The sequence below is a fragment of the Dendropsophus ebraccatus genome, chromosome 2 (assembly GCF_027789765.1).
Source record: "Dendropsophus ebraccatus isolate aDenEbr1 chromosome 2, aDenEbr1.pat, whole genome shotgun sequence".
Taxonomy (NCBI): Eukaryota; Metazoa; Chordata; class Amphibia; order Anura; family Hylidae; genus Dendropsophus; species Dendropsophus ebraccatus.
This window is the reverse complement of record NC_091455.1, coordinates 5,065,352-5,209,530: the sequence shown is the minus strand read 5'-3', so window position 1 is coordinate 5,209,530 and position 144,179 is coordinate 5,065,352. Positions and strand designations below refer to the sequence as shown.

Here is a 144,179-nt window from a genome sequence, read left to right as displayed (position 1 = left end):
ACTTCTCCTCTATGCAGTGTGTGGACAAACTAGGTAGGAAACCTATTACCTCGCCCGTCTGAGGGTGTGGAGGAGGGCCATGTAACAGTCACATCCGGGGCTGGTAAGGCGGTTCTCATGGCTGCTGTATGATTCCTCTCCCCTTCATGTGATCTTGCTATATCCCCATTATGTGCTGCTGCTTGGAACGTAAGGGAAAGTGGAATTTCTACTCACTGTAAATTCTCTTTCCTGTAGTCCAAAGCAGCAGCACAGACTATCCTCCCTATACAAGTTTATGCATCATACCCTAAGTGTTGGTGTTTTGTTTTTCCTACATTGTTTGAAGTGCCCAGGGAGGCTAGAGGTCAACATAGGCCTTATAGGTGGGGGATTAACTCTTTATTACCATCTGTCCTATCATTGCAGAAATAAAGAATCTTCCCTATTATGTTGCTGCTTCAGACATAAGGGAAAGAGAATTTACAGTGAGTAGAAATTCCATCTTCCCCCACAGCATCTCCCTATTCACAATATATATAAAGTACCTGCACATATAGTAATCCTTTACAAAAACAATCTCCGCACCAGATGGACGATGTTGGTTTTGATCTGTTCTGAGGAAAATCTCACTTCAGGTTATAAATTCACTGGAAAACCACAATGTGAGGGCGGGAGGGGGCACCGGGGCGTAATAAGATATAAATACTCAGCACTGAGACTGCGCCAGACACAGCGGCTGCAGGACCCTTCTCAGGTGAGTCCACTCCTCTATATGAGAACTCTCTGCAGGGACTAGTCACTGACTATAGGGGGCGCTCCATCATGTATGCAGGGTGAGGATTATACTACAAGCACATCAGCTGCCGTCCGTCTCCAGGGACGTGTGTCCAGCTCTGGCTGCCGGCCTCTGGGGACCACAGATATATATATATATATATATATATATATATATATATATATACACACACATATATATACTCGGTAATGTGGCCACAAAAAAAAATCTCTTGTGGCCAGAGGCAGAATCCTGTGTGCAGCCACAACAGTGACTGGCAGAGGAGAAAGCCAACGTCTGCTTGTTCTGTCCATCGACTGTTTTAACTATAACAGCCTAATAGGAGCCTCATGGTTATATACATAGGTGCGGGAGCAGACTACCTTTTGCTTAACCCTTTATTTACTTTAGTGTGTAAGTGACCCAGTGTTCTCTTACATGCTGCAACACAAAAAAAGGGTTAATACAGAAGACAATTAGCTCTCTCCTTCACTACTCCTGCACTGATAACCCCTGACCTCTGCAGGAGCTCAGAGAACAGAGGTCAGAGGTTATCAGAGTAGTGATTATTTGCTGCAGATTCTCCATGGTTATGCATTTAATATTATGTAAGGTGTACACTGATCTACACTTCCTGCTCCCTCAGACAATCACTGGTACTGATTGTACATTTCCCGGGTGTCAGGAGGAGAGCAGGGTGCACTGGGCAGCAGGGACAGGCACCACTGTAATGGCACAGGGGAGGGATGGGCAGCAGGGACAGGCACCACCGTAATGGCACAGGGGAGGGATGGGCAGCAGGGACAGGCACCACCGCAATGGCACAGGGGAGGGATGGGCAGCAGGGACAGGCACCACCGCAATGGCACAGGGGAGGGATGGGCAGCAGGGACAGGCACCACCGTAATGGAACGGGGAGGGATGGGCAGCGGGGACAGGCACCAACGTAATGGCACAGGGGAGGGATGGGCAGCAGGGACAGGCACCAGTGTAATGGCACAGGGGAGGGATGGGCAGCAGGGACAGGCACCACCGTAATGGCACAGGGCAGGGATGGGCAGCAGGGACAGGCACCACCGCAATGGCACAGGGGAGGGATGGGCAGCAGGGACAGGCACCAGTGTAATGGCACAGGGGAGGGATGGGCAGCAGGGACAGGCACCACCACAATGGCACAGGGGAGGGATGGGCAGCAGGGACAGGCACCACCGCAATGGCACAGGGGAGGGATGGGCAGCAGGGACAGGCACCACCGTAATGGAACGGGGAGGGATGGGCAGCGGGGACAGGCACCACCGTAATGGCACAGGGGAGGGATGGGCAGCAGGTGAAGATATAAATTATCTTTCTCATCCCACCCTGTGATATATTTGGTCTGTACGATCCCTAAATCCCTCATGTTGTTTTGTGCCCTTTGTATAGCTACATTATTACTCTGTGTTCCTCCTTGTAGACCTCTCTTTCTCTTTCTACATACTCCGTGCTCCTCCATCTTGCCCTGTCCTCCTCCTTCTGCATTACTCAGTGATCCTCCATCTAGATTTGTCTTCTGCGTTCTACAATACTTTATGCTCCTTCTACTAGACCTGTTGTCTGTCTTCTCTCAGAGACTTTCTGTATTACCTGCTGCACATTTACAAGTAGTAAACCAACTTAACTTTATTCCAAGACTCTGTGATTATTCGCCACCACCGACACAGCACACACCGCAACCTAGGGACATTCTGCCCTTTCTGTGGGTGGTGGGTCCTATCATCCGGCATGGTCATTCCACCACTCTGGCCGTACGTGACTACATAACCCCAAGGGACCCAGTAGCAGCCCGGCAGGACACTGACCACAGGGGAGAAGGGTACAACCGGCCTTATCAAAGTAAAAGCAGGCGTGCCATCACACCTGTGTGCCCTCCAGGCACTGGCGTCACATGACAATCTAATCAATCTAAGGCCCGGCTGTATCTCGGCCATCCACCACTGGAGTGATGTCACACCACACTATCACCTCACAGATTGTAAGCTCTTGTGGACAGGATTCTCTCTCCTTATTGGTAGTTTGTTACTCTGTAATATGTGGCCACAGTCATGTAACATCCTCATCGGATTAATTGTCTGTTTCCCTGCCAGGACACCTGCCCAGTGCCAGCAACGCCAGGACCAGGTGACATGTGAGGCTGCAGAGACCACAGAGACCGAAGAGAGCAAGAGACCGTTACATACAGTAGACAAACATGAGTGGTGATAAAGGAGACATTAGCGGAATCAAAGAAGGAGGAAACAGCGGAATTGGAGGAGGAGGAAACATTAGCGGAATTGGAGGAGGGGGAAACATTAGCGGAATTGGAGGAGGAGGAAACATTAGCGGAATTGGAGGAGGAGGAAACATTAGCGGAATTGGAGGAGGGGAAAACCTTAGCGATATCGGAGGAGGAGGAAACATTAGCGGAATTAGAGGAGGGGAAAACATTAGTGGAATCAAAAGAGGGGAAAACATTCGCGGAATCAAAGGAGGAGAAAACATTAGCGGAATCAGAGGAGGGGGGAACATTACCAGAATAGGAGGAGGGGGAAACATAACTGGAATTGGAGGAGGGGGAACCGTTAGTGGCGGAGGAGTAAACATTAGTGGAGGAGGAGGAGTAGGATATGTTAGCAGAATACAAGGAGGTAACGTTAGCATAGGAGGAGGAGGAGAAAACGTTAGCATAGGAGGAGGAGGAGGAACTGTTATAAGAGGAAAAGAAGGAAGCGTTACCATAACAGGAAAGGGAAACAATTGTGGAGGAGGAGGGGGAGGGATGAATTGTGGAGGTGGAGGGGAAAAAGCAGAAGGAAACAATTGTGGAGGTAGAGGAGGAGGGAACAACTGTGGAAGAGGAGGGGGACAAGGAACAGGAAACAATTGTGGAGGAGGAGGGGGAAGAAACAATTGTGGGGGAGGAGAGGTAAAAGGAAGAAGAAACATTAGCGAAGGAGGACAAGGAGCAGACATTAGTGAAGTCGGAGAAGGAGGGAGCATTAGGGGAGGAGAAGGAGAAGGAAACATTAGTGGTGTCAGAGGAGGATACGTTAGCATAGGAGGAGGAGGAGGAAGCATTACCATAACAGGAAAAGGAAACAATTGTGGAGGAGGAGGGAGAGGAAGCAATTGTGGAGGGGGAGGAGGAAGCAATTGTGGAGGAGGAGGGGGAAACATTAGCGGAATCCGAGTAGAAGGAAACATTAGCGGAATTGGAGGAGGGGAAAACAGCGGAATGGGAGGAGGGGAAAACATTGGTGGAATTAGAGGAGGGGGAAACATTAGCCGAATTGAAGGAGGGAAAAACATTAGCGGAATCGGAGGAGGGGGAAACATTAGCGGAATCGGTGAAGGGGGAAACATTAGCGGAATGGGAGGAGGGGAAAACATTAGCGGAATCAGAGGAGGAGGAAACATTAGCGGAATTAGAGGAGGGGAAAACATTAACGGAATTGGAGGAGGGGAAAACAGCGGAATGGGAGGAGGGGGAAACATTAGCGGAATGGGAGGAGGGGGAACCGTTAGTGACGGAGGAGTAAACATTAGTGGAGGAGGAGGAGTAGGATATGTTAGCAGAGTACAAGGAGGTAACGTTAGCATAGGAGGAGGAGGAGGAAACGTTATCATAGGAGGAAACAACTTTTCAGGAGGAGGGAGACAAGAAATCTGTTGCGAAGGAGGAGGGGGAGGAGGGAACAAATGTGTAGGAGGGGGAGGTGGAAATGTTAGTGGAAGAGTGGAAAATGTTAGTGGTGGTAAAGGAGGAAACGTTAGGAGAGTCAGAGGAGGGGGAAACATCAGCAGGGAAGGAGGGGGAGACATTAGCGGAGTCGAAGGAGAGGGAAACATTAGCAGAGGAGGGGGAAGCTTTAGCGGAGCAGAAGGAGTGGGAATTGTTACTGAAGTCGAAGGAGAAAACGTTAGCATAGGAGGAGGAGGAGGAACTGTTATCATAGGAGAAAAAAAAGGAAGCGTTACCATAAGAGGAAAGGGAAACAATTGTGGAGGAGGAGGGGGAGGAATGAATTGTGGAGGTGGAGGGGAAAGAGCAGAAGGAAACAATTGTGAAGGTAGAGGAGGAGGGAACAACTGTGGAAGAGGAGGGGGACAAGGAACAGGAAACAATTATGGAGGAGGAGGGGGAAGAAACAATTGTGGGGGAGGAGAGGGAAAAGGAGGAAGAAACATTAGCAAAGGAGGACAAGGAGCAGACATTAGTGAAGGCGGAGAAGGAGGGAGCATTAGGGGAGGAGAAGGAGCAGGAAACATTAGTGGTGTCAGAGGAGGATACGTTAGCATAGGAGGAGGAGGAAGAAGCATTACCATAACAGGAAATGGAAACAATTGTGGAGGAGGAGGGAGAGGAAGCAATTGTGGAGGGGGAGGAGGAAGCAATTGTAGAGGAAGAGGGGGAGGAGGAAACGTTAGCGGAAGAGGAGAAAACGTTAGCGGAGACGGAGGAGAAAATGTTAGCATTAGAGGAAGAGTAAACATTAGTGAAGTCGAAGGAGGAGGAAACATTAGGGGAGGAGGAGATAATGTTAGCATAAGAGGGGAAAAAAAGGGAAAAAAATGTGGAAGGAGAGGAGACATTAGCAGAGGAGAAGGAAATGTTAGCGGCGGAGGAGAAAATATTAACATAGAAGGAGGAAGTGCCTAAGAGGAAGAGTAAACAATTGAGAAGGAGGAGGAGGAAGGGGAGCAGGTGGCCGCTGTTGATAACTGACTCTGTTTACACTGTGTTCAAACCCGATGTGTGTGTATACAATGGATAAAGCTCTGGGCACATGCACCTAACATCCCCATAGGGCTCCATTCCCCTTGCAGAAGCCGCCACACTGTCCATCACACCTGGTGCTTCCTGTTGGCGGCATGTGCCGGGAAGCCTTCCTGTTGTATACCTCCAGGGAATGACTGAACACAGTGTGCACAGAGCCTTATCTGACGCCCCAAGACCCAAATGAAAAAAAAATCAGTCCCCAACCAAAACACCCCCCCCCCCAAAAAAAAAAACAAACAAACACCCATCCGTTCCCCGATATACACACAAGGCCCTTATACAGACATTCTCTTTCCTGTCAGCAGCCAAACCGCTCGTCCTGTAATGGTTTCTGTATTTCCCGATAGACTAAAGCGTCGTCTGCTCCCAACATTTTATACCAAACTGCAACAAGATGCTGTGTGTGACTGCGGCCTCACGCTGTGGGGACTCGCCGTAGTTTTGGGTTCGTTTGCTGACGTGATATGTGCAAATATACAGTAACCCGGACAGTGGGTGTTATAGGGCAACCCCCCCCCCCTCCCCACAGACCCTGCAGCCAGCACCATCCCAGCCTCTATACCTAATCTCCCAGTATAGCCTCACCACCCCCACCTGCAGCCTATCCCCAGCATAGCCGCCTTATCCCTGCTTGTTCACAGTCTCCTCCACAGCTCTTTCCTCAAACTCCTTCAATCACCTCCTCCCCAGCCTGATATGGCTGATAACAGGGAACAATAGTCTGCATTGCGGTGCACATGAGATCTGATAACAGCAGCAGTAGCCAGCAGGGAGCACATGAGATCTGATAACAGCAGCAGTAACCGGCAGGGGGCACATGAGATCTGATAACAGCAGCAGTAGTCGGCAGGGGGCACATGAGATCTGATAACAGCAGCAGTAGCCGGCAGGGGGCACATGAGATCTGATAACAGCAGCAGTAGCCGGCAGGGGGCACATGAGATCTGATAACAGCAGCAGTAGCCGGCAGGGGGCACATGAGATCTGATAACAGCAGCAGTAGCCGGCAGGGGGCACATGAGATCTGATAACAGCAGCAGTAGCCGGCAGGGGGCACATGAGATCTGATAACAGCAGCAGTAGCCGGCAGGGGGCACATGAGATCTGATAACAGCAGCAGGAGTCGGCAGGGTTCTCTCTCCTGGGAGGTGACAACAGGAAATGTCGGGGATGAGCTTCTCCCGACCCCGGAATAAAGAACAAAGAGCGCGGAAACTTTCACCTGGATCCAGTAATGTGACATCTGTGTATAAAGAGAAGAGCGGAGAGCGAGATGTCATCTGTACCGCGGGGACTGACAGGTGAGTGTAGTTCTGGGGGCAAATAATGATGGGGGGTGTTGGGGGTAATAAGAGCCTGACAGTCACATCAGTCACAGGTGAGTGCAGCTCTGGGGGCAGATAATGATGGGGGGTGATGGGGGTAATAAGAGCCTGACAGTCACATCAGTCACAGGTGAGCGCAGCTCTGGGGGGCAGATAATGATGGGGGGTGATGGGGGTAATAAGAGCCTGACAGTCACATCAGTCACAGGTGAGAACAGGAGGATATAAGATCCTAGTTCTGTCAGTGTCTCCTCAGGAAAAGGATATATGACGATGTATCTGTCAGGAGGGAAGAGAGTAAGAATTATAATGTATATATAAATTTATATCTAGAGTATAGATAATACATATATATATATATACACCACCCTCTTACTGGGTCTAGATTCGAGGTTGGACCAGTAAATGAAATACAAGAGCGAGTGTAAAGTAAATCACACATTGTCAGAGTGGAATTTTGCCTTTATATTCGTTATAAGAGTTATATAAACATATAAAAGAGTAGAAAGAGATAAGAATTACAAAAATACAATACATTACACACTCAACAATAAACATTACATTAACCACAACGAAAATATTACAATTCCATGAAATACAATGATAGTTACCACAACACAATCTCTTACACACAGGTCTCCATCACAGTCAGGGGCGGATTAACTTTACCATAGGCCCCGGTCTGTTCACCAAGCCTGGGCCCCCCACCCCACTGTAACTATGGCAGCACTAGCCTTGGACCCCCACCCCACTGTAACTATGGCAGCACTAGCCTGGGCCCCCCCCCCACCCCACTGTAACTATGGCAGCACTAGCCTGGGCCCCCCCACCCCACTGTAACTATGGCAGCACTAGCCTGGGCCCCCCCCACCCCACTGTAACTATGGCAGCACTAGCCTGGGCCCCCCCACCCCACTGTAACTATGGCAGCACTAGCCTGGGCCCCCCCCACCCCACTGTAACTATGGCGGCACTAGCCTGGGCCCCCCCACCCCACTGTAACTATGGCAGCACTAGCCTGGGCCCCCCCACCCCACTGTAACTATGGCGGCACTAGCCTGGGCCCCCCCACCCCACTGTAACTATGGCAGCACTAGCCTGGGCCCCCCCACCCCACTGTAACTATGGCAGCACTAGCCTGGGCCCCCCCACCCCACTGTAACTATGGCGGCACTAGCCTGGGCCCCCCCATCCCACTGTAACTATGGCAGCACTAGCCTGCCGTTCATAGTACAGGACAGATAATGTCATGATATCCTGATTTGTGCAAAATTGCCATTAAAAAAACTGTGATTTTTTTGCAAATCATGGCGGAAGTGTAGCCAGGAGACAATACACCACTGAAAGTATAAGTCTTTTTGGGTGGTCATGGGCCCCCCAGGAGCTCAGGGCCCCGGGCTGCCACCCGGAACGCCCCTATTGTAATCCGCTACTGATCACAGTAGCTGCCCCTCCAGGTCTGGTCACTCCTTTTCCTGTGTCATCCTTTTCTACTTTGCCCTCCCCTTCCTGTTCTCTCCCACCCCACATGTGGGCGTAAACCACTGTATGGGCACACAGGAGGGCTCAGAAGGGAAGGAGCGCCAATTAGCTTTTTCAATGCAGATTTTGCTGTAGAAGTTTCTGAGCGCCAGGTGCGTTTGCAGTGCCCCTGTAGTGCCAGCGGAGCAAAATCCCGCCATAAGTCACCCCATTTTGGAAAGTGCACCCCTCAAAGAATTCATCTTGGGGTGTGGTGACCATTTTGACCCCAGAGGTATTAGAGGAAAGTATTCAAAAGTAGACAGTAAAAATGAAAAATTTTTCCAATAATATATTCCTTTAGTTTGAAATTTCTCAATTTCACGAGGAACAGGAGAGAAAGTTCACCCCAAAATCTGTAACGCAGGTTTTCCTGAGTAGAACGGTACCCCATATGTGGGCATAATCCACTGTATGGGCACACAGACGGGCTCAGAAGGAAGGGAGTGGCAATTGGCATTTTCAGTGCATGATTTTTCTGAAGAAGTTTCTGAGCGCCAGGTGCATTTTCAGTGCCCCCATACTGCCAGTGGAGTTAACTCCCCCCCCCCCCCCCCAAAGTCACCCCATTTTGGAAAGTGCACCCCTTAAAGAATTCATCTTGGGGTAGGATGAGCATTTTGACCCCACAGGTATTAGAGGAAAGTATTCAAAATTGGCCAGTAAAAATGAAAAACTCAAATTTTTCCTATAATATGTTGGTTTAGTTTGAAATTTCTAAATTTCACAAGGAACAGGAGAAAAAATGTACCCCAAAATCTGTAACGCAGGTTCTCCTGAGTACAACGGTACCCCATATGTGGGCATAAACCACTGTATGGACACAGCGGGGCTCAAAAGGGAAGGAGCGCCAATTTGCTGGAGCTAGTAATAGTTATTAGAATAGCGCAGTTACTAAAACAAAATTTAAAAAAATTAGATTACGGGTACAAACCCACTTGCCGGATCTGCAGCGAGTCTCCTTGCTGCGTTTTTGCAGCGAGACTCGCTGCAGATCCCAGCCCTATACTTTCAATAGCAGAGAAACTCGCAGCAGGGATGTACATTTGTCTGCAGCCCTCCCCATTAACCCCCTAGCCGCCAGACATTATACATTACCGGGTCCCCGTTCCTGCTTGCTTCGGGGCTCCCGGTGTCTTCACGGCCCGCCCGGCCAATCAGTGCGCTGCGGCGGGGCAGCGCACTGATTGGCCGGGCGGAACGTGCCGGGAGCCGCCGAAGCAAGCAGGAGCGGGGACCTGGTAATGTATATCCTGCCCGCCCCCCTGCAGCCCCGATCGCCCCCCACACCCCCCGGCCGTACCATAGCCCCCCGCAGCCCCGATCGCCCCCAGCCCCCGGCCGCGCGATCGCCCCCCCCCCCCCGCACCCCCCGGCTGCGGGGGGCGGGGGGCGATCGTATGGCCGGGGGGTGCAGGGGGCGATCATGCGGCCGGGGGGTGCGGGGGGCGATCATGCGGCCGGGGGCGATCGGGGTTGCAGGGGTGGCGGGCAGCATATACATTACCAGGTCCCCGCTCCTGCTTGCTTCGGCGGCTTCCGGCACGTTCTGCCCGGCCAATCAGTGCGCTGCCCCGCCGCAGCGCACTGATTGGCCGGGCGGGCCGTGAAGACACCGGGAGCCCCGAAGCAAGCAGGAACAGGGACCCGGTAATGTATAATGTCCGGCGGCCGGGGGTTAATGGGGAGGGCTGCAGACAAAATCACAGCAGGGATGTACATCCCTGCTGCGAGTTTCTCTGCTAATGAAAGTATAGGGCTGGGATCTGCAGCGAGTCTCGCTGCAAAAACGCAGCAAGGAGACTCGCTGCAGATCCGGCAAGTGGGTTTGTACCCTACAGGTAATGCGGGGTGGTTCCGGGCAGTCTGGGGTGGTTCCGGGTAATCTGGAGGTGGTTACGGGTAATCCGGGGTGGATACGGACAACCTGGGGTGGTTACAGGCAAACTAGGGTGGTTACAGGCAACCTGCTGTGGTTACGGGAAACATGGGGTGGTTACGGGCAACGTGGGGTGGTTACGGACAATCTGGGGTGGTTACGGACAATCTGGGGTGGTTACAGATAAACTGAAGTGCTTATAGGTAATCTGAGGTGGGTACCTGTAATCTGGCGTGGTTACGGGCAATCGAGAGGGGGTCATTGGCAATTTGGGGTGGTTAGAGGCAACGTGCAGTGGTCAGAGTAAACGTGCGGTGGTCAGAGGCGACGTGCGGTGGTTAGTGGCGACGTGCGGTGGTCAGTGGCGATGTGTGGTTGTTAGTGACAACGTGTGGTTGTCAGTGGCAATGTGTGGTTGTTAGTGGCAATGTGTGGTTGTCAGTGGCAATGTGTGGTTGTCAGTGGCAACTAGTTTCGCTCCTAAACGGAGCGTCTTCAGGTGTAGGGCAAATGGCCATTTGCCCTACACCTGAAGACGCTCCGTTTAGGAGCGAAACTAGTTGTGGAGGCGGTGATCAGATTTTAAAGTTCTACTACCACAGTCATATTGGTCTGGTTAGACTGCAGCTAAGTCAGACTTTAACTAGTACCACTGTCAGTGGACTCATATAACTATAGGGATTGACTGTGGAGTAGTGTTTTTAACTCACATTCTCACTTTACAAATGTATCATTTATATTATATTATAATAAAAGTTATGTTTTATTAGTTTTTCGGGGTTATCCCGGCTTGTCTGGGCTCTTGGCCCTCTGTGTTTGTAGAACCTGATCACAATGACGCATTTTACTAAACTATTGACAAAACAAAGCTCTCTGATACAATTGTTGTGTCAGAGATCAGGCTAACCCTGGCTAAATCTGTAGTCCTCCATTTTGATTCCAATAAATAGATACCTTATAAAATATATCCAATATGGCTGACTATAAGATATTCAATTTATAAGGTCCATTTCTTACAAGAGGAATAGACCCTACAAAACTCATTACAGAAGGAAACTCGGTTCCTCCAACTAATTCTATTATAAGCTGTGGTAGCTGTCTTGTACTCGGCCAGGGATGTTGTGTTGTTATTCGTGACGCCAGTACTATAGTAGTACCAGGTGTGATGTTGGTACGTTGCAGATGAACAGTACACACAATACAGGTAGTGCCAATCTTGACAAAGGTAGTTGCTGAAAGTAGAATAAACCAGTGCTTTGTAGAAGTAAGTGCCTGTTAGAAGTGCTTTGTAAAGAGAAGGAAGAGGAGAGGAGTTGCCAGAGGAGCCCTGCCCAATGTAGAATCTGTACTTTGCCAGAACTGAAATGTAGATAAGGAGAAGTTAGTAAAACTTTTACTCACGTTTAGACTATAGTCTGACCACCTTCTGCCCCCTAGTTGTGTAAACCCCATCCTTGGTGGGTAGCACATGCCCCAGTCGTCAGTTATCTGTGTGTAGCAGACTTCTAAGATTACTCGGTCATCTTGCACTGTGCAGTAGGATATGTTGACCTATTCTGATAGCTTTGTCCTACTAGAGTCAATTCCTCTTTATTCAGGAGACTGTCCTGCACATTTTGAGAGGTTCCTGGGGTGATCCTAGGTGACTTCTCTCCCCTAAGTGAAGCTTAGCACTGCATAACTGTGGTAGTTGCTAACATAGTTGCTTACATATCTCTGTTACTGTCTCTGGTCCCTGTCAAGGGTCCTGGCCAAAGCCAGGCCCTGGCTTTATTTCTACAAGAATTAGTCTTGTTGTGTCCTCTCTCACTGAAAACTAGTCAAAGCCTGAACTCACTTCCTCCACCAGGTTATCTCCTCCTATAGTGGTGGGGCTGAATGTGTGCGAGAGAAAGGAAGGACAGGATATAATAAGCAAAAGGAACATTTGTGACTGGTCAGCATACAACACATGGTATAAAAGTTAACCCTAATGATTCTACAGCCGTGCCTTAAAGACATAAAAACAGTAGTGACACCTAGTGGGGAAAATTAGTACTCCCATTTTGTTAAGAGAAAACTTTAGGACAGGTGCCAGGGAAAAACAGCAGTGGTGGGACACCACATACTCCCCCACTTGAAACAAGCCATACACGGCGTAGCACCTGGAGGAAAGTTTGAAAGAAGGTTAGTACAGCATGGGTTAAATAAGGCACCAGGCTCGTGACCGCAGGATCTGCTGCTGTTGTCGCTGCTACTCTGGAGGAGGTTGCAGCTGACCAGAGGGCCATGCCTCCAACAATCACTGTAATCACTTTTGCGGTAACATCCAACATGTGCTGCTCACTGTCCACCATCTTGTCAGTATATGCCGAGTAGTCGTCACTTCTGGCAGGAGAAAAGACTGGGTACAATGAAAGTCTATGGGCGCCAGTCACTTCCAAGATGGCCGCGCCAGTGACGTGCACTATACCTACAGGGGTCCCCCTGGAAACAGTCTCTTGTCTTTTGATTACACCTGTGGGCAATGCTTTTAGCTTGGCGGGAATCCGCTGAGTTTTCCAGCGCTTCTACGTGCAGGCTTTTTAAAGTAATGGCACAGCAGAAAAATAGCTGGCTGCGCAGCAAAAATACACAATCCCCTGCAGGGCATAAAAATACAGAACACAGTTCCTTTGCAATAAAGGGGTGCTCCCCCACTTTTATAATCTTGGTTGGGGCGGTAATTATCTTTAGGGCAAGCATTTTAGGTGGTCAGACAGACACAGTTCTGCTTTTGGTGGGCTTTTCAGGATTGTAAATACTTTTGGTGGGAGATAGCAATGTCCAAAGTGCACTGTATCACAAAACGCACAAAAATGCATCACACACAAAATCTCACAAATAGGCAGCAGCGAGGTTTGTATCCTATTTGTGACGCCAATCGTGTGCTTGCTGTCTTGTACTCGTCCAGTGATGTTGAGTTGTTATTCGTGACGCCAGTACTATAGTAGTACACAGATGTGATGTTGTTACCGGTTTTGGCCGGCAGTTGTCCCCAAATGGTTGGTAACCTCCAGGAGTGTTGTGGGTCCCTTGGGCACTTGGGCAGGATGTTGGTACCGCCCCCCACAGAGAAGGGGAAAAATAACCCAAGGTAGGCAGAGGTGTGTGTGGGTGCAGGTACAGAAATATGAGACAGAGTCCTGTGCATTTCATACAAAAATAGAACACTTTACTGAATAATGTTGCAGGTGAACAGTACACTCAGTACAGGTAGTGCAAATCTTTACAAACGTACTTGATGGCAGTAGAATAAACCAGTGCTTTTATAACTAGTTGCTTGTTAGAAGTAAGTGCTTTATGAAGAGAAGGAAGAGGAGAGGAGTTACCAGAGGAGCCCTGCCTTATGTAGAATCTGTACTCTGCCGGAACTGAAGTGTAGATAAGTGATACTCGCACTCATGTTTAGACTATAGTCCGATCGCCTTCTGCCCCCTAGTTGGGTAAAACCCATCCTAGGTTGGTAGTACGAGCCCCAGTCGTCGGTTATCTGTGTGTAGCAGACTTCCAAGATTACTCGGTCATCCTGCGTTGCGCAGTAGGATACGTAGACCAATTCTTGGTATATATGACTCTACAGCCGTGCATAAAAGACATAAAAATAGTAGTGACACCTATGGGGGAAAATAAGGTACTTCGTTTGCCACTTTGTTAACCTGAGAGAAAACTTTAGGACAGATGGCAAGGTAAAACAGCAGTGGTGGGACACCACAGATTCATACTGGAGCAGGGACCCCTCTTATAATGCAGGAGTCCCTGTTTCTGTAGACTGAGGTGTGAGGGATAAACTGTACAAATTATTTCAGATAGTCTCGTCATACAGTGCTAATACTGCCAGTCACTGCCTGAGAAATGACTCCACATGGTCCCATAATACCCCCCACCATCCCCGAATAATAACGATAATATTAATAGCGCAAATGTTTTTTAGATGCAACTGGTTTTTAATCTGCCTGTTTTTAGTATTACTTGCAAAATTTGCATAATCTGGGATTAGCGCTGAATTTCTCATTCGGGACTTTTTAAAAAATCACACATAGTGGTGAATGCCGACGTCTGGTCAGTATCAGGTGAACTTGTCTGCACAATTTTTTGTGAATATTGAGTGAATATTCTATAACCAAATTTATGAAAAGTTTTTGAATTAGTCCTATTCAGCTGGGTAAAAAAACAGACGAATACTCTGAAGAAACATCGCACGTTTAAAACTCAATAGTAAATGTCCCCGATGTCTTTTGCCGCTTCCCTTCCGTCCTGCAGTTTGGTGACTATTCCCTTTTGCCGGCACTGACGCTTTGATGGTGGCACCAGCTGTAATAGAATATGGTGCATCAATAATACTCCACATAGTGACCCCAGTAATAACGTAAGCCACATACCCTGCCCCTTTATGTCATGGGATCTGTATGGCTGGGAAATTGCCTCTCTGAGCCCTGGTGGGACTGTGTGCAGGAGATTGGGACATGTGTCGCCTGTTATCCTTCTGCTATTTCTTCTGATGATCGGCGTGACGTACAGTCCAGTGATCACTAACCGGGAGATGATGGATCCAGTGGTGGTTATCTGCTGGTACTTAATTATGGTGTGACAGCAGTGACGTGGACTCTCATAGACAGCAGTGACGTGGACTCTCATAGACAGCAGTGACGTGTAGTCTCATAGACAGCAATGACGTGGACTCTCATAGACAGCAGTGACCTGTAGTCTCATAGACAGCAGTGACGTGGACTCTCATAGACAGCAGTGATGTGGACTCTCATAGACAGCAGTGACGTGGACCCTCATAGACAGCAGTGACGTGGACTCTCATAGACAGCAGTGATGTGGACTCTCATAGACAGCAGTGATGTGGACTCTCATAGACAGCAGTGACGTGGACTCTCATAGACAGCAGTGACGTGGACCCTCATAGACAGCAGTGACGTGGACTCTCATAGACAGCAGTGATGTGGACTCTCATAGACAGCAGTGATGTGGACTCTCATAGACAGCAGTTATGTGGACTCTCATAGACAGCAGTTATGTGGACTCTCATAGACAGCAGTTATGTGGACTCTCATAGACAGCAGTTATGTGGACTCTCATAGACAGCAGTGATGTGGACTCTCACAGGCAGCAGTGATGTGGACTCTCACAGGCAGCAGTGATGTGGACTCTCACAGGCAGCAGTGATGTGGACTCTCATAGGCAGCAGTGATGTGGATGTGCACAAGATGTCGCTATTGCAAGTGTGTTTATTCAGTTATTGCTTAGCTGTAGTACTGAAGGGGTTATTGATTGTTCATATGTCACATGGATCTGTAAGCCAATCAGAGTACTCTCTTATTCTATCCTATCATTTCTCTCTTTAGTTCTCACTTATGCACTCCTCACCCACTCACAGCACACCTTACAGGGGCTGTAGATAGGAAGTCACATGGGTAGAGGAAGTGTAGGGTCTTTTGTCGCTAGACGCTGTAGAGACAGGACACAACCTACAGTTTCTTCTCAAGTAACTCCACTCAACACTATGCAGTGTTAAACCTTCACTAGAGAGGACAAGTCAGAGATCATCTCAACCCACGCTGTGGACAAGGAGAGTCACAGTGCAGGACAGTATCCACAGGCCGTGCACAGTACTACTTGGGTTGGGACTCTCACGACATCCTCCTCTCTACTCTTCTGATCCTTTTTCCTCTCAGCACACAACCTGGTCGGCACGACTGTACCGCTCTCTATACTCTCACTACAGATCTGGATCCTAAACTATAAAGTATCTTATCAAGTGTAAAGTATCATATCAATGCAAAGCTGTATGATCTGCTGCATACAAGTATTTTCAGAGTAAGCCAGATTATATTTATGATAAAGAGACTCTGTGAATCCTCATTAAGCACCAATACAGCACACACACTCCTTGGGTCATCTCCCCTTTCTGTGGGTGGCAGTGCCAATAGTCCGGGCAGGTCATTACTCCACTCCGGACCACTGTGATAAGTACCCAAGGGACCCTGCAACAACCCAGCAGGTCACTGACCACAGGTTAACAAGGTTTAACCGGGCCTTTAAAATAAAAGCAGGTGTGCCACCATACCTGTGTGCCCAACCGGCACTGGTGTCACGACATAACATCACTGGGCCCAGCTACATCTCGGCCAACCACCAAAGAACTGGCATCACACTTCACCATCTGGCAAGTGACCGGCTGTGTCGCCTCCACACCGGGGGTGTACTACCACACCACAGCAGCAATGATGTGGACTCTCATAGACAGCAGTGATGTGGACTCTCATAGACAGCAGTGATGTGGACTCTCATAGACAGCAGTGATGTGGACTCTCATAGACAGCAGTGATGTGGACTCTCATAGACAGCAGTGACGTGGACTCTCATAGACAGCAGTGATGTGGACTCTCATAGACAGCAGTGATGTGGACTCTCATAGACAGCAGTGATGTGGACTCTCATAGACAGCAGTGATGTGGACTCTCATAGACAGCAGTGATGTGGACTCTCATAGACAGCAGTGACGTGGACTCTCATAGACAGCAGTGACGTGTAGTCTCATAGACAGCAGTGACGTGTAGTCTCATAGACAGCAGTGACGTGTAGTCTCATAGACAGCAGTGATGTGGACTCTCATAGACAGCAGTGACGTGGACTCTCATAGACAGCAGTGATGTGGACTCTCATAGACAGCAGTGATGTGGACTCTCATAGACAGCAGTGATGTGGACTCTCATAGACAGCAGTTATGTGGACTCTCATAGACAGCAGTGACGTGGACTCTCATAGACAGCAGTGATGTGGACTCTCATAGACAGCAGTGACGTGGACTCTCATAGACAGCAGTGACATGGACTCTCATAGACAGCAGTGACGTGGACTCTCATAGACAGCAGTGATGTGGACTCTCATAGATAGAAGTGACATGAACTCTCATAGACAGCAGTGACGTGGACTCTCATAGACAGCAGTGATGTGGACTCTCATAGACAGCAGTGACGTGGACTCTCATAGACAGCAGTGACGTGGACTCTCATAGACAGCAGTGACGTGGACTCTCATAGACAGCAGTGATGTGGACTCTCATAGACAGCAGTGACGTGGATTCTCATCCCTGCAGAGAGCACTTCCTCCCATGATTAACCCCTTCCCTGCCAGCTAGCCTCCCCCCTCTGGTATCAGCACATACTCACTCAGGCTTTGTGCTTCAGGCCTCCAGCTTCTCCTTCCTCTCAGGGCTCTGCTGGTGACGTCACTCTCCTGCTCCGCACGGGAATGCAGGGGGTGAGAGAGACCTCTAGTGACCGGAAGCAGAATGCAGCTTCCGGCCACAAGAGCGAGCTGTGCACAGCCCCTATGTACCAGCGCTGATCAGGAGCACTCCCAGTTAAAGGGCCAGGGAACATGTCACAGGGCAGGGGCCCCCTAGGATGCAAGGGCCCCCGGGCAGCCGCCTACCATGCCCAATGGTTAAGACGGCCCTGTGCCATGCCCGTGTTGCGACTTATAAGTGTAAGTCACAGGAGCATCTCCGGTTACTTACCGATAAGACAGGCTGCGGGGGTCCCGATGATATGGCCTGACTGCTGGAGGTCTCTTACCTTACTCCATGCAGTCAGCCACAGGCTCTATCACAGGATCGCCGATAACATTGATCTCTGCTATGGTATGGCATAGCAGAGATCAGAGTATGAAATGTAATGTATGTATGTAATAGTTCCCTAAGGGGACTTTAAAAGTGAAAAAAAAAAAAATCAATAAAAGTTTTTAAAAATGTCCCAAAGCCCCTCTCCCAATAAAAGTCAAAATCACCCCCCTTCCCCCATTTTATACATAAAACACATAAAAAAAGTTAATTAACACATAATATATTGTAGCGTGCATAATCGTCCAATCTATTAAAGTAAAACAATATTGTTCCAGAAAGGGGAATGGCCTGAACAAAAAGCCGTAAAAAAAGCGCAGATTGCTTTTTTAGGTTACATTTTATGTATAAAAAAATGATAAAAAGTGATCAATATGTTCAATCTAGAAAACATTTTACTAATAAAAACTAGAGATCATGACGCAAAAAATTATGCCCTAAACGCACCTGAAGGTGAAAAAATAAAAGCGCTATAAGAGTCACAATGACTTCTTTATTAATACACTGATTAGCAAAAAACAGTTTTACTGCTAATAAAAAAACCTAGTAAACCGGCATATCGCTGTGTTCAGACTGACCGATAGAATAAAGAAAAAATGTCAGTTTTACCATAAAGTGCATTACGTAAACATGGAACCCCCTCAAAATTTGCGGAATCGCATTTTTTTGATCCAAATTCACCCCATAAATGACATTTTGGGGGTTCCGTCATTCATTTTATGGCAGAATAAAGATACCATTACAAAGTACACCTGTTCCTGAAAAAAACAAGCTCTAACACAGCCCTGTAGGTGGAAAAATAAAAGTAAAAAGGAGAATTCCAGCACCAGAAAAGTCCGTAGCAAATTCTTTATTGTGATATCCATAAAAAACTATAAAAACTGACGGTAGCTTGACAGTAGCTGACGCGTTTCAATCTATACAGATCTTAATCGCAGCATGGGTGTATACAATGTATTCCAACTTATATATGTAATACAGGTACATGGTAACACCTTCTTTCTAATTGCACCCACCCACAAAGGGGGAAGGGAACTTCTTAACCCTTGCAGTATATGCTACAAATACAGATAAGTAAAACATATAAAAAATGCATATACAAAATCAAAATTACAGAAAAATATAGGGAAAAAAGAAAAAGAAAGAAAAACAAGGAAAAATGCTTCATTAGGTACAAACAAACGAAATAAATATATAAAGACATATAGGTCAATATTGATACATTAGGTCATAACGGTGGTTTAGACCCGCTGGATGTCTTGTTTTTAAAGTGAAAATCCAAACCCATATGTCTTTATATATTTATTTCGTTTGTTTGTACCTAATGAAGCATTTTTCCTTGTTTTTCTTTCTTTTTCTTTTTTCCCTATATTTTTCTGTAATTTTGATTTTGTATATGCATTTTTGATATGTTTTACTTATCTGTATTTGTAGCATATACTGCAAGGGTTAAGAAGTTCCCTTCCCCCTTTGTGGGTGGGTGCAATTAGAAAGAAGGTGTTACCATGTACCTGTATTACATATATAAGTTGGAATACATTGTATACACCCATGCTGCGATTAAGATCTGTATAGATTGAAACACGTCAGCTACTGTCAAGCTGCCGTCAGTTTTTATAGTTTTTTATGGATGTCACAATAAAGAATTTGCTACAGACTTTTCTGGTGCTGGAATTCTCCTTTTTGCTGTTTGGATCTGGTGGGGCCCACACCTCCGTGCACCTGATGAGGAGCTATTACATGTAGGTGCGGTGAGCCGGACTATCTAAAACTTGTTTGAAAAATAAAAGTGTTATGGGTCTTAGAAGGCGAGGAGGAAAAAACGAAAAAGCAAAAGTGACAACTGGCCCAGTCGTTAAGTGGTTAATCCCATCGATGGCCGGCGATGAGTGACTCTGATACAGCGACCTGGAGATGTCACAACATGGAAAAGGGTCTGGGGGTATTTCCGGTTTCTGACCCTCTGTAATCCTCCAACCCCTAATGTTACCCCCAAAGCTCCAATCCCATTCATTGTCTCCTCTCCGCAGGTTTCCCAGCATGGATGTGGAGAGAGATGGCGTCAGCTCCGCAGCTTCTCTATCACCTCCCTGAGGGGCTTCAGGATGGAGAAGACGTCCATGGAAGAATATGAGCCCCTCACCGGAGCGGTGACCCTGATCAGAGGTGAGCGCCCCCTACTGGTCACTATGCAGGGAGATGTCTCTGCTGTACAGGCAATAGAAAAGTGATACCACAATGCCCCCGAGCATGTGTCCTGTGCCAACCTCCTACATAGATGATATCACTATAACATGGGGGCTACTCAGGGTTAGTCACAGTATAATGATAGTCCTGGTGGTCTGAGGTAAAAGTTCTCCCCTCTCCTCTGCGCCATAGTGCTGCGGCTGACAACTGTGCTCCTTCACTCCGCCCTTTGTCACCTGTTTCCTAGTGCACAGATCTTGTCCTTCCTCTCTCCTCCAGGGGGCGCCTCCATCAGTTTGCCAGCCGCTCACACTGGAATTCCTGTACCCACACCTCTGGGCTGAGCTCCGGACCGTCTCAGGGCAGCATCTGGTAACCAACCACCCTTCTCCTAAGTGACAAAGGCACTTTGTGCTCTGCCTCTGCATTATCATAGCTGCACCCCCCCCCCCCCCCCACTTCCTGTGTTCTGTCTTGATCTTTCTGCTTCTAGAGACAGGATTCCCTTAGCAGCAGGAAGTGGATGGCAGTGTGAAGGAAAGTGAGACATCTTGTTATGAAGACTGTAGGCCTTTCATTTTTGCTGAATAGAGTGATGTATAACAGTATTACAGATGGCCTGGGCTATCACATGGGGGAAGGTGGTGTCGAAGTATTAAGGGTGAATCTAAAAAACATCACAGTAATGACAATTTTCACTTTCTCAGGAAAACCCTGTGGGGAACATCACCGGCTACAACGATCTGCTGGACGAGCACTGCAACTATAAAACCGCACAGTCACCGGAGCCGATAATAACTCCCAGGAGCCTCCTCTATAATCCTCCACCTTACATGATGGACAGGAGGTGATTATATATACCAGGAGCCTCCTCTATAATCCTCCACCTTACATGATGGACAGGAGGTGATTATATATACCAGGAGCCTCCTCTATAATCCTCCACCTTACATGATGGACAGGAGGTGATTATATATACCAGGAGCCTCCTCTATAATCCTCCACCTTACATGATGGACAGGAGGTGATTATATATACCAGGAGCCTCCTCTATAATCCTCCACCTTACATGATGGACAGGAGGTGATTATATATACCAGGAGCCTCCTCTATAATCCTCCACCTTACATGATGGACAGGAGGTGATTATATATACCAGGAGCCTCCTCTATAATCCTCCACCTGGGGGGCGTGGCCTGGCGATGGCGGCGTGAGGACGTGTTCTTGCAGAGCTCCCGCTGTAAGGAGGCCGCACTAGCTCTTCTCCCCGCTCTCCCCCCTCTCACCCCCGGCCATATGTTTGGGAAAAGGACCGGGAGACAGCCCAGCACCCGCCGCACCCGCTCCCGGCAAGGACAACGCAGCCTGGACGGCTTTCTCTGTCCGGACGCCGGACACTCCGCAGCGCGCGCAGCAGCAGAGCTGCGGCACGCGGCTCCTGAGGGACAGACGCCGGGAGATCAGCCGCGGGGCACCCGCATCCTCCGCTCAGCAGCGGGCACGGTAGGTGCCGACCCGATCTCTCCTCCGGTCCGCTCTATGCCCACTGTCAGCCCGGGCCCGGTCGGCGCCGCCGCTGCACCACGTGAGGAGAACCTGCAGGCGCCATCTTTATCCTCCCCTCCTGCGCTGGCTGGTTCCCCTCAGGCTGTAGAGATGGAGCAGGCCCCACAGCCACATGTCTCTCCCCCTCCTACATGGGACTGGCAGGAGTATGTGAAACAGCTACCCACGAGGGCAGAAATGGAGGGATTTGTACAGGGACTGGAAAGATCTTACAGGCAGGAGCTGAGCTCCATTAAAGCGGCCATCCAGATGACTGAGGATAGGGTTGAGGAGCTGGCGGCAGACCAAAAGCAAGTATCCACACAAGTGGCTGATATCTCTAGCAAAGTAGAGACTCATGACTATCATATTGCTCAGCTCTATAAGCTACATGACGATAATGAAAACCGCAGCAGGCGGAACAACATTCGAATCAGAGGTCTGCCCGAAGCAACTAAAACACCTGACCTCATCCCTTCCTTACAGGGGATTTTCAGCTCACTGCTCAACCGCCCGGTAACTGATGACTTTGAAATCGACAGGGCGCACAGGGCGTTGGGGCCCATTAGCAAAGATCCTAACAGACCACGGGATGTCATATGCCGCCTGCATCATTATGCCATAAAGGAAGAGATCATGCGCAAAGCACGGGAATTGGACACGGTGGACTTTGATGGTGCTCCTCTGATTCTGCTTCAAGACCTCTCCAGACATACGCTGTCCCAGAGGAGGGCTTTACGACCATTGTTGGAATTGCTGTGGGAGAAGGAAATACCATATGCATGGGGCTTCCCGTTTCAGCTTGTTGTTCACCTCCATGGCCGCCGCTATGTCCTTAAAGATCCAGCTGACTTGCCTGAATTTCTCGCTAATCTTAATCTGCCTATGGTGCGGCTACCGGATTGGTCCAGTGTGCCTCAGTTCCAGGAAAGACGGGGTCCTTCTGCACGTTCCAGGGACTTGGAGGACGAGGGATGATGCACAGCACGCGGATCCCCGCTTTACAAGGATTGAGCGAGACTGTTAGGCTTTAGCCATTGACTGGCCGTTGGTTCTCCTTTTGCCTGCTGCCCGTTTTTCACTATGTAGCAGGGTGGTTACTGTGCCTTTCCTACCTTTCAGATTGGGAACTCAGTTATGTTGCCTTATATGTTACTAAAGGGGGGGGCTTAGGGCTCCATTAGTCTTGTTCACTATAGTTGGCATTAGTTTGCTTGTGCTCTCGGTTACCATATGTACCCATCTCAGATGTGATGTGTTGATATGCTCTTTATGTTGGGTTCGGGGGTTTTGGCCCGGGGTAGGGGGGGGGTGAGGTGGGGGGGGGGAGATTCAGATTACATTTAGTATGAGCTGTCCTCCTTCTGGGGAGTTTTGTGTCTGTTATTGTCAGTCAAGCTCACATATAGTGTCGGCGCCTTTGTCGCCGTGACTTTTGGTCTACCTGTGGAGCCTAGGTCTCCATAGTGCAAGGGATCTCCTTTAGGTTCCTTGTAATACGTGTTCTCTACTTGTGTTTCTGCTTGTATTGTGTTTCTGCTATTTGATTGTCACTACAAGTGGCCTTTGGTGTCGTACGTCTTTTGTTTTGTTTTCTGTCTCTACTTACGTGTCTACCTTTCCTCCCTTCCCCTCCTTCCTTTCCCTCGTCCGGGTGCCCAGATGTCTACGCTTAAAGTCGCCTCTTATAATGCCAGGGGCCTCAATGAGCCGGCTAAGAGATCTCGTGTGTTATACTCTATGCATAAACAACGTGTACATATTCTATTCCTACAGGAGACTCACTTCCGCACGGGTCATGTGCCTCGGCTGCAGTCCCGCCATTTTCCTTACTTCCTCCACAGCACCAATCCAGACTCGAAGTCTAGGGGTGTCTCCATTGGCGTCCACAAGTCTCTTCAGCACGTCCTTCTTGACACACTCATAGACCCGAGGGGTAGGTACGCTTTTCTCAAATTGACGATTGCTTCCACACTGTACACTGTGGGTACTGTGTACCTCCCCAATTCTGACCAAGGCAGAGCGCTTAGGGATATCCTCCTCGAGACGGACCATTTTATTGACGGTATATTCATCCTAGGGGGAGACTTTAACATGACAATGGAGCCTCCACTGGATTCCTCCTCTGGGAAATCGGTGGTCCCTAGGTCATCCTTGACCATGGCGAAGAGAGCCTTAGACACACAGAGATTGGTTGATACATGGAGGGTTTTGCACCCTCAAAATAGGGACTACACCTATTTCTCCCCCGCACACCAATCATACAGCCGGTTGGACATGATTTTTCTTTCACAACATGCTCTCATGCACACCCCATACGCTTCGATTGGCACGGGCTTATGGTCTGACCACTCCCCTGTTTTCCTTTCTCTCACTCTGCCTGACGGCGCACCCAGAGAATGGTCTTGGCGCCTCAATGAAACCCTCTTACAGGATGTGGTGTGCAAGACAGCAATAGAATCTGCCATTTCAGACTTTCTTTTAATCCATGCTGGAGACCCCACATCCCTCCCTATGCAGTGGGAAACCTTAAAATGTGTCCTCCGTGGAGTTCTTATACAAAATGGGGCTCGATTGAAAAAAGAGAGAGGCGCTAAGCTCCGTAAACTTCTGGTTACCCTGTCTGACCTCACGGCCACACATAAACGCACCCTAGACATTGCCACTCTCCAGGCCATGACTGTGGTCAGGGAACAAATTAAGGATCTTGTGCTGAAAACTGAAGTAGCCAATAAATTGAGATTCAAAGGGTATCTGTAGGCTCAAGCTAATAAATGCGGTCGAGCTCTGGCGAGGTACATCCATCCACGGAACGCTCCTACCTATGTTCCCCTTATTCAGGACACAAATGGTGTGGTTCATCATAATCCGAGGCTTATTGCCAACACATTTAAAGACTTCTACAGTTCCTTATATTCTATATCTGGACATTATGATGATGCCTCGGCGGAGGTTCTTGACAATAAGCTATCGGATTATATGAGAGAGACGGCCCTGCCCGTGGTAGATGATGACACTAGAGAAAGCCTTGATGTGCCTTTTACGGAGGAGGAAGTGGGGACAGCTATTGCAGCCTCCAAGAATGGCAAAAGTCCTGGGCCTGATGGCTTTACGGCAGTGTTCTACAAAAAGTTCAAGGGCTGCCTACTTCCTTTCCTGACAAAGGTCTTTAATGCTGTCTCAGCGGGTGTACAATTTCCGAAACAGGCGTTGGAAGCTCATGTGGTGGTCCTGCCTAAGCCAGGGAAAGATGAGACCCAATGTAGCAGTTACCGCCCAATATCTCTCATCAATTGTGATATTAAACTGTACTCAAAGATGCTGGCAACCCGCTTGAACCCTGTAATTTCAAAGGTGATCCATTTGGACCAAGTGGGTTTTATTCCGGGACGGGAGGCAAGGGACAATACCATACGCACCATCTCTCTTGTAGCTCATGCTCACAGCACTAAGACCCCGTTGTGTCTGATCTCAGTCGACGCGGAAAAGGCCTTCGACAGGGTCCATTAGAAATTCCTGACGGCATCCCTGACGCAAATAGGCCTGAGCGCTGCCTTTGTCAGCAAAATCATGGCACTTTACACTCATCCTTCTGCCCGTGTCAGAGCCAATGGGGTCCTGTCTGAGGTCTTCCACATCAAGAATGGTACACGTCAGGGGTGCCCCTTGTCTCCTCTCCTGTATGTACTGACCATGGAACACTTGGCGGTTTCCCTGCGCAGTGACCCGAATGTTACGGGAATGGTAATTGGGCAGGATCACCATAAGTTAGCCTTATATGCGGACGACCTGCTCCTTTACGCGACATCCCCGCACACATCTTTGCCCTCAATTTTAAAGATATTGGAGACTTTCGGAAGGCTTAGCAACTTTAAGGTGAACCTGTCTAAGACGGAAGGCCTCAATATCTCTTTACCAGCACCTGACTTGGCCCGGTTGAAATTTAACTTTAACTTTCGCTGGCAATCTGATAGCATCACTTACTTGGGCATACAGATTCCGAATAGGCTGGACCTGCTGTTCTCCCTGAACTATGTTCCCTTGCAAAAGAAAACGTTAGACCGTTTACAATCCTATCACAGACAATTTCTCTCATGGTTTGGTAGGATGAGCGTCCTCAAGATGGACATCCTTCCCCGCTTTCTCTACGTATTCCAAACAGTCCCTATCAGTGTCCCCGTGGCTTATTTCCGCACATTACAAAAAGCCTTCACCCTGTATGTCTGGGGAGGCAGCAGACGTTTGAGCCGACTAGCCCTGACGAAACCTAAAATTGATGGAGGGGTGGGTCTCCCGGACCTTCGCCTTTATCACGAGGCCGCGATGCTGACCAGGACATTGGACTGGGCGCACAGGGGGGCTGTCAAACGGTGGGTGGGTTTGGAACAGAGGATCGCCCCGAGTAATCTACTTGCATCTCTATGGATACTTCCATTAGACAGGGAAACGTTAGCGGAATGGCCATTCCTTGCTAAACACACCTTTCACATATGGGACAGGTGGGTGCGGCAATTCAGCATCTCGTTTCGGCCTGGCCCCATGACACCTCTGTTTGGGAATCCGGCTTTCCCGGCAGGGCTGGAGACGGGGATTTTCCTACTGTGGCACAGGGACACTGACCCCCGCTTACATCAGATTGTGCCTGATGGGAGTCTCCCTTCATTGCAGACCCTACGAGAGGCCAACCCGGCAAGAGCTTTGTCTTGGATGGCGCATAATCAATTGCAGTCCTTTCTCCAAACCCCCACCGTGCGTGCGGCATTGGACCTTTCCCTGACAGATTTTGACCACTGGGCGTTAGCATCAGATGGTGGCACCCAGGTGCTATCTAAACTCTATAGTATGCTCATGTCTCTCAGCAACCCTGGCGTGGCTTCTTACTTCTCCCTTTGGGAAAGAGATCTAGCAGTTTCTTTCACTGCGGAGGAGATCATTAAGATGTGCACTTTTGCTCATGGCATGTCTATGGCGTCTCATGCAAAAGAGAAAAATTTTAAAATTTTGTCCCGCTGGTATCGCTGCCCGACTCTGCTACATCGCATGTACCCTGAGGTGTCTGATTTATGTTGGAGGTGCAACCAAGAGGAGGGGACCTTGCTGCACGTATGGTGGGGTTGTACCCGTATTAAACCCTTCTGGGAGGGGGTCTTCAGAATTTATGAGGAGTTCTCTGGGAAACGTGTTGTCAACTCCCCCCAAATCGCTCTATTGTCCTTGTTGCCCGGTACCCTGTCTGCTCTCAAGAAGGACGTGCTGAGACACTTTCTTACAGCTGCTAGAATTGTAATACCTCGCCATTGGAGGACGGCAGTCTCGCCTGTCCTACAAGAATGGTTCGCAGAGCTGTGTGCTATTCAACGTGCGGAGGAGATGGTGGCCGAGGCGCAGGGCCGAGTGGACGCTTTCAAGAAGGTCTGGACAGCGTGGACGTTCCACGTAGAGGCCCCAGGCTTTGTAGAGACCCTAAGGTGAATTGATGGTGAATCTCTGGATTTCCCGGCATATCCCTCTGTGCTTTCCCTTGTCTTTCTCTCTTTTCTTCTCTTTTGTGGTGTCTGTCCGTTATTCCTTTGTGTTTTGTAGTTCATATATGGTTTATTCTTTGGTTTCAGATTTAGCCTCATGTGGATCAGCGGAATGGGGACCGCTAGGGTTTATTTTATACTGTGCTGACCATAATGTTATGTTTTGATTGTTCTCTTTTTATTATTGTGCCCTACTGCTCGCTGAAGGCCACTATCTGTGGCGCAAGCTTTATGTTATATTGGCTTTCTGACCCATTGAATGTGATTCTGTTTGTGTTGTTAATTTTTCTGCTATTCTACACAAAATTCTAATAAAATCAGAGTAAACATATAATCCTCCACCTTACATGATGGACAGGAGGGGATTATATATACCAGGAGACTCCTCTATAATCCTCCACCTCACATGATGGACAGGAGGTGATTATATATACCAGGAGCCTCCTCTATAATCCTCCACCTCACATGATGGACAGGAGGTGATTATATATACCAGGAGCCTCCTCTATAATCCTCCACCTTACATGATGGACAGGAGGTGATTATATATACCAGGAGCCTCCTCTATAATCCTCCACCTTACATGATGGACAGGAGGTGATTATATATACCAGGAGCCTCCTCTATAATCCTCCACCTTACATGATGGACAGGAGGTGATTATATATACCAGGAGCCTCCTCTATAATCCTCCACCTTACATGATGGACAGGAGGGGATTATATATACCAGGAGCCTCCTCTATAATCCTCCACCTTACATGATGGACAGGAGGTGATTATATATACCAGGAGACTCCTCTATAATCCTCCACTTTACATGATGGACAGGAGCCGCTGCATCTGAACTATTATCCCGGATCCATAAATAATCCCAATCGCCATAAGCAATAAATATATAAAAACAACACATTGTAGCGTCTTCCTTCTGTGCTCAGATCTGATCTAATGATGTCACAACCTGAGGCTGCACTACTGGGGCTGCACTACTCTGTTCCACCATAGTAGATGCCTCCTGTGTAGTCCCCCTATAGTAGATGTCTCCTGTGTAGTCTCCTATAGTAGATGTCCCCTGTGTAGTCTCCTATAGTAGATGCCCCCTGTGTAGTCTCCTATAGTAGATGTCTCCTGTGTAGTCTCCTATAGTAGATGTCCCCTGTGTACTCTCCTATAGTAGATGCCCCCTGTGTAGTCTCCTATAGTAGATGTCTCCTGCGTAGTCTCCTATAGTAGATGCCCCCTGTGTAGTCTCCTATAGTAGATGCCCCCTGTGTATTCTCCTATAGTAGATGCCCCCTGTGTAGTCTCCTATAGTAGATGTCTCCTGTGTAGTCTCCTATAGTAGATGTCTCCTGTGTAGTCTCCCTATAGTGATGCCCACTGTGTAGTCTCCTATAGTAGATGTCTCCTGTGTAGTCTCCTATAGTAGATGTCTGCTGTGTAGTCTCCTATAGTAGATGTCTCCTGTGTAGTCTCCTATAGTAGATGCCTCCTGTGTAGTCTCCTATAGTAGATGTCTGCTGTGTAGTCTCCTATAGTAGATGTCTCCTGTGTAGTCTCCTATAGTAGATGCCTCCTGTGTAGTCTCCTATAGTAGATGTCTCCTGTGTATTCTCTCTATCGTAGATGCCCCCTGTGCAGTCTCCTATAGTAGATGCCCACTGTGTAGTCTCCTATAGTAGATGCCTCCTGTGCAGTCTCCTATAGTAGATGTCCCCTCTGTAGTCTCTTATAGTAGATGTCTGCTGTGTAGTCTCCTATAGTAGATGTCTCCTGTGTAGTCTCCCTATAGTAGATGTCTCTTGTGTAGTCTCCCTATAGTGATGCCCACTGTGTAGTCTCCTAGAGTAGATGCCCCCTGTGTAGTCTCCTATAGTAGATGCCTCTTGTGTAGTCTCCTATAGTAGATGCTCCCTGTGTAGTCTCCTATAGTAGATGTCTCTTGTGTAGTCTCCTATAGTAGATGTCTCCTGTGTAGTCTCCCTATAGTGATGCCCACTGTGTAGTCTCCTATAGTAGATGTCTCCTGTGCAGTCTCCTATAGTAGATGCCCACTGTGTAGTCTCCTATAGTAGATGCCTCCTGTGCAGTCTCCTATAGTAGATGTCCCCTCTGTAGTCTCCTATAGTAGATGTCTGCTGTGTAGTCTCCTATAGTAGATGTCTCCTGTGTAGTCTCCTATAGTAAATGCCTCCTGTGTAGTCTCCTATAGTAGATGTCTCCTGTGTAGTCTCCCTATAGTAGATGTCTCTTGTGTAGTCTCCCTATAGTGATGCCCACTGTGTAGTCTCCTATAGTAGATGCCCCCTGTGTAGTCTCCTATAGTAGATGCCTCTTGTGTAGTCTCCTATAGTAGATGCTCCCTGTGTAGTCTCCTATAGTAGATGTCTCCTGTGTAGTCTCCTACAATAGATGTCTCCTGTGTTGTCCTCTATAGTAGATGCCCCATTTGTAGTCTCCTATAGTAGATGTCTCCTGTGTAGTCTCCTATAGTAGATGCCCCCTGTGTAGTCTCCTATAGTAGATGCCCCCTGTGTACTCTCCCTTTAGTAGATGCCCACTGTGTAGTCTCCTATAGTAAATGCCCCCTGTGTAGTCTCCTATAGTAGATGCCCCCTGTGTAGACTCCCCATAGTTAATTCCACCTGTGTAGTCTCCTATCGTAGATGCCCCCTGTGTAGTCTCCTATAATAGATGCTCCCTGTGTAGTCTCCTATAATAGATGCCCCCTCTGCAGTCTCCTGCAGTCAAACTTAACCTCTACCCCCCCCCCCCCCTCAAAGTTCACCCCCACCCCCGGCACAGTTTCTCTGAGCCGGCTCCATCCATGCTCCCTTCCACAGTGTCCCCCACTAGTGTCCTAGGGCCACCCTCCCGACCACCTTGTCCCAGTGCCTTGCCCCCAGTGTTCCAGGGACACCCCCTACAGTATCCCAGGGCCAGCCTCACCCCCCACCTTGTCCCAGGGCCTTCCCCCCAGTGTCCCAGGGCCACCCCCACAGTGTCCCAGGGCCACCCCCCACTCCCCACAGTGTCCCAGGTCGACCTCCACCCACCCCCACAGTGTCCCAGGGCCTCCCCCCATGTCAAAGGGCCCCCCTACAGTGTCCCAGGGCCACTCCCTTACCCCCCTCCACAATGCTCCAAAGGCCCCCGCTGCTGCTCAGATAGTGATGATGTCCGCATCACCCTCATTACTAAGACCTGAGAGAAGAGCAAAGAAAGGCACAGCGGCCACACAGGACCAGAGGACAGAGCAGGAACCAAGACAGGTGAGATTAACCCTAGAGAGCTACAACCCTCACCATGTCTTGCTAACAGTTCATGGTGGGAGTTGTAGTTTTGCAGCCTGTGTACATTGAAGTTGCAGAACTATAACCCTCATCATGCCCAATTGACAGTTCAGAATGGGAGCTGTAGTTCTGCAACAGATTAGAGGATGACACAGTATAGGAGGGGGGAAGCAGTGACACAGTAGAAATACATCTCCCAGTATGTTGTGTGTGGTAATATGCAGGACTACATCTCTCAGCATGAAGTGGGGTAATATACAGAACTACATCTCCCAGCATGCTGTGTGGTAAGATGCAGGACTACATCTCTCAGCATGGTGTGTGGTAATATACCGGACTACATCTCCCAGCATGCTGTGTGGTAATAAACAGGACTACATCTCTCAGCATGGCGTGTGGTAATATGCAGGACTACATCTCCCAGCATGGTGTATAGGGTAAGCTTTAGACTACATCTCTCAGCATGTTGTAATATGAAGGACTATATCACATAATTGGAGTTTTAGTTTTGCAACAGTGGCACAGTACACTTTTCACAGCTCCTGGGCCAGGTGAGTATGTTGGGGGGGGGGGAGGGGCCCATACAGTTTTTTGCTATTGGGCCCCATGACTCCTAGTTACGCCCTTGCTCCCTATAGTAGATGTCTCCTGTGTAGTCTCCTATAGTAGATGTCCCCTGTGTAGTCTCCTATAGTAGATGCCTCCTGTGTAGTCTCCTATAGTAGATGCCTCCTGTGTACTCTCCCTACAGTAGATGCCCCCTGTTTAGTCTCCTATAGTAGATGTCTCCTGTGTAGTCTCCTATAATAGATGCCCCCCTGTGTAGTCTCCTATAGTAGATGCCTCCTATGTATTCTCCCTATAGTAGATGTCCCTGTGTAGTCTCCTATAGTAGATGCCTCCTGTGTAGTCTCCCTATAGTAGATGTCTCCTGTGTAGTCTACCTATAGTAGATGTCCCCTGTGTAGTCTCCTATAGTAGATGTCTCCTGTGTAGTTTCCTATAGTAGATGCCTCCTGTGTAGTCTCCTATAGTAGATGCCCACCCCTGTGTAGTCTCCTATAGTAGATGCCTCCTGTGTAGTCTCCTATAGTAGATGCCCCCTGTGTAGTCTCCTATAGTAGATGTCTCCTGTGTAGTCTCCTATAGTATATGTCTCCTGTGTAGTCTCCTATAGTAGATGCCCCCCCCCCCCCCCGTAGAGTCTCCTATAGTAGATGCCCCCTGGGTAGTCTCCTATAGATGTCTCCTGTGCAGTCTTTTATAGAAAATGCCTCATGTGTAGTCCCTTATAGTAGATGTCTCCTGTGTAGTCCTCTATAGTAGATGCCCCCTGTGTAGCCTCCTATAATAGATGCCCCCTGTGTAGTCCCCTATAATAGATGTCCCCTGTGTAGATTCCTATAGTAGATGTCTCCTGTGTAGTCTCCCCATAGTAGATTCCCCCTGTGTAGTCTCCTATAGTAGATGCCCCCTGTGTAGTCTCCTAAAATAGATGCCCCCTGTGCAGTCTCCAATAGTAGATGCCCCCTGTGTAGTCCCCCTATTGTAGATGCCCCCTGTGTAGTCTCCTATAGTAGATATCTCCTGTGTAGTCTCCTGTAGTAGATGTCTCCTGTGTAGTCTCCTGTAGTAGATGTCTCCTGTGTAGTCCCCTATAGTAGCTGTCTCCTGTGTAGTCCCCTATAGTAGATGCCCCCTGTGCAGTCTCCTATAGTAGATGCCCCCCCTGTGTAGTCCCCCTCTAGTAGATGCCCCCTGTGTAGACTCCTATAGTAGATGCCCCCTGTGTAGTCTCCTATAGTAGATGTCTCCTATAGTAGATGTCTCCTGTGTAGTCTCCTATAGTAGATGCCTCCTGTGTAGTCTCCTATAGTAGATGCCTCCTGTGTAGTCTCCCTATAGTAGATGTCTCCTGTGTAGCCTCCTTATAGTGGTTGTCTCCTTTGTAATCTCCTATAGTAGATGCCTCCTGTGCAGTCTCCTATAGTAGATGTCTCCTGTGTAGTCTCCTACAGTAGATGTCTCAAGTGAAGTCCCCTTATTGTAGATGTCTCCGGTGTAGTCCCCCTATAGTAGATGCCCCCTGTGTAGTCTCCTATAGTAGATGCCCCGTGTGTAATCCCCTATAGTAGATGTCCCCTGTGTAGTCCCCTATAGTAGATGTCTCCTATGTAGTCTCCTATAGTAGATACCCTCTGTGTAGTCTCCTATAGTAGATGCCCCTGTGCAATCTCCTATAGTAGATGCCCCCTGTCTAATCCCCCTATAATAGATGCCCCCTGTCTAGTCTCCCTATTATAGATGTCCCCTGTCTAGTCTCCCTATAATAGATGCCCCCTGTGTAGTCCCCTATAGTAGATGTCTCCATTGTAGTCTCCCCATAGTAGATTCTCCCTGTGTAGACTCCTATAATAGATGATTCCTGTGTAGTCTCCTATAAAAGATGCCCCTGTGCAGTCTCCTATAGTAGAATTCCCCTGTGCAGTCGCCCTATAGTAGATGCCCCCTGTGTAGTCCCCTATAGTAGATGTCTCCTGTGTAGTCTCCTATAGTAGATGTCTTCTGTGTAGTCTCCTATTGTAGATTTCTCCTGTGTAGTCCTCTATAGTAGATGTCTCCTGTGTATTTTTCTATAGTAGTTGCCCCCTGTGTAGTCTCCCATAGTAGATGCCCCCTGTGTAGTCCCCTATAGTAGATGTCTCCTGTGTAGTCTCCTATAGTAGATGTGTCCTGTGTAGTCTCCTATTGTAGATGTCTCCTGTGTAGTCCCCTATAAATGCCCTCTGTGTAGTCTCCTATAGTAGATGTCTCCTGTGTAGCCATCTATAGTAGATGTCTCCTGTGTAGTCTGCTATAGTAGATGCCTCCTGTGTAGTCCCTTATAGTAGATGTCTCCTGTGTAGTCCCCTATAGTAGATGCCCCCTGTGTAGTCTCCTATAATAGATGCCCCCTATGCATACTCCTCTAGTAGATGCCCCTATGCATACTCCTATAGTAGATGCCCCTGTCTAGTCCCCCTATAATAGATGCCCCCTGTGTAGTCTCCTATAGTAGATGTCTCCTCTATAGTCTCCCGAAAGTAGATTCCCCCTGTGTCGTCTCCTATAGTAGATGCCCCCTGTGTAGTCTCCTATAATAGATTCCCCCTGTGCAGTCTCCAATAGTAGATGCCCCCTTTGTAGTCCCCCTATAGTAGATGTCTTCTGTGTAGTCTCCTATAGTGGATGTCTCCTGTGTAGTCTCCTATAGTAGATGTCTCCTGTGTAGTCTCCTATAGTTGATGTCTCCTGTGTAGTATCCTATAGTAAATGTCTCCTGTGTAGTCCCCCATAGTAGATGTCTCCTGTAGAGTCCTCTATAGTAGATGCCCCCTGTGCAGTCTCCTATAGTAGATGCCCCCTGTCTAATCCCCCTATAGTAGATGTTCCCTGTGTACTCTCCTATAGTATATGCCCCCTGTGTAGTCCCCTATAGTAGATGTCTCCTGTATAGTCTCCTATAGTAGATGCCTCCTGTGTAGTCTCCTATAGTAGATGCCTCATGTGTAGTCTCCCTATAGTAGATGCCTCTTGTGTAGTCTCCTATAGTAGATGCCTCCTGTGTAATCTCCCTATAGTAGATGTCTCCTGTGTAGTCTCCCTATAGTGGTTGTCTCCTTTGTAGTCTCCTACAGTAGATGTCTACGGTGAAGTCCCTCTATTGTAGATGTCTCCGGTGTAGTCCCCCTATAGTAGATGTCCCCTGTGTAGTCCCCCTATAGTAGATGCCCCCTGTGTAGTCTCCTGTAGTAGATGCCCCCTGTTTAGTCCCCCTATAGTAGAAATCCCCTGTGTAGTCCCCTATAGTAGATGTCTCCTATGTAATCTCAAATAGTAGATGCCCCGTGTGTAGTCCCCCTATAGTAGATATCTTCTGTGTAGTCCCCTATAGTATGTCTCCTATGTAGTTTCCTATAGTCGATGCCCTCTGTGTAGTCTCCTATAGTAGATGCCCCTGTGCAGTCTCCTATAGTAGATGCCCCCTGTCTAATCCCCCTATAATAGATGCCCCCTGTCTAGTTCCCTTATAATAGATTTCCCCTGTCTAATCCCCCTATAATAGATGCCTCCTTTGTAGTCTCCTATAGTAGATGTCTCCTTTGTTGTCTCCCCATGGTAGATTCTCCCTGTGTAGTCTCCTAAAATAGATGCCCCCTGTGTAGTCTCCTATAATAGATGCCCCTGTGCAGTCTCCTATAATAGATTCCCCCTGTGCAGTCCCCCTATAGTAGATGCCCCATGTGTAGTCTCCTATAGTAGATGTCTTCTGTGTAGTCTCCTATAGTAGATGTCTCCTGTGTAGTCTCCTATAGTAGATGTCTCCTGTGTAGTCTCCTATTGTAGATGTCTCCTGTGTAGTCCTCTATAGTAGATGTCTCCTTTGTAGTCTCCTATAGTAGTTGCCCCCTGTGTAGTCTCGTATAGTAGATGTCTCCTGTGTTGTCTCCTATAGTAGATGCCTCCTGTGTAGTCTCCCTATTATGCTTGTCCACTTTGTAATCTCCTATAGTAGATGCCTCCTGTGTAGTCTCCTATAGTAGATGTCTCCTGTGTAGTCCCCCTATAGTAGATGTCTCTTGTGTAGTCTCCTATAGTAGATGTCTCCTGTGTAGTCTCTTATAGTAGATACCTACTGTGTAGTAACCTATAGTAGATGCCCCCTGTGTAGTCTCCTATAGTAGATGCCCCCTGTGTAGTCCCCTATAGTAGATGCCCCCTGTGTAGTCTCCTATAGTAGATGCCCCCTGTGTAGTCTCCTATAGTAGATGCCCCCTGTGTAGTCTCCTATAGTAGATGCCTCGTGTAGTCTCCTATAGTAGATGCCCCCTGTTTAGTCTCCTATAATAGATGCCCCATGTGTAGTCTCCTATAGTAGATGCCCCCTGTGTAGTCTCCTATAGTAGATGTCTCCTGTATAGTCTTCTATAGTAGATGCCTTCTGTGTAGTCTCCTATAGTAGATGCCCCCTGTGTAGTCCCACTATAGTAGATGTCCCTTGTATAGTCTCCTATAGTAGATGTCTCCTATGTAGTCTCCTATTATATATGCTTCCTGTGCAGTCTCCAATAGTAGATGCCTCCTGTGTAGTCTCCAATAGTAGATGCCTCCTGTGTAGTCTCCTATAGTAGATGCCTCCTGTGTAGTCTCCCTATTATGCTTGTCCACTTTGTAATCTCCTATAGTAGATGCCTCCTGTGTAGTCTCCTATAGTAGATGTCTCCTGTGTAGTCCCCCTATAGTAGATGCCCCTTTGTAGTCTCCTATAGTAGATGTCTTCTGTGTAGTCTCCTATAGTAGATGTCTCCTGTGTAGTCTCCTATAGTAGATGTCTCCTGTGTAGTCTTCTATTGTAGATGTCTCCTGTGTAGTCCTCTATAGTAGATGTCTCCTTTGTAGTCTCCTATAGTAGTTGCCCCCTGTGTAGTCTCATATAGTATATGTCTCCTGTGTTGTCTACTATAGTAGATGCCTCCTGTGTAGTCTCCCTATTATGCTTGTCCACTTTGTAATCTCCTATAGTAGATGCCTCCTGTGTAGTCTCCTATAGTAGATGTCTCCTGTGTAGTCCCCTTATAGTAGATGTCTCCTGTGTAGTCTCCTATAGATGTCTCCTGTGTAGTCTCCTATAGTAGATACCTCCTGTGTAGTAACCTATAGTAGATGCCCCCTGTGTAGTCTCCTATAGTAGATGCCCCCTGTGTAGTCCCCTATAGTAGATGCCCCCTGTTTAGTCTCCTATAGTAGATGCCCCCTGTGTAGTCTCCTATAGTAGATGCCCCGTGTAGTCGCCTATAGTAGATGCCCCCTGTGTAGTCTCCTATAATAGATGCCCCATGTGTAGTCTCCTTTAGTAGATGCCCCCTGTGTAGTCTTCTATAGTAGATGTCTCCTGTATAGTCTCCTATAGTAGATGCCTTCTGTGTAGTCTCCTATAGTAGATGCCTCCTATGTAGTCTCCCTATAGTAGATGTCCCTTGTATAGTCTCCTATAGTAGATGTCTCCTGTGCCAGGAGGCATCTACTATTGGAGACTACACAGGAGGCATATACAATAGGAGACCCTATTGTATATGCCTCCTGTGTAGTCTCCAATAGTAGATGCCTCCTGTGTAGTCTCCTATAGTAGGTGCCCCCTGTGTAGTCCCCCTATAGTAGATGCCCCCTGTGTAGTCTCCTCTAGTAGAAGCCTCCCATGTACTCTCCTATAGTAGATGTGTAGTGTCCCAGCACAGGTGTTCCACTAAGTCTTATTACACCTGCGCAAAGTAACTCTGTCCAGTATCGCACAAAAGGGGATGAAGGAAATGTCAATATGAGTTTTCCCCACTAGGTGTCACTGTTGTATTTATTATGTATAGTGTACAGAGCACAGCTGGAGGTGAATAGATTAACTGTTTTCTGTCACATGTTCTGTTCTGTCCTATTACAGGTGCAGGCTCTTTCCCTCTCTTTTCCAAAATATCCTATTATTTCACTCTTTTGTTTCCACAGCTCACCAATCACAGTCTAGCTTAGTTTGCCCTTATAAAAGGGAGGTTAGTTCCTGGTGGAAGGTCTTTGATCCCTTCTACTCTTTTCCTGTTGCGGCCTACTTGCTAGCATGCAGTTCTAGAAACCCTTGGGAGGGATTGCCGTCCTCTGAGTATAACCTTGTCCACGTCTGGGATCCTTCTTAAACACAAAAGGCAGTAACCAGCACTAGGTCTACTGACCCCAGTAGGACAAATAGCACAGCTGACGTATCCTGCCGTATAGCACGGCTCTTCTGGGAAGACTTGGAAAGTCTGCTTCACTCAGTTTTAGAGTCCTGGGACCTCGTACAACTCAAACTTGGCACTCCATGAACTAGTTAGGGCACAAGGTGGTCAGATATTGTATCTAAACGTGAGTACGAGTTCCCCCCAGACGCTTCCCTACAGGACTGTAATATGCAGAGATAAGCTGTTATATACTGTATACTGTACTATAGATATGTATGAGGACAGGGTTCATTATAAAGTAATGTGCAGTCAGAGAATAGTGATGAAGAGCGGATCTCCAATTCCACCATCTTTCTTTCTAGCGTACAATAAAAATAACATTTTATTCTCTTTATTGAAGAATACTGAATAGTCACACTTTTTTGTCATTCTATATCCTTTGTTATTTTCCAAGGCATAGCCGTATGGTGACTGCTGGTTGTTGTGGTGGTGGCAGCTTTTTGTTGTGGTGTTGGCTGATTATTGTTGTTGTGGCGGGGGCAGCTTGTTGTGTGGTGGCTGCTTGTTGTTGTGGTTGCAGCTTGTTATGTGGCGGCTGTTCGTTGTTGTTGTGGTGGTTGCTGGTTGTTGTGGCGGTGGCTGCTCATTGTTGTGGTGGCAGCTTGTTGTGTGGCGGTTGCTCTTTGTTGTGCTAGCTGCTGGTTGCTGTCGTGGTGGCTGCTCATTGTTGTGGTGGCAGCTTGTTGTGTGGCGGCTGCTTGTTGTTGTGGTTGCAGCTTGTTATGTGGCGGCTGCTCATTGTTGTTGTGGTGGCTGCTGGTTGCTGTGGTGGTGGCTGCTCATTGTTGTGGTGGCAGCTTGTTGTGTGGCGGTTGCTCTTTGTTGTGCTAGCTGCTGGTTGCTGTGGTGGTGGCTGCTCATTGTTGTGCTAGCTGCTGGTTGCTGTGGTGGTGGCTGCTCATTGTTGTGCTAGCTGCTGGTTGCTGTGGTGGTGGCTGCTCATTGTTGTGCTAGCTGCTGGTTGCTGTGGTGGTGGCTGCTCATTGTTGTGCTAGCTGCTGGTTGCTGTGGTGGTGGCTGCTCATTGTTGTGCTAGCTGCTGGTTGTTGTGGTGGTGGCTGCTCATTGTTGTGCTAGCTGCTGGTTGTTGTGGTGGTGGCTGCTCATTGTTGTGGTGGCAGCTTGTTGTGTGGCGGTTGCTCTTTGTTGTGCTAGCTGCTGGTTGCTGTGGTGGTGGCTGCTCATTGTTGTGGTGGCAGCTTGTTGTGTGGCGGTTGCTCATTGTTGTGCTAGCTGCTGGTTGCTGTGGTGGTGGCTGCTCATTGTTGTGGTGGCAGCTTGTTGTGTGGCGGCTGCTCGTTGTTGTTGTGGTGGCTGCTGGTTGTTGTGGCGGTGGCTGCTCATTGTTGTGCTAGCGGCTGGTTGCTGTGGTGGTGGCTGCTCATTGTTGTGCTAGCTGCTGGTTGCTGTGGCGGTGGCTGCTCATTGTTGTGCTAGCTGCTGGTTGCTGTGGCGGTGGCTGCTCATTGTTGTGCTAGCTGCTGGTTGCTGTGGTGGTGGCTGCTCATTGTTGTGCTAGCTGCTGGTTGCTGTGGTGGTGGCTGCTCATTGTTGTTGTTGTGGCGGCTGCTCGTTATTGTGGTGGTTGTCCATTGTCCATCCGCCCAGCAGATAAGGGGGGGGGGGGGGGGGAAATAGTGATCCAAAATACCGCAGATTACCATTCGGAAGCGTTACGAATTTTAAGTGATAAAAAAAGTATAAAATTTTAAAAAAAAGATCCTACAGTAGATTTTTTAAACCAATTGAAAGAACTAATGGAGGAAGGAAAAACTCAGGAATTTATCACTGAAACGGAAGCAAATTTTATATTGAATACAACACCTAGGCTATCGGTGTTTTATCATATACCGAAAATTCACAAAAATGACCAAACTCCACCTGGTAGACCTATTGTGTCAGGCATTGAATGCCCGACCGCAAACTTGTCTAAATTTGTAGATACACATTTACAGGGATGTGTAAAAGAATTACCTGCCTATTTAAAGGACAGTAAACATATACTTCAAACTCTAAGTGACACAGAGTGGAAACCAGAATATTTTTAGGCACTCTAGATGTCACGTCACTCTATACTATTATTGAGAATAAAAAAGGCAAGGAAGCCACTGAGCATTTCCTAAAAAAATCGGGAAAATACCCGATAGAACAAGCAGAGTTTATAGGAAAATGTATAGAGTTCATTTTAACAAAAAATTATTTTTATATGATGGGATTTTTTATTTACAGACGTGGGGTACCGCTATGGGGACGAAGTTCGCGCCGGCTTATTCTTATTTGTACGTGGGTAGGTGGGAAGAGTCCACCATATTTCCCATGGACGAACCGAACGCGAACCTTGTCCTCTGGAAGAGATTTATAGATGATATCGTTTTTATATGGAAGGGGGATGAAGAAACTTTAAAAGTGTTTTAGATCATTTAAATAAAAATGATTTTTACCTTCACTTCACCCCCACTTATAGTAAATCTTCAATTAACTTCCTAGATCTTAATATTTTCATAAAAGAAGGCAAAATATGTAGCAAGACATACAGCAAACCTACGGACAGTAATAGCTATACTTCTCTAGACAGCTGTCACTTACCCTCATGGCTGCTAAATATTCCTAAAAGCCAATTCTTACGCCTTAGGAGAAACTGTACAGACATAGGAAATTATGAAATGGAGGCAGAAAGTTTGAAGGAAAAATGTATACAGAAAGGATATGAGGCAGAGACATTGGGACACACTATAGAAGAAGTCAGACATCTAAACAGATACGATCTAATACATACAGGTAAGGAAGGAGAAGAGCAACAGAAAAAGTTAACTGATCAAAATGATGGGGGGTTTGAGATTCCGCTAATCACCACATACTCCAATCAATCACGCACCTTTAGGAAAATCATAAAAAAACGGTGGGAAATTTTAAGACAAGATAAAACCATAGGGGATTTCATTCCCACTAATCCAAAACTAATTTTTAAAAAATCCCAAAGTCTGGGCAATATGATAGCATCCACAGTTAAAAATAAAGGTAACAACAGTGTGGGGAAGATAAACCAGCCTTAGTCTCCTATAAGGAAGGTTTTTTCCCATGTAAAACCTGCAGACCATGCAAACAAATGCATAGGAAAACAGGGATAACAGAAGTGACAAATACAGAGGGAACACACAGGGTTAAAATTAGAGAACATATTACCTGCCGGTCCAAGGGGGTGATTTATTGCATTATATGTCCTTGTCACAAAATGTACATTGGCAGAACCAAAAGAGCCTTATACATAAGAATAAATGAACATATTTATAATATCCAAAGAAAGTATGAGGGACGCCCATTGTCAAACCATTATAAGGAAAAACATCAAGGGAAACTAGAGGCTTCAGAACTTTGTGCCATAGAAAAAGTGAAGAGTGACTGGAGAAAAGGAGATTACATCAAAAAAAGTCAAGAGCTGAAAGTAAACCTATATCCCACCAGCAGGCCTAAACTCGGAAATAGAACTTTTTGCATTTATATAAGGACTTTGAAAATGAAGCCTTTCAGGATCCAGGTCACCCATAAAAAGCTGTATCAAGGGAAGGGCCAGATCTTCTTGACAAAGAGGGGCGTATCCCTCGAAACATGTCGAAGGTTGTTTGACCATTCCAGGCTTCCTTAGGAGACGTGACGTCACGTTGGAATCTGAAGGAATCTGTTCAAAGTTCTGCAGTGGGATAGAGGAGGGTTACCGGCCGGAACGCGTCCCCCCCCCCCCCCTATACTATATTTTTGAGGACTCAGACAGCCGAATACTACTCGGATATCCAAGCGCTGATTTCACCCAATGTGGAGAACATTAAGACAAACCACACTGCTGGGTGAGTGATACCCATATATCGTATTATTTTTAAACACCGACCATCACTGCGTGGATACAAACAGGGCAGAGGAACGTTTTTGGACTGCTTGACAGTCCACTTGCATATATACCATCAAATAACATAGGAAGAGGGCCAGCAAACATAGAGAGACATTAGTGTATACTAATACAACAGTTTGTTTCATCCGGCTAGACAGGGTATCCATCTAGCAGAGTCATCTATTCCTCTAGTTGCTGCACTCACACAGGAGCCCGATCAGCCACATTTTTACACAGGGTGTCCATTGTTGTTTTGGTGGCTGCCCCTTGTTATTTGTGGTGGCTGCTGGTTGTTGTGGTGGTGGCTGCTGGTTGTTGTGGTGGTGGCTGCTGGTTGTTGTGGTGGTGACTGCTTGTTGTTATTGTGGTGACTGCTTGTTGTTATTGTGGTGGTTGTCCATTATTGTTGTGGTGACTGCTTGTTGTTATTGTGGTGGTTGTCCATTATTGTTGTGGTTGCTGCTCATTCTTGTGGTGGTGGTTGCTCATTGTTGTTGTGGTGGCTGCTCCTTGTTATTTGTGGTGACTGCTTGTTGTTATTGTGGTGGTTGCCTATTATTCTTGTGGTGGCTGCTGGTTGTTGTTGTGGTGGCTACTCCTTGTTATTTTTGATTGCTGTTCATTCTTGTGGTGGTGGCTGCTCCTTGTCGTTGTGGCGGCTGCTCGTTCTTGTTGTGTCAGCGCTGCAGGTGCTTAAGTTGCAAGCACTCCTGACTAGTGGACTGCCCCCTTAAGTGACATTTGAGCAGGCTAGGTGAACTGGGTCTTGTAGGCAGGCACAGGGGGTTGGTTGGTTAGTTTAGTTTGGGGAGGTCCCGTTTTAGGTGGGCACACCAGCAGGCGCGGTTTATTACATCACATGGAGAGACATGTTTTGGTCCTTACTCCCATTCTTACCAGATTACGGGTTGTATATTTATCTCATTTGTATAAGTTATGTTTATTAGCTGCTTTATATCGCACAGCTTGGTGTATGGGGAGGACGGAGGACTCCAGCCCAGAGGCACCTACTGACTGACCAACAAGGACATGCCCATCACTGGAGCGGTATCAGGCATTCCGCGGCCTCATCAGATTTTCCAATTGTAAAGTCCTCTCTTAGTTTTATATGTTACATACTCATATAAATAAAAGCTGTGGCCTACCCCCCAGGCATCCAAAGTACAGTCGTGGTTTTATGTATATGTCAGTATAATCTGGTTTCAGCACCTGCTATCTCAGCCATTCAGTACCACCAGCCGGGTTGTTTCGTGGGGTTAGTTACAGTTTTTTAGCATTCTCAGCTCTGATCGGCCAGAAATCTTACAGCCTTGGCCATTGGCTTCTACAGAGCTCAGAGAGGACTATAAGGGGGTAAAAGCCATTGCTTCTTCTGATGCCACCGCCCAGGTATAAACACCCAGAACTGGAAAAATTCTGTTTTTTAATTTTAAAACCATAATTTCTGTAATATTCCTAATGCTGATCGGTGGTCGGGAGCGTGTAAGAGGTCGGATCCCGTCCTGGGAGAATTATACTAAGAGTCTGGACTGTAAGAGACGCCAGAGATGAGGACAACCCTCCGGCTTCTCTATACTATGGAGCAGATACAGATGGAGTAGAGGGACTTAGAGGCCAGAGATGGAGAACTTCTTCTGTATAACGGTTTTGTTCTCAGTCTATTACATGCTAATACCAAAGAAAGGATTTTTCCTGATATTTTTGTGAAGTAAAAACGTTTGTTGATTTCTCATTTATTACGTTATTTTCTCCGCTCAGCGGTTTCTCAGGAAGGTGATGATCACTTGTGGTTTATGGTCATTCTGAAGAAGAGCGAGTTACTTAATATCACTTAGGAAGTGAGTTACGACAATGCTGATATCTGGCTGACAACTTTGTTACGACATGTTACCACCTGACATATCCTCCATACCACCTGTGATTAACAAGAACAATGTACACAGTGCACCACAGAGCAATGGCCAAGGGTACAGTATAGGAGGTAAGAGAGTACACGGGGAGCAATAGAGACCATACTCACCTGGCACGGCTGCAGCCTCTGAACACAACACCAGTGACTTGTGGGTAATATAACATATAACAAAACAACCGAAAATTTATACATAAAGACTGGAAATATCGAGGTTACAACAGATGTGTCAGGATGGTATCTCTGCAGAGCATTATGCGCCCCTCGGCTCGTGCTGTTCGGCCGAGAAGGCACTGATTTTCTTGTATCCTGTTTCTGTGTTTTGTTTGCAGTGTGTGAACACTGGTTTATATGCTCACCTTTGTTGGGAGACACACCCGACTTCACCTGCTGAATTCTGTCTGGCCATGTCAGGGTTAATCTGTGTTTTGGTTCTGCTGTGACTGACAGGTCTTCCTGCCAGTGATCTGGTTTGTTCTCAGGTGTCTGTGCTTGGAGTTCAGGGGGATGGTCCAATTACATTCTGGACCAGAATCCTGGCCTCCTATATAACTACCTCAGTCTGTGCTCTCATTGCCGGATATTGAGCTTGTCTCTGCCTGGTTCTGTGGTTCTATTCTTGCTCTGTTGATTCTGACCCTGCTTTGCCTTTCTGACCATTCCTGCTTGCTGCCTGCCCCTGACTATACTGCCTGTATATTGACTTTGCCTTCGGATTGTGATTTTGTACTTTTGCTGCCCGATTGTTGTGACCCGGACTGTCGACCATTCTTTATTGTGTTTTGTCTGTCTGTCTTGTCCTTGTGTCCCACCTAGCCAGCGCAGGGACTGCCGCCCAGTTGCTCGCCGCCATTTTAGGGCGGATTGTGGCAAATAGGTAGAGGACAGTGGGCGGGGCTGAGCTTAGGGCTCACTGTCTTGTCTTGTCCTGCTGTCCGGTTCCTAACAGAATATCCGGCCTTACTTTTTTTTTTCTCTTTCTCTTCTCTCTCTCACCTTGCTATGGACTCCATGAAAGCTCTGGTTGAGCAAATGCAAAGTCTCAACCAGCTTGTTCTGGACCTTACGCAACGGGTGCAGCAGGTAGAGTCTTTCCTGGGCCAAAATGCCATGCTATCTGCTGCTGCTGTTCCCCCAGAACCTCCAGTGCAGCTTCCTGATAGGTTCAAGGGCGAGAGAAGGGCCTTTCGAATCTTCAGAGAGGGATGTAAGTTGTTTTTCAGACTTTGTCCCCGGTCCTCTGGGGATGAGAGCCAGAGAGTAGGCATTATTATGTCCCTCTTACAAGGACCTCCGCAGGAGTGGGTATTATTATGTCACTCTTACAAGGACCTCCGCAGGAGTGGGCCTTTTCTTTGCCTCCAGATGCCACGGAATTGTCTTCTGTGGATCAGTTTTTCTCTGCATTGGAGTTACTCTATGATGACCCTGACAGGGCAGCAGCAGCTGAGAGGCAGTTGACAGTTTTGAGACAGGGCAAGCGACCAGTGGAGGAGTATTGTGCCGAGTTCCGCCAGTGGTGCGTTCCATCCGGATGGAACGATCCTGCGCTTAGGTGCAAGTTTAAGCAGGGGTTATCTGATGGCATTAAGGATGCCTGGACAGGACACCCAGATCCCTCCACCCTTAAGCAGGCCATGAATTTAGCTATTCGCATAGACCGCAGGCTCCGTGACAGACATAGGGAGAAAGTAAGCTCTGACCCTTCTAAGACCTCTGTCCCCTGCTCTGTCAAACACTCTGTTGTTATCCCTGATATACATGAGGACGAGCCCATGCAGCTGGGACAATTGGACGCCAGGACCAGGCGAGAACATCGTAGACACAACGGTCTGTGCTATTACTGTGGTGACAGTAGCCACTTCATCAGTTTCTGCCACAAGCGTCCCAAGCGGCAAGAAAACCTGCACCCAGATCATCAGCGTCCAGGTGACTCCCAGGAAGGTCACTTGGGCGCACAGGTACCCTCCGGCGAAATAAACATTGCTAGTTCTACTGTAACTGATTTGCCTGTATCTGATGCCAATTTATCATGTTCTTCTGCTCATCCTGTCAGTAAGCCTGTTCTCCATGCCATGGACTCTTCTTCTGATGAATGGGAGTCAGATGGCAATCTTCTAAGTGAAGTTGAGTCCTGTGAGGGTCCTGAGGCCCCTCGTAAAAGGGGGGGTACTGTCAGGATGGTATCTCTGCAGAGCATTATGCGCCCCTCGGCTCGTGCTGTTCGGCCGAGAAGGCGCTGATTTTCTTGTATCCTGTTTCTGTGTTTTGTTTGCAGTGTGTGAACACTGGTTTATATGCTCACCTTTGTTGGGAGACACACCCGACTTCACCTGCTGAATTCTGTCTGGCCATGTCAGGGTTAATCTGTGTTTGGGTTCTGCTGTGACTGACAGGTCATCCTGCCAGTGGATCTGTCTTGCTCTCAGGTGTCTGTGCTTGGAGATCAGGGGGATGGTCCAATTACATTCTGGATCAGAACCCTGGCCTCCTATATAACTAACCCAGTCTGTGCTCTCATTGCCGGATATTGAGCTTGTCTCTGCCTGGTTCTGTGTTTCTATTCTTGCTCTGTTGATTCTGACCCTGCTTTGTATTTCTGACCATTCCTGCTTGCTGCCTGCCCCTGACCATACTGCCTGTATATTGACTTTGCCTTCGGATTGTGATTTTGTACTTTTGCTGCCCGTTTGTTGTGACCCGGACTGTTGACCATTCGTTATTGTGTTTTGTCTGTCTGTCTTGTCCTTGTGTCCCACCTAGCCAGCGCAGGGACTGCCGCCCAGTTGCTCGCCGCCATTTTAGGGCGGATTGTGGCAAATAGGTAGAGGACAGTGGGCGGGGCTGAGCTTAGGGCTCACTGTTTGTCTTGTCCTGCTGTCCGGTTCCTAACAAGATGCCGACAAAAATGACAAATCTGAGAATAGTTTAATCAATTATCATTGAACACCCAGCAAGATTCAGAGCACCGGAACCTATGGAAACTGATGCCCTACGGAAACCTCTTATAGAGCAGAAAGAGAGGTGTTGTATCGAAATTTTGTACCTCCATTGTGGGAGAAAATTACATTATGAAATCAATTGCCCTAACTAAGTCCAAAAGACCATAACCATTACTGGTGCCTAGTCAGTAAGTAACCCTGATCTGGCACATCTGGACTATGTTGCATATCCTATTTCCTCAATAACTCTAGATAATGTTAAGACCTGTTCACCATCTTCTCACTTTGTTATCCTGATACAAATCACCATTGAAAATCTTAAGGTGCATTGCTCAGCCATGCTGAATTCTGGGGCAGGATGAAATTTCATGGACTCAACCACAGCATTGAGAGTAGAAACAAAGCCATGACTATTGATATGGAAACCGTAGATGGATCACCCTTATCATCTGGGCCTGTAACCCATCAGACTGTTGAACTTCAGACCATCCAGACCAGAGACTCATTTCTTCTCCCAAGCGTCCAGTTATTCTGGGAATTCCCTGGTTTTCTATCTACAACCCATCTATCAACTGGGAATCCAGGACAATCTCTTTTCCATCTCAGTACTGTAGGAACAGTTATCAGAAAAAAAATTCTGAATTCATCAATGTGTCTGAGATTTCTCCATGTCAAAACCAGCAGGTATGGTGTCTGCAGCAAGAAAAATGGCGACCACCTACCACCTCATCTCCCTTACTAGTGTCCAACTGAATTACTACCTGGATTAACCATTCCTTTTGGGAGAATTTATAACCTCTCTGAACCTGAATTAAAGCGACTCTGTACTCACAATCTAACCCACCCCCCCCCCCCCCCAAACCGCTTGTACTGTCAGATAGCTGCTTTTAATCTTAGATCTGTCCTGGGGTTTGTTCGGCAGGTGATGCAGTTAGTGTCCTAAAAAACAAAACTTTTAACCCCTTCAAGTCAGCAATCTATATATATACGTTCCTGACTGACAGGGGTTTTTCTGATGAGAGCGGGATCGCTGCAGAGAGAGCGATCCCGCTCTCATGTGTGTCCAGCACCGGAGGTATTGAGAGTCAGCTGCGATCCCGCAGCCGACCCTCATTAACCCCTTAGTGACCTCCGATACGGTGCCGCCGCTGCATTTCATTTCCCCCCACCGTGAATCCACGGTTGGGGGAGATGAAATAAGTAAAATCAGACCCCAGATCAGCCCCCCTAGTGCCCCGGTAACTAACTCCCCTTCCCCGGCGGCCATCAGATCCAAGATGGCCGCCGCCATCGCTGTGAACAGACTAATGTCTGTTCACAGCGATGGAAATGTAAAAATGAATGAAAGCCCCATGCTCTCCACCACCGGAGGTAGCGGAAAGCATGGGGCAGTGATCGGGGACCCCCCTGTGGGGGGTCTCTGTCACTGAACTATGATTACTGTGATAGAAAATATCACAGTAATCATAGTAATACAGCAAAAATGAATATGTAAAGTACAAAAAGTGAAAAACATACAAAAAAATAAAACACACACTTTTTATTATATTAATAATTGCAGTTTACTCCCAAATTACCCCTAACCCCCCCCCAGATTACCTGTAACCACCGCACGTTGCCCATAACCACCGCACGTTGCCCGTAAACACCGCACGTTGCCCGTAACACCGCATGTTGCTCGTAACCACCGCACGTTGCCTGTAACCACCGCACGTTGACCGTAACCACCACATGTTGCCCGTAACCACCGCACGTTGACCGTAACCACCACACGTTGCCCGTAACCACCGCACGTTGACCGTAACCACCACACGTTAACCATAACTACCGCACGTTGACCGTAACCACTGCACGTTGCCCGTAACCACCGCACGTTGACCGTAACACCGCACATTGACTGTAACCACTGCATGTTGCCCGTAACAACCGCACGTTGCCAGCAGTGGCGGTCTTTGGCACCAAGCACCCCAAGCGATCGCTTGGGGCCCCCAACATCAAGGGGGGCCCCCAACATCAAAGGGGGGCCCCCACGCCCCGCTCTTGTGCTCAAGACCGCTGGACAGGGCCGCTGCCCCGCTCGCTGCTGCCATCTGAACTGTAACTATGAGCACTTGTAATTAGCGCTCATAGTTACATGCAGCAGCACTGACAGGGCGGGCAGCAGAATTGGGTCTATAAACAAATTGGAGAGCACACAGGAGGTCTATATCCAAGTGGGGGAGCACGCAGGGGGTCTATATACTTCTGGGGGAACATACAGGGGGTCTATATACTACTACTACAGGAGGTCTATATCCAAGTGGGGGAGCACGCAGAGGGTCTATAAACTACTGGGGGAACATACAGGGGGTCTATATACTACTTGTGAGGCACACAGGTGGGCTATATATAACTGGGGAGCACACAGGGGTCTGTATACTACTGGGGCAGCACACAAGGGGTCTATATAATACTGGTGGGGCACACAGGGGGTCTATATACTACTGGGGGAACATACAGGGGGTCTATATACTACTTGTGAGGCACATAGGTGGTCTATATATAACTGGGGAGCACACAGGGGTCTGTATACTACTGGGGCAGCACACATGGGGTCTATATAGTACTGGTGGGGCACACAGGGGGTCTATATACTACTGGGGGAACCACACAGGGGGTTTATATCCAAGTGGGGGAGCACACAGGGGGCTAAATACCCCTGAGGGAGCACACAGGGGGCCTATATACTAGTGGGGGAGCACACAGGAGGTCTATATACTTCTGGGGGAGCACACGGAGGGCTATATATAACTGGGGGAACACACAGGGGTCTATATATTACTGGGGGAAGCAAACAAGGGGTATATACTACTGGGGGCAGGACACAAGGGGTATATACTATTGGGGGCAGCACACAAGGAGTATATATTACTGGTGGTAGCGCACAAGGGGTATATATTACTGGGGGCAACACACAGCGGTCTTTTGTTTTGGAACGCGTGTCGAGGGGGGGCCCCAGACATAACTTCGCTTGGGGCCCCCGAAATGCCAAGACCGCCCCTGGTTGCCAGTGACCCCCTCCAGATTGTCCGTAATCACCCCAGATTGCCTATAACCACCCCAAATTACATGTACCCACCCCAGTTTACCTATAAGCACTTCAGTCTATCGGTAACAATCCCAGATTGTCTGTAACCCCCCCAGGTTGCCCGCAACCACCGCAGGTTGCGCATAACCACCCCAGGTTGCCCGTAACCACCTCCAGATTACCCACAACCACCCCAGACTGTCCGTAACCACCTCCAGATTACCTGGAACCACCCCAAACTGTCCGTAACCACCCCACATTACCTGTAATCTCATTTTTTTATTTTATTTTAGTAACTGCGCTATTCTTATAACTATCACTAGTTGCGGTTTTGCTCCAGCAAATTGGCACTCCTTCCCTTCTGAGCCCTGCTGTGCCCATACAGTGGTTTATGCCCACATATGGGGTACCGTTGTACTCAGGAGACCCTGCGTTACAGATTTTGGGTATATTTTGGTATATTTTTTCTCCTGTTCCTTGTGAAATTTTGAAATTTCAAACTAAGCCAACATATTATTGGAAAAATTCGAGTTTTTCATTTTTACTGGCCAATTTTGAATATTTTCCTCTAATACCTGTGGGGTCAAAATGCTCATCCTACCCCAAGATGAATTCTTTGAGGGGTGCAATTTCCAAAATGGTGACTTTTGGGGGGTTCTATTCTGCAGACATTACAGGGGCGCTGCAACCGCACCTGGCGCTCAGAAACTTATTCAGAAAAATCTGCACTGAAAATGCTAATTGGCGCTCCTTCCCTTCTGAGCCCCGCTGTGTGCCATTCTACTCAGGAGAACCTGTGTTACAGATTTTGGGGTGAATTTTCTCTCATTTTCCTCGTGAAATTGAGAAATTTCAAACTAAAGGAACATATTATTGGAAAAATTTGAGTTTTTCATTTTTACTGTCTACTTTTGAATACTTTCCTCTAATACCTGTGGTGTCAAAATGGTCACTACACTCCAAAATGAATTCTTTGAGGGGTGCACTTTCCAAAGTGGGGTGACTTATGGCGAGATTTTACTCTGCTGGCACTACAGGGGCTCTGCAAACACACCTGGCGCTCAGAAACTTCTACAGCAAAATCTGCATTGAAAAAGCTTATTGGCGCTCTTTTCCTTCTGAGCCCGGCTGTGTGCCCATACAGTGGTTTATGCGAACATATGAGGTACCTTTTTACTCAGGAGAACCTGCGTTACAAATTTTGTGGTAAATTTTTTCTCTTGTTCCTCGTGAAATTGAAAAATTTCAAACTAAACGAACATATTATTGGAAAAAATTCGAGTTTTTCATTTTTACTGTCTACTTTTGAATACTTTCCTCTAATACCTGTGGGGTCAAAATGCTCATCCTACCCCAAGATGAATTCTTTGAGGGGTGTACTTTCCAAAATGGGGTGACTTATGGCGAGATTTTACTCTGCTGGCACTACAGGGGCTCTGCAAACGCACCTGGCGCTCAAAAACTTCTACAGCAAAATCTGCAATGGAAAAGCTAATTGGCGCTCCTTCCATTCTGAGCCCCGCTGTGTGCCCATACAGTGGTTTACGCCAACATATGGGGTACCGTTGTACTCGAGAGAACCTGCGTTACATATTTTGGGGTGCTTTTTCTCTCATGTTTCTTTTGAAAATGAGAAACTTTAATCTAAACGTATATATAGGGTTTAAAATGCTCATCATACCCCTAGATTAATTCTTTAAGGTGTGTAGTTTCTAAAATGGGGTCACTTATGGGGGTTTCCAGTATACAAACCTCCTAAATAAACTTAAATAAAGAACTGGTCCCTAAAAAAATCAGTTTTGGAAACTTTCACGAAAATGTGGTAATTTGCTGATAAATTTCTAAGCCCCATAACACCCTAAAAAAGTAAAATATGTTTATAAAATGAAGCCAGAATAAAGAGGACATATCGGCAATGTGACTAATTTATGTGATACGACTTTCTTTTTTTAGAAGCAGAGAATTTCAAAGTTCATAAAATGCTAATTTTTTTCAATTTTTCATGATATTTTGATGTTTTTCACAAAAAACACACAAAGTAGTGACTAAATTTTGCCACTAAAATAAAGTGCCATACGTGACGAAAAAACAATCTCAGAATCGCTAGCATACGTTAAAGCATCACTGAGCTATAAGCGCATAGTGAGACAGGTCAGATTTTGAAAAATGAGCCTGGGTACCCATGCCCTAGGATTGCGGCCCCCTCCGTCCCTCCTCCCAGCCCTCTTCACCATTTTTCCTATTCCTTACCTGTCTGAACACTGCACAGGTGCCTTAACGATCCGGCTCATGTGCAGTGTTCATACAGGTGATGAATAAAAGAAAGTGTTCCAGGGGCGGTCCTAATAATGAGGAGGGCGGGGAGAAGGGACAGCGAGGTGTCGCAATCCTAGGGCATGGGTACTCTAGGCCATGCCGATTTGACACAGGGCTGCAAGTTTAAAAATTGTTTTTTAGCACAATAACTGCATCACCTGCCGAACGGACCCCAGGATAGATCTTGGATTAAAAGCAGCTATCCGCAGGTACAAGCAGTTTGGGGGGGGGGGGGTCAGATTGTGGGTACAGAGTCGCTTTAAAATCACTCCTTAGATGGACATCTAGACAAAGGCTTCATGCGACCCTTCTCCATCTCCAGCTGGGACACCTATATTCTTTGTAGAAAAGAGAGACTCAACCTTACGACCATGCATGGACTACAGGGAGCTAAATAAGATAACTGTGAAAAAACATTACCCTCTCCCCTTAATTCCTGAGTTGTTGGAAAGACTTTGTTCTGCCAAGATTTTTACCAAATGAGATCTAAGAGGGCTCTATAATCTTATACGCGTATACTTAGGGTGATGAGTTGAAACTGTGTTTAGAAGTAGATACGGACATTATGAATATCTGGTGATGCCATTTGGCCTCTGTAAGGCTCCCACCACCTTTCAGCATTTCATCAATGATGTGCGTCAAGATTTCTTAGATCAATTTGTTATTGCTTATCTTATTTTCTGATAGCTTGGATGAACATCGTAGACATGTCAGTTTAGTCTTGGAAAGTCTACAGAAAAACTTTCTTTATATCAAACTGGAGAAATTTGAACAAGCTCAGAATTAGTCTCTTGAATATATAATTTCTCCAACAAGTTAAGGCTTATTCATGCGATCTGTGCCGCATTCTGGAGGATCCGGTCAGTACAGGGGAATAGGTGACTAGTAGATGCGATGACAGGAGAGCACATCATGTTCTTCTGTCATCTCTGCAGCTGGGCAGCGGGAGGGGGGGTTATCCGTGATGCGATCCGCACTAGGACATGTCGTATTTTTCTGTGGTGGGTCGCGGCACGGATCATGTGAATGGCCACGTTCACTTCAATGGTACCTAAAATTGTCTGTGGTCGCGGATTCGTGACCATGGACATCTTTACGGGACGTGTGAATGCAGCCTAAGGCCATGACTCCAAACTTGATGGACATCTTGGAATCAATAAAACTCATGAACTACTGCACCGTTCATTTTGGCGGCCTGATTGCAAGAAAGATTCCATCCAGTCCTTAGGCCTCAATTTACATGGATTTTATTGCTGATCTCCCCTAAAGAAATGACTACTGTCCTTGTTGTGATGGACCGATATACAAACATGGCCCATTTTATTCCAACTAAAGAGATTCCAACTGCTGCTGGAGAGGATGATGGCAGGGGGATGCTCAGTGTCCCTCCAGTGCCCTGTGTCCCTCAGTGTCCCTCTGCCATCATCCTCTCCAGCAGCCGCAGCCCGCACAGCTCTGGGAGTCGAGACATCACCATGTTATCCAGGAAGTGATATCACCATGTTATTCAGGAAGTGACATCACCATGTTTATCCAGGAAGTGACATCACCATGTTATCCAGGAAGTGACATCGCCATGTTATCCAGGAAGTGACATCACCATGTTATCCAGGAAGTGACATCACCATGTTATCCAGGAAATGACATCACCATGTTAGCCATGTGTCACTATTACACGTAGCCAGGTATCACTATTACACGTAGCCATGTATCACTATTACACAGAGCCATGTATCACTATTACACGTAGTCATGTATCACTATTACACATAGCCATGTGTCACTATTACCCGTAGCCATGTGTCACTATTACACGTAGCCATGTGTCACTATTACACGTAGCCAGGTATCACTATTACCCGTAGCCATGTATCACTAATACACGTAGCCATGTGTCACCATTACACGGAGCCATGTATCACTATTACACAGAGCCATGTATCACTATTACACGTAGCCATGTATCACTATTACACGTAGCCATGTGTCACTATTACACATAGCAATGTATCACTATTACACGTAGCCATGTATCACTATTACACGTAGCCAGGTATCACTATTACACGTAGCCATGTATCACTATTACACGTAGCCATGTATCACTATTGCACGTAGCCATGTGTCATTATTACACGTAGCCATGTGTCACTATTACACGTAGCCATGTATCACTATTACACGTAGCCATGTATCACTATTACACGTAGCAATGTATCACTATTACAAAAATCCATGTATCACTATTACACGTAGCCATGTATCACTATTACACGTAGCCATGTATCACTATTACACATAGCAATGTATCACTATTACACAAATCCATGTATCACTATTACACGTAGCCATGTATCACTATTACACGTAGCCATGTATCACTATTACACGTAGCCATGTATCACTATTACACGTAGCAATGTTTCACAATTACACAAATCCATGTATCACTATTACACGTAGCCATGTATCACTATTACACGTAGCCATGTATCACTATTACACGTAGCAATGTATCACAATTACACAAATCCATGTATCACTATTACACGTAGCCATGGGTCACTATTACACGTAGCCATGTGTCACTATTACCCGTAGCCATGTATCACTATTACACGTAGCCATGTGTCACTATTACACGTAGCCATGTGTCACTATTACCCGTAGCCATGTATCACTATTACACGTAGCCATGTGTCACTATTACACGTAGCCGTGTGTCACTATTACACGTAGCCATGTATCACTATTACACGGAGCCATGTATCACTATTACACGTAGCCATGTGTCACTATTACACGTAGCCATGTGTCACTATTACACGTAGCCATGTATCACTATTACACGTAGCCATGTATCACTATTACACGTAGCCATGTATCACTATTACACGTAGCCATGTATCACTATTACATGTAGCCATGTGTCACTATTACACGTAGCCATGTATCACTATTACACAAATCCATGTATCACTATTACACGTAGCCATGTATCACTATTACACGTAGCCATGTATCACTATTACACGTAGCCATGTATTACTATTACACGTAGCCATGTATCACTATTACACGTAGCCATGTATCACTATTACATGTAGCCATGTGTCACTATTACACGTAGCCATGTGTCACTATTACACGTAGCCATGTATCACTATTACACGTAGCCATGTATCACTATTACACAGAGCCATGTGTCACTATTACACGTAGCCATGTGTCACTATTACACGTAGCCATGTGTCACTATTACACGTAGCCATGTATCACTATTACACGTAGCCATGTGTCACTATTACACGTAGCCATGTGTCACTATTACACGTAGCCATGTGTCACTATTACACAGAGCCATGTATCACTATTACACAGAGCCATGTATCACTATTACACGTAGCCATGTATCACTATTACACAGAGCCATGTATCACTATTACACGTAGCCATGTGTCACTATTACACAGAGCCATGTATCACTATTACACAGAGCCATGTATCACTATTACACGTAGCAATGTATCACTATTACACATAGCCATGTGTCACTATTACACGTAGCCATGTATGACTATTACACATAGCTATGTATCACTATTACACGTAGCCATGTATCACTATTACACGTAGCCATGTATCACTATTACACGTAGGAGATCAGCAGCTGTCGGAGCGGGAGTTCGGCAGCCTGTGGATTAATTGTATTTGCAGAGTGCTGATCTCCCGCCCTGGCAGCTGCTGATCCCCCGCCCTGGCAGCTGCTCATCTCCCGCTCTGGCAGCTGCTGATCTCCCGCTCTGACAGCTGCTCATCTCCTGCTCTGACAGCTGCTGATCTCCCGCTCTGGCAGCTGCTGCTCTTCCGCTCTGGCAGCTGCTGATCTCCCGCTCTGACAGCTGCTGATCTCCCGCTCTGGCAGCTGCTGCTCTTCCGCTCTGACAGCTGCTGATCTCCCGCTCTGACAGCTGCTGATCTCCCGCTCTGGTAGCTGCTGATCTCCCGCTCTGACAGCTGCTGATCTTCCGCTCTGGCAGCTGCTGCTCTTCCGCTCTGGCAGCTGCTGCTCTCCCGCTCTGACAGCTGCTGCTCTTCCGCTCTGGCAGCTGCTGCTCTTCCGCTCTGACAGCTGCTGATCTCCCGCTCTGACAGCTGCTGATCTCCCGCTCTGGCAGCTGCTGCTCTTCCGCTCTGACAGCTGCTGATCTCCCGCTTTGACAGCTGCTGATCTCCCGCTCTGGCAGCTGCTGCTCTTCCGCTCTGACAGCTGCTGATCTCCCGCTCTGGCAGCTGCTGCTCTTCCGCTCTGGCAGCTGCTGATCTCCCGCTCTGGCAGCTGCTGCTCTGAGGCAGCACACAGAACCATCCTAGGACCTGCTGTACACTGCACACTGACTCTCTGTGTGCTGGTCCTATCTTCCCCCTGGCCCAGCAATTCCCTCCCCCAACAGTAGTACCAGGGCCAGGAGGAAGACACGACCGGCCCAGGAGGGTACCACCCGAAATGGCAGATAATCAGTCAGGCTGTGTTAGCGGGACACATGGTGGCTGTCCCGGGACAGCGAGACATCACCCCAAAATAGGGACTGACCGGATCCAGGACAGTTGGGAGGTATGCAGTATATACCAGTCACAGCTCTGATTACTATTCTCCTCTCACACCAGTGTATACAGCTTTACTTTCTCCACCATAACCCCCTCATGTGGGCTCCTCACCATTACCTGGCTCCCTGCAGCACACGGCCATCTTCATCCTTCAGGCTCTTCTAGCCCAGAGGCAGGAGTGGCATCCCTGCCCGACCCTGTAGCTGGGAGGAGAGAGCGGCCTCTAGTGGCTGCAGGCAGAATATACAGCCTACAGCCAATACTGACAGCTTTACTTTACTTATGGCAGGGCCGTTTTAATACATTGGTGGGCCCAGTGCACAGGCCTCAAGAGTGGGCCCTCCCCCAACCCAGCGTTATCAGAATCGGAGCTCCACACACAGTATAATCCCCTGAAAATGTCCCCACACTGTATTAAGAGCCCCAATACATATGGTAGTTACCTCATAAAGATATCACCAATGATACCATTATATAATACCGCCACACCATGACCATTATCACTACAGCCCTATAACAGTTACATCCATTTACTCACAGGGGGCGTCTTCTCGGATCAGACTCTGACACCTTTTCTTTCACTCTATCCAGCCTGGGCCACCTTGAAGTCTTCTCCTGGCTGTGAATCTTCTCTCCAGAATCTGCCAGAGAAACATTTTAGGCTCCAACACATTCAGTAGTAAGGTCCCCTGTACCCCTATACAGTAGTTACCCCCTATGTACCCCTATATAGTAGTTACCCCTAATATAGTAGTTACACCCCTCTGTGCTCCCCCACAGCTGTGTGCTGCCCCCAGTACTATAGACCACTAGGTGCTGCTCCCAGTAGTATATATACCCCGTGTGCACCATCCAGTAGTATATAGACCCCATTGTGCTGCCTCCAGTAGTATATAGACCCCTTGTGTGCTGCCCCCAGTACTATAGACCACTAGGTGCTGCCCCCAGTAGTATATAGCCCCATCTGTGCTCCCCCAGTTATATATACCCCCCCGTGCATCCTCCAGTAGTATATATACCCCCCGTGCAGCCCCCAGTAGTATATATATCCCCTGTGCTCCCCCAGTAGTATATACTCCCCCTGTGCACCCACAGTAGTATGTATATCCCCTGTGCTCCCCCAGTAGTATATAGTCCCCCTGTGCATTTCCCAGTAGTATATATACCCCCTGTGCACGCTCCAGTAGTATATATATCCCCTGTGCTCCCCCCAGTAGTATATAGTCCCCCTGTGCATTCCCCAGTAGTATATATAGGCCCCTGTACACCCTCCAGTAGTATATATATCCCCTGTGCTCCCCCCAGTAGTATATAGTCCCCCTGTGCACCCCCCAGTAGTATATATATATATCCCCTGTGCTCCCCCCAGTACGCTTTCCCAGTTATATATAACCCCTGTGCACCCCCCCATATATATATATATATATATATATATATATATATATATATATACCCTGTGCATCCCCCATTTATATATATATATATACCCTGTGCGCCCCCTAGTAGTATATAGCCCCCATGTGCGCTCCCTGTTATATATACCAGTTATATATACCCCCTGTGCACCCCCCAGTTATATATACCCCCCGTGCACCTCCCAGTTGTGTATATATATCCCCTGTGCGCCCCAGTAGTATATAGCCCCCCTGCACTCCCCCAGTTATATATACCCCCCTGTGCGCTCCCCCAGTTATATATATACCCCCTGTGCGCCCCCCAGTTATATATACCCCCCTGTGCACCCCCCAGTAGTATATAGCCCAACTCTGTGCTCCCTGTTATATATACCCCCCTGTGCGCTCCCCCAGTTATATATATACCCTCTGTGCGCCCCCCAGTTATATATACCCCACTGTGCACCCCCCAGTAGTATATAGCCCCCCTCTGTGTTCCCTGTTATATATACCCCCTGTGCACTCCCCCAGTTATATATACCCCCCGTGCGCTCCCCGTTATATATATACCCCCTGTGCGCTCCCCCAGTTATATATATCCCCATGTGCATGCACCCCCCAGTAGTATATAGCCCCCCTGTGCACTCCCCAAGTTATATATACCCCCTTTGCACCCCCAGTAGTATATAGCCCCCTTGTGCCCTCCCCGAGTTATATATACCCCCTGTGTGCCCCCCCCAGTGGTATATAGGCCCCCCCTGTGGCACCCCTGGTAGTATACACCCCCGCTGTGTGCTGACCCCCCCCCCTCCCATATAGCAGATTAAAAAAAAACCCACTTTATACTCACCTGGGTCCGCACGTTCCTCTTCTCATCACTTCACCCTGATGGGCGCAGGCAGTGCTTTACCTGCGGTCACAAGAGGCCGCTTTCCCCTCTCGCGGTGTCGGCGCTGAGTGACGTCACTCAGCACCGATACCACTACGGAAGAGCGGCCTCTTGTGACCGCAGGCGAAGCACTGCCTGCGGTCACAAGGATGACTGACAGGGAGGGAGCCAATGGCTCCCGACCTGTCAGTGCCGCTGCTGCTGCCTGTACCTATGAGCGCTCGTTACGAGCGCTCATAGCTACAGTGCAAAGCGCAGCAGCAGGCGGGGCGGCCCTGCAGGGGGCGCCATGGATGGGTAACTTACCCATCGCGATGGCGCCCCCTTGGCAGGCCGGTGGCCGGAGCCCTGTGCAACCCCACTGGTCGCACAGAGCAAAAGTCGGCCCTGCGCAGGGTGGGCCCCTTTAACCAGTGGGCCCGGTGCACGTGCACCATGTGCCCTCTGGTTAAAGCGGCCCTGACTTATGGTTTGCATTGGGGGCCCTTACCGGGACGGGGGTTGCTAGGACATACCCAGGACATTAATTTGCTCGGGCTGCCCTGTCAAATCCGGAACAGGCTCAGCAAAATCGGGACTGTAGACATCCATACTTGTCTGCCATGCCTTCAGCATTCCTGTAATGTAAGATGAATGGCTGCTGTATACATGTTGGGCTCTTACTGGACCTTGTAGTCATTCTGCAATGGTTCTGCAGTAAGAGCTCCATCTAGTGGCCATTTGCATACACTGTAGTCTACCTGTAAGACAATGTTTGGCCCATCTCAGCTTCCTTATCTGTAACCTATGACCCTAATGACATCATCACCATGTCAGCCATTACTGTGAGAATACAGCAGCAGCCTCCTCAGCCGTCCTCCTCATCTGTAGCCTCTAGTAGCCTCGCTGCTCCCTCCATACACCCAGCCAGCTCTGTATATTAGTATCTTACTGTATAGTCATGTCTTATCTGTGTATATCCCTGATGTCACATGGCTGGTATATAGCGTGTTATCTGTACATATATCCCTGATGTCACATGGCTGGTATATAGCGTGTTATCTGTACATATATCCCTGATGTCACATGGCTGGTATATGGCGTGTTATCTGTGTATATATATATATATATATATATCCCTGATGTCACATGGCTGGTATATAGCGTGTTATCTGTGTGTATATATCCCTGATGTCACATGGCTGGTATATGGCGTGTTATCTGTGTGTATATATCTATCTATCCCTGATGTCACATGGCTGGTATATAGCGTGTTATCTGTATTAGGGATGGTCCGAATCGGCCGCGGGTTTAAAGTGGCCTAGTCTAGATTATACCCCGGGATTATTTGGGCCAAGGCCAACTCCTACCCCCTCAGGCCATATTATACCCCCATGATATCAGCAGCATTGAGTGATAGACACAACAATTACTGAATTTTTCAACATTTTATTGGGGATTCGGCTTTATCTGCTGAGATAAATGAGAAGCTACTGATGGAAATCTATCAGGTCTGAACACATCGGGGACATTTATTATTGGGGTTGCACCTTTTTTTTTTTGGCTGTTAAATAGATTTTGTGACTGTGCAGGATTTATTAAGGGTTTTGCTCTACCCTAAACTATACCCGGGTATAATCTAGGTGGGGGTTAATCTGGCCTGCTACTCCGGGTATAATCTAGGTGGGGGTTAATCTGGCCTGCTACTCCGGGTATAATCTAGGTGGGGGTTAATCTGGCCTGCTACTCCGGGTATAATCTAGGTGGGGGTTAATCTGGCCTGCTACTCTGGGTATAATCTAGGTGGGGGTTAATCTGGCCTGCTACTCCGGGTATAATCTAGGTGGGGGTTAATCTGGCCTGCTACTCTGGGTATAATCTAGGTGGGGGTTAATCTGGCCTGCTACACCGGCTTTCACTACTGTTCCAATCTTTTATTTAAATTGTTAGTTGTATTGTTATCATGCTAGCCGTGTCAGTCTGGTGCACCCCAGGTGCAACTACAGTTAACAGGGGAATCCAAAACCTATTGGCGCTGATGGGCCCCTGCAACTAACAGGGAACCCCATTGGCTGGCTCACCATTAAGTGGGGCATGTGCTACTACATGTGTCACTTTAAGCCCTTGACCAGCAACAGACGGATCTTCATAGCCGTGAGTACAGGTTGTTCTTCACATGTATCGCCATTGACTCCAAGGTGGTTAGCGCAGTGGTGGATTCGGTTTGGGCGGCCTCCTGAGGGGCACATATCTGTCTGAACGGCCCACATCTGATCTCACTGCAGCTGCACATCACTTGGGGGCTCACCGGACTATTCTCAGGTGGACCCCAGAGTAACGTGTTGGAGGGAAGTCCACAACAGCTTTATTAATATCTGTTATATCACTGTAACCATTTAATACCACCTTAATGGAGGTGTCCACTCAAGGTGTTGCTGATATAGACAAGCACTTCTACCTTCAAACCTCCTTGAATTAACATCTCACCAACTGCAAACAGCTGTGACTTAAAGGGAACCTGTCACCCCCTGTGTCGGGGTAACAGGCTCCCGACCCCCCACTAGAGCCCCCTATACTTACCTGATCATGCCGGGTCCCACTTCTTAAGCTTCTTGACGGAGATTTCAGCACCCGAAGCCCAGCGTGCGCGCTCCTGAGATGAGTCCGACGCTCATAGAGAATGAATGGAGTGTCGGACTCACTATTGATTCTCTATAGGCATCGGACTCATCTCAGGATCGCGTGCCGGGCTTCGGGTGCTGAAATCTCCGTCACCGGACTGGCTCAAGAAGCGGGACCCGGCGCGATCAGGTAAGTATAGGGGGCTCTAGCGGGGGGTCGGGAGCCTGTCACCCCGGCACGGGAGGTGACAGGTCCTCTTTGAGGCTTTATCGGCCAATAATCATCCCATGGAATAGAAGGCAATGATCAGCCGACATCGTTTATGTCGGCTGGTCGTTGCAGTCGTTTGTTTTTTAACATGTTGAAAAACAAACTACTCACATAGCAGCGATCTGCTGCCGTAGCTCCGTGGAATAGGAGCGTCGGCAGCAGACGCTGCTATATGCTATGGGCTGCCTGGATGCAGCTCACCGCGTCCCCACCCGGACGACGCGTGGAATAGCGGCGGCAGAAAGTGGGGGACGAGAAGCATACGAGCGCTGACATCGCTCATTTGCTCCTCCAGTCGGCCTGTGGAATAGGGCCTTTAGCTCTTGAGCATCTAGTAACAGGAATCAGGTGTAAGGGTCCATTTACACAGAAAGATTATCTGTAGAGATGCGTGAACCAGGTTCGGGTTCGAGTCGATCCGAACCAGAACGATCGGCATTTGATTAGTGGTGGCTGCAGAACTTGGATAAAGCTCTAAGGTTGTCTGGAAAACATGGATACAGCCATATAATGACTATATCCATGATTTCCAGATAGCCTTAGGGCTTTATCCAATTTCAGCAGCCACTGCTAATCAAATGCCGAAACTTTGGGTTCAGATCGACTCGAGCATACTCCAGGTTTGCTCATCTCTAATTATCTGCCAAAGATTTGAAGCCAAAGGGCCCTGTTACACCAAAAGATGTCTGACAGATTTTTTTCAGCCAAAGTCAGAAACTGACTATAAACAGAAAACAGGTCGTAAAGATTAGACCCAGATTTCCCCTCTTTTCAAATCCATTCCTGGCTTTGGCTGAAAAAATCTGTAAGATAATCTGTCAGACATCTTTTGGTGTAATAGGGCCTAAAGTCAGGAACAGACTATAAACAGAGATAAGGTCATAAAGGAGATTTCTCCTCTTTTCAAATCCATTCCTGGCTTTGGCTTCAAATCTTTGACAGATAATCTCTCAGATAATCTTAGGGTGCGTGCACACTATGGAATGTCCGTGTATGACCCACGGCGGATTCCGTCGCTCGTATACGCATGCAGCGGCGTGGATCTCCGCCCGTGCCATAGACACTATTCTATGCATGGGCAGATTCCACATTCCGCCGAAAGAATTGACATGTCGCGTGCAGGTACGAGTGACGGAATCCGCCGAGGGTCATACACGGGAATTCTGTAGTGTGCACGCACCCTGACTGTGTAAATTGACCCTTAGAGAGTATCATAAACCATGAACACAGCAGAATGGGGGGTGGGTGGGTGGAGCGTCCTTGCTGTATCATGCAGGAAGAGGGCTGATACTGAGCAGGAAGGGTATATGACAACCAAACTGCTCCATGATAGGCCACCACATAAGGGATTCCGATTACTCCTAAGCCACCAATGAGATTGGGAGGTGGAAACACCAAACACGACAGGGCTGGATTACCCGGGCCACAAACACCCTGGCAGTTCCTTACTTAGGCAGATTGGTGTACCCAAGGCTGCTAGGAGTAGCGCACCTCTAAGCAACATAACTGACCCCTTAACCTTTATTAATATCTATTAGATAACTTTAAAGCGTAACTGTCATGTTTTTTTTTTTATTGCAGAAATCAGTAGTATAAGCGATTTTAAGAAACTCTGTAATAGGTTTCATCAGCCAAAAAAGCCTCCTTCTGTACTCAAGAAGCAATCTCCCAGCCTCCCCCCCCTGACTTCTTATCTGTGCATTATCAGGCAAACACGTCTTCATTACAGAGAAGCCAGTGAAGACGGGTTCTGCTCTCTCCATTGTACGCCTTGTACGCATTGTAGCATGAAGACCATCATCTCCCTATTCTGTGGATCTGGGTTTCTGGAACACTGTCTTTAGCTGCCTCCGTCGCTGTTCCTATAAGAAAGGAGTGTGCGCCATAGTCAGCTGGAGAAACACCTGATAACTCCAAAACTTTTCTTCATCACCGACTGAAATTGAAAATAGGTTAAGAGGCAGCCGTCATCATGTAGCAAGAAAGTATCACCATGGGGGTGTCAGGAAACGTATTGGAAGACTATTTGTACCAGGTACATACTACCTGTTGCAGACATTATCAGAAACCAGGTACCATCTTCCTGCAACAAATTCTAACCCTAAAAGACGCTACCACATCCATCAGACTTAAGACCACACGAACAAGTGGATGGTGGGGCCACAAGCTCACCAATTCTCAAGGCCCCAAAGAAGGCTAAGCAGAAGGCCACTGTGAACAAAAGGGCTTTAGAGTCCGACTAACAGAGTGAGCAAAGATGGGTCAACATCTTGCCAAGCAAAGCGTTGGTGATGGGACATCTACAGTCTTTTTGGGCATATTCTCTCTTTCAACTTGGAAGAAACATCAGTTCAATCCCTCAGTTTAAAATAGAAACTGAGCCCCAATAACCTTCGCAGAGCCACTAAGCTTGAAACCCCGCTTTCCCGTAAGGAGAGCAGATAGGAGATGGTAACTGCGAACCTATCCACATTACATATGGCAACTTAATGGGACCCCACCATTGAAAGGCATTCCCTCCACGCCTTACCATAACTGTTCCAGGTAAGTCCCAGCGATGATGTGGGCACTCTGCATCCTCCTGTGCTGCACCTGGGCAAAGGCTTTGAAACTCCTGCCAATTAAAGCGAGAGAGATTGTCAGCTATCAAGTTACAGGTGCCGGGAACATATTGTGACTAAAAGCAAATACTATATTCCTGCCAATCTTAAGGCCAAGGTTTGGAACACCAATCCAAACCTAGTATGGCCTCAAAACCACAAGAACCTGCTGCATCAGTGAAAAGGGGCACCTCAGCGTTAGTGACCTCACAAGATGGAACACATGTTCAACCATTGTATGTTGACAGGAATTGTCTCCAAACCATGAGGTCCGCTTTTAACCCCTTAAGGACCAAGCCTATTTGGGCCTTAATGACCAGGCTCATTTTTCAAAATCTGACCTGTCTCACTTTATGTGCTTATAGCTCAGTGATGCTTTAACGTATGCTAGCGATTCTGAGATTGTTTTTTCGTAACATATAGTACTTTATGTTAGTGGCAAAATTTGGTCACTGTCTTGTGTGTTTTTTGTGAAAAACATCAAAATATCATGAAAAATTAGAAAATTGTGCACTTTACGAACTTTGAAATTCTTTGCTTCTAAAAAAAGAAAGTCACATGACAAAAATTAGTTACTAAGTCACATTACCAATATGTCCTCTTTATTCTGCCATAATTTCGTAAACATATTTAACTTTTTTAGGGTGTTACGGGGCTTAGAAATTTATCAGCAAATTATCAAATTTTCATGAAATTTCCAAAACTGATTTTTTTTAGGGACCAGTTCTTTTCTTAAGCTGATTTAGGAGGCTTGTATACTGGAAACCCCCATAAGTGACCCCATTTTGGAAACTAGACACCTTAACCCTTTAAGGACATGGCCCATTTTCGTTTTTACGTTTTCGGTTTTTCCTCCTTTTGTTTAAAAGGTCATAGCACTTGCATTTTTCCACCTAGAAACCCACATGACCCCTTATTTTTTGCGTCACTAATTGTACTTTGCAATTACAGGCTGAATTTTTGCATAAAGTACACTGCGAAACCAGAAAAAAATTCAAAGTGTGGTGAAATTGAAAAAAAACCCGCATTTCTTTTATTTGGGGGAAATGTGTTTTTACGCCATTCGCCCTGGGGTAAAACTGACTTGTTATGCATGTTCCTCAAGTCGTTACGATTAAAACGATATATAACATGTATAACTTATATTGTATCTGATGGCCTGTAAAAAATTCAAACCGTTGTTAACCAATATACGTTCCTTAAAATCGCTCCATTCCCAGGCTTATAGCGCTTTTATCCTTTGGTCTATGGGGCTGTGCGAGGTGTCATTTTTTGCGCCATGATGTGATCTTTCTATCGGTACCTTGATTGCGCATATACGACTTTTTGATCGCTTTATATTACATTTTTTCTGGATTTGATGCGACCAAAAATACAATTTTGCACTTTGGGATTTTTTGCGCTGACGCCGTTTACCGTACGAGATCAGGAATGTGATTAATTAATAGTTTTGGGCGATTACGGCTGCTGCAGCCGAAAACGAACGAGTGCCGAGCCGAGGACGGCGCCATCTTGAACGCGTCCCCGGCCGGCATCAGTAACGGAGATCGCTCCTCCAGGACAAGGTCCCGGAGGAGCGATCTCCCCCACTAGACCCCAGGGAAACGTTGCCTCCGGTAATCGGAACTTTGACAGCTGCCTCCGATTAGCTAATTAGCGGGCACGGCGATCAGACCGTGCCCGCTAATAGCAGCGGTCCCGGGCTACTCGCGGCACCCGGGATCGCGGCACTTCAAAGCTGGGCCGCCGCGCGGCCCCGCTTTGAAGTGCAAGTGAGGACATATGACGTACGCATACGTCCTATGTCCTTAAGAGGTTAAAGAATTAATCTAGGGGTATAATGAGCATTTTAACCCTACAGGGGCTGGAAGAAAGTATTCACAATTAGGCCCGAAAAAAATGGCAAAAAGAAATTTTCCAATAATATATTTGTTAAGATTAAAGTATCTCATTTTCATAATAAACATGAGAGAAAATGCACCCGAAATTTAGTAACGCAGGTTCTCCTGAGTACAACGGTACCCCATATGTGGGCATAAACCACTGTATGGGCACACAGCCGGGCTCAGAAGGGAAGGAGCGCCTATTAGCATTTCCAGTTCAGATTTTGCTTAAGTTTCTGAGCGCCAGGTGCGTTTGCAGTGCCCCTGTAGTGTCAGCAGAATAGAACCCCCCCCCAAAAGTCACCCCATTTTGGAAAGTACACCCCTCAAAGAATACATCTTGGTGTGTGGTGACCATTTTGACCCCACAGGTATTAGAGGAAAGTATTCAAAAGAAGACAGTAAAAATGAAAAAATAGAATTTTTCCAATAATATGTTTGTTTAGTTTGAAATTTCTCAATTTCACGGGAAACAGGGAAGAAAACTCACCCCAATACATGTAACGCAGGTTCTCCTGCGTAGAACGGTACCCCATACGTGGGCATAAACCACTGTATGGGCACACAGTGGGGCTCAGAAGGGAAGGAGCGCCAATTAGCATTTCCAGTTCAGATTTTGCTGAAGAAGTTTCTGAGCGCCAGGTACGTTTGCAGCTCCCCTGTAGTGTCAGCAGAATAACCCCCCTACAAAAGCCCCCCTTATTTAGGAAAGTGCACCCCTCAAAGAATACATCTTGGGGTGTGGTGACCATTTTGACCCCACAAGTATTAGAGGAAAGTATTCAAAAGAAGACAGTAAAAATGAAAAAATAACATTTTTCCAATAATATGTTTGTTTAGTTTGACATTTCTCAATTTCACGAGGAACAGGGGAGAAAACTCACCCTAATATATGTAAAGCAGGTTCTCCTGAGTAGAACTGTACCCCATATGTGGGCATAAACCACTGCATGGGCACACAGCCGGGCTCAGAAGGGAAGGAGCGCCAATTAGCATTTTCAGTGAAGATTTTTCTGAAGTTTCTGAGCGCCAGGTGCGTTTTCAGAGCCCCTGTAGTGTCAGCAGAATAGAACCCCCCAAAAGTCATCCCATTTTGGAAAGTACAACCCTCAAGGAATTCAACTTGGGGTGTGGTGAGCATTTTGACCCCACAGGTATTGGAGGAAAGTATTCAAAAGAAGACCGTAAAAATGAAAAAAATTTAATTTTTCCAATAACATGTTTGTTTAGTTTGAAATTTCTCTATTTCACCAGGAACAGGGGAGAAAAAGCACCCCAAAATTTGTAACGGAGGTTCTCCTGAGTACAATGGTACCCCATACGTGGGCATAAACCACTGTATGGGCACACAGCAGGGCTCAGAAGAGAAGGAGTGTCATTTTAGTTACAGGCATTATGTGGGTGTTTACTGGTTATCTGGGGTGGTAATGGACAATCTCGGGGTGTTTACTGGCTATCTGAGGTGGCAACAGGCAATCTGGTGGGGTTATGGGCAATCTGGGGTGGTTACGAGCAGTCTGTGCCAATCTGGGGTGGTTACGGGCAATCTGTGGTGGTCACGGGCAATCTGGGGTGGTTACGGGCAATCTGGGGGTGTTTACTGGCTGTATGGGGTGGTTATGGGCAATCTTGGGGTGTTTACTGGCTATATGGGGTGGTTATGGGCAATCTTGGGGTGTTTACTGGCTATATGGGGTGGTTATGGGCAATCTTGGGGTGTTTATTGGCTATCTGGGGTGGTGATGGGCAATCTGGGGGTGTTCACTGACTATCTGGGGTTGCAACGGGCAATCTGGGGTGGTGACGGGAAATCTGGGGTGGTGACGGGCAATCTGGGGGGGTTGCGGGCAATCTGGGGTGGTTGCGAGCAATCTGGGGTGGTTGCGAGCAATCTGGGGTGGTTGCGAGCAATCTGGGGTGGTTACAGGCAATTTGGGGTAGTTACAGGCAGTCTGTGGCAATCTGGGGTGGTTACGGGCAATCTGTGGTGGTTACGGGCTGTCTGGAATGGGAATGGGCTATCTGGGGTGGTTACAGGCAATCTGGAGGGGATACGGGAAATCGGGAGATTACAGGCAATTTGGGGTAGTGACAGGCAATCTGGGGTAGTGACGGGCAATCTGGGGTGGTTATGGGCTGTCTGGGATGGTTATGGACTATCTGGGGTGGATACGGGCAATCTGGGGAGATTACGGACAATCTGGGGAGATTACAGGCAATCTAGGGTGGTTACAGGCAATCTGGGGTGGTGACGGGCAATCTGGGGTGGTTACAGGTACTCTGGGGTGGTTACAAGTAATCCAGGGTGGTTACGGGTAATCCAGGGCACTTGACTTTGGTGACAGGCGTAAAAAAGTGCCGACACCATTTGGAACAAGCGATAAGTGGTATGTAGTATATACCGCTGATCACTTGTACTGGGACCACACCGGGTGGTCACCGATTATTGCCCCATGCTCTCCGCCACCTCCGGTCGGTGGAGGGAATGAAGCTTTGATCATTTTTAGGAATCCATCACTGTGAACAGAGTCTGTTCACAGTGATGGCGGCGGCCATCTGATCCAAGAGGGGAGGGTCAGTGACCAGGTCACTAGGGTTAATTCTGGGGACAGGGGCGGGGACATGTTCTCATCTCCTCTCACTGTGGATTCATGGTGAGAAGAGATGAAAGCGTTCAACTGCGCTGGCAATGTCCGTTACCGGTGGCCGCCGTTATACTGATAATAACGACGATCGACGGTGAGGGGACTTGCCGGGACTTACCCCACACTCTGCCCCAACCCCTCAGCTACCTCTGGTAGCTGAGAGGAGGGGGCTGCGGGCATTACCGGTGCTGCTGCACTATTCTGCACCATCGCCATAAAGAGCTGATGGCAGCAGAATAGAGCCCATTAGTGATCGCCGTAATAATCCGTAATAATTACTATTGTAATGCAGTGTATTGAGTATGTGTCAGCTACTTGCTGACAGGCATCTGCTTGGCCTTACCTGTGTATGGCTGAGCAGAGGCATATCCATGGTGAGCCCGGGGGCCTTCATTAGGACCCCGGGATCACCATGGAGACCGTCGGGGGACCGGACTTTGCCGCGGGACTTCTGATCAGGTCAGTATACCCGCGGCACCGACCGGAACCCGTTAGATGCCGCTGTCACGCTTTGACAGTTACAGGAGGGGGTCAGCTGTCACACTGACCGCTGATCCCCCGTCCTGCAGCCGTCGCCGGGCGGCAATTTGTTCCGATGCGTACGCCGTTAAAAGGCGTACGTATCGGAATAAAGCCCATTAGTGACCGCCGTGAAAAGGCAGCATGGCGGTCACTAAGGGGTTAAAGGCTTTGTCAGGCGAATATTGTGGCCTGGCCATTGGACCAATCTCATTCTCGTGAATAAAGACAGACGCCTGCCAGAAATACTGCCCATGGGCATTATTCTGCAGGTGAAGACTAATACACCTAGGAGGAATTGTAACTGGTCAAGGGTGACCTTTTTTTAGTAGAACAGAAAACAGCATTAAAACCATTTCTAGCGAATCGAGTTCTATCCCTAGAAAGGGAAGTGGTGGGACCCTCAGTTTTGTCTGCCGCTATGGATACACCAAACTTTTTCATATAGAAACAAGGTGGAAAGGAAAAACTGATATGTTACCACCAGGGGCTACAAACAAGAATTCATCAAGGTAATGTATGATTGCATTGCTACCCATCTCATCAGGGCCGTCTTAACAAAACTATGGGCCCCTGGGCACAGTTGTGGACTGGGCCCCCCCACCCAAGATCAAGTCCCCGCATCACCCCTCCCCCCCTAACCTTGTGCCATGCAGCCCCATGTGGGGAAAAAGAAATAGAATACCCCCCTGCATCCCCCCATATAGAATAGCCCCCCCTGCATCCCCCCATATAGAATAGCCCCCCCCATATAGAATAGCCCCCCTGCATCCCCCCATATAGAATAGCCCCCCCCCTGTGTATCCCCCCATATAGAATAGCCCCCCCTGTGCATCCCCCATATAGAATAGCCCCCCCCCATATAGAATAGCCCCCCCTGTGCATCCCCCCATATAGAATAGCCCCCCCTGTGCATCTCCCCATATAGAATAGCCCCCCCTGTGCATCTCCCCATATAGAATAGCCCCCCCTGTGCATCTCCCCATATAGAATAGCCCCCCCTGTGCATCTCCCCATATAGAATAGCCCCCCCTGTGCATCTCCCCATATAGAATAGCCCCCCCTGTGCATCTCCCCATATAGAATAGCCCCCCCCTGTGCATCTCCCCATATAGAATAGCCCCCCCTGTGCATCTCCCCATATAGAATAGCCCCCCCTGTGCATCTCCCCATATAGAATAGCCCCCCCTGTGCATCTCCCCATATAGAATAGCCCCCCCCTGTGCATCTCCCCATATAGAATAGCCCCCCCTGTGCATCTCCCCATATAGAATAGCCCCCCCTGTGCATCTTCCCATATAGAATAGCCCCCCTGTGCACCCCCCCCCCTATAGAATAGACCCCCCTGTGCATCTTCCCACGAAGAATAGCTCCCCCCTGCATCCTCCCATCTAAAATAGCCCTCCTGTGCATCTCAATTCGCCCCATCCCCCCCCGGTGTGGCCACATGTGAAGGGGTTTAAAAAAAAAATATATAAAAAAATAATACAACTCACCTCTCCTCGGGCCGGATCTTCAGTCTGCAGCTTCTCCCTGCTGCTGCAGCACGGCGGCTCCTCTCTCCGCTCTCAGGTCCTCAGCGGCGCGTCAGGGAAGTAACGTCACCGCTGGGGACCTGATGTAGGTGCCTGCAGACGTGCCTGCGTACAGCACGTCTGCGGCTCCTGGGGGGATCAGGCGGCCCAGAAGAGACTGAGGGAATAGCACGGCGGCCGGCCGCGCTATTCTCTCAGTCACAACTACTGCAGAGGGTCGGCCGCGGGTCGTGGCCCACGGCCCACTCAATGGTGAGGAAGACCGGCCGGGGGACACATGCCCCCCGGCCCAGCCCGCCCCTGGTCTTTCCCTTTCTGCAGGGTAGGCGACTGCCACTGGGGCCCCCCATGAGTCATAGGCCCCCGGGCAGCCGCCTACCCTGCCCAATGGGAAAGACTGCCCTGCATCTCATATCGTAACTTCCATTCCAAAATGGAACCGAATAGTTCGAAATAATAGCATGGTATAGAACAGCCCATTGGCAAGCAAGTATCATAGTATAGTGACTAGTGATGAGCGAGCATGCTCGTCCCAGCTTGGTACTCGTTCGAGTATGAGGGTACTAGTTACTCGGACGAGCATCTCGCGATACTCGAGAAAATCTCATCATCCATTTCCTGTAAGTTTGGGCGCTATTTCTCAGCTAATAAACATGCAGGAGACTCTTTGGTACATCCTGCGATCACGTGGGACCCATACATGTCGATAGCAGTGATTGGTTGGCCAGATCAGATGACCCTGCCATATAAAAAGCGCGTCCGGCAAGGCTCTGCTCACATGTATGCTGGAAGAGATTAGGGACAGAGCTGCTGCTGGTCAGGGAGAGCGTTAGGGGGGTGAATTAGTGTTCCAGTAGGCAGGAAATACTAGCGAAACAACCAAACAGCCCTTACTTCAAATCGTTTTTAAATTGTATTTCTACAGACTGCTGGCTGGGACTTGCAGTGCAGCTACCACGATTTCACCTGCACATTGTGGTGACCGGCTGCTGGCAGAAAGGGGACATTAGGTGTTGCATACACACCCCTAAGAAGGGCTCAGTAAATCAGTACTCTTTTATTGGGCCCTCTACTATATTTTCTGATTTCTGTATTTCTTACACAAGACATATATTTAAGTTCACTACTGCCTGCACAGAGTAAAGGGGGTGTCACAGAGTGTGTACAGGTGCAGCCATCGCCAGATTGTATATCACAGCCCCCAAAAAACTAGTGGGACCACTAGTATATTTTCTGATTTCTGTATTTCTTACGCAAGCCATATCTAAGTTTACTACTGCTTGCACAGTGTAAAGGGGGTGTCACAGAGTGAGGTTGTGTGCACCTGAGCTCCCTCTGGGGGAGGGGGAATGGCTTCAGATCCTGGAGGGAGTGAGGGGAGTTGGACTGAGTCCTCTGGGAAAGGCCCTGGTCTGGATCTGGGCCTCCATCCTGATGTTGGAGAAGGTCCATCTTGTGGAGGTCAGTCTGGGGTTGTGGATGAGGAGATGGCTGCTGTCGCTGCTGTAAGTACTAAAGTTATCAATAAGGATATACTGAAGACGGAATTGCAAATCTCAAGATTGCGTGATGACGTAAAGAGAGAGACTGATCCTAGAGAGAAGCTGATGAAGTGTGAGCGGCTGGATGTTTGTCCGAGGGATCTTGTTGCTATGAAAGATTCATATAGAAAAGAGCCAAATGTACCCCCAAAAATACAGACATGGTCACCTCTAGTAAGGAAGGAAACCAGGCATCAAGCATCCCGGAGACAGGAAATGATCAGCAATCAGGACATTGTTTATGACAGTGTGATAAATATTGTAACACAAGAGAGATCTGCAAGTGTCATGGCTGCTGCACAGCCTGTAGAGGGCAATGTGGCCACTGAGGGGTTAACTGCACCAGGCACTGGGGATGACTGCATGGACTGCAAGGATACATGGTCACAGGATAATAGTGCTGTATGTGATCCAGACCCTGAGAGGAGAGGGTTAATAGTCCATATATCTGATGCCTGTGTACTGGGTGGGATTGTGTCTGATACTCAGGAGCCTGTAAGACTGCAAACAGGCAGGGCCGCCATCAGGATTTTCGGGGCCCCATACAGCCAAATTGTCCTGTGTGGTTGGCACAGGGCACATCACTCCCGGCTAGCTGGGGTGGGGATGTAACGGCAAACAAACAGCACACTTAACATACAAATTGAAATTAGATGTGCTGTCTGCCGCTGCTTTGCAACTAGAACCCCCAGCATGCCTGGTCAGCCGCTGCTGATATATATATATATATATATATATATATATATATATATATATATATGGATGTAGTATACACATATATATATGCTGGATATAGTATACACATACCATACAGCCTGGATATAATATACAGATACCATACAGCATCACCCCTCCAGACTCCATGTCCACAGAAATCAACACACACACACACATCCTCTTTAATATGACCCACGGATAGAACGCCGCCATCACGGTGAAGCCGATGCCGTGGTATGTCTTTAGAGCTGCGGCCCGGTTCCCGTGTACGGCGCCGTTCTATCCACGGGTACCGAGCTAGGTCTGAAGCACAGGAGGCGGGCCGGCTTGCCCCAGTGGGCGGAATCCCCCGCCTCCCTATGACGCGGCTCCATTGATTATAATGGAGCCCCGTCATAGAGGGGAGGGAATTCCCTCCCACTGGGGCAAGCCGGCCCGCCTCCTGTGCTTCAGACGCATTGTTACATTGGTCAAGCACAGCAGAGCCGAGTTGTCGGTTACATTGGTCAAGCACAGCAGAGCCGAGTTGTCGGTTACATTGGTCAAGCACAGCAGAGCCGAGTTGTCGGTTACATTGGTCGGGCACAGCAGAGTTGTCAGTTACATTGGTCAGGCACAGCAGAGCTGAGTTGTCGGTTACATTGGTCAGGCACAGCAGAGTTGTCAGTTACATTGGTCAAGCACAGCAGAGCTGAGTTGTCGGTTACATTGGTCAGGCACAGCAGAGTTGTCAGTTACATTGGTCAGGCACAGCAGATCTGAGTTGTCGGTTACATTGGTCAGGCTCAGCAGAGCCGAGTTGTCGTTTACATTGGTCAGGCACAGCAGAGTTGTCAGTTACATTGGTCAGGCACAGCAGAGTTGTCAGTTACATTGGTCAGGCACAGCAGAGTTGTCGGTTACATTGGTCAGGCACAGCAGAGTTGTCGGTTACATTGGTCAGGCACAGCAGAGCCGAGTTGTCAGTACGGTAGGGACTGGTTCAGCCATAGCAGATTTATATACTATACCAGGATGTTGACACACACACACTCTCTCTCTCACTCACACACTCTCTATCTCTCACACTCACACACACACACACACACACTCACTCACTCACTCACACTCACTCTCTCACACACACTTACTCTATGCAGGGAAGCTCCAGGACCCATTCAGTCTTCAGTGCTCCTCACACAGCGGCTCCTCCCCTCCCCCTCATGTTCCGACCTTGCAGCAGAGACGATGGCAGCCAGAGAAGTTTGTGAGATGGAAGGAGGGAGGGAGGAGAGAGGAGAGGGGAATCAGGAGAGAGGAGAGAGGAGAGGGGGAGGCAGGAGAGAGGAGAGAGGAGAGGGGAATCAGGAGAGAGGAGAGAGGAGAGGGGCCCGCTGCATCTACCTGTTATCTGGGAGAGCACACAGGCCGGAAGTCACCAGCTCCACACGAGCCTGGAAGCTGCTGAGGAGGGGGCCGGTCCATTGTGGAGGGAGGGGGGGATTCTGCAGCCCGGTCCACAGACAGTGCAGGGGGGAGGAGGGCCTAATGATTTTAGTTAAGTAGAAGGGGCCCCTTACATCTGCGAGAGCTCTCCCCTCTCCCTGCACTGTCTGTATACCAGGCTTCTCACAAAGTGTAGTGTGTGGGAGACCCGGGCCCCCCCATAGGCCGGGCCCCATACACCTGTACTGCCAGTAATGCCCTGTTGGCGGCCCTGCCAACAGGTAACCAACCTATATCCCCCGCAGACTGCTGGCTCTTATGACTAAATAAAAACACAACACCATTCTACTTTTGCTGGACGAGGGTCGGCCACAGCATTTATTAATTTTAACTCTTTCAAGTAACTCCCAACTCTCTCCAACATGGAGAACTCATACCCAGGCTGGGCGCGGAGTGCCGGCCGCTGGACTCCCAGCGGGCACATCAAACTTCCAGGCTCGCTTTATCACAACCTTTAACCTCGGAACCGCCACCAAGGAGCCCTTATAAACCTATAGGGCTCCGACCCCCGCCAAGCAAATATATGGCCTGTTTGATGCCATCCTGGAGGACAGATATAAAAATATCCAATCCGATGTCGAAGAGATGCACTCCATCAGGCCGCATCAGACTGCTGTTGTCACCCTCGAGCTGCCGGTGCCTAACTACCACCCAGGACCTGGATCTTACAAATCGGGACACACGGGAATTGATGGACCTACGGGCCCTCTCAACGGCAGCGACATCCCGGGCATCTTGCCAGACCAAGACTAGGTCTGAGAAAAAGGTAGCAAAACGGTTGATGTCTGCTCGCATGAGTGTCAATAACTCAGCCATTCTCATGGAGCAGAGATCATTTCCCCCCACATGCAAAACTAAAATTATTGCACCAGACACTCTGGAACTGATGTCAACAACTTCCAAGAACACCTGGAGCCACCGCAGCCCACCAATACTCCTCCAATTGACTTCCATGCCACGAAATCCAAGGTCGCGGCCCACCGGTTGACACTCCTCTCTCTGTGCCGCTCGAGCAATATATGAGTGGCCAAGAATCCAGATCACGGGCCTAGCAAGACCTAATAATAGCAGGGGGAACTCCGATAGCCGACAACCGAAATAAACTGGTACCTGGTAACGAGAGTGGAATCTGCATGAATGAAAAAATTCTGGCCTCTGGGCCGCAAAGACAGATACTCAGTGACGCATTGCACCGGGCAAACAGAGCCGTTTACACCTTGTATGGGTATCCATACACCTTGAAGATAATATAAAAAAACTTTAAAAAGAAAGGGACATAAAGAATACAAATAAACTGTAAATAAAATACGTGGACTGAATATAAAGAACAAAGGTGCACGGATATATATATTTATTGTAAAGAGGGGAAAGAAACTCTTTGCACTTATGTACAAGCTAAATTATTGGTGATGGCTGTGTAAATAGAAATTAGGTCTTTAAGCATCTGGTGACTTTTTGAATATAGAAGTTTTTAACTAAGTTATTTTTTTAAAAAAAAAAAAGAGTGGATTAACTTAGTGGGGAAAATTAAAAGTTATGAGTATATATCCGCCCGGGCCTCAAGGAGAGCAATCAGTAAACACAAGAAGATATGGGGAAAGTGGAGTGAGCAGATAGGCGGAATGTAAGGTGAATGGAGGCTTTTGTTTTTTTTTTTTTTTTTTTGTTTTTTTTTTTTTTGTTTTTTTTTTTCCTGCCGTGCCGAATGGTAAGGGGGGTGGGGGAGGTGAGGGGTAATTGTATGTATTTTTGTACTGTATGTATTGTATATATGGTATATGGAGTTTTATGTTGGAAATTTATAAAAAAATAAATAATTTAAAAAAAAAAAAAACATTGGCCAAAAAAATAATTCAAGAAGGAGTTGTCGGAATGGAAAGAAACATTCAAGGTGTGAATGTAATGATGATATGCGTAAGTCATTACAATATTTCATTTTTTTATTTATTTATTTATTTATTTTATTTTTTATGGCAGATTGCGGGGGGTAGGGGAGGGTTGCAGAGAATTTGGGATGAAAAGTTTTATATGAGATAAAGTAAAAGATTTGTAAAATGTGATAATATTTTATATGAATTGTAATAATTGATGTAATGTATTGTTCTTTTTGGAAAAATGAAAAATAAAGTGGAAAAAAAAAAAAAATTTAAAGATAAAATCCTATTTTTTCAGTGCGACATAAACACATATAGGAAATTAACATTAATTACAAATCATCAGAGTGCTACTGATACCCCTTCCTTAAACGAAGGGAATGGCTGGATTGCTGAGCGGCAAGGTGGATAATGCCAAATGGTTGGAGGATGCGAAAGAAGTGTTTTCGGAAAAAGAACTAACCTTTCAAACACAAACAACGTCCTTAAAAAACTCCTTCAGATCCCTAACAAGACTATACAAGGATCATGCACGTTCATGGTGGGAAATTCACAGTTTGGAGAATTATATTAAGAATGGCATAGTCCCTAGGGGACTAAGGAACCCAATCACACCAGCACCAAGATTAAAAACTGAAAAAATCTAAGAAAGGTGGGAAAAGGAAGCCACAGATGGCTCACTGAGGCTGATGCAGATTCTACTGGAAGAGGAAAAAATTTATCTGGAAACATTAACAACAAAACTAGATGAGACAGTAGAGAAGATAAATACACAAAGAGAAGATCCAGCATTTAGCAAGAAAGAAAAAACGCTAGAGGAGGACATACAGAAATTTGTAGCACATTTAAAAGAACGAAAACATCAACAATATAAAAGGGATTCAGCCGACTTCAAGGAAAAAAGGGTATATGAAGCCATAAAATATAATATAGTGAACACACAAGAAACAGACGTGTCCTCATCAGAAGCAGAGGCATCTGATACAGAAAATTCTTCAAATCGCGGAATAAGGGATCAACAAAGAGGAAGGGGACGTGGACGAGGAAGAGGACGAGGACGGGGGAGGGTTTTTTTAGGAACACCACCGATATCCCAATACGTCCTTCGGAACAGAAAGTAAAAACTGCAAAAGCGGATGACAAATTGCAAATAACAAAAGCGGATGATAAATTGCAAATAATAAATCTTTAACTGAACGAGTGCTTACGGAACCAGAAATGAATGTTCTAACAAAGGGTCTGTCGTTTGTCCCCTCGGTGAAATTCAATGCGTTTATGTGGGTGAAGGACATACACCTATACGCAAGAAATTTGAAGTGGAAGAAATACTTCTCCATAAAAAACAAAAAAGAATATCAAGAATTAGGTATTGAAGAAGAAGATATACCCGTATATAGGGATATGATGGAATTGGCAAACCCCACACCCAAAAGAGAAGGAGAAGGACCATTCACCACACTAAAACAAAAAAGTATGAAAACACCACCAATTGGGGATTATTCACATATAGATACATTTGTGGAGGTGGTCACCAAAGCCTTCAAAAACTTGGAAGAGAGGACAGTCGGCCATCAAAATCTGTCCAAAGAGAAAAGGGAGGCACTAGTCTCTCTAGAAAGTGATTCCTCCCTGGTCATCAAACCCTCCGATAAAGGGGGAAACATTGTTTTGATGACCAGGGAGGAATACGATACAATGTGCCTACAATTACTGAGGGACAAAAAGTGCTACAGAAAAATAAGTACAGATCCAACAGATTTATTTGCAAATCAACTTGTAAATATACTGAACCAAGCAAAGGAAAATAAATTGATTGATGTAACAGAGTTTAACTATCTGAAGCCAGAACATCCAAAAATTGCCAGCTTTTATAGTGTACCAAAGATACACAAGGGGTACCCCCCACTACGTGGACGTCCAATAGTGGCGGGTATCAATAATGTTACACAAAATGTGAGCCAGTATATAGACATCGTACTGAGGCCATTTGTAGAGGCATTACCGTCTTAAGTGAGAGATATGACAGATGTCCTGAGACGTATCGATGAAGTACAGCTGGAACCCCACAGCTACTTGGCCTCCCTAGATGTAGAGGCTTTATACTCATCGATCCCCCATGAAGGTGGAAAAATGGCGGTACGACACTTTCTAAGAATGAGAGGAACTCAATATGAGGCTCACAATGACCTAATTTTGATACTGTTGGATTTTGTGCTTACCCGCAATTACTTCCTCTTCGGAGACGACTTCTTCCACCAGCAGCGGGGTACTGCGATGGGGAGCCCTTGTGCCCCCACATACGCAAATATGTACCTCGGCTGGTGGGAGGAACAGGTCGTCTTCGGAGAGGTTATGTCTCACTGGTCACAACATGTGCAGCTATGGATAAGGTTTATAGACGATGTGCTACTGATTTGGAACTCCACTAAAGAAAACTTTAGCACATTTGTAGGGGAACTAAACCAAAATGAGTTAGGTTTAAAATTTACTAAAACCATCAGCAAAAATCATATTGTATTCTTAGATCTCAATATCAATGTGATGGCAGATGGGAGGCTCAATACAAGTGTTCACAGAAAAGAAACAGCCACCAACTCACTGCTGAGATGGGAAAGCTGCCACCCGCGTCCACAGAAAGCTGGCATACCGGTGGGCCAATACTACAGGATACGGCGCAACTGTACCACAATTACAGAATTCAAAGAGAAAGCGCGAGATCTGAGGGATAGACTACTACAAAGAGGGTACCCCAAAAAAGAGAGGCTTATTGGAAAGCAATAAAAAAGAATCGTAATGAACTGCTTATTCCAAAAGTACAGGAGATGGATTTAGACCAAAAATGTTGGATAATAGGTACCTATGATGTAAAATCTAAGGAGGTAAAACAAATATTATCCCAGTATTGGCCAATCTTAAAACTGGACCCCGCCATAGACCAATTCCTTCCAAAAAATCCAGAGATTACATATAGAAGGGGCCGCAATTTAAAAGATAGACTGGTGCACAGCTATCTACCAACAAACAGAAAAGAAACATCAAGGAAAAGTATTACAGGGACATATCCATGCAGTAAATGTACGATGTGCAAATATATAAAAACAGGAAAGCAAGTTCAAAGCTGCAGTACAGGACAATACTATGAAATAAGGGAGTTTGCAAATTGCAATACAGTGGGTGTCATTTACATGCTGACATGTCCGTGTCCTAAAAACTATGTGGGAAAGACTTTTAGATCCCTCAAAAAGAGGCTAAGCGAACACATAGGGGATATAAAAAATAAACGTGATACCCCTGTGGCTGCTCACTTTCTACAACATCATGAAGGAAATTGGGAAACATTAAAATGTCAAGTGATCGAGGTGGTTCAGAAATCAAGATTACGTGGCAATTATGACAAAAAATTGTTACAATGCGAGGCGCGGTGGACTTTTCGGCTTAATACAATGCGCCCGCATGGTTTAAATGATTATATTTCATACATGTCATTCCGCTAAATTCCTCTTACAACAAAATGGTTCTTTCTAACCTTCATAAGGATACACAGTGCGGCTCAAGGACGCAATCCAAAAGGAGGCTTGGGATGCAGAGGCGTCCCGGGTAACTAAGCAACAAGGATGACGTAATAAATCATGTGACACGGCACTCCGGATCACACCTCTATTGCTCACACAACGTGGGAAGCGTGATGAATGATTGGGCAAGTGATCAATGACACATGGGAGTGGGCGGGCACATGCACCATATAAACAGAAGCCGGGTGCTCAGACTCAGTGTACGGCCATCACCAGAGCTGTACAGAGGAATAAAACAACGTCCCTGGCAATACGTGAGTTTAACCCTATAGCCCCTGAAGATGTGTGGTAACAGGAAACGCGTTGGGCTGAAAGCTATGTGATGTGAAGAGAACCCGAGAAAAGAGATAAGGGAAGTAAAATCTTCACTTCTTTTTGTTTAAAAATGTCTGTGGAAAAAACGCAGTGATCTTAACACTCACATTGAAGATAATATAAAAAAACTTTAAAAAGAAAGGGACATAAAGAATACAAATAAACTGTAAATAAAATACGTGGACTGAATATAAAGAACAAAGGTGCACGGATATATATTTATTGTAAAGAGGGGAAAGAAACTCTTTGCACTTATGTACAAGCTAAATTATTGGTGATGGCTGTGTAAATAGAAATTAGGTCTTTAAGCATCTGGTGACTTTTTGAATATAGAAGTTTTTAACTAATGAAGAATAAAAGTTATTTTTTAAAAAAAATTTAAAGATAAAATCCTATTTTTTCAGTGCGACATATCCATACACCTTGTCGGTACAGATTCGTTTTTGAGCCGCGCAAGCGCAAACGTAAAGAGCCATTAAAAGCTAAGACGTCGTCAAAACGAAGACCTCCCTGCTTCGACTTAGAAGGGGGAAGGAGTTCCCCTATTCGCAATGCCCCAAAAAAGGCAGTGCAAAAGCAAGCCGCAAAAAGACGCGCTTCCAACACTGAAGAGCAGACGTGGCTACACGCTGCAACTATACGCCTAGTAAATCGTAAGACACGGGGCGTCTAGCTTCGCATCGAAAATGTTCTTTTCTCCAGCCCTTCAGGGCCTGTCTGATGAGAAAATGTTTAGTGGAATCAGCCCAGCCATGCATTTTTAGAAAAAAGGCTACTCCGGAAAGTGAACGCATAGCAACCGAGCTAGAAACCTTGGCCTCGCGCAACTGTAAGAAATACTCGAGTGTGACCTGTAACCTTAGGGAATCACTCGAACCTGCTAACTGTAACCAGGCATTCCAGGCCTTACCGTGCCTCTACCAAGTCGGCGGAGTAACCGAGGAACTAATCAGGGTCATCAGTTGCTGTTTTCCACTATGTCCCAGAGGTGTGGAGGGCATAATTGACCATGGATATCCGCTCCCGGTAAGAGCACTTGGAATTCCTGCCAATGACAACGAGAAAGGGCATCAGCGAGAACGTTATCCTTACCGGGGACGTGCCTTGCTCGAAAGTAGATGTTCAATTCCAGACAGCGGAGCACCATGTGTCGCAGCAATGCCAGAACCGGAAGAGAAGAAGACAGACGGTTAAGGCAATATACAACTCCGTACGGAAACAAATGTGCCTGTTCCTAAACTGTACACCCCAAATTTCAATGGCAACTATAATTGGAAATAGCTCCAGGAGGGTTAGATTTTTACACAGAGACGGTTTCCAGTGTTCTGGCCAAGAGGAGTAACACCAAGCTTTACAAAAAATAGCTCCAAAACCGCAGGAACCCGAGGCATCTGTGAACAACTCTAACTCACCATTGCTGCACTCAACACTTCGAAGACATGTACGGCCATTGTAAGAGCCAAGAAATGATCTCCAAACGAGCAGATCACCTTTTAGCTGCTTCGTCAGCCGAATTCTATGCCCTGGGGCCCTAACCCCCCGGGTTGACAATGAAAGGCGACGGGAGAAAACCCTGCCCATCGGCATCACCCGGCAGGCAAAGACTAACAGGCCCAACAGAGACTGCATCTGCCGCAACATAACTTTTTGAACTGCACAAAAAACCTCTATTAGCTGCGAAAGCCGAAGAAGCTTATCAGGGGGAAGTCTGAACACCATCTCCGTGGAGTCGATTTCTATACCTAGAAAAGACAAAGTGGTGCTGGGTCCTTCTGTTTTTTCTTCTGACACTGGCACACCGAATCGTTTCATAAAGAAACAAAACGAGTTCAGGAGATAAAGACATTGACTACTTCCGCCCGGAGCCACAAAGAGGAAGTCATCTAAATAGTGTAAAATAGGTGTGGAACCTGTTTCACATCTTACCACCCATTCAAGGAAAGTACTGAACATCTCGAAATAATGGCAAGATATGGAACAGCCCATCGGCAAGCAAGTGTCATAGTAATACTTTCCCTCAAAATGACAACCAAGGAGGTGGTAGCAATCCGGATGCACATGGAGAAGGCGAAAGGCGGACTCAATGTCCGATTTCGCCATCAATGCACCAGGTCCCGCCTGTCTCACTAACATAACTGCCCTGTCAAATGAGACATACGAGACCGATGCATCTGCCTGCGAAATGCCGTCATTTACAGACATACAGTACCGGGTACGAAAGGTGGTGTATGAGTCATCAAACGTAACCATACATCAGTGGCTTTAACACCCCAGCCAATGTCTGGCTGGAGACTTAAATGCCGACAAAATTCTTCATCGTAACGCCACCACGCCGAGCCCCCATGAGTTTTATATGCTGTATAGACCGTGTCTAAATATATAAATACCTCCTGACAACGCTCAGGGTTCTTCTGCCGCATCACACAACCTAATACAGAAAAAGCCTGCAACCAATTGTTCATTGTCTTCGCAGGCTTAAGGCCCTATTACACGGGTTGTTAAAAGGAGCAAACGAGCGCTCTCAGAGCGAGTGAGTGCGGGCGGGGAGCTGCGGGGGGGCTGCCCGGGAGATCGCTGATCGTCCGGGCAGCCCATAGGATATAGCAGAGTCTGCTGCCAATGCTCCTATTCAACGGAGCGACGGCAGCAGATCACTGCTATATCAGTCGCTTGTTTTTCAGCATGTTGAAAAACAAGCGACTGCAACGATCAGCCGACTTGAACGATGTCGGCTGATCGTTGCACTCTATTCCACGGGACGATTATCGTCCGTAGCGGACGATATCGGCCGAATACGGACGATAATTGTTCCGTGGAATAGGGCCTTTAGGCCTACGATCATAAGGTCTGGCGTCAGGGAGACGCCGTTCCTTATCTATGGTAAACTGATCTACCGATATCAGGGACCATATGTCAATATATTGATTGGCCCATATTTTTTCTTTGACCTCTTGTTCAACATGAGTACCCAGTGGACTAACCCCACAAAAGAAAACATCTTTTTGTGCACTAACAGAAGGACGTGTACTTTTTGCAGAAGCAGACATGACCTGGGGAGTAGGGGAAGTTGCTTTTTCTAATAAGGATTTTAGTAAGGTCAACATGTCCCCCGAACCCGTCCCCCAGGCATCGACATAATTAAACTCACCTGAAGTAGTCGCTTGAGGAGGCAAAACAGGCATTGGCGGTAGAAAGGTGTCGCAGAAGGAACAGGAAGAGGAGGAGGAGGGGCAGGAGAGACAGGTGGAGGAGGAATGGCAGCAGGGGATCCTCCTGTGGAACCAGGCTGCCTGCCCTGGACGGCGGAGGCTCCAGCCTCGTACGCGCATGAGACCGGCCAGCCTTGCCGGAGGACCACTCGGATGACGAGGGGGATCGCCAGCGGGAAGGTCTAGACCTCCCGGACCGGTGAGAAGCTCTGGAATAATGGGGGGAACGTCGTCTTCTAGAACCTCTGTAGCTACGGCTCCCAGAATCCTGAGAGGAGGAAGAGGATCTGGACCTATGGCGGGGCCTATGGGATCTCCTGTGCGATACAGCCACGGGCATCTGCTCAATGCTGGCAGGAACCGCAGCAGGATTAGTTGCTTGTGCGGCAGGGGTAACAGATTGTGGAGCAGGCAGAACTGACTGGGCAGCAGGGGTAACTGACTGGGCAACCGGGGTGATTATATGTGCAGATGCCACAGCCGAGGCCAGAGGGGGTGGAGGGAGGAAGGTAGAAGCAGCAGCAGCCACCACTGCTGCTGCGGCTGTAGAGGCTACCTCCGTGGCTGATGCTGTAGGGGCAGACTGTGACAACATTGGAGCCGCCTGAGAGGGTGGTGGGGTGGCCGGGCGATCCGATGAGGAGCTCTGACTGGCCTGTGCTCCCATCCTGACAGCCGGCGTGGGAATATGATGGTGCGGCGAACTGGAAGTCGCCGCCGCGGCACTTCCGGTAAGGGGGCGGGGCTTCGGGAAGGCTGTAGACTCACAATCATCTACAGGAAACAACATGGAGGTCAGCAAACAAAGGGTAAATATCTCCACAGCCCATAGCAGCACTGACCCTAGTATCAACATGGAGGACAGTGAGCAGTCACCTCCAGTACAGAGGAGCAGCTCCAGTGTACAGCAGGTAGGGGCAGTTAACCCCACAGGCCAGGGTAGCACTGACCTCAGAAACAACATGGAGGTCAGCGAGCAGTCACCTCCAGTACAGAGGATCAGCTCCAGTGTACAGCAGGTAGGGGCAGGTAACCCCACAGCCAGGGTCGGACTGGGCCACCGGGGGACCGGGGATAGGCCCCGCTCCCCAGTCAGGGAACACGGTCTAGCCGCAGCGGGGGGCCCCGTGCTCCAGGGGGGCCCACTCAGCCGCCGATTGCTGGCCCGCACCTTCCCTTCCTTGTGATCGCAAGCGTCTTGCTTGCGATCACAAGCGTGCTGCCGCCGCCGCCCCGACAGATGAGCAGCTGCTGGTCCCGGCAGCGTCATTACCACTGAGCTCTGTGCGCGGTCCGGCAGCTGGGACTTCCGATTCACGTAGCGCATACTGGAAGTCCCAGCTGCTGTGGCGCGCACAGAGCTCAGTGTTGATGGCGCTGTCCAGGACCAGGAGCTGCTCATCTGTCGGGGAACAGAGCTATGGGGGGATGGACAAAATGAGGGGACTATAGGGGGGGATGGACAACATGAGGGGGCTATGGGGGGATGGACAACATGAGGGGGCTATGGGGGGATGGACAACATGAGGGGGCTATTACGGAGGAATAGACAACATGAAGGGGCTATATGGGGTGTAAGGACAACATAAGGAGGATATCTGTATTGAAGACAACTTGAGGGGGCTATATATATGGGGATGGACAGCATAAGGGGGGTACCTATATGGGGGATGGACAATATGGGGTGCCATTTATAAGGGGGACAACACAGGGGGGACCATATACTGTTAGGGATATATATATATAGAGAGAGAGAGAGTGTGAGGGCGTACAGGGGCCAATACAGATGTGCAGTGTGTATAGAGATGAGGATGGTGACATAGTGAGGAGCCTAATATGTTTCTCTGGCAGATTCTGTGGATTTGTGGCTCATAGAAGTTCTCATTATGGCCCAGGGCAGAAGAAGATGAAAAGGGAAGAACTCCGATCAGAGAAGACGTCCCCTGTGAGTCACCTGATATATTTGGACTGTAATGTATATGGTGTATAGAGCCTGTGTAGAGCTGCGTCTACCTCTATATGACTGGATGAGGTGATGGTGATCTGTGTACAGTGAATCTTATTCAGTAGCAGCGGTGGTGTTAGTCAGTATGTGGTGGTATTAGTCAGTAGCAGTGGTGGCGTTAGTCAGTATGTGGTGGTATTAGTCAGTATGTGGTGGTATTTGTTGCTTGTAATCCGGTACTGTGTTTTATTGGTCTTAGTATACTATATTTGGTCAGTAACAATATAGTGATGGTATTGGTTGTGGTGTGGCGGTAATATTTTCCCCTTGTATACTGGTATTATTGGTAATATTGGTATACAGGATTTGGTCAGTAACAGTATGGCAGTAATATGTATGGTGATAATATTTCCCTCCTATATAATGGTATTATTGGTAAAATCACTCTCAGTATACAGGATCTGGTCAGTAACAGTATGGCGGTAATGTGTGGGGATATTTGCTCTTTATATACTGGTGTTATTGGTAGCTGTGTGATTTTTGTATCTAAGTATACAGCGTTATCATGCAAAGAAAATTGTCTTATAGCCAATTACACAGGCCAATTATAAGCAACAAGCGCTCCTAGGAAGCCCCATGTAAAAGCAAATGCCCGATAGTCGGCTGATTTGATCTTTTGTGCGGCTGTAAAAATCATTGCTGTTGGACGCACATCTCAGTATATTCCTGCCCTGCTGATTAGCAATCGTTTGCAGCCCCATATCACACAGTGTAACTGGACCCTTATTAATGTTACCATAGATAAGTATGGTGGCTGAAGGGTGGGCCCCAAGAATGATTTCCCCTGGTGGGCCTAAGGCACTTCAGTCCGACACTGCCCACAGCCCAGGATAATACTGACCCCAACACAGAGAGACCGCAGAGACTGTGCTCTAGTGTTACTCGCTCTACATACCCCACACCCCAGAGAAGAAATGCAGTGCGGATTAAGTATAGTGGTCCGGAGGAAGCCGCCCCCACAAGGCAGTACATAGGAAGAGACATATTGAAAAATGTCATGAAGTTTGATGCATCTGAAATCTATGCACTAATCATGTACCAACCTCCAGGATCTATGACATAAGCTTTTCGCTGCCTCAGAGTCTGGACATGTTCTGGGAGATTTTTAATTCTACAAAGCACAATGACATCTGGAATCATTTGCAGGTTATTCGGCTGTCCAAGCCTCTGACAGTGCTGGTCACTATTCTTTTCCAGTCTGAGGTGGTGGCACTGGCTGAACAGGCAGTGTATGGTACTCAGCCCCCCAGCCAAGATCTACGATGAAGAAGGGTTCTGGAATGGTGGTTATAGAGTAAGAGCTCAACTCCTGCAGGGCCATGGGGTCACCAGACATCTGCCTCACGTCTTCTGTCTGGGATCTGACAGGGGTATATGTTATTACCTTGGACAACAAAGGTTGTGCCATAGATGTGGGGGCAGACATTTGGCATATACTTGCCCTCATGTAAAAAGCTCAGTGTGTGGAGAGCTGGGCCATACGAAAGACGCCTGTACAGGACAGGTTATATGTAATCTGTGCTCCGAACATGGGCAAACCTTCAGGGAGTGCCCAGTGGCATATCACAATCAAAATGGTGGCCGTCCATCTGAAGAGATTGGGGAGGATGTAGCTTGTGATCTGTAGGCAAGTACTTATGTGGAAGGAACAGTGCAAGAAGTGGAAAGTCATCATCCTGTAAATAAACAGAGATCCCCTCTTGTCAGCACCGAGCTGTCCAGTATGGTGTCTGATGTTATTACAGAGACCTCTGTGCACCAAGGCCCAAGAATCATCAGAGTCACCGAGCCTGTAGACCAGGATGGGTTCCAAGTGGTAAAAAGGAAACATGCTTCATCTGAACAGGAGTCTCGCAAACAGATGACAGGAGAGACACAGAAAGCAACAGCTGTGGAGATTTCATCAGGAAGGTTTGGTGTCTTAGGGGAAGATGGAGATGACATCCCGAACATCCTGGAGCCAGTAGAGGAGGAGGAGCCTGCTGAGGACCGTGACATTGGGGGCGTGGCCTGCAGCCAGAGGAGACAGACACATTCTGCTTGAGCTCCTGTCCGGCCCTGCTTATAACAGCAACTAAGGCCCTCTTTCTATGTCTGTGGCTTATCTCTCCGGGCATTTTATATCGGTGACCACCTAGAGCAGGTCCTGGCACCATGCATCGCCGATTATCACAACCACAGAGGATACAGAAAGTAATATGGCATCCCCATGTGAGGAAACAAGATGGCGCCGGCCCAAACAGGAAGAAGCTGCCTGCAGAGACCGACAGAGTTCTTCCTGATGTCCATCCTAAACAAGCGCTACCTGACACTGGTAAGAGCCTGCTCACACAACATGTCTCTGAACTCCTGGGATCACAGACAGGGGCTCCCTCATGCAACACCCAGCACACAGGGACGGACTGCATCCCTCCTACTACTGGCATGAAGCCAGCTCCTGCCTCTCAGCCTGTCCTGCCGACATCCGACCCTCTACTGACACATGACATCTCTGGCAGCAAGCCAACTAAAGTTCCTATTCCACGGGTTGTTAAGAGGAGCAAACGAGCGCTCTCAGCCCTCATTTGTTCCTCGTTCCCCGCTCGCTGCCGCCACTATTCAACATGGCTGCAGCGAGTGAGTGCGGGAGGGGTGGCGGGGAGGTGCGGGGGGGGGGGGCTGCCCGTGTGATCGGTGATCGTCCGGGCAGCCCATAGGATACAGCAGCGTCTGCTGCCGACGCTCCTATACAATGGAGCGACGGCAGAAGATCGCTGCTATATCAGTCGCTTGTTTTTCAACATGTTGAAAAACAAGCGACTGCAACGATCAGCCGACATGAACGATGTCGGCTGATCGTTGCACTCTACAGGACGGGGTGATTATCGTTTGTAGCGGCCTAATACGGACTATAATCGTTCCGTGGAATAGGGCCTTAAAACTTCTGAGTCTGCTCAACTACCAAAGGAATCTCCTGCAGATCCCCCTGCCTCTGCTTATCATCCAAATGCTAATGCTGGACCCCCTGCTGCTGTCTTAGTGCCAGACACTACTGCTAAAGCTACCACTCTCTCCCCTGCAGCTTCTGTGTTCATAAGCAATGCTGAACAGCTCAGCTCTGGCAGTCCATGCTCACTGCCCCATTCTAATACACAAGATCACCCTCCATCTGCTGCTGCTACCTGGCAAAATATCTGGTCTGCATCATCTTTGAACCCTGCACCTAACCTACCAACTACAGCAGCATTCATGTCTATGGCGTTCCTATGGAGTTTGACATGCTACAGACTCCTGATTCACCACTGACCAGCTCCTCACTCAGGAACATACTATTATCCTTCAGAGACTCTCTCCTTTGCATAGACCAGTTTTTTTCAGTCTTTCAGCTTATCTATCAGAGCGGTGGAGGACAGAGTCCTACTTACAGAAACAAAAATGGGAGAGCTGGTCTCCTCGAATAACTTGTTATCAGATACATGCAGGAGACTGGAGGAGGAGACGCACCAGTTGAAAAACAGAACCATGATCTTGAAGGACCAGCTCAGACGCAACAATTTGAAAATACGAGGAATTCCGGAGTCTATTCCATCAAAGGACTTGCCTTTCTATATTCAAAAGTTTATCAAAACAGTCTTACCCAAATGTGCCAATAAAGAATTGATTGTGGATTGGTCCCGAAAGGTCCCCAGACCCGGACATCTACCTATGAACACTCCAAGAGACATAATCGTACGCGTTCATTTTCTTCATGTTAAATCGGCATTCTTGGACGCGACTAGAAAGGGAAAGAGTTTACCAGACGAATACCAGCGGATATCGGTGTTCTCAGATTTATCTCCAAGAACTTTACAGTGGCGCAAGTCCTTTTCCACTCTAAGAGACAACCATGTCTCATATAAGTGGCGTTCTTCCACTCATCTCATTGTACTTAAAGGGGACGTTGCCTACAGGATCTCAAGCCCGGAGGAAGGGGTGCAACTATGGAACTCCTGGCAATTTAACAACAGTCAATATTAGGCATTATCGGACGGGAGGTTGCCTTCTACACCTTGGTGTTCTATACCTCCTTATTGAACTCTGGCATTGGCCGGACTATATGCCCCACTCAGTCTGCGTGACTAATACTTATTAGTACAACACGCTGTTCTTTCTTCTATGTATATATTGGAATCGTGTGTAGTTACCTATTTCTGCATAGCTCATATAGAAGCTTATTTTTGTGATAAGAGACAGAACGCTCTCATCTCACAATATCTATAGTTGTATATAAGCAGCCATGCATATGCTTTTCCTTTGGTCTGCTCTAAGTTTAATTACACGCAGCTTTTTAGGCCATATTTCTTAAGCATGCAAAACATGCATGATGGGGAGAGCACCACACCACCCTGATAAATAGCCCCTTAAGTCCTACTCCAGACTGGAGACTAATGTGGAGGTCTTCTCGGTTAAGAGGGACTGGACACATGGGGGGTCTTTCTGGTCTTTTGGGTTGGACAGATATAATGGTGTGGGGATCTTATATAATTGAATTGTCAGATTAGAGAGGATCTTAGAGATTAGTGCTGGGAGATGTCTGATGATAGATACTGGATAACGATAGTTATAGAGTCATCCATATTTATGCTCATCAGTCTAGGAAAGAACGTAGGGAGTTATACAGGGGGTATATGAGACTAATAAAAAGATGAATTCTGGAGACATGACCGCACCTCAGCTTTTGTTTAATGGGGGAAGAAGTTGTTAGATTTCCTAATTTATTGGAAATTTGTAAATGTTTAGTAAATATTGTTACTGATTTTCAAAAAAAAATTCACAAAGTGTATAGGTGCAGCTACCAACAGATTGTATCCCACAGCCCCCCCAAAAATAGTGGGACCACTAGTATACCTGTATTTTCTGATTTCTATATTTCTTACTCTAGGCATATGTAAGCTCCATACTGTGCAGTGTCCATAAAATGGTGAACCCCAGGGATAAGGGACGAGGGCGTGGGGTTCCAAGCGATGCAGTTGGCAGAGGCCATGGTTCAGGGCAGGGTGACACAGCAGCACCTGTTGAGGAGGTAGCAGTGGTACACCGCAGACGTCCACTCCCATCGCAACTTACGGAGTCTCAGGGTACACCACTATTGAAAGCGCAGCAGCGTGAACAGGTGATCACGTGGATAGCGGATAATGTGTCCAGTAACTTATCCACCACCCAGTCTTCAACGCAGTCCGCCCACGCTACCCAAGGGAGTGGAACCCTTGCTTCAGCAGCTCAGCCTCCTTCCCCACAGCCTGGCCCCTCCAGGGAAAGAAGGGAATCAGATCCACCACCACCATGCTCCCAGGAACTCTTTTCTGGACCCTTCCCTGAGTCTGAGCAACCGGAGCAGTCAATCTGTCCCGATGCCCAAACTATGCAGCTCACGCAGTCAGTGGGTGATGAGAGTGGGGACTTGCAATCGGGGTTGGAAGAGGTGTCTGATGATGACGTTGAGACCTGGTTGTCAGACAGTGAGGTTGTTGTCATGGATGTAAGTCAAAGTGGGGAGCAGAGTGAGGAATTGGAGGAAGAGCTGGTGAATGAGGACAAGGTGACTGACCCGAGCTGGGTGGATAAGACTAGTGAAGACCGTGCTTCTGAGGGGGAGGACACGCAGGACCAGGAGGAAGAGGGGTGGGCAGAGGGAGAGTCAGGGGCAGAGCGAGTAGATCAGCAACTGTTTCACGGAGTCAAACTCCCGTGGACAGGCCTAGATGTTCCCAAGTCTGGAGGTTTTTTAAAGAAAGTGCGGATGACCGACGGACTGTAGTGTGCAACGTGTGCCACGCCAGGATCAGCAGGGGAGCCACCACTACCAGCCTAACCACTACCAGCATGCGCAGGCATATGAGTGCTAAACACCCCACTCAGTGGCACCAAGGCCATTCAGTGAGTGCAAGTTGCACCCCTGCTCCTTCCCCTGTGTCACGTGCTGGTTCTGTCAGTCCAGCACGAGCGCCTCCCGCCCTACACGCACCACTTCACCTCCACAATGCTCCACACCCTCCAGCAAGGTGTCCAAGCGCAGCGTTCAACTGTCCCTGCAGCAGATCTTTGCACGGAAGCGCAAATACACTGGCACTCACCCGCATGCACAAGCCCTAAATGTGCACATAGGCAAACTGCTAAGCTTGGAGATGCTGCCCTATCGGCTGGTAGAGATAGAGGCTTTTTGGGAACTTCATGGCGGTGGCTGTCCCTCGGTTTTCTGTCCCCAGCCGCCACTGCTTTTCACGGTGTGCCGTCCCAGCCCTACACCAGCACGTGTCGGATCACATCATCCGTGCCCTGACCAACGCGATCAGTGACAAGGTCCACCTAACCACGGACACGTGGACAAGTGCTGGCGGGCAGGGACACTATATCTCCCTGACGGCACATTGGTGGAGGCTGGGACAGAGTCTGACCCTGATGTCGGCTCTGCAACTCAGCAGCCTCACACATGTACCATGCCAGGCACACGTGTTCAACCTAGTGGTGCAGTGGTTCCTTAAGACCTACCCCAATTTGGCTGACTTGCCCACCAAGGTGCGGCGCATCTGTGCACATTTCTGCAAGTCAACCACGGATGCTGCCACCCTTAGGGCAGTGCAAAGGCGCTTGCAACTGACGTCTCACAGACTGCTGTGCGACATGCCCACGAGGTGGAATTCCACCTTCCAGATGGTAGTCAAGGTTTACCAGCAACGCAGAGCCATTGTGGAATGCCAGATGCCAACCTCGGTGCGAAGCGGTAGTCAGGTCAGTCAGCTACAGTACCTCAAATCTACAATGAGAAGTGGACGTGGATGTCTGCTATCTGTCAGGTACTGGGCCCCTTTTAGGAGTCAACACAGATGGTCAGCGGAGATGACGCCATCATCAGCCTCACCATCCCGCTGCTGTGTCTTCTTCAATCCTCCTTGCTCAGCCTGAAGTCTGAGACTTTGCCTTCGTCTCAAAAGACGGGGGAAGAACATCTGCCGCTAGATAGCCAGACCACCCTGACATCAGTTTCTCACCATGGAGTAGAGGATGTGGAGGATGAAGAAGAGGAGGAAGAGGAGCAGACTGCTGCCGCGACTGAAGAGGGTACCAATGCTCAATCCTTAGTTGTTGAGCGTGTATGGCCTGAAGAGGGTGAATTGGTGGAGGTGGAGGAGGAAATTGAGCCTATTAAGGAGAGGGTATTCTTGCGTGTTGGTACCCTGGCGCACATGGCTGACTTTATGTTAGGCTGTCTTTCCCGTGACCCTCGGGTTAAAAAATTTTTTACAACACTGATTACTGGGTGTTCACCCTACTGGACCCTTGGTACAAACAGAACTTTTCCACTCTTATTCCTGCCGAGGAACGCAGTATGAGAGTGAATGAATATCAACAGGTCCTGGTGCTGAAGCTAAAAATGTACTTCCCATCTGACACCACTAGCGCCAGAGGACGTAGTTCTGTGGTCCAAAGAGTGGGGGAGAGGAGGGGTGGAGCAGGCCGCTTGTCAAGGGGCAGGGGAACACTCTCCAAGGCCTTTGACAGTTTCATGGCAACTCAGCAAGACTATGTCAACCGTCCCCATTCTAGACAGAGTAGGGGGGAAGCCTTCAGGAAGATGGTGAGGAAGTACCGTGCTGACCATACCAACGTCCTTCCTGATCACTCTGATAAATACAACTACTGGGTTGCAAAACTGGATACGTGGCCCGAACTGGCGCTTTACGCCTTGGAGGTGCTGGGCTGCCCTGCCGCTAGCGTGTTGTCAGAACGGGTCTTCAGTGCAGCTGGTGCCATCATCACTGATAAGCGCACCCGCCTGTCAAATGACAGGCTGACGTTTATAAAAATGTCTTCTTCCGCCATGCTCTGTCTGGCCTAATTTTTGTGAGGCTCATTTGCTTCCTCACTCACTTTTAATGGTTCTCTGTGTCCTCACTGCCATACTTTGACGTCACTGCGTCTGCGGAGGAGCGGGACTGCGTCCCCGGCAACAAGCCAGCTGTGTTATCTTTTTTTTGTGTGTGACCGTGCCCAGGGCCTCACCACCCCCGGTCGATCGGCATCAGGTGTACCCTTGATGGTGACTGACAGCTGGCCTAGCCAGTTAGCTGTCAGCACCTAGGTTCGTGTCCACTATAAATCCCAGCCCCTGGCCTCACTCCAATTTTTTGGGAGGCTCACTTGTTTCCTCACTCACTTTTAATGGTTCTCTGTGTGCTCACTTCCATGCTGTGTTTGGCCTAATTTTTGGGAGTCTCACTGGCTTCCGCTTCTACCTTGGTCACTCTGTCCTCAACGCCATGCTGTGTGAGGCAAAATTTTGGGGTGGTTCATATGCTACCTCTTTTTACATGGTTCCCTGTGTTCTCATCGCAATGCTGTGTCAGGCTAAATTTTAGGGTGGTTCATATGCTACCTCTGTTTAAATGGTTCCCTGTGATCTCACCGCTATGCTGTGTCAGGCTGAGTTTTTGGGTGGTTCATATGCTACCTCTGTTTTAACCAGGTTGTTGCCCAGAATTTGGCATAATGGTGCGATTAGGCAGCCTCAGAGTAATCCATACATGCTGCCTCTGCTGTTTCCTGTCCATTTACGTTGTGCTTCCATCATTTTCTGAGGTTGACAGGTTTTCACACGACCTTCCCTCTACCGAACTTGGGTCTCCTGCAAAAATGCTTGAGTTTCCCATTGACTTCAATGGGGTTCGTTACTCAAAACGAGCATTCGTATATTGGGAGATATTCGTCTCGAGTAACAAGCACCCAAGCCTTTTAGTACTTGCTCATCACTAAAAGGGACCCATCAATCTGAAAAACCAGCAGGCGATAACATTCTGGGTTGACTTGCAGGAGGGGAAAAGCCAATTGGATGTCAGACTTCACCAGGAGAGCTTGTAATAATGCAACTAACCTGTCAAAAGACACATAGGAAACTGTGGCATCTTCTTTGAAAATATCATCATTGACAGAGTTTCCCTTTGGGTGAAATAGATGATGTATTAATCTAAATTTACCTTGCCCTTTCTTTTGGCACTACTCTTAATGGGGAAATTTTGAGATTTCAAAATGTGGGGGGAGTTCACCGGACCCTCAATTCTGCCCACAGCCACCTCCTGTTCTGTCTTAATATCTGCGGTTATTGTCTAGGTGTCTTCAGGTTATCAGACCACATGAGAGAAGAAGAAAGGTAGAACAGTATAAAGAAGGCATAGGAAAAACTATCCAACAACTTTAGGGCAGCTTCCCTAATGGGCTAGATGTTTAACCAAGGACGCATGTCATACACATGCACCAGTGTCCTTAGCTTCGGCTGAAGATACCTGTTTCCCCACTAATTTAGTAGCTCGCTGACATGTAACTGCGGCACAAAGGCTCCCTCAGGTGGAGCATTCATGCTTGAATTTACAGAGGCCATAGAATTTACTGTGGCCTTCATAGAAGAGACAGCAGTCCCTAATCGTCTGATGGCCACTGCCATGGATGGGTAGGTTTGAGAGACAGCGTCCCCTGGCTGAAAGGGGCCTATGTTCCAGTTGCAGTGCAAGATGGCCACAGAATTCTTCATCATATTTCTACAACGCACTGCAGTCATGGGACTTGTAAGCATTGTAGACTGATTCCTGGTAAATAAATCGAAGCAACGTTTGGGTGAGGGGTTTAACCCATAACTAGCATGTTCGTTCGAGTATTAAGGTACTGGATGCTCGGACGAGCTTCTTGCGATATTCAGGAAAATGGCATCATCCTTTTCCTGTAAGTTTGGGCGCAATTTCTCACTCAATCAACATTCAGGAGACCCTTTGGTACATCGTGCAATGACATGGGACCCATACATGTCAATAGCAGCGATTGGTTGGCCAGATCAGATGACCGGGGCATATAAAAATCTGAGCTGGCGGTGCTGGCCTCACATGCATGCTGGAAAAGAATAGGGACAGAGCTGCTGATTGTCAGGGAGAGCGTTACGGAGGGAATTAGCATTCCTGTAGGCAGGGATACTATAGAAAGGACCCAAAAGCCCTTGTAAGGGCTTAAAATCTTTATTTTTTTGGAGTACTCCTGACTGCTGGCTGCGACTCGCAGTGCAGCTACCACTATCTTAGCTGCACACTGTGGTGGTTGACTGCTGGCCTTTGACTTTGGACGCATGTGCCTTGCCCATTTTGGTCTGGGTCAGCACTATTGTCTTGAGGTTAACCACCAGGCTGTTGCCCAGAATTTGGCATAATGGTGCGATTAGGCAGCCTCATGCATGCTGCCCCTGCTGTTTCCTGTCCATTTCCGTGGTGTTTTCATCATTTTCTGGTTGACAGGTTCTCACGCAACCTTCCCTCTGCCGAGCTTAGGTCCACAGGAAAAAGAAAACCTTTTTATAAATGCCTGCTTTAGGTGGGACTTTTTTAGGAGGAGGCATCTGGTAAGATGGCTTACTCTGATCTAACTTTTCTCTAAAGCCTTAAGGGCTGGGATTATGTCCACTCCAATATCCCCAAGCCAACCACCACTTCTCGTCACCGGACCGGTGTACAACCCTGGAATCTCTAATACCATGGAAGGGGTACTCTACTGCAGCGAGACCGGAACAGGAGGAGGAGGAACAGTGGTAGCTGCAAGTTGTGAAGAAGAACCCTCCACTGCCCTGCTGACCGAAGACCGAGGCTTCTTTGTCTTTCTGTGTTTACTGAAGTCTCTATTAGACACTGACTTACGGGAAGACGAAGATGATCGGGACCTCACTGTCTGGTCGCTCCTCCTGAAGTATTGTCGGGAGTGTTGGCAATGACGCATTGAAGTTATGCGGAATCTACGCCTATGAGAACCCTTAGTGGAGTGTGAAGACGAGCGACCACAACTACATCTTTGTGAAGTACTGTGTGAAATCCATTGGACTATAGCCTTAGGTAGCCGCTCCACTATGGAGGCCAGGTAATTACAGTTAGGCCCAACGAGTAGAGGAGGAAGAGCAGGAGCAGGTGGGGGCACAGCAGGTGCAGGTGGGAGGATAGCAGAGGAGGAGGCAGATTCACTCTGTGGGACCTCCACAGCAACCACGTGGAGAGGCTCCACAAGGACAGTCTGGGCAGGGGGTTAAAATGCTTCTGTACCTCCTGGGAGCTGTAGCATGACTGGTTACCCATGGTAACCATAGAGGAGACTACACAGGGGGCATCTACTAGAGGAGACTACACAGGGGGCATCTACTAGAGGAGACTACACAGGGGGCATCTACTAGAGGAGACTACACAGGGGGCATCTACTAGAGGAGACTACACAGGGGGCATCTAATATAGGAGACTACACAGGGGGCAGGGAGACTACACAGGGGGCATCTACTATAGGAGACTACACAGGGGGCATCTACTATAGGAGACTACACAGGGGGCATCTTCTATAGGAGACTACACAGGGGGCATCTACTATAGGAGACTACACAGGGGGCATCTACTATTAGGAGACTACACAGGAGGCATCTACTATAGGAGACTACACAGGGGGCATCTATAGGAGACTACACAGGGGTATCTATTATAGGGAGACTACACAGGGGGCATCTACTATTAGGGGACTACACAGGGGGCATCTACTATTAGGGGACTACACAGGGGGTATCTTCTGTAGGGGACTACACAGGGGGCATCTACTGTAGGGGACTACACAGGGGGGCATCTACTGTAGGAGACTACACAGGGGGCATCTACTATAGGTGACTACACAGGGGGCATCTACTATTAGGAGACTACACAGGAGGCATCTACTATAGGAGACTACACAGAGGGCATCTATAGGAGACTACACAGGGGGTATCTACTATAGGGAGACTACACAGGGGGCATCTACTATTAGGGGACTACACAGGGGGCATCTACTGTAGGGGACTACACAGGGGGGCATCTACTGTAGGGGACTACACAGGGGGGCATCTACTGTAGGGGACTACACAGGGGGGCATCTACTGTAGGGGACTACACAGGGGGCATCTACTGTAGGAGACTACACAGGGGGGCATCTACTGTAGGAGACTACACAGGGGGGCATCTACTGTAGGAGACTACACAGGGGGGCATCTACTGTAGGAGACTACACAGGGGGGCATCTACTGTAGGAGACTACACAGGGGGGCATCTACTGTAGGAGACTACACAGGGGGCATCTACTGTAGGAGACTACACAGGGGGCATCTACTATAGGGAGACTACACAGAAGGCATCTACTATAGGGAGACTACACAGAAGGCATCTACTATAGGGAGACTACACAGAAGGCATCTACTAGAGCAGTGATTTTCAACCAGTGTGCTGTGGCACACTAGTGTGCCGCGACACATGATTGGGTGTGCCGCGGGGAAAGTTCCCCAAACTATGGTGCCCCTGTGAAACAGGAGAAAACAATGGGGGGGAGAAACAGTGGAGAGAAGCAGGGGGGAAAGAAACATGGGGATGGGGGAGAGAAACAGCGGAGAGAAGCAGGGGGAGAAAAGTATGGTGGAGAGAAGCACGGGGGAGAGAAGCACAGGAGAGAAGTAGGGGGGAGAAGTATGGTGGAGAGAAGCACAGGAGAGAAGTAGGGGGGAGAAGTATGGTGGAGAGAAGCACAGGGGGGAGAAGAAAACAGGCCCAGGTTTCACACTGAGTGAGTATAAATACATTTAGAATCTATATTATTAACTATATGTATAATATGTACTGTTTTAGTGTCATTTTGTGCCATTTTGGTTGGTGGTGTGCCCTGGGATTTTTTAAGTATAAAAAGTGTGCCGCGGCTCAAAAAAGGTTGAAAATCACTGTACTAGAGGACACTACAAAGGAGATATCTGTGTGTGTGTGTATATATATATATATATATATATATATATATATATATATATATATAGTACAAAAGAAGGTTGCTGGACGGCACTGTGTAGGCTCCAAGGCTCAGGTTGGTGCAGGAACTCAGGTAGCCAGACCCAGGCATCAAAATTCACAAATAGTCGAACGAGGCGGCACTCCAATATAAAGTGAAGAAAAAGTGATTTTATTCACTCATCAATGTGCAACGTATCGATCTCTCATTGAGATCTTTTTCAAGCAGCCAGGCTGCTTGAAAAAGATCTCAATGAGAGATTGAAGCGTTGCACATTGATGGCTGACTAAGATAACTTTTTCTTCACTTTTATATTTGAGTGCCGCCTCGTTCGACTATTTATATATATAATCTATGGTGTTTCCTGGAAGACAAGGCATTATCTTTTAATAAGACATCCCAACGAATCTACGATGTAGCCCAAAGTAAGTCACCCCAACCCCGAAAGTAAGGCCGTCCACCACTACCCGCCGGCGCTCACCCCTCTCCTTCCTGTGCCGTTCACCCCTCTGTCTCAACGTGCTTGTGTGGTTTGAAAAAAGACACCTCTGAAAACAAGAAAGGGTGCCTCATTGGGAACAAAAATTAATATAAGGCACTGACTAATTTTCGGGGGAAACATGGTAGATCGTCAGGCCTCAGTAGTGCAGCAGATCTGAGCACAGAAGGAAGACGCTACAATGTGTTATTTTTATATGTTTATTGCTTATTGCTATTGGGATTATTTATGGATAATAGTTCAGATACAGCGGCTCCTGTCCATCATGTAAGGTGGAGGATTATAGAGGAGGCTCCTGGTATATATAATCACCTCCTGTCCATCATGTAAGGTGGAGGATTATAGAGGAGTCTCCTGGTATATATAATCACCTCCTGTCCATCATGTAAGGTGGAGGATTATAGAGGAGGCTCCTGGTATATATAATCACCCCCTGTCCATCATGTAAGGTGGAGGATTATAGAGGAGGCTCCTGGTATATATAATCACCTCCTGTCCATCATGTAAGGTGGAGGATTATAGAGGAGGCTCCTGGTATATATAATCACCTCCTGTCCATCATGTAAGGTGGAGGATTATAGAGGAGGCTCCTGGTATATATAATCACCTCCTGTCCATCATGTAAGGTGGAGGATTATAGAGGAGGCTCCTGGTATATATAATCACCTCCTGTCCATCATGTAAGGTGGAGGATTATAGAGGAGGCTCCTGGTATATATAATCACCTCCTGTCCATCATGTAAGGGGGAGGATTATAGAGGAGGCTCCTGGTATATATAATCACCTCCTGTCCATCATGTAAGGTGGAGGATTATAATCGGCTCCGGTGACTCTGGGGCTTTATAGTTGCAGTGCTCGTCCAGCAGATCGTTGTAGCAGGTGATGTTCCCAAAGGGTTTTCCTGAGAAAGTGAAAAATTCTCATTACTGTGATGTTTTCTAGGGTCACCCTTAATACCAGGACACCACCTTCCCCCCATGTCATTGCCCAGGCCATCTGTAATACTGTTATACATCACATTATTCAGCAAAAATGAAAGGCCTACAGTCTCACTTTCTTCCCCACTGCCATCCACTGCCTGCTGCTAAGGGAATCCTGTCTCTAGAAGCAGAGAGATCAAGACAGAACACAGGAAGCCTTGATTTACCTAGGAAGAGGGTGGCTGGTTACCAAATGCTGCACTGAGACTGGCCGAAAATCAGCCTATAAGTGCGGGTACAGGCGTCCCCCGGAGGAGAGAGAACGGACAAGATCTGTGCACTAGAGGGCGCTCACCTCTGATCAGGGTCACCGCTCTGGGGAGGGGCTCATATTCTTCCATGGACGTCTTCTCCATCCTGAAGCTCCTCAGGGAGGTGATAGTGAAGCTGCGGAGCTGACGTCATCTCTCTCCACATCCATGCTGGGAAACCTGCGGAGAGGAGACAATGAATGGGATTGGAGCTTTGGGGGTAACATTAGGGGTTGGAGGATTACAGAGGGTCAGAAACCGGAAATCCCCCAGACTCTTTTTCCATGTTGTGACATCTCCAGGTCGCTGTATCAGAGTCACTCATCAAGTCCAGCAAAGTGTAGAGACTCGGCACTACGTGGGGAGCATAGGAAGGAAGTGGTTGGAATTTGGTGACCTGGTGCGGATTAGATTCGGTTGTATTCCGGCCTTGTATCTTGGCAATGAATGTTCCTATTTATGGTTATTATTCGGGGACGGTGAGGGGTATTATGGGACTGTGTGGCATCATTTCTCAGGCAGTGACTGGCAGGATTAGCACTGTATGGCGGATTATCTGATATTATTTGTACAGTTTATCCCTCACACCTCAGTCTGCAGAAACAGGGACACCTGCATTATAAGTGGTGTCCCTGCTCCAGGATTAATCTGATTCAGCTTATAATAGAATTAGATGGAGGAACCGAGTGATTCCTTCTGTAATGAGTTTTGTAGGGTCCATTCCTCTTCCCCCCTGACAGATCCATCATTATATATCCTGTTACTGAGGAGACACTGACAGAACCAGATGGGAAATATCAGATGGGAAATCTTAGAGGAAGTAAAGTAATCCAGAAGGCCCGGACAGTCACCCCGGCAGGTCACATTTACCATCAGGTCAGGGATTCTGTTATTAGGATCTTATACCCTCCTGTTCTCACCTGTGACTGTCAGGCTCTTATTACCCCCATCACCCCCCATCATTATCTGCCCCCCAGAGCTGCACTCCCCTGTGACTGATGTGACTGTCAGGCTCTTATTACCCCCATCACCCCCCAACATTATCTGCCCCCAGAGCTGCGCTCCCCTGTGACTGATGTGACTGTCAGGCTCTTATTACCCCCATCACTTCCATCATTATCTGCCCCCAGAGCTGCACTCTCCTGTGACTGATGTGACTGTCAGGCTCTTATTACCCCATCACCCCCCATCATTATTTGCCCCCAGAGCTGCGCTCACCTGTCAGTCCCCGCGGTACAGATGACGTCTCGCTCTCCGCTCTTTTCTTTATACACAGATGTCACATTACTGGATCCAGGTGAAAGTTTCCGCGCTCTTTGTTCTTTATTCCGGGGTCGGGAGAAGCTCATCCCCGACATTTCCTGCTGTCACCTCCCAGGAGAGAGAACCCTGCCGGCTCCTGCTGCTGTTATCAGATCTCATGTGTCCCCTGCCGACTACTGCTGCTGTTATCAGATCTCATGTGCCCCCTGCCGGCTCCTGCTGCTGTTATCAGATCTCATGTGCCCCCTGCCGGCTCCTGCTGCTGTTATCAGATCTCATGTGCCCCCTGACGGCTCCTGCTGCTGTTATCAGATCTCATGTGTCCCCTGCCGGCTACTGCTGCTGCTATCAGATCTCATGTGCCCCCTGCCGGCTACTGCTGCTGTTATCAGATCTCATGTGCCCCCTGCCGGCTACTGCTGCTGTTATCAGATCTCATGTGCCCCCTGCCGGCTACTGCTGCTATCAGATCTCATGTGCACCGCAGTGCAGATTATTGTTCCCTGTTATCAGGCTGGGGAGGAGGTGATTGAAGGAGTTTATGGAAAGAGCTGTGGAGGAGACTGAACAAGCAGGGATAAGGCGGCTATGCTGGGGATAAGCTGCGGGTGGGAGTGGTGAGGCTATACTGGGAGATTAGGTATAGAGGCTGGGATGGTGCAGGGTCTGTGGAGGAGAGGAGGAGGGTAGTGCCCCCAAAAGAACTAAAAACCCCACTGCCTTTAGTTTATAGGGAAATACAGAAACCATTACAGGACAATCACTTTTTTTCTGTCCAAAATATTAAAAACAGTAAAGAGAATGTCTGTATCAGGACCTTATGTGTATATTGAGGAACCAGTGGGTGTAGTTTTGGGGGTGGGGGGCGTTTGGGTTGGGGAGTGATATTTTTCCTTCAGGTCTCCGGGCGTCCAGTGATGACTCCCTGTAAGACTCTGTGCACACTGTGTTCAGTCATTCCCTTGCGGTATACGTCAGGACGGCTTCCCGGCACATGCCGCCAACAGGAAGCCCCAGGTGTGATGGACAGTGTGGCGGCTTCTGCAAGGGGAATGGAGCCCTATGGAGATGTTAGGTGCATGTGCCCAGAGCTTTATCCACTGTATACACAGATAGGGGGGGATTTATTAAGACCAGCGTACAATATTAGGCCCCGTCCGCATTCAATAGAAGGTCCATGCCTCTCAGTAAAGTCAGCCGGCCTTGCGTCGGGTCCAACAGGTGTAGATTTGTATCATGATTTACGCCTGAGTGATGTAGGGGAGGTCATGCCTTCTCCCCTCCTTGACGCACCGCCCCTCCCCGGCCGCCCATTGGGTGAGCAGGGCATACAGCAGACGTACGCCATTTGTACAAGGTTCATAAATGTCCCCCTTTGGGTTTGAACACAGTGGGGGAATTTATCAAAGGGTGTAAAATTTAGACTGGTGCAAACTGCCCACAGCAACCAATCACAGCTCACCTCCCACAGCAACCAATCACAGCTCACCTCCCACAGCAACCAATCACAGCTCAGCTTCCAGCTCTGGTAAAAGGAAAGCTGAGCTGGGATTGGTTGCTGTGGCCAGTTTGCACCAGTCTAAATTTTACACCCTTTGATAAATCTCCCCCAGTGTGTACAGAGTCATTTATCAGCGGCCACCTCCTCCCCCTCTTCCTCTACAATTGTTTCATTTTCTTGTTATGTCAACGTTTCCTCCTCCTCCTCCTATGCTAACGTTTCCTCCTTGGACATCACTAACGTGTCCTGCTCCTCCTCCTCCACTAATATTTCCTGGTCCTCCTCCTCCTCCTCCACTAACATTTCCCCCTCCCCCGATTCCGCTAATGTCTCCTTTACCACTCATGTCTGCCTACTGTATGTAACAGTCTCTTGCTCTCTGCGGTCTCACTGGTCCTGGCGTTGCTGGCACTGGGCAGGCGTCCTGGCAAGGAAACAAACAGGCGATCAATCCGATGAGGATGTTACATGACTGTGACCACATATTACAGAGTAAGGGTATGTTTACATCTCGATTTTGGCCGCACGTCGGGCTACATGGCTGCATCCTTTTTTCACTGATTTCTGCTGTGTAGCCCGACATGCGGCCAAAAACAAGATGTGAACATACCCTTAGAAACTACCAATAAGGCAGGAGAGCCCTGACCACAAGAGCTTACAATCTGTGAGGTAATAGCAATCGCAAAGTCTTGAATACAATACTGGGGGGTTTAGATAATAGACAGATGGCAGATGCCATTGTAATGACTGGCACAGGGTGGAGATGTCGGTGTAGAGGAGAGATGTAAATCGTAGCACCAGGAATAATGTAGGAGGAGGAGGAGGACAGAGTAATGTAGGAGGAGGAGGAGGACAGAGTAATGTAGGAGGAGGAAGAGGACAGAGTAATGTAGGAGGAGGAGGAGGACAGAGTAATGTAGGAGGAGGAAGAGGACAGAGTAATGTAGGAGGTGGAGGACAGAGTAATGTAGGAGGAGGAGGAGGACAGAGTAATGGAGGAGGAGGAGGAGGACAGAGTAATGGAGGAGGAGGAGGAGGACAGAGTAATGTAGGAGGAGGAGGAGGACAGAGTAATGTAGGAGGAGGAGGACAGAGTAATGAAGGAGGAGGAGGAGGAGGACAGAGTAATGTAGGAGGAGGAGGAGGACAGAGTAATGGAGGAGGAGGAGGAGGAGGACAGAGTAATGGAGGAGGAGGAGGAGGAGGACAGAGTAATGGAGGAGGAGGACAGAGTAATGTAGGAGGAGGAGGACAGAGTAATGTAGGAGGAGGAGGAGGACAGAGTAATGTAGGAGGAGGAGGACAGAGTAATGGAGGAGGAGGAGGAGGAGGAGGACAGAGTAATGGAGGAGGAGGAGGACAGAGTAATGGAGGAGGAGGAGGACAAAGTAATGGAGGAGGAGGACAGAGTAATGGAGGAGGAGGAGGACAGAGTAATGGAGAAGGAGGAGGAGGACAGAGTAATGTAGGAGGAGGAGGAGGAGGACAGAGTAATGGAAGAGGAGGAGGAGGACAGAGTAATGGAGGAGGAGGAGGACAGAGTAATGGAGGAGGAGGAGGAGGAGGACAGAGTAATGGAGGAGGAGGACAGAGTAATGGAGGAGGAGGAGGACAGAGTAATGGAGGAGGAGGAGGAGGACAGAGTAATGGAGGAGGAGGAGGAGGAGGAGGACAGAGTAATGGAAGAGGAGGAGGAGGACAGAGTAATGGAGGAGGAGGAGGAGGACAGAGTAATGGAGGAGGAGGAGGAGGACAGAGTAATGGAGGAGGAGGACAGAGTAATGTAGGAGGAGGACAGAGTAATGTAGGAGGAGGAGGACAGAGTAATGTAAAAGGAGGAGGAGGACAGAGTAATGTAGGAGGAGGAGGAGGAGGAGGACAGAGTAATGTAGGAGGAGGACAGAGTAATGTAGGAGGAGGAGAGGACAGAGTAATGTAGGAGGAGGACAGAGTAATGTAGGAGGAGGACAGAGTAATGTAGGAGGAGGAGGACAGAGTAATGTAGGAGGAGGAGGAGGAGGACAGAGTAATGTAGGAGGAGGAGGAGGACAGAGTAATGTAGGAGGAGGAGGAGGAGGACAGAGTAATGTAGGAGGAGGACAGAGTAATGTAGGAGGAGGACAGAGTAATGTAGGAGGAGGACAGAGTAATGTAGGAGGAGGAGGAGGACAGAGTAATGTAGGAGGAGGACAGAGTAATGTAGGAGGAGGACAGAGTAATGTAGGAGGAGGACAGAGTAATGTAGGAGGAGGAGGAGGAGGACAGAGTAATGTAGGAGGAGGACAGAGTAATGTAGGAGGAGGAGGACAGAGTAATGTAGGAGGAGGAGGAGGAGGACAGAGTAATGTAGGAGGAGGAGGAGGAGGACAGAGTAATGGAGGAGGAGGACAGAGTAATGTAGGAGGAGGACAGAGTAATGGAGGAGGAGGAGGACAGAGTAATGGAGGAGGAGGACAGAGTAATGGAGGAGGAGGAGGACAGAGTAATGGAGGAGGAGGAGGACAGAGTAATGGAGGAGGAGGAGGACAGAGTAATGGAGGAGGAGGACAGAGTAATGGAGGAGGAGGAGGAGGACAGAGTAATGGAGGAGGAGGAGGACAGAGTAATGGAGGAGGAGGAGGACAGAGTAATGGAGGAGGAGGAGGACAGAGTAATGGAGGAGGAGGACAGAGTAATGTAGGAGGAGGACAGAGTAATGTAGGAGGAGGAGGAGGAGGAGGAGGACAGAGTAATGTAGGAGGAGGACAGAGTAATGTAGGAGGAGGACAGAGTAATGTAGGAGGAGGAGGACAGAGTAATGTAGGAGGAGGAGGAGGACAGAGTAATGGAGGAGGAGGAGGACAGAGTAATGGAGGAGGAGGACAGAGTAATGGAGGAGGAGGAGGACAGAGTAATGTAGGAGGAGGAGGACAGAGTAATGTAGGAGGAGGAGGAGGACAGAGTAATGTAGGAGGAGGACAGAGTAATGGAGGAGGAGGAGGAGGACAGAGTAATGGAGGAGGAGGACAGAGTAATGGAGGAGGAGGACAGAGTAATGGAGGAGGAGGAGGACAGAGTAATGGAGGAGGAGGACAGAGTAATGGAGGAGGAGGACAGATTAATGGAGGAGGAGGAGGAGGACAGAGTAATGGAGGAGGAGGAGGACAGAGTAATGGAGGAGGAGGAGGAGGAGGAGGACAGAGTAATGGAGGAGGAGGAGGACAGAGTAATGTAGGAGGAGGACAGAGTAATGTAGGAGGAGGACAGAGTAATGTAGGAGGAGGAGGAGGACAGAGTAATGTAGGAGGAGGACAGGTCTAGAAGGAGTACAGAATAATCTAGATGATAGAGGCAAGGTATAAGGGGAGGAGTACAGTAATGTAAAAGGGCACAACATAAGGGTTTTTAGGGGTCATACAGAGAATAATCTATACATAACAGGGTGGGAGGCTAAAGATAAATCATATATTCACCTGCTGCCCATCCCTCTCCTGTGCCATTACGTTGGTGCCTGTCCCTGCTGCCCATCCCTCCCCTGTGCCATTACCTTGGTGCCTGTCCCTGCTGCACCCTGCTCTCAGCCAATCAGTGGCAGCAGCAGAGCCCCGCCCCCATCAGTGATTGGCTGAGGGAGTAGGAAGTGCAGATTAGTGCTCACCTTACAGAATAATCAATTAATAACAATGGAGAATCTGCAGCAAATAATCTAATATATATATATATATATATATATATATATATATATAATGTTACACCAGCCTGGGGTAAGTCAGAGCCATAACCTGAATGGGGCAGCAGGGCAGATGCATGACTCCCGCTCCATTCAGAGTTCCTGTGGTCGGGGGTCCCATGTTCTGACCATTGGGGGTCCCAGCAGTCAGTCCCCCATGGATCGGACAGTTATCATCTCACCAGTGGATCGGTGATAATTGCAGCAGGTTGGAGTTTCCCCTCCTACAGAGTAACCAGGACATATGGTCCCCAGAGGCCGGCAGCCAGAGCTGGACACACGTCCCTGGAGACGGACGGCAGCTGATGTGCTTGTAGTATAATCCTCACCCTGCATACATGATGGAGCGCCCCCTATAGTCAGTGACTAGTCCCTGCAGAGAGTTCTCATATAGAGGAGTGGACTCACCTAAGAAGGGTCCTGCAGCCGCTGTGTCTGGCGCAGTCTCAGTGCTGAGTATTTATACCTTATTACGCTCCGGTGCCCCCTCCCGCCCTCACATTGTGGTTTTCCAGTGAATTCACAACCTGAGGTGAGATTTTCCTCAGAACAGATCAAAACCAACGTCGTCCATCTGGTGCGGAGATCGTCTTATTGGGACATCATTAACCCTTCATCATCCTTACACCGTTATGGGAAATCTTGGGCTTACGACATATCTGACATCTGTATCAGGTTATTCCAGGTCACAGGGGCAAATCCAGGACTGAGACCCGGAGGGGCAATAAGATGGAGGCGCACAATGCCCATTACTGAGGCCAAGTCCCCGACCCCTTCATAGATCTGTAACCAAACCATCAAGACAAGAAGCCAATAACAGCAGAACATGGAGACGCTTATCCCAGGGTCAGGACAGGCGGATGCTGTAACCCGGGGTTGCTGGGTGGTGTTAGCAGTGGGCTTGGTGTGGTGGTATAAACTAGGCACTCGTCACGGTGGCCGGGAGTGGTGATGCCCAACCCCTGGGTATACAAGCACTGTACCTTGTAGAAGGTATAACCAGATGTGTAACTGCAATGGGCAGTAATGAGCACAGAGTCCGGCACCTAAACACGTATAACACTTTACTCCTGATGAACAACACAGAACATTTTGCTTGGGTGCTTGCAGTAAAGATAGTAAGAAAAAAAAGGGTTGATCCCAGGTAACGCTTACCTCACCTTTTGGGTTTAGCACTGCATAACTTGTAGAGGAAAGTCTGTCATAAAGAAAATCTTTAAGCTGTGGCTCCTAACAAGGGCCCTGGCCCTGGGCCAGGCCCAGTTATAGACTGAGTATTACTGCCATTCTGTCACCATACTTTTACAGACTGACAATATTGTGCACCTAACCAATAAAGTTTAATTAAAAGGGGGAAAAGTTAGGAAACGCTTTTTCTTGTACCTTTACTTGTGGATATAACTGACAATTACAAGCTATATCCCAGTATGTGTAAGTTTTTTTTAGAGACCAGTTTGTGCATTTAGGAGGCTTGCATACTGAAAACCCCCATAAGTGGCCCAATTTTGAAAACTACACACCTTAATCTAGTAGTACAACAAGCATTTTGACCCTAGAGGTGCTTGAGAAAAGTATTCACCATTAGGCCATGTTCACACAACAGAATAAGATCGCTGGTCTCAGGGAGACCAGCCAAACGATAACACTGCCGGCTGCGGGTTAAAGCGCTCAATGTAGTGAAATCTTAGGTGCATTGCTCCCTGGGAAACATGAATATGCAAAAGAAGAGCCTGTGGATCCTCTTTTAAGAGTCTCAAAACACAGGACTAGCCAGATATCCCTCCGGAAGGACCCAGCCAAGGGGCAGCTCCTGTAAGGAAACCACCAAACACACCATATTAAGTGGCCCTATAAGTCAATGTGATGACAAGGGAAAAACCAAGGCCAGGTATCCATCCACAGACAGCTGTTTTGGAGTGTTGCCCCTCATCAGTGTGGAGCAGGATTCTGTCTAGGTGGGAGCAATGCCTAGTAGAGCCATTAAAGAAACAGATCACTGATCTTAGGGAGACCAGCCAAACGATAACACTGCCGGCTGCGGGTTGAATATGCAAAAGAAGAGCCTGTGGAGCCTCATTTAGGAGTCTCGAAACACAGGACTAGCCAGATATCTCTCCGGGAAGGACCCAACCAAGGGAACACTCCAGTAGAGAAACCACCAGGTGTCATGATTTGCAACACGGCCGTGATTAATACTTGACTTACATTGTGTGACAGCTTGAGGGAATCCCAGCTGAAGTGTATACACATAGTACATATATATATACACATAGTATACACTTCGACATGTCAGCTTTCTGCAGCCTCCGGCCGCACGCTCCATTGTGTGCAGCTGTGCATTCGGATGCGGGAGCATAGGGGTGTGCCAGCATCGGAATTCAGCAGACGATCATGCAGCCGGTACTGCAGTACTGGCCGGGATGATCTTTAGTTATACATAGTGTGAACATGGCCTTAGACAGTAAAAAATGGAAAATAGAAATTTTGCAATAATACATTTGTTCAAATTAAAATTTCTCATTTCCACAAAGAACATGAGAGAAAAATCACCCCAAAACTTGTAACGCAGGTTCTCCTGAGTACAATTACCTCATATTTGGGCATAAACCACTGTATGGGCACACAGTAGGGCTCAGAAGGGAAGGAGCGCCAATTAGGAATTTTAGTGCAGATTTTGCTTAAGAAATTTCCTGGTGCCTGGTGTGTTTGCAGTGCCCCTGTAGTGTCAACAGAGTGGAAACCCCCAAAAGTCACCCTATTTTGGAAAGTACACCCCTCAAATAATTCATCTTGGTGTGTGGTGACCATTTTGATCCCACAGATATTAGAGGAAAGTATTCAAAATTAGACAGTAAAAATGAAAACAGGAGGGAAACGGCACCCCAAAGTTCAGCGGTACCCCATATGCGGGCCTAAACCACTGTATGGGCACATAGAAGGACTCAGAAAGGAAGGAGCTTCATTTTGCTGGAGCTAAACCGCAGCTAGTGACAGTTATTAGAATAGCGCAATTACAAAAAAGGTAACGAGCAATCGGGTGTGGTAATGGGTAATCTGGAGTGGTAATGGACAATCTGTGGTGGTTATGGGTAATCTGGAGTGGTAATGGACAATCTGTGGTGGTTATGGGTAATCTGGAGTGGTAACGGACAATCTGGGGTGGTTAAAGGTAACCTGGGGTGGTAACAGGTAATCGGGAGTGGTAACGAGCAATCTGGGGTGGTAACGAGCAATCGGGTGTGGTAACGGGTATTCTGGAGTGGTAACGAGCAATCTGGTGTGGTAACGGGTATTCTGGTGTGGTAACGACAATCTGGGGTGGTTACAGGTAACCTGGGGTGTTTACAGGTAATCGGGAGTGGTAACGAGCAATCTGGTGTGGTAACGGGTATTCTGGTGTGGTAACGACAATCTGGGGTGTTTACAGGTAATCGGGAGTGGTAACGAGCAATCTGGGGTGGTTACGGGTAATCTGGGTGTGAACCACAACTATTAGCCGCTATTAACATAGTGCAATTACTATCGTGAAAAGTGTTTTAAATTTTTTGTATGTCATAGGTTTTATCACAGTGATCATAGTTTAGTGCCAGCGCCATCAAAAGCTGATGACATCAGAATAAAACCCATTTGTGACTGACGTAAAAAGCCATATGAGCGGACACTAAGGGGTTAAAGGGAGCCGTTCACCCCGGCTGGAGCACTTATTCTCTATGGACATCGGACTCATCTCTGGTGAGCACGCTCACAGCTTCCGACAGGGATTTCTCGACGGCGGGACCGGGTCTGGGTCCGGGACATGGAGGAAGGGGTAAGTATAAGGGGCTCCACCGGGGGGTCGGGCATTCTTCACCCTGGCAGCCGGGGTGACAGGTCCCCTTTAATAAATCCTAGTACAGAGTTTCTTAAAATCGCTTGTACTATTGATACTTATGATTTCTGACAAATGAAATTTACACGACAGTGGCGCTTTAAGCAGTGGTACCAGAACCCCTCTGATAACTGATGAACTATTGATCAGCCGGCCGTTATCTCTCGCAGTTCTGTTCGGATACTGAGCAGAGTGCCGAACAAAACGATGGGGGAATCTGTGGCTCGAGAACCGAATTGTTTGAACACTAAGGTGTTTGAGAACAGGGCTACCACTGTATATATTTATATGGTGTCATATCCATGATATATTTATTATGTATTTGTATCGTTTTACTATTCTCAGATCTGTGGTTTCCATCGGTCTCTGATGTACCCCCGATATTTCCAGTCTTTATGTATAAATATCCGGTTGTTTTGATATATTGTACAACCTGAAGAAGAGATCAAAACCACCTGGAAACGTGTTGTCAATTTATTAAAGAAGCTATTGTTCTGCACTGTGAGGGGCCCTTCATTATACGGCATCTCTCCCCATATACTACATCGGATGGTTTCATCCAACTACTGGAGAAGTGGCAGCCCCATATTACCCACAAGTCACTGGTGTGTTCAGAGGCTGCAGCCTTGCCAGGTGAGTAAGGTCTCTATTGCTTTTACCTACTTTACTATACCTTTGGGTATTGTCTGTGGTGCACTGTGCGCATTGTTCTTGTTAATCACAGATGATATGGTGGATATGTCAGGTGTTAGCATGTTTATTTACAGTAAGACCCCCCTCCCCCCCCCCTCTCCATATCTATGAAAGTCGACTGAACCCACAGATTTTGTCTTCTTACCTGATGAAGGTAAGAAGACAATGTATCCGGGACAAAAGACTTCTGATAAATGATTTCTCCTCAGCATAGAGGAAGAGAGTGGAGCAGCCATGAAATCAAAACAACCAACCTGGATTGCTCAGCCTAAACCATAAAATGGCACTAGAGATGAGCGAACCTGGAGCATGCTGGAGTCCATCCGAACCCGAGCTTTCGGTATTTGATTAGCTGGGGCTGCTGAAGTTGGATAAAGCTCTAAGGTTGTCTGGAAAACATGGATACAGCCAATGACTATATCCATGATTTCCACATAGCCTTAGGGCTTTATCCAAGTTCAGCAGCCACCGCTAATCAAATGCCGAACGATCGGGTTCGGATGGACTCCAGCATGCTCCAGGTTCACTCATCTCTAAATGGCACCAAGCACCTAGAAACATAGAAGTTGACTCCTATAGGTTGGTGTTTCCATTTAATTTGTCTTTCTCCCTGCAGAGTTATCAGAAGACCAGAGAACCTCACAGGATCTCACATGGTGTAAACCAAAGACTCCTCCAATCTCAGATTGCTGGACATGATGAGCTGTTTACTGGACCAAAGAACTATAGGCAAAGTGCTGGAACACTCACTAGACACCGATCAGGAGGATGAGCCGTGAGAGGCACGCAGCAGCACACGTCACCCCTCAGCTCACAGCCATCTCCGTCCAGTGGCTCCATTAAAAGTCTATGAGGCTACTGGACGGAGATGATTGACAGCTCTCTGCTCCCCGCTCCTTCTCCTGATCGGTGGGGTCTCAGCAGTCTCTGTGACTTCTCAAAAGATTTTCTTAATAACAGGTGTGACCTTGCTGAGTGACAGTGAGTAACTCGCTCTTCTCCAGAATGACCATAAACCACAAGTGATCATCACCTTCCTGAGAAACCGCTGAGCGCAGAGCCGAGAAAATAACGTAATAAATGAGAAATCACAGAATGTTTTTACTTCACAAAAATATATTGAAAGATTCTTTATTTGGTATTAAAGGGGTAGTGCGGCGCTAAAAAATTATTCACAGAATAACACACATTGCATTGTAATGTATGTTATGTCTGTGAATCGTCCCCTTCCTCGTGTCCCACCACCCCCGCCCGTGTAGCCGGAAGTGTGTGGTGCATTATACATTACCTGATCCACGTCGAGCCTGTCCGCCATCTTGTGCCACTACGTCATCTTCGGACGGACGGACGAATCCCTGACGCCGCCCCCCCCCCCCTCTGCCGCGTCATAACTGTGCTCATTTATGCTCAGCCAAGGGCATTCTGAATATCTGGTGATGCCATTTGGCTCCCACCACCTTTCAGCATTTCCTCAATGATGTGTTTTGAGATTTCTTGGATCAATTTGTTATTGCTTATCTTGACGACATCCTCATATTTTCTGGATGAACTTTGTAGGCATGTCAATTTAGTCTTGAAACATCTACAGAAAAACTTTATATCAAACTGGAGAAATTTGAACAAGCTCAGATTCGGTTTCTTGGATATATAATTTCTCCAGAAGGTCAAACTAAGGATCCCAGTAAAATCAAGGCTGTAGTTGATTGACCTACTCCAAGATATTTTAAAGAAGTCCAGCACATTTTATTGGATTTGCAAATTTTTACAGAAAATTTGTAAAAAAAAATTCACAAATCATTTTTCCAAGCACTAGTCTCACAAAGAAAGCAAGAACATTTAATTGGTCTCCAGCAGCACAGGTTGCATTCGAGAAACTAAGGACTCTTTTCACTTCTGCACCCTTACTAGTTCATCCAAATCCAGAATAAGCTTTTGTTGTTGAGGTGGATGCCTCGGATGCAGCTTCATCCATGTGCATTTTTTTGCTCATAAAATGTCACCTGCAGAAAGAAACTATGACATTGGAAAAAAAGAACTTTTAGCTTAAAGTTGCCTTCTCAGAATAGAGACTGAGTCGGACTTAAAAATGCCCCCGCAGCTCCGGCACTACGGGGATTTATGTAGAGGCAGACTGCCTCTACATAAATCCTGTGCGCGCCGGGGCGCACCGCCGAAAACCTACGCCAGCTGAGGACTGGAGTAGGTTTTCGGCGTACATTTGGGCAGAACGGATGGTAAATCGCGCGGACTCTGAGCCCGCGCCCTCCGTTCCGCCCACTACACGCCCCCTTTCCGCCCCCCTGGCGTACTCGGCGGAAAGTGCCGATTTGCGAATATTTTATTCGCAAATCGGCCATTTGCGTATAAAAAAATACACAAATTGTCACTTTCCGCCAAAAATCATCCGTTCGCCGGATGATACATGTGGCCCTTATATCTTCTGGAAGGAGCTGATCATGCAGTAACAGTCCCTTTAGACCACCAAAATTTAGAATTCATACGCACTGCAAAAAGGTTATCTGAAAGAGAAACACAATGGGCCGTATTCTTCTCTAGGTTTAACTTCATCATCTCTTATCGGCCGGATTTAGGACTTATCCAGGCCTTCCAGTTATGAACTATTGCTCCGTTCATTTTGGCAGCCTTCTTACAAGAAAGATGTTAAAAAATATGTATCCTCTTATTTACCATGTGCACGAAACAAGACTCCACGAAATCCTCTTTTAGTATTTCTTAACAACTTCCTCTTCTTAAGAAGTGACTATTGTCCTTGTTTTAATGGACTGATATACAGACATGGCTCATTTTATTCCAGATAAAGGGATTCCAATTTCTGAGCAAACTGCAGAATGAATAAAGCGATTATCAGCCATATTGGGCAGATATCGTCCGTCACGGCCGATAATTGCTGCATGTAATAGAAGACAACAATCAGCCAAGCAACGATCTGCTGCCGTCGCTCTGGGTTATACGAGTAACGGCAGCAGACCTCCGCTATCTCCTATGGGCTACCTGGATGATCGCCTGGGCAGCACCCCGCAGCTCCCCACGGCCCCCTTCTGTCCCCCACACTTCCCCTCTCGCTGTCAGCGCGTGTAATAGCATCGGCAGTGAGCGGGGAACGAGGAGCAGGCGAGCACTGACCTAACAGGTTGGCACTCGCTTGCTCCTCTGAATCGGCCCATGTAACAGGGACTTTACAATGTTGCAAGAATATCACATAGAAACTATTAGAAAAGTTACAAGAAGCCCAAAAGGACTACAAGAAAGCAGCGGATAAACACCGCAAAGCTCCACCTATCTTCCAGGCTGGGGATCAGGTCTGGTTTTCTACTAAAAACAAAATATTAGACTGATTAGACACGCGAAACGCGTTGTGTCGCTGGCATAATTTTTTTCATAAATTTTATGATATTTTATATCTCTATTACCTCTTGGACCTGCGCCTGTTTTACCCGCCTTGAAGTGGAGGAGGATACTGACTGGTTTTCTACTAAGGACTCGAAGGCTCATGTACCATCCTCCAGGTTGGGGCAAAAATTCTTTGGTCATTTTTAAGGATTTCATGTATGTCATGTATCTCTGCTTATACCAGGCAATGGAAATCCCTTTCCAGGAAGAAACCATTCACCTCCTCCACCTCTTAATGTTCAAGGGGAAGAAGAATTTATTGTTGACAAGATTCTGGACTCAATATCTTGCAATATCTCATTCAATGGAAGGAATATGGGCCAAAGGAAAAGTCCATGCTCCTAGGTTACCAAGAGTGTTTCATCAACAGCATCCTGAAAAACCAGCTCCTAGGTATTGATGAGTGAGCATGCTTGTCCGAGCTTGGTACTCGATCGAGCATTAGGGTACTCGATAGTACTCGTTACTCGGAGAAAATCTCATCATCCGTTTCCTGTAAGTTTGGGCACTACTTCGCAGCCAATAAACATGCAGGAGAGTCTTTGGTACATCCTGCGATGACGTAGGACCCATACATGTCGATAGCAGCGATTGGTTGGCCAGATCAGATGACCCTGCCATATAAAACTCGGCGCCGGCAGTACTCGCTTCAGACGCATGCTGTGAGAGATCAGGGAGAGAGCTGCTGCTGGTCAGGGAGAGTGTCAGTGTAGGATTTAGCCTTCCAGTAGGCAGGGTATATACTAGCAATACAGACAGACCTTTTCTGGGCTTCAAAGCGGGTTTTAATACTATTACTACCGACTGCTGGCTGGGACTTGCAGTGCTGCTACCGCGATTTCAGCAGCACACTGTGGTGATCGGCTGCTGGCAGAAAGGGGACATTAGGTGTTGCATACACACCCCTAAGAAGTGCTCAGTGTACTATTTTTGGATTTTGGGGCTGGTGGTCCTGGTGTACTACACTGTATTGCTGGGATTTGTAGTACACCTGCATAATACTTCACTGCTCATTGTAAGGGGGTATCACAAAGTGTGTATAGGTCCAGCAACCACTACCAGATTGTATCGCACAGCCCCCCAAACTAGTGGGTACTACATTGTATTGCTGGGATTTGTAGTACACCTGCATAGAACTTCACTGCTCATTGTACGGGGATGTCACAGAGTGTGTATAGGTCCAGCCACTACCAGATTGTATCGCACAGCCCCCAAAAACTAGTGGGGCCACAAGTATTTTTCCTGATTTCTGTATTTCATACGCAAGGCCTATCTCAGTTCCATACTGTGCAGTGTCCATAAAATGGTGAACCCCAGGGGTAAGGGTCGAGGGCGTGGGGTTCCAATTGATGCCGTTGCCGGAGGCCGTGGTTCAGGGCGGGGTGACACAGCAGCACCTGTTGAGGAGGGAGCAGTGGCACACCGCAGACGTCCACTCCTTAGCTTCTTTGCCCAACTTACGGGGTCTCATAATAAACCGATATTGAAACCGCAGCAGTGTGAACAGGTGATCACGTGGATAGCGGATAATGTGTCCAGTTACTTATCCACCACCCAGTCTTCAACGCAGTCCACCCACGCTACCCAAGGGAGTGGAACCCTTGCTCCGTTAGCTCAGCCTCTTTCCCCACAGCCTGGCCCCTCCATCCACCACCACCACCACGCTCCCAGGAACTCTTTTCTGGACCCTTCCCTGAGTCTGAGCACATTTATTACAAATTTATTACAAAATCGTAACAAAGACTGCACATTGTTTTATGCTCATTCTGGAAAGATGAAGCTCAGGATTATTGGTTTTGTCTGCCCATTCCCTGCCACAGGGGCCTGTAGATCCTTGCACTGTATGGAGATACATACTCCTCTGCCTGTGAAGGGGCAGAACATGGCAGAAAATTGCCTTTCAAAAACAGGGGAAATAAAATTAAGGAAGCTGACCTTGCCCATCTTTCCAAATGAAATACAAGAAGGATCTTCTTCACATAAAAATGCACAAATATGTGTTTCTTTTATTACCAAATAGTGCTACAATCAACAACGCAAACTTTGCTGTCTAATTCTGTGTTTGTTTCTCTCTCACTTTTTTTTTTTTTGTACAATTTTTAAACCGAGTGGTAAACTTTGTCAGTATTCTGTTCTTAAGTGTGTGTCTGTATACAGACCTGTGTCTGTCTGCTGGCACAAAATGATAACAAAACAAAAGAGGAAAAAGGGAAAAAAAATCAGACCCTGCTCAAACTAAAGAAACAAATGACAATTCTAGTTGTTGGGCAGCACATAATTAGTAAGGCAGGACCTCAAGTGATCATCCCTTTGCATGAGACAATTGCCAGATCCTCAAGGATCAAAGTCAAATTCAAAATTGAAACAGCGGTGGGGGGGAGAGGTGGTGAGTCACATTATGCAGGGAATGTTACCCCAACTGCTACAGTAAAATTGAAAATCAAAACGGTGGTGGGGGGAGAAGTGGGGAGTCACATTATGCAGGGAATGTTACCCCAACTGCTACAGGAGCGGGACTGGTTGCCGGGGGCCCACCGATCACGCCCCCGCCAACCAGCCAGCTGTTTTATTATTGTTTTTTTTTTGTCTAGCCGTGGCCGGGGCCACACCACCCCCAGTTGAGAGGCATCAGGTGTATTCTTGATGGTGACTGACAGCTGGCCTTGCCAGTTATCTGTCAGCACCCGGGTTTTTGGGAGGCTCACTTGCTTCCTCACTCACTTTTAATGGTTCTCTGTGTGCTCAATGCCATGCAGTGTCTGGTATAATTTTGGGGAGGCTCACTTGCTTCCTCACTCACTTTTAATGGTTCTCTGTGAGGTCACTGCCATGCTAGGTCTGGTATAATTTTTGGAGGGCTGACTGGCTACCGCTTATACCTTGTTCACTCTGTCCTCACCGCCATGCTGTGTCAGGCTGAATTTTTGGCTGGTTCGTGATATGCTACCTCTGTTTTAATTGTTCTTTGTGTTCTCACTGCCATGCTGTGTCAGGCTGAGTTTTTGGGTGGTCCATATGCCTACCTCTGTTTTTAACCAGGCTATTACACAGAATTAGGTATAATGGTGCCATTAGGCAGCCTCAGAGGCATGCATACATGCTGCCCCTGCTGTTTCCTGTCAATTTCCGTTGTGTTTCCATCAATTTCTGAGGTTGACAGGTTTTCACACGACTTTCCCTCTACCGAACTTCTCCTGCAAAAATGCTCGAGTTTCCTATTGACTTCAATAGGGTTCGTTACTCGAAGCGAGCACTCGAGTATCTGGAGATATTTGTCTCGACTAATGAGCACCAGAGCATTTTAGTACTCGCTCATCACTACTCCTAGGATGTCCTGGAAGGTGGGGACCAAATTTACAATGGTCGTCTTGGAACCATGTAATATTGTAATCTGAGGGACCGCTGTACTGGTATTACTGGTCTTGGTGTGCTGGTATTACTGGTCTTGGTGTACTGGGTTTGGTCAGTAACAGTGTGGCGGTATGGTATGAATCCAATTCCATATTTTCTGCTTCAAAAAAAGCAGTGTATGACCCTACCCCATGATCGTGTGATCAGTAGTGGAAAGTGTTTGGGTGTGGCTATGGGACGTGGTATGGGGAAGGCATGCTATGGGCTTGGCTATGGGGTGTGGCAATGGGGTATGGTATGGGGCGTGGCATGCTAATGGTGTGGCTATGGTATATTTAGTTGAATGTTCCTCTTTGATCTCAGCAATAGTTGGGAAGTTAGCTGTTATAAAATGCTTTTATTGTATAGCACAAAGAGTCAGAGAGGCGGTCCTGAGCTCCTGAAGTGCAGCAAGTGTAACCTCCCCCAGGGCCGACCTTAAGGTAGAACTTTTCTTTGCCCCACCCCCACCCCACCCCAGGGCCTCTGCTGATGCTATTGCTGTGTGTGTGTATGTGTAATATATATACACTCACCGGCCACTTTATTAGGTACACCATGCTAGTAACGGGTTGGACCCCCTTTTGCCTTCAGAACTGCCTCAATTCTTCGTAGCATAGATACAACAAGGTGCTGGAAGCTTCCTCAGAGATTTTGGTCCATATTGACATGATGGCATCACACAGTTGCCGCAGATTTGTCGGCTGCACATCCATGATGCGAATCTCCCGTTCCACCACATCCCAAAGATGCTCTATTGGATTGAGATCTGGTGACTGTGGAGGCCATTGGAGTACAGTGAACTCATTGACATGTTCAAGAAACCAGTCTGAGATGATTCTAGCTTTATGACATGGCGCATTATCCTGCTGAAAGTAGCCATCAGATGTTGGGTCCATTGTGGTCATAAAGGGACGGACATGGTCAGCAACAATACTCAGGTAGGCTGTGGCGTTGCAACCATGCTAAATTGGTACCAAGGGGCCCAAAGAGTGCCAAGAAAATATTCCCCACACCATGACACCACCACCACCACCAGCCTAAACCGTTGATACAAGGCAGGATGGATCCATGCTTTCATGTTGTTGATGCCAAATTCTGACCCTACCATCCGAATGTCGCAGTAGAAATCGAGACTCATCAGACCAGGCAACGTTTTTTTCAATCTTCTACTGTCCAATTTCGATGAGCTTGTGCAAATTGTAGCCTCAGTTTCCTGTTCTTAGCTGAGCGGAGTGGCACCCGGTGTGGTCTTCTGCTGCTGTAGCCCATCTGCCTCAAAGTTGGACGTACTGTGCGTTCAGAGATGCTCTTTTGCCTACCTTGGTTGTAACGGTTGGCTATTTGAGTCACTGTTGCCTTTCTATCAGCTGGAACCAGTCTGCCCATTTTCCTCTGACCTCTGGCATCAACAAGGCATTTCCGCCCACAGAACTGCCGCTCACTGGATGTTTTTTCTTTTTCGGACCATTCTCTGTAAACCCTAGAGATGGTTGTGCGTGAAAATCCCAGTAGATCAGCAGTTTCTGAAATACTCAGACCAGCCCTTCTGGCACCAACAACCATGCCACGTTCAAAGGCACTCAAATTACCTTTCTTCCCCATACTGATGCTCGGTTTGAACTGCCTAAATGCACTGAGTTGCCGCCATGTGATTGGCTGATTAGAAATTAAGTGGTAACGTGCAGTTGGACAGGTGTACCTAATAAAGTGGCCGGTGAGTGTATATCAACTAGAAAATGTACCCGGCACTGCCCGGGTATAAAGTGTCAGTGTGTTAATTAGATTTGTTTCAAGGTCGCCCAGGAGGCCAATCTATGCCCTTGTTTTTTTTTTAAGGAGAAATCACCAGGAGCCCTATATATTCCTTTATACGCTACATACCCCGACAGTTCTGCACTGTTTATGTTAATTGTAGGTTAGAAATTAACTAAAAACTTTAAACATCAAAACCTAATAACCAAACTGAGATGTCATCATGTGATCAGACTGTATACTGAGCCTGGTTATATAAAACATTGGCAGTGTTGCATACAGCCTGGTTATATACAACATTGGCAGTGTTACATACAGCCTGGTTATATACAACATTGGCAGTGTTATATACAGAGCCTGGTTATATACAACATTGTCAGTGTTATACAGAGCCTGGTTATATACAACATTGGCAGTGTTATACAGAGCCTGGTTATATACAACATTGGTAGTGTTATGCTGAGCCTGGTTATATGCAACATTGGCAGTGTTATATACTGCCTGGTTATTTACAACATTAGCAGTGTTCTATACAGCCTGGTTATGTACAACATTGGTAGTGTTATGCTGAGCCTGGTTATATACAAAATTGACATTGTTAGTGGAGGTCCTGTATACCTGTAGTATGTAGTTGGTGGAAGTCCTGTATACCTGTATTGTATAGTTCTGGGGTTCTGTATACCTGTAGTGTGTAGTTTGGGGGTCCCCCCCCCCCTCCCGTTGACTGCACACCATAAGTAAGGTGTTTGTGCAGAAAAACTGCAGCATATATCACAATCCTGCATCATCATAATCTGGCCCTCTTAGGGACTCCCTTTCATCCTTGGTGAAGACAACACAGAAGAGGTTTCAAAGTTTCTAATACTATATACCCTCCCCCCTACAGGTAGCCCCATGCTGTATACACTTCCGTTTGCAGGTAGCCTCCATGCTGTATACACTCCCCCCTGCAGGTAGCCCCCATGCTGTATACACTCCCCCCTGCAGGTAGCCCCCATGCTGTATACACTCCCCCTGCAGGTAGCCCCCGTGCTGTATACACTCCCCCACTGTATATACATTGTACACTGTTAGGGTGCCTTCACACCTACTGGATCCACGGCGGATTTCACACTGCAAATTCGCAGCGAAATCCACCGCGGATCCAGTGTCATTCAACCCTATGGCACTACATACTCGCAGCGAGATTGACATCCCGTTGCAAATATGTAAATTAACCCATTTGGTGGCCGGAGCGTATCTTACACTGACAGAGGCACCCATCATCCTGCCCGCACAGATCGCTGTTAGATTGTGCAGGCTCCCCTCCAGTGTGTTTAGTGCTGTGCTGCTGCTGAAGGGCACAGCTCTCTCCTCTCTCTGTACCCCCTGAAGCAAGCTGGAGCGGTGTGTGCAGCGTCCAGAGCCGTGAGGAGAGAGCCGTGCCTGGCAGCACATCGCTGAACACACTGGAGAGGAGCCTACATGATCTAACAGCGATCTGTTGGCTGGATGATGGCTGCCTCTGTCAGTGTAAGTTACGCTCCGACCGCCGAGGGGGTTATTTTACTAACTTGCAGCGTGATGTCAATCTCACTGCGAGTATGTAGTGTCATAGGGTTGAATGACACTGAATCAGCAGCGTATTTCGCTGCAAATTCGCAGCGTGAACTCCGCTGTGGATCAGGTAGGTGTGAAGGCACCCTTACCGTATTTATTTCTGTGGATGTTGTAAAGCAGCTGCCCTAGCAACCATTGCTCCCTGTGAAAATGAAAGCAGTAATCCTATTGGTTGCTAAGGCTCCAACTGCCGAGTCTGCTGCAGCTAATTATATCACCTGTGTGTGCAGTGAGGAGATTTTCCCATTCATTTCTATGGGGCGCTCTTCCCCCTCCCCCTCCCCTCCTGTACATCTGGCGGGGACGGGACCTTCGCTGTAACCTTCCCTGGCACCCAATGTATCTGTGGGCCAAATTTGGGGTCAAACGGTTCAGGCGTTTGGAAGTCTATTTGGGACAGACAGACAGACAGACTTTCATTTTTATGATATAGATAATACAAGTATATAGAAGGAAATATTATCACCATACATATTACCGCCATACTGTTACTGACCAAATCCTGTATATTAAGACCAATATTACCAATAAAACACAGTACCATATTCCAAGTTACAAATACATAATGACTAACACCACCACTGCTACTGACTATCACATCACCACATACTGACTAACCCCACCGCTGCTACTGAATAGCATTCACTGTACAAAGATCACTATCATCTCATCCAGTCATATAGAGGTGGTCCCAGCTCTACACAAGTCCTGTACACCATATACATTACAGTGCAGTTATATCAGGTGACTCACAGGGGACGTCTTCTCTGATCGGAGTTCTTTCCTTTTTATCTTCTTCTCCATCCGCCCTGGGCCATTAGAAATTTTCCGAGCCACGAATCCACAGAATCTGCCAGACAGACATATTAGCCTCCCTACACTGACACCATCCTCATCTCTATACACACTGCACATCTGTAATGTCCCCTTTACACCCTCATTTAGTGGGTAGGCTGACTCTATGTGATCCCCCTTATAGTATATGCCCCCCTCTATATAGCCTCCTTATAGATGGCCCCATGTGCATCTCCTAGAGAGACACCTCCCCCTATAGTATGTGCCCCCCCCCTCTCTGTAGCCCTCCCTTATAGATGGCCCCCTCTGTGCTATCCCCCTTATAAATGGCCCCTGTGTTGTCCATCCCCTTATAGATGGCCCCCCGTATTGTCACCCTTATAGATGTCCCTCTTATAGATTGACCCCCTTATAGATTACCCCCTTTTATATGTCCCGCTTTTGCTGTCCCCTTATAGATGGCCCCCATTATACATGGCCACCTCATGCTTCCCTACTTATAGATGGCCCCTTACACATGTCCCCTTATAGATGCCCCCCCATGCTGCCCCCTTATAGATGGCCCCCTCATGCTGCCCCCTTATAGATGGCCCCCCCATGCTGCTCCCTTATAGATGGCCCCCTCATGCTGCCCCCTTATAGATGGCCCCCTCATGCTGCCCCCTTATAGATGGCCCCCTCATGCTGCCCCCTTATTGATGGCCCTTTTATGCTGCCCCCGTATAGATGGCCTCCCCATGCTGCCCCCGTATAGATGCCCCCCATGCTGCCCCCTTATAGACTGCTCCCCAGGGAGCGTGTATCAGCCGTAGGCATACTGTAGGCATCTTGTGACCGCGGCTTGCGGTCACAAGACTTATAGGACAGTACGCCTGTGGGGAGCGGTGGCAGGAGCGCCCGGGAGGGATCACTGCAGGGCGGCAAGCTAGGGGAGCGCTGTGCAGCTGTCTCACTGACCCCCCCCTCCCCCTGAGCTGGCTGGGAGTGATGCACCCTGTGCACACCCCAAAGGCCTGCCCTGTACCCCAAATGTCAGCGTGTCACTATCCTGTACCCCGAGTGTCAGCGTGTCACTATCCTGTACCCCGAGTGTCAGCGTGTCACTATCCTGTACCCCAAGTGTGAGCGTGTCACTATCCTGTACCCCAAGTGTGAGCGTGTCACTATCCTGTACCCCAAGTGTGAGCGTGTCACTATCCTGTACCCCAAGTGTGAGCGTGTCACTATCCTGTACCCCAAGTGTCACTATCCTGTACCTCAAGTGTGAGCGTGTCACTATCTTGTACCCCGAGTGTCACTATGCTGTACCTCAAGTGTGAGCGTGTCACTATCCTGTACCCCGAGTGTCACTATCCTGTACCTCAAGTGTGAGCGTGTCACTATCCTGTACCCCGAGTGTCACTATCCTGTACCCCGAGTGTCACTATCCTGTACCCCGAGTGTCACTATCCTGTACCCCAAGTGTCAGCGTGTCACTATCCTGTACCCCGAGTGTCAGCGTGTCACTATCCTGTACCCCAAGTGTCACTATCCTGTACCCCAAGTGTCAGCGTGTCACTATCCTGTACCCCAAGTGTCAGCGTGTCACTATCCTGTACCCCGAGTGTCAGCGTGTCACTATCCTGTACCCCAAGTGTCACTATCCTGTACCCCAAGTGTCAGCGTGTCACTATCCTGTACCCCAAGTGTCACTATCCTGTACCCCAAGTATCACTATCCTGTACCCCAAGTATCACTATCCTGTACCCCAAGTGTCAGCGTGTCACTATCCTGTACCCCAAGTGTCACTATCCTGTACCCCAAGTATCACTATCCTGTACCCCAAGTGTCAGCGTGTCACTATCCTGTACCCCAAGTGTCACTATCCTGTACCCCAAGTGTCACTATCCTGTACCCCAAGTGTCAGCGTGTCACTATCCTGTACCGCAAGTGTCACTATCCTGTACCCCAAGTGTCACTATCCTGTACCCCGAGTGTCACTATCCTGTACCCGGAGAGTCAGCGTGTCTGCCATGCCTTCAGCATTCCTGTAATGTAAGATGAATGGCTGCTGTATACATGTTGGGCTCTTACTGGACCTTGTAGTCATTCTGCAATGGTTCTGCAGTAAGAGCTCCATCTAGTGGCCATTTGCATACACTGTAGTCTACCTGTAAGACAATGTTTGGCCCATCTCAGCTTCCTTATCTGTAACCTATGACCCTAATGACATCATCACCATGTCAGCCATTACTGTGAGAATACAGCAGCAGCCTCCTCAGCCGTCCTCCTCATCTGTAGCCTCTAGTAGCCTCGCTGCTCCCTCCATACACCCAGCCAGCTCTGTATATTAGTATCTTACTGTATAGTCATGTCTTATCTGTGTATATCCCTGATGTTACATGGCTGGTATATAGCGTGTTATCTGTATATATATCCCTGATGTCACATGGCTGGTATATAGCGTGTTATCTGTACATATATCCCTGATGTCACATGGCTGGTATATGGCGTGTTATCTGTGTATATATATATATATATTTATATATATATATATATATATCCCTGATGTCACATGGCTGGTATATGGCGTGTTATCTGTATATATATCCCTGATGTCACATGGCTGGTATATAGCGTGTTATCTGTATATATATATATATCCCTGATGTCACTTGGCTGGTATATAGGATGTTATCTGTATATACTGTATATCCCTCATGTCACATATCTGGTATATGGCGTGTTACCTGTGTATATACTTGATGTCACATATCTGGTATATAGCGTCTTATCTGTATATATATCCCTGATGTCACATGGCTGGTATATAGCGTGTTATCTGTGTATATATATATATATATATATCTATCCCTGATGTCACATGGCTGGTATATAGCGTGTTATCTGTGTATATATATATATATATATATATATATCCCTGATGTCACATGGCTGGTATATAGTGTGTTATCTGTGTGTATATATCCCTGATGTCACATGGCTGGTATATAGTGTGTTATCTGTGTGTATATATATCCATAATGTTAAGGTTAAATTTAGATGTTGACTAGAGATGAGCGAACCTGCCGGATTTCTGGTTTGTACAAACCAGAAATCTCGGCATCTGACTCCGCTGTCTGCCAGCTTCGTGCAACGGGTGGATACAGCGTAAGAAACGCCTAGAAAACTGGAATACAGCTATGGCATAGGCTGTATTCCAGTTTTCCAGGCGTTCCTTACGCTGTATGGAGCCGGCAGACAGTGGGAGTCAGATGCTGAGATTTCTGGTTTGTACAAACCAGAAATCCGGCGGGTTCGCTCATCTCTAATGTTGACCCGTCTCTATGGAGAAAAGTCAAATACCCAGGTATAGGATGGTTTTACAATAGAGCTAGAGCTGTAACCTGCAGTATTACCAACTCGTCACTTATAAATCACCGACACAGATAAGACAATGTATCAGGATTATAAGCCTGGATAAGTTTTATTAGGTAATGACATTTTATAGTCACAATATGGGATATGGGGCGGTACTACTCATGCGTAGTGTAGTCATATAAAGTATGCAAACATTCAATACAGGCGGGGTTCCAAGTCACAAGACACATACATGTCACACTCTGGTAGCCCAGTCCATAAATAGTACCAGTTTCCTGTACTGCGCAGTCAAGTTGGTATAACGTGTGAAAAGGAACAATAAATTCTTGATAATTGCAATGATAATAAAACCCAGATTCCCAGAGCCCAATAGACCAAACAGTCAGGTTTGTTTTGAGAATGTCCTTCAAACTGATAAGGAGTCGTGAAACTTCTTGTTGTGACCATGAAAAGAAGTTTCTACGTAAAAAAGGTTAACTTGGAATGTCTCAGATATTAGAATCATATAAGTTAACCCTATCACTGATGTCACATGACTGGTACATAGCGTGTTATCTGTGTGTGTGTGTATATATATATATATATATATATATATATATATATATATATATATATATACAGTGGTGCCTTGGATTACGAGCATAATTGGTTCTGGGACCGTGCTTGTAATCCAAATCCACTCATAAACCAGAGCACATTTTCCCATAAGAAATCATTGAAATGCAGATAATTGGTTCCACACCCCAAAAATAATGATTTATTATTCTGAATAACATGTAAAACAGATGAAACAAACATTCAGAAACAGCAGAATATGTAATATTATAAGTTCCTGTACAGTATAGCAATCAGCATGTGGTGTATAATGTATAGTAACTGCATAACCCTGATAACACAGCAGCAGTTTGTAGATACAGGATGGAGCTGCACATCCCCATAATGCAGTAGCCTAGTACAACGGGCTAGAATAGAGAAGCAGGGCTGCTGTCAGAGGTCACATGACAGCAATGGGGAAGGGGTGTTTGTTCAGCATGGGAATATGTGGGCACATACATGCAGCGCTCTCTGTCCGGGGAGAGAGGGGTTACAGCTATGGAGAGATTACCTCCACAGTCCTGTCCCCGGATGCAAGCCCCAGCCTGAAGTGGATCTGCTATTATTTGGAAGGTGAGGGAGACTTCCTGGGTCAGAGTACAGGGCTGTAGACCCCGCTATGCAGACCGTGCCTCTCCCCCCTCCTCCTCCCACCCAGTACAGGGAGCTCTTAAACCAAAGCAATGTTTTTAAACCAAGTCACAATTTTGGAAAACTGTGAGCTCTTAAACCAAAACGCTCTTAAACCAAGTTACTCTTAAACCAAGGTACCACTGTATATATATATATATATATATATATATATATATATATATATATATATAAAATTTCCCATTCCTACGGCAACACAGTGAACAATAGGGTTAACTTCATTATCTCCTACTGCCAGGCGGAAGAAATAAAGATAATTAGTTAATTAGAGTAATTAGACCAATTAAAGCCGGGCTCTATAAAAAGACAATGTGGGACATTTACTAACAAATCTAAAACGACGATTTTTTTAAAAAGATGTTTTAGCATAAAAATCGATCTAATCTTTTGAGTCCAATTTATTGTTAAAGTCTAATAGCATAGTAAATGTGTCTTTAAAAAAATGGTCTTAAAAATAGACCCAAAAAGTTTTTTTTTTAGCTCAATTTATTAACTGCTCAGTTTGTTGTAAAGTCGCATATATTGGCGCATTGCTAGGTCTGCTCTGAACCAGGTGAATAATATTCACCTTTTCCCAGTTCAGTCTAGTTTTCTGTGAATGCTTTTCCCTTGCTGTGTGTTGCACAAAGGTAAAACAGACATGCCGATAAAATTCATTGTATAAACATAATTATTAATTAATAAACATGAGGGTGAAGGTGGTGATACCTGCTGTATAGCCGGCGGGGTACGGGGGAGCTGTAGCTTATTCATGATCGGCCGCCGCTGTAAGCAAAGGAGCGGTGTGATATGAAATGATTACAAGATACGCAATATGAAATGATTAAAGGTACATGATACCATAAAGATACATCATTCATTCATGTTCCATCATTTTTAGTGTCTCATTATGTACTTATCATTCATAAGTACTCATCATTCATTATGTACCTTTAATCATTCCATATCATTTATATGTACTTTTCATTATGTATCCTTTAATCATGTATTTACACACTTCTTATGTACTACATACTAACCATCTTACTATTTGCCTCTACCTCTAACACATCCTTCTAATTATATTCTACATATATTTACAAACATCAACTCACTGTATGGACCCGTTCTCATTCGGCCACACATGCACACGACCGCAGCCGACTCCACTGCACTCCAACACATCAGCAGCCGGTCTCCTGCATGCTCCGTACAGCCGCAGCAGCTCTTAGTGGTCACGCTTAACTCCGCCCACTATCAACTACGCGACCGCTATATGGAGATCCCACAGCCCTGATGTAGATGTGGACTAAGGTTTATGTATGATGCAATAGCCTTCACAAAGGCAACTTACCAAACCTGATATATACTATGGAGAGACTTTGCAGCAGGTGATACCCTGCAGGACCTTCGCTAGTGATCAACAGACGCTTTTCTGTAGCTGTTTTATTTATGTGGACTGTTAACCAATTGTTATGAAAAATGTTAACCTGTTTACTCCCTGTTTCATCTATTTGTTACATTACTGTAAGAAAAAGAAAAATTTCTTATGTAATTGCACTTTTATTAAAAAATAAAAATACAGATTTGAAAAAAATAATAATAATTATGTTTATACAATGAATTTTATCGGCATGTCTGTTTTACCTTTGTGCAACACACAGCAAGGAAAAAGCATTCACAGAAAACTAGACTGAACTGGGAAAAGACGTAGCGATGCGCCAATATATTCGACTTTATAACAAATTGAGAAGTTAATAAATTGAGCTAAAAAAAAATTCTGGCGCACTTTTGATCTAATTAACAACAAAAAATCTAATTCTAGAAGTCAAATCTAATTTGGATAGTTTTGTCTAAAAAAGCTTCATAAATTCATATTAGATTTATTTTGAGCGCAAATGTAATAAGTGGTTAGTTTTCTGCTGTCTATCCTACCCTGTAATATCTCTCAAAGATGAGGACAAAAGGCTTAAAAGAAAAAGATTGCTTTACTCAAAGATTAAAGTAATAGTTAACAAAATAACAAGATAAATGGCATAGCCTTCCTTCAATGTCCTGCAATGGAAAATAATACATGCATTAAAGTAATTCAAAACTTATTCTATTCTATATACCTCTATATCTATTCCTATATATTCCCTATGTTTTCCTATCTTTTCCTCTATCCAACCTACCATATATGCTAGTATATATGCGAACTGAAAACCACGTTCACACCCACATACACCCACAGTTCCACCTCTACTCCGATATTTTCCGGCCTTCTTTACGACAGTCCTTCCAATCATCTTCCGGTAACACGATATCAGTCAGTTGTTACACTAGCCAACACTTTCCTCATGATGGCGCTCTTGTACATGATATGTCTCTTACAGGGATATCAGCCACTTATTGCAATAGCCACCATTCTCCTGTTGATGGCGTGCTTGCTCTGCAAAGTCTCCTGAAGATCCCCTTAGGCCTGAGACCACTTCCTTCTGCAGATTCCCAGCAAGACTTGTTAGGCCCATAAATAGCCAACAGATGTCTTCTTCTTTCAACATGGCCTGCAACAACATGGCATAATGGCTTATACAGCCCAATTTGGTCGTAAATGGCATTCCCATCCTGTTGTTGTTGTGCCACCTGTGTTCCTCATGTAGAATCAGTTGAGTGAACAAATGGCAATCCCAAACCTGGGTGTTCTTTATCCAGCAGTAAACAGACATGGAGTATAGATGGATCAATTTCGTATTTGTAATCCATGTTGAATGCAACATACCCCTCTTTGTGTCTGAATGACACACCATTGATGAAAGTCCATGTTTGCTTGATCTTCTCCGGTTCTTCTTGAGTAGGAGGGAAACCTCATCATTCACCAACATTCATTCATTCACATAACATTTTAATAGGACATTGAAGGAGGCTTCAAAATACAAAATTTTAAAACACATATACAAAATCTTCCAGTATACTATCAGTATTTGTAACATTAGACCATATTATCACTATTCATCACCTTCTGCTACAACAAATTATTGACTTCTCGTTCAGGAATTAAACAGTCCTTCCTACTATGTCCTTTACCATCACAATTATCACATGTTAATACAATTTCAGAATTACTGGGTATCCTCGCATCAGCTTCACAAGAGGCGACTCTTACATTAATTTGAGCTTTTACTTTCATAGACAAGATCCGAACTTTTTTATATAAATATCGTGTCATACAGCACATGTAAATTTGCAATAGGAGTAAAACTACAGCAACAATGAGCAGTACAACAATCGGATGGACTAAATAATTTAAGATTCCATTAGCTGCACTAGAATGCCCAAACAAGATTTCCCACCAATAGCCTTTAGCATTACTCTCCAATAGGCGAGTGACTTGCTTCAGTTCTTTTTTATCATGATGTATGAGGATTGTGGCATCTGCTCCTTCTTGCTCTAGCTTTCTTAACAACTCTTCATCTCTGTCAAATTTTATCAACCAGTTTTGAAGTTCTCTACCTATTCCCAAATTTATGGCTCGCAAATCAACAGGAGTGTGATATTTTAAATCAATGGACAGGTTTGTAGTTGAAGGAATAACATATTTCCATTCAGGTGTCCTAATCTCGGTAACATTCCCCAGTGTACACCATGCTCCCCTGTTTACAGATGTAACTATGGAACATTGATCTGTAATAAGTGTCACATCGGTGGTGTTTAAGATAAAAAAACAGACTCTCTGGTGTCCTAGATAAAGGACTGGTGTTCTACCCTTAGTGATTGACTCTCCATCTAGAACACAGACACTTGCATTACGCCAACATTTGTCTTCTACCACCCTATATTGACCTGGTGTACACAATATGTCTTGATTTTTCTGTATACAAAGGGAAATGTCCACCTGTTTCCATTGCCCATCTTCCCTGATTACATAAGGATGATCTAATCTTGGATGTAAGAGCGTAGATTTTCCAGTTAAAATACCAATTGACGTAACTTTATACATCACCTCCAAATGGAAGCTTGTGTATGGGATGAGGGATGATGCATAACACGTCTCAAAGTTATTATTAATACACCCTATCCATGAATTTGCCCACCATTTAGAGTGTGTGAATGTAAGGGGCTCAGGTAGGACGTCCATGGCTTTAGATAATAGCTCAAATGGCCACTGTCCATCATAGAGGGATTGAATTGCCAATTTGATGTTAGTAGACAATTCCACTTGCCCTTGTGTACAGGCCACGGCCCATGATATATTTTTACCTCTTGAGGCCATAAGTTCACTTAATCCCTTGAACTGTTGTATAAAGTCATTTGCTACCCCTATATTGGTATTCACATGGCTTTGCTGCAAATTATTGATTACATCATTTACCTCCCTTTGCGCCTCAAACCCTCTCTTACTATTTGATGCTATGGCGGCGAGTTTAGCCCTCAGAACACTTATATCAGCCTGGTTGATAACACCCATTCCAGCTCCTATACCACCCAATATAGTGCTAAGTGTATCCCTTTTCCCTCTGTTTCTCCTTGTGTTCAATAAGCTATGATGGTGCCGCAGCATATCTCTTACATTCCTGGGAGTAAGCCACTGGTATAGAGAATGTACTTGACTTGGTGTATGTCCTGCGCATATTGGATAGTAGGTTTTTATCAACCATCGGGAGATGTTGAAATGCCAGGTAATGAATGCATACTGAATGTTATGTGCAATCATTTGGGCAGAATCGAGATTTACCTGGAAAGGCTGTCCTTCCTCGAGGTGTGGCACTTTCTGGGTACCGTTATCTACTTTGTTTGTGCATGGCCTTACATAATCTGGATTGGCATCAATAATATCCATTGCCCCAACCTCTATTTCAGGTGTATCGCATGCCCAATGACCAACCATCTCCCTATAGGATTTGTATGGTTTGGTCATTGTGCCAATTATATAATTCTCTCCTCGTTCCACTGACATACCGATCTCTGTTGTTTTGTCCAGGTGTGCTTCACTATAAGTTAAACTAATATGCTTTGGTACACGTTGAGGATGCATACTATCGTGCCAATATATGCCACATACAAACAAATACTGACCCTCTTTTAAATTCTCATTGAAAATCCCATATTGCGTTCCCTTCTGTTCACCTATATTGGGCAAGTCTGATTCCTCCCCTAACCAATAACCCGTATCATTCACATATACAGTTGCTATCATAAACGGTTGTAGTGCATCGGGCAGTATGTTCTGTGTGCCATGAGTGTGTGCTAGATCCCTAGTACTTGAGCTATGGCTCATTCTACCAAAAGAGAAGGTAGCACTGTACTGGAACTGACTATCAGGGCCTTGATGATATATCCCAGTTACCTTCTTTCCCTCTGGTATGAGTCTTATCCTTCTATTCCTAGCTATTTGACTGATGTCCCTTTGTGTTGTCCCCACAGTTGTTATAAAAGATGGTGAGAACATTGTTCCCTCATATTCTTCATGTGTATTGTTGTCCTCTGGGAGTTTAAAATGGTTTGATTCAATAGCATAGGCAATGCCAACTGCTAACAAAATTGTAATTTCCATGTCCAGGATCCGTAAATTTCGGCTTCTTAATGGATGCTTCATATATGATCCTGGAACAAAAAAGAACAAGAGCGGCATCAGATTCTTAGCAGTTATATCCTTTTACATTGATCTGCATGAATCCATCTCTCCATATCCCTCCTTTTCATGCATTTGCCACCCTTCTTGTCTATTCTTTTGATTTTTACAATCTGGTCACTCAGTGTCTTTGTGACCTCAAATGGTCCTACCCAATTAGCGTCCCAGGAAGATTTAGGTACAAAATTTTTAACCATAAGCCTATCTCCTACTTTTAGCTTTATTGGTGGTTTTCCTGGTTCTTCCCTTGCCTTAGGTGCCATATTACTTGCAGCAAAGTGCAAGTACTTATGTACCTGGTCCTGTAGCTGAGTTAAGAACTTTTCTTTCTCAGCGCTTTCTCTCATGGGGGTACTAAGTTTTGGATCTGCTGGGTGACAAAGATTCATGGTTCTACCAGTCATTAATTGGTATGGGGTGATTGAGGTTCCTCTCGCGTCTGTTCCCCGTATTGCCATTAGAATTGCGGGTAGGTGGCATAGCCAATTGTTCCCCGACTGCAAAACCATTTTCTTAAGTCTTTCCTTCAAAGTTCTATTCATCCTCTCTACTATTCCGGATGACTGGGGATGATAGGGTACATGAAATTTCTGCTCAATATTTAGCATCTCACACATGTTTGCCATGACCTTCCCTGTGAAGTGCGACCCTCTATCAGATTCAATGACCTTGGGGAAACCCCATCTTGAGATGACCTCTCCCCATAAGGCTTTTGCTGTTGCAGTAGCTGAGTCCCTTCTCATGGGCAAAGCCTCTACCCATTTAGAAAAGACATCAACTACCACAAGCAAATATCGGTATCCCCCAGGAGCATTTGGCAAAGGACCAACAAAGTCGATTTGCAAACGTTCCCATGGTCCCTCAGCCAGCGGTATCCTTGACAGCACAGGTTTTTGTCCTTTTGGTCTGGGGTTCATTTGGGCACAGATGAGACATTCCTGGACAATCATTACAACAGTCTCCTTCATCTTCTCCCACCAATACTTAGCCTTAATAAACTGTAATGTACCCTCAATGCCCATATGTCCAGTCAATCTATGGTTTTCACTTGCTAGATCCTTCTGGTATTGGCAGGGAACTACAAATCGAGTACCTTCAGGGGTCTCTCTCAATAACAGGTCATCCTGGAGAATATAATTCTGTGGTGGGTCTGCCTTCTCTCTAATGGAATATTTGATCTTCTGTATAACAGAGTCCTTATCCTGCTCTGCTGCTAAGCATGGTGTTAGTGCTTTAACAACAGGCAGACACTCTAACTGTCCCTTATCTGTATCTTCACTGTCATGTTCTTCCCAGGCCTGCCTTCCTTCAATATCATAAGGCGTCCACCTGGCCCCCATGACAGCTGCCTCTTTGGCTAGTCTATCTACCTCATTGTTGCCAAGTGTAATTTCATTTGTGCCCTTTTGATGTGCCTTCACTTTTATTATTGCTACTCTTTGAGGTTCTAGGTTGGCCTTGTCCCAAATGTCCTTTAACACTGAGCCATGTGCAAGTGTTTTACCTGATGCATCACTGAATCCTCGTGTGTGCCATAAGGGCATGTACTCAGTTAGGGACCTAGTAACATAGGCACTGTCAGAAAAGATGGTGATTGGGCCTGACTGAAAGTGTACAATGGCTTCTCTTACTGCTTCTAACTCAGCTCTCTGAGAAGAAAAATTTCTCGGGCATTTGATTAGAATTTTCTCATTGGTCTGTGGGCACCACAGGGCATATCCTGTGTGAAAATGTCCTTCTTCCCAATATCTCGACCCATCCACCCAGATCTTCAGATCTTCCTTTCCTTCTGTCAATCTAAACACCTCCTGTGTCTTAGCTCTATGCACTTCCCCACAATCATGTTGTTCCCCTTTGTATTGCATTAATTGTGGCAGTACATAGGTAGCACTGTGCACTACTGTGATGTTCCTTGCTGTTAGATCCACTAGCCACCTTGCTACCCTTTGAGATGATACTCCACTAAGTGTCCGCTCCAAGAGCATTTTGATGGGGGTGTGCGATGTTTGTAGGATGACTTTTGCAAACCCTACTATGTGCTCTGTGGATAGTATTGTCCAGTGTACTGCCAAGAGATTCCTGACACAGTCATCAAATCCAATTTCAACAGGACTCAGTAACCTTGATAGGTATCCCACAGGAACCCATTTTCCTTGTCTTTCTTGTAGCAATACAGCCGTAATTGCTACTGAAGAGGCATGAACCTGTACTGCAAACGGCAAGTCTGGGTTTGGATTACTTAGAGCAGGTGCTTGAGTAAGGCCAATTTTCAGCCTAACAAAAGCACCTTCATGTTCCTCTAACCAATCCAGCGGATCAGCTTCCCGTTTGTCACCTTTAAGGAGTTCATAGAGGGGCTTCGCTCTCTCAGCAAATCCTTCTATGAAGTCCCTGCAAAATCCGACAAGTCCCAAGAATTGTCTAAGTGCAGTTTTCGTGTTTGGCCTAGGCAGGTTCTGTATAGTTTCACATTTGTTAGGATCGGGAATCCTCCCTCCTTTTGAAACTATAACTCCCAAAAATGATACAGAATCTCTCATTAGTTGGGCCTTTGTGGGGTTCAGTTTGAGGCCTGCATTCTCAAGGAGTGTCAAGAGTTCATTCAGTAACACATAGTGCTCCTCCATGGTGTCAGTTTGGAGCAAGATGTCATCTACATACTGCACAATGCAGTCTGGCTCTGAGAATGGCTGCAAAATCTCAACCATGCACTTATGAAAATATGTTGAGCTGGATATGAAACCTTGTGGCAATCGGCAAAATGTGTATTGTTTTCCTTGGAAACTGAACGCGAATTTGTATTGACAATCGGGGTGTAAAGGAATCGAGAAATACCCGTTAGATATGTCTATTGATGAGTACACTGTGGAAGATGGTTTAAGTGTTGTCATCATGTCAGGCATCTTGGCTACCACATTTGTCACTGGTGGGGTACATTTGTTTAGTGCTCTATAGTCCAATGTGGGGCGCCAACCATTTGGTTTCTTAACTGGCCACAAGGGAGCATTATTTGTAGACTGACATTCTCTGATGACACTTTGGACTAGCAATTCTACCAATATTTTTTTGATGTATGGAATTGATTCAGGTGGTATCTTGTATTGCCTCTGGGGCGGGGGATCTGGGCCTTCTACCATTACCACCATGTTTGACACTTTGCCACATTCAGTTTTTGAAATTGCCCACACTTTCCTATGTTGCCACAAAATATCGGCCAGCACACTGTCATCAGTTTTCAATAATGCAGCAGGATCTAAAGATTCAGCACCTTTGATTGTAGCAATACCATAATTGTCAGTGACCATTTTTAAGCAACCTTTGTACCGTGACCCTCTCCACAACATCCAATTACACAGATCAACAATGAGCCCATGTTTTTTCATTATATCAGAACCAATGATGGTACCTTCATGCGTTTGGGAAAGATATAGGCCATGTTCCACCCAAAGGCTTCCAATATTGATGGACACTGGAAGGGATTGGTTTGAAGGCACCAATTGCCCTCCAAAACCTTTCAAATAAATGCCTTTGCCTGAAGGGTTCACATCCAACTTCAAATTAGTTAAACTTACGGCTGCACCTGTATCCAGTAAAATATCTGTACGATTGCCCCCTATCGTACCCTGAATACGGGGTCTTCCGCCTTTGTCCCTGTCTAGTTGGCATACTAGGGACAACACTGGGGCCTGACATCCCTATGGTTTCAAATAAGGATTTGTGGGAGGTGGAGCCTTTAACTCCTCTGGCATCTCTGCCACTGCCTTTCCTAATTTCCTGAGCTCTTTTATAAGTGGACCATATAATGTAACTTCAGGAGTTTGCTGTACTCCATCTGTTGCATTATTTACTCCTTGCTGTGGGTAATGTTTCCTAGGAGCAGAGGATTTATTGTTAAGAAATTTCCTATTACCCCTACAATCCTTCCTAGTATGTCCCGTGTTTCCACACCTGTAACATTTCCCCATAAACTTCACCTTCCCTTCATTTTTCACTACCTCTGATATTCTTTTCTGAGGCTTGCTATCCTGACTGGTCTCCTGAATCCAATCTCTTAGAATATTGATAAAGGTTTGATATGAACTTGCATTCCTCAAGGCAACTTTTGTTGGATAATCAACAAAAGTGCATTTATTAGCCATTGAATATAGAAAACTGCTGTCATCAGGGGACATGTCTACATAGTTGTAAGTAGCACGATACAAGTTCAAATATTCACTACAAAAGATAATTGGGTCATCTCCTCTCTTGAATTTAGCATTTTCCAGGGCATTAGTACCTCTGGTATCTCTACCCCCCATTACTCTCTGTAGCTCCTTCATTCTCTCACCTGCATTTCCCCAATTAGAGTTTAATTCTGCAGATAATCCTTTATGATTGCCCACAGGGGTCTGCAATTTCTCACAAAGTTGAGATGGGAGCCATACACGAAGTAAGGCACATGCATCTCTATTGTTTAAATTGTATTGTGTGACCACAACTTCTAATTTATTGGAAAGGCTAATAGGTGAAGCATTTGTATCAAACTTTCCCAATATTTGACACAGGTTTGTTTTATCTTGTATAGAGAGTATTGTGGGTTGGGCACGATTGTTACCATTCATATGCAAAATGTCTCTATTTTGACCTCTTCCTTCTGATACAGGAGTAAAGAGAGAGGAACTGTGATTTGGGGTTGATTCAGATTCCTCTGCAGTGCAAACAGGTTGTTCCTCCCCCCATTTCCTGTCCCTTTGCTCCTGTTCAGCAGGTTTGCAGCTCTGTGGTTGAATGCAGTAATGATTATTCAATTTACTATCTTGTGACTTCAAATTCATAATGCATTGATCTTTTTTCATCAATTGTACATTGGCATCATGCAACTGTCCCTTAAGCATTGTCACAGATTCATCATTCCTTGCCTCTCTATCCTCCAAACATGCAATTCGTTGTTCTCTAAGTCTGCATCTTTCTTCATATTCCTCCAACCTATCTTCCAAATCACAATTCTCGTGGACCAGTCTGTTCACCTCATCTTTCAGATGTTCACAATCACAATCACTATCTGTAGCGCTAGCAACATTGATTTCTTGTTCAATTTTATCCAATTGACCTCTTATCTGAGCCTTCTCTGAGTACCAATGCAATTCCCTTTGTTCTGCAATCTCTTTCATTTTCATTAGCATGCACAAGAAATTTGCTAACTTTTGTTTCTTTACTTTTTTGCTTAACCTGTTACTTTTAATATTTGCATTCTGACCATCACACTGTTTGACTAGGTCATTAAATTGATGTGTCAGGGCATCATCTGAACAAGTGTTAAAACTTGCAGAGGCATACTTCTCAACAAACTTGTTTACAATTTCCATTTCCTTACACTATTACACAAAGACAAACAAATCAGTGAAACGAACTATTTCTTAAGTAGCACCTTGTCACACAAACAAATCAGTGAAAGAACTAAATAGCACTTATCACATAAACCAGTGAAAGAACATTCACTACACCAGGGACCAAGATTGTATACAATCTCCCCTCAGGCAGTCACCTCAAAACAAACACCGTCTTGTGACTTCACCTAACCTTGACTGAAAATAACAGATCCAGGCCAAGAGTGATCTCCTATAGAAGTATAAACATGAGATTCCAAGAAATTAATTCTCCTCACTATCTTCGCAGAGATTTCTGGTTTTATCCTTTTAGATCTATAAGCCCATCAGTCAATCGGTTAAAAAAAAACTAACTAGCCGGCAAAAACTCAACAGATAAACAGGAAAAAAAAACAAAACAAAAAAAACAGGTAAACAGATAACCAATAACCAGGCCTGAACTTAATAAACGTCAATAAACATATAAACACAATGCATGTATATAACCCAAATAAGGAACTTATACTCACCAATTAAGCGCGTCCGCTTTACTGATGCAGTATTCTTCTGAGCTTCAGGAAAATGATCCAGGTGACTCTCAGCAATCCACGGACCAGCGTGTTACTTGTCCACCAAAGGATACTTCTCCTTGATTCGAGGTTTTTGAAGTTGTTGTTGGTTTTACAGGAACTTGGATGAAGCAGATTTAAATGATGGGTTATGCGCAGAAAGTTGATTTCCACGATCCGATGGGGTGCCAAATGTAATAAGTGGTTAGTTTTCTGCTGTCTATCCTACCCTGTAATATCTCTCAAAGATGAGGACAAAAGGCTTAAAAGAAAAAGATTGCTTTACTCAAAGATTAAAGTAATAGTTAACAAAATAACAAGATAAATGGCATAGCCTTCCTTCAATGTCCTGCAATGGAAAATAATACATGCATTAAAGTAATTCAAAACTTATTCTATTCTATATACCTCTATATCTATTCCTATATATTCCCTATGTTTTCCTATCTTTTCCTCTATCCAACCTACCATATATGCTAGTATATATGCGAACTGAAAACCACGTTCACACCCACATACACCCACAGTTCCACCTCTACTCCGATATTTTCCGGCCTTCTTTACGACAGTCCTTCCAATCATCTTCCGGTAACACGATATCAGTCAGTTGTTACACTAGCCAACACTTTCCTCATGATGGCGCTCTTGTACATGATATGTCTCTTACAGGGATATCAGCCACTTATTGCAATAGCCACCATTCTCCTGTTGATGGCGTGCTTGCTCTGCAAAGTCTCCTGAAGATCCCCTTAGGCCTGAGACCACTTCCTTCTGCAGATTCCCAGCAAGACTTGTTAGGCCCATAAATAGCCAACAGATGTCTTCTTCTTTCAACATGGCCTGCAACAACATGGCATAATGGCTTATACAGCCCAATTTGGTCGTAAATGGCATTCCCATCCTGTTGTTGTTGTGCCACCTGTGTTCCTCATGTAGAATCAGTTGAGTGAACAAATGGCAATCCCAAACCTGGGTGTTCTTTATCCAGCAGTAAACAGACATGGAGTATAGATGGATCAATTTCGTATTTGTAATCCATGTTGAATGCAACAGCAAACTAGATATATTAGACTAAAAATAGGCGCAATTAGTTTGATAAATGTCCCCCAATGTGTTTTTGTTCTGCAGGCAGAAGGACTTTAGGAGCTCTTGCTCCTGTGAAGCTTGAAGTTAACCCGCAGCTTGTTAGATTCTCAGGGTTCTAACAATCAACACTTGGCCCCTATGCTCCAGCTTGTTGGCTGTCGAGCTTACTGTTATGTGGCTTACATACAGTTTTCTAGGCCACCATACTGGAAGGAAAAGGAGGAGCAAGACTAAACATAGGATGTGCAGAGGATGTGATCAGCCTTTTCCTGATAATGTTCATGATGACACATGTAGTAACTGCACGGGGGAGTCTGGTCATCACTCCGAAATTAATGAATTCATAGGATGGTTCAAGTCCAAGATGTCTCAAGTGTTTGAACAGACTGGCATGGGCAGTCCATCAAAAAAAACGCAGAACAATGCAAGATATCCCTTCCTGTTCCCCATCTCAGGAGGACATAACATCTCGTTCCGAGGGGGAATGTTCTGCCTCCTCTGACTCAGATAGGGGGGCTCCAGAGGACTACTATATGTTTAAGAAGGAACAGGCTCACGCATTCATTAAGTCTGTTAAAATAACAGAAACACTTGGGATCACGTGACGGCATGACGTAGGGACGGCCGTCGTCTCTCCCGGGCATGCCCCCTCCTCCCCGCTGCTCACCGGATTAAGCCTGGTCATGGGGGCCTGGATTCCGCGCCGTGCTGTGCTGTGGTCTGCCCCGGTCTGCTGCGGAGGGCTGGCTGCTGCGGTTGGCTGCCGCTCTGATGGTGGGACCCGGCTCCGGCTCCGACGCTCGGAACAGAGACGATACCTGGAGGAAGGTCACGTGGGAGCCTGCACTGCAGACAAGGCGGAGAATAGGAGGATCGCTCTCTCACGAGGCACGATATAAAACTCCCACCGCCATGCACTGTGGGAAGACGCCAGGACCACAGAGGCTACACGTGTGGGGCCTGCGGCTGCTGAGTGCGGTGGAACGCCGAATCAGTATCGGACTGCACCGGAGTGGTGAGATACTTTTGGCAGGCCAGCATGTCTTTCTCTTGCTGTTGCTTTTTCTCTTGGCTCGGCAATGCTAGTGGGCCCAAATCATGGCAAGACTTATTGTTTTTGATATTGGAAGAATGGAGTGTCTCCTGATTGTGACTTCTGATTTCAGCTCTTTTTTTCTGCTGATGGTATAATCCGTAACTGGAGGCAATGAAATCTTTCCTGTCTTCCTACAGGAGCTCTCTTGGCTGTGGGAGAACTACTTTGGAGAACTCATGTAAAGGCTGCCCATTTTTTACTAAAGAACCGGGGGCTGAGGTGATTTCTCTTTTGCTGAATTTTCTGTATATTCTGTTACAAATCAGCAGCCCCATAGGGCTTGGGACTTGCCAGTGAGACTCTCTTCCCTACTTTTCTTTTTTTTTTTTTTTTTTTCTCTTTCTTTGTTCCTATTAGGAATATCCCTCAACTGGAGCCTGTCTGGAAAATTTAATGCCATTAAAGAAAGGAAAAGGAGGCCCGTTGTGTGTTAACGCATTTGAGTCCCCCTGCATCTCCCGGATACACTGTCTTCATAAACAACGGCCTTATTATGAAATAGTCTGAACTTGCCTCCGCCAGCTAAGCCCCTCTATACTTCGTATATGTATAAAACTTTGTATGAATTGTAGGTGAATTGCAGCAATGTTTCCGAGTCTGGAGACCGCTTGGAAAATATAATGCTATTTAAGAAAGGGAAGGGAGGCTTGTTGTAAAATATTTGTGCCTGCTGGTATTCCCCGGTTATCCGTTTTTTTTTGTTTTTTTTTCTTCTTTATAAACAACTGTCTGAAGTCGCTCCAATTAGTTACCCCCCCCCCCCTGTACTCTGTATGTGTATGATAGTCTTTGTGAATCTCGTGAAGGGAGGGCTATATTGTCTATGTTCGTTTGGCCACAGGTGATGCTTGAGCCTTTTGTCCATTGTGATAGCTTTTTGTTTTCCACATGAGGACTTAGAACTTGCATCCCTGCAAATTTATATTGAAGGCAACTTTCCGGTTCTATTCTTAGGATGTTGTGATTTGTTATAACTTGCTATATACTCTGCGACAAATTCATCTTTAGTACTACAGAATTTACACTAGAGATAATCTTCTTATTGAAGTAATCTGAATTGTGTAACCTGGAATGCCAGTCAAAAGCAACAATAGGAAATCAGGAGGTATCGCCTCCTTTGATGCTAGCTCTAAGATGGAAAAATATCTAAAATCTCCCACCCCGCCCAATAATTCCAGGGCCCAGAAAGGTCAGGATGTTCAAAAATCTAGATGTGATGTGTTAGAAGAAGAGGGGGGTGGGGCTGAGGGGGATCATTCTCCGATGTTAGAACAAATTCTCTCTGAGGTGCAGAAATGTAACACAGGACTGGTGGATGTAAAGGAGCAGATCGGCGGCCTTGCAATAGAGTCCTCCCTGATACGAGATGATTTAAATAAAATAAGAGAGCGAGTCTTGGGAATGGAAAGAGCTGTACCGGGATTAGAAAATCAAATGAAGGAGGTATTAAGTAAACTAAATACTCTATCCAGGGACAATTTAACACTCCAAGAAAAAATTACAGATTTAGAAGATAGATTCAGGAGGTCTAACATCCGTATGTTGGGGTTTCCAGAGGGTACAGAGGGGCTGCAGCCGCAACATTTTATTTTTGGGTGGATAAAAGAGGCAGTAGGGGCTGATAACCTCTTGGCCCACTTTAATGTAGAAAGAGCTCATAGAGTTCCTGGTAAAGCACCTCCCCCAGGCCCCCCCCCCGGCACCCTGTTAGTTAAGATCTTATTGTCCAGAGATCGGGATATTATATTAAGGAAGATGAGGGAGATGAGGGAGATACTCTATAATGGTCAGAAGATAGCGGCATACCCGGATTTTTCAAAAGCAACACAAAAGAAAATAGAAACTTTTAGGGAAGTAAAACGCCGGCTACATAATGCTAAAATCCAATTTTCTTTGCTATTTCCCTCAAGGTTAAGACTTACTTATAATGGGAAAGCTCATTTCTTTCAAACAGCTCAGGAGGCCTCCGACTGGTTAGACAGGGAAGGAATTTAAAGCGGAAATTGTAGTACCAGGAATAACCCACATACTTATTTGATGTTTATTTCTTTTTCTTCCTGGTCTTGTTGTTTTCTTTTTTTTTTTTCTTTTTCTCTTTTCTTATGCCATGTATTTGGGATTGTTGTGATTATATATGGGCGGTGGTGGGGGGGGGGGTTCGGGAGATTTCGTGAAGGTTTAGAGACTGGTCAATCTGGCTAGTCATTGGAGGGGAAGGGAGCGAGGGTATGGGTGGATAGGGGAGGGGAGGACTCTGAGGGGGCGAGGGGAGGAGAGGAATGTTTTTTTTTTTTGTTTGTTTTTTCTTTCCTTGCTTGATAATTGTTGATGGCTACAAGGGTTTTTACATGGAATATTAGGGGTTTAGGGGAACGTACTAAGCGCTTACCAGTCTTTGTATAAGCCACTACTTACCAGCCATAATCTGCCTTCTGGAAACCCATTTCACACTAGAGACCAGTTATAAAGTTCATAGACAATGGGCATCTGATATAATTTACTCTTATGGTACTAATTACTAAGCCGGAGTCTCGGTATTTATTCACAAGCAAATTAAGTTTATGGAAAAGGGTAGGAAAGTAGATAAGGGCAGATTTATATTTATACATGGGAACCCAGAAGGCAGTGAAGTGGTGATGGCATTTGTTTATATCCCTCCCCCATTTTCTTATGAGGTCCTGGTTAAGCTGGTCCAATATTTGCAAGACAAACCAAATGTGCTACTCTATATAAGTGGGGATCTGAATATGGTCATGGATCCGGAACTGGACAGGAGAAATAGGGGTTCTCCGATTACCCCCCGGCTCACCCCGCTTGCTAAGTTTGCTCGCGAGGTTGGCTGGGTGGATACTTGGAGATCCCTATATGGGGAAAAGAGGGTGTATTCGTGCTTTAGTGCTTCACACAACACAGCTTCACGAATAGATCTTATGCTTTGCAATGAAGTAGTTCTAGCCAAGGTCAAATGTATGTCGTATAAGGGGAAAACTATATCTGACCACACACCAGTAGTGGTATTGTTAAGATGGGACAAAAGTGATACTTCTGGGGAAAAAATGTTTCGTGTCAATCCTCACTGGTTGACTATTATTGACGCTGAGAGCAGGATTGGCGACGAGATAAGTCTTTTTTGGCAGATCAATAAGGGCTCTGCTACACCCCAAATTGTTTGTGACACATTAAAAGCCTATATTAGGGGATGATTATGTAAGGAAATCTTGGTTTGTAAGCGGAAATTTAGGAGCAGGGAAAAAGAACTAGAGGACCAGGCAATAGGCCTATTGGAGGAATTTCATCGCGATCCTTCTGACGATAATCTGCGGCTCCTCAGGGAGGCGCAGGATTCGCATGCCCTGTTCCTCCTCGAGAAGGCGGAACAAAAAAATTTAACGAGCAGAAAAGGTTTATAGTGGCAGGTAAGCCTAATAAGATCCTCGCTGATATCGTCAAAGCCCAAGACCCTAGGAAAAGAATAGAGTCTATTAAGGGAGACTCAGGGGAGATCATTAGAGAAGAGCATGATATAAGAAGGGTGTTTAGGGAATTCTATAGGAATTTATATTCCTTGGAAGGGGACGCGTCTGAGGATCGGTTGAACCAGTTCTTTAATGAAGTGAATTTACCAACTGCCACAGTAGAACAAAGAGCGAGTTTAGATAAAGATATTTCCCTAAGTGAGTTACAAAAAGCTTTAAAATCTATGCCCAATGGTTCTGCTTCTGGACCAGATGGGATCCCAACGGAATTTTATAAAAAATATGCCGAGGTCTTGTTGCCAATCCTGCTGGAAGTGTTTCATGGATCCTGCGTATCTGGCAATCTGCCACAGTCTATGGCGGAGGCCACAATAGTTGTCTTTCCCAAAAAAGATAAAGACAATACTGAACTTGATGCATATCGTCCTATTTCATTGCTAAATTCGGATGTTAAGTTATTCTCTAAAATTATAACACTCAGGTTAAAAGAGGTTGTTGGATCATTAGTTAATGAAGATCAAAATGGATTTATTTCACAGAGATCCACCTTCGTGAATATTGAGCGAGTCTTCGCAGATGTTCAGGTTGGCGGAGCTAATCCCCACTCTATCCTGTCGCTTGATGCCACCAAGGCCTTTGACAGGGTAGAGTGGGGATATCTATGGAGGACTCTCGGGGCCTTTGGCCTTGGACAGAATATAATAACCTGGATTAAGATGATGTATGATTCACCTAGGGCGAGATTATGTATAAATGGGGGCATGTCTGAATGGTTTGTTCTCACTAGAGGTACCAGGCAGGGGTGCCCTCTATCCCCGAC

General features: G+C 46.9%; 2 protein-coding genes and 3 long non-coding RNA genes across 5 annotated transcripts; 1 reads left to right on the top strand and 4 right to left on the bottom strand.

Moving 5' to 3' along the window:
• Positions 1–62,778: 62,778 nt before the first annotated feature.
• LOC138782938 (uncharacterized) lies at positions 62,779–73,993 on the bottom strand. Its single transcript, XR_011361599.1, has 3 exons — positions 73,730–73,993; positions 63,690–63,773; positions 62,779–63,021 (listed from the first exon to the last, which is right to left on the bottom strand). It is a non-coding gene; the product is annotated as an uncharacterized lncRNA (long non-coding RNA).
• Positions 73,994–98,563: 24,570 nt separating this feature from the next.
• Positions 98,564–106,513, bottom strand: LOC138782937 (uncharacterized). Its single transcript, XR_011361598.1, has 4 exons — positions 106,490–106,513; positions 100,827–102,796; positions 99,653–99,788; positions 98,564–99,278 (listed from the first exon to the last, which is right to left on the bottom strand). It is a non-coding gene; the product is annotated as an uncharacterized lncRNA (long non-coding RNA).
• Positions 106,514–109,806: 3,293 nt separating this feature from the next.
• LOC138784258 (uncharacterized) lies at positions 109,807–111,678 on the top strand. The gene is made up of 3 exons (XR_011361797.1): positions 109,807–109,889; positions 110,295–110,582; positions 111,259–111,678. It is a non-coding gene; the product is annotated as an uncharacterized lncRNA (long non-coding RNA).
• A 371-nt stretch (positions 111,679–112,049) lies between these two features.
• LOC138782877 (uncharacterized) lies at positions 112,050–131,073 on the bottom strand. Its single transcript, XM_069956821.1, has 3 exons — positions 129,509–131,073; positions 128,550–128,801; positions 112,050–112,224 (listed from the first exon to the last, which is right to left on the bottom strand). The coding sequence occupies exons 1-3, from the start codon at positions 131,071–131,073 to the stop codon at positions 112,050–112,052; spliced, it is 1,992 nt and encodes a 663-aa protein (XP_069812922.1).
• A 4,409-nt stretch (positions 131,074–135,482) lies between these two features.
• Positions 135,483–137,132, bottom strand: LOC138782876 (posterior protein-like). The gene has a single exon (XM_069956819.1). The coding sequence runs from the start codon at positions 137,130–137,132 to the stop codon at positions 135,483–135,485; it is 1,650 nt and encodes a 549-aa protein (XP_069812920.1).
• Between the last annotated feature and the right edge of the window lie 7,047 nt (positions 137,133–144,179).

What these genes read in the sequence shown, in the direction of transcription:
- LOC138782877 (XM_069956821.1), bottom strand. Translation starts at nt 131,073, where the DNA reads ATGACCAAACCATACAAATCCTATAGGGAGATGGTTGGTCATTGGGCA. An exon ending in AGTAATGCTAAAGGCTATTG is followed by an intron (nt 128,802 to 129,508) that starts GTGGGAAATCTT and finishes TGAGGAACACAG; the next exon opens with GTGGCACAACAACAACAGGA. An exon ending in AATAAGTGGCTGATATCCCT is followed by an intron (nt 112,225 to 128,549) that starts GTAAGAGACATA and finishes GTTTTTCTGTAG; the next exon opens with ATGTTTCAAGACTAAATTGA.
- LOC138782876 (XM_069956819.1), bottom strand. Translation starts at nt 137,132, where the DNA reads ATGGAAATTGTAAACAAGTTTGTTGAGAAGTATGCCTCTGCAAGTTTT.